General features: G+C 45.1%; 1 protein-coding gene across 1 annotated transcript; it reads left to right on the top strand.

The window, feature by feature from the left end:
• The first annotated feature begins 40,867 nt into the window (after positions 1-40,867).
• On the top strand, positions 40,868-87,143 carry METAP1 (methionyl aminopeptidase 1). The gene is made up of 12 exons (XM_075609568.1): positions 40,868-41,255; positions 54,577-54,628; positions 56,575-56,604; positions 58,128-58,240; positions 58,729-58,789; positions 59,041-59,132; positions 67,935-68,018; positions 69,843-69,981; positions 70,414-70,545; positions 80,473-80,616; positions 82,157-82,222; positions 83,621-87,143. Exons 1-12 carry the CDS (start codon positions 41,142-41,144, stop codon positions 83,785-83,787), a joined length of 1,194 nt encoding a protein of 397 aa, XP_075465683.1. The 5' UTR covers positions 40,868-41,141; the 3' UTR covers positions 83,788-87,143.
• The last annotated feature ends 13,894 nt before the right edge of the window (positions 87,144-101,037 follow it).

Here is a 101,037-nt window from a genome sequence, read left to right as displayed (position 1 = left end):
AAAAAATATAAAAACAAGATAATAACTAAAAGCACATCAATAAAAAATATTAAATTACAATACAGTACTCTATAAGTAAATAATAAAAATGAATAGCATGAGGCTGCGGCCAGGCAGGGAACGGGTGCGCTGGCGCTCGTGCACTGTGCCCTGCTTGGCCTGGCGATTTGTGGCCGGCTAGGCGTGCGCTCGCCTGGGGGTGCGGCAATGACGTCACGGAGCTGGGCGAACCGCTCACGTGACACGCTTGCAAGCGGCAAATTCAAATTTGCTTGCTCTGAGCGCCGAGTGGATGTAGTCGCTTGCTCACACTGGCCACACACAATGCCGCAATGTGTTTCATCGCGGCCAGCGTGAGCGCGCATGCTCATCGCCACCCTGGACAAGGCCTAAGGCCTGGCACATAGTAAAATCAGCGTCGCTGAGGCGGGCTGAGCCGCGCTTAACAGATGCACAAAGCCCCTGCATCTGTAATCAGCGCGGCTATAGTTTCTCCCTCCGCATGCGTGCTGATGTGTACGGAGGCTGAGAAACTTCCTCGAAACAGGCAAGTTTGAAATTTGCCGCTCGGGGAAGCGGAGGAGCGGTCACGTGACCGCTCCCATCCAATGGGGCTGCAGCCGGCCCGGCATTTTAACTTCAGAGCCACCAGACCAGACAGAGGCAGCACAGAGGTGTGTGTGTGTATGTGTATGTATGTATGTGTGTGTGTGTGTGTGATGTGTGATGTATGTGTGTGTGTGATGTATGTGTGTGTGTGATGTATGTGTATGTGTGTGTGTGATGTGTGTGATGTGTGTGTATGAATATATTTATCAAAGTTGCACAATGTTAATAAATAATTTATTCTCACGTCTTTTTTTTAATTTTTTTAAATATTATATAATACACACACACACACACACACACACACACACACACACACACACACACACACACACACACACACACACACACACACACACACACACACACACACCACTTCAAAGTGACACACACACACACTGACAGCTACCAAGTGACACACACACACACACACAGTGATACCCGCCTCCCAAGCGCGCTTGCTGTCTCCACTGCCAGGACAGCAAAAAGCTCCTGGTAGAGCGAGCGGCAGCAAGCAACAGCACCAAAGTCTTTACTATGTCCCAGGCCTAAGAAACAATTCCTCTGCTGAGCAAGATGATGGAAACAGACCTGCTGCACCTTTCCACCAGAGGGCGCAAGGGGCTGGGGTGGGGGGGAGTCTGAAACGCTGAAGGATTTGGTAAGCACACTAAGACACAACATGGATTTGAATTGTGATTGCAATACTGCAGTTATATCTTTGTGCCAATTAAATGTTACCTATACCATGGAGGCTATCCCGTGCTTCCGTTTATAGATTGCATTTTCTTTCAAATGTGTTGTTAAAAAGATTTATCCAACACATATATTTTATTGTTTTTCATTAAAATTATTATTACTAGGCCATATACAATTCCCCTCATCATGCGCGCTGTTCTTCAACATTCGCTTTCAGGGCAGCAGTTTACTTGAGACTTACATCATAAAGTCCCATACCATCATTCGTCTTATTTTCTCGCCTTTCCCCGCACTTTCCCCTCTCTTTGTTTCTTCTTCATTCTATGGCATTATGCTGTGAATCCATCTTGCCCTTATTGCAAAGATTTTAGCCCCATTCAGATGAATTGAAGATAGCTCCACAACATATTAAGGGACTTATTCAATGGGGCAATTTATACGGAAATTGCCCGAATGGCTGATATAGTATAAGCCTCTGAATAATAACAATAATAATAGCATGTTCTTGTATAGCGCTGCTAGTTTTACGTAGCACTTTACAGAGACATTTTGCAGACACAGTCCCTGCCCCGTGGAGCTTACAATCTATGTTTTTGGTGCCTGAGGCATAGGGTGACAGTGACTTGCCCAAGGTCACAAGAGCCGACACCGGGAATCGAACCAGGCTCCCCTGCTTCAAACTCAGTGCCAGTCAGTGTCTTTACTCACGAATTGCTATATTTCTGGGCAATTCTATACAATTCGTCCAGCAGACATTATCAGAGCTAGGTAAATAGCTTATTTTGCAATTATGATAAAAAATGTCCCTGAGCCATTCAAGGGTTAAAATTCTTATCAGAACATTATCCAGTGGAAAGTGAATGCAGTAATTTAGTTAATGATGGATCAGCAGATAAAACAATCGTTAGGGCCATTAGCAGAGTTTCATATATATGGGCCTATATTTTCTTTAGAGTATTAATAGACCAGGGCTAGAAAGGGCATAGTGGAAGGAGGGTTACATCTTGTGACCTTGGTACGAATGGGCTGTTTGCTCTATATAAGACGTTGGTCACACTGAGGATGTTTTAAACTTTAGTCTTTGTTACATAGTTACATAGTAGAGGAGGTTGAAAAAAGACATGTCCATCAAGTTCAACTTGCAAGGGTATGCCTTGAAGTGTTGACATCTACATGAAATTACCTACCTTATATTATTCCATGATATTGTACTAGACTTTCCCTTCTATCACATAACAACACAAAATATATATATATATATGTATATATGTATATGTATATATATGTAGCATCTTCCCCCCCCCCCCCCTCTGGGAGAACTGACCTAGATGCTACAAGTGTGTGTGGTGCGTACCTGTTAGCTCAGGAGGGCTGAGAACAATCTGCGGTATATTGAGACCAAGGCAGGCTTAGTTCTTCACCTCTGATGTTCTTTCACAGAGCTGCGCGCCTCCAGCTGTAGTGGGCTCCAGGATATTCTGTGGTCAGTCCCCACCACTGCATTCTGATTCTCCCCTGCTCAACGACTGACACTCAAGCAGAGTAAAAAGGAACATGGAGCTTTACTGTAGACACATCCACTGCAGATCTTTTACACAGCGGATGCAGGTCCAGAGGAACACAGGTCCCTCTAGGTAGTGCAGGCCCGGTAGTGTGGGGCCATGAGTCTTGGTGTTCCCCAGGCCTAAGCCTGAGGTGGGCATGCTTTCCCCCGATGGGGAAGACTGATAGCCCTTGTGCTCTCTCCTCCTCCCAGCACAAGACTAAACTAAATTTGGCCACTCCTCTGATTAGGATTCCAGAAGGGGCGGGCTCATGATCTGTACCTATCCTGATAGGCTTACACAGGTCATGAGTCACCACCTCACTTCTGTCCATCACAGAGGAGGTTGCAGGGGGTGTAATACCCACAGATTAACCTGTTACTGCCCTGAACTTATTAGGGACTTGCATAACAGGGGAAAGATAGGTAGATGGGACTTACCCTGTTAAACTCTCCCCTGGGTGAAAACCCAACGTCCCCGCTTAGGACCCAAATGTTGGCACCAGCTGTCTGTCCTGATATCCTGCAGAACAACATAAGTCATACAGATAGACAGGACAGTACCTTCAACAGTATTTTACAACTAACTCCTATCATCCACTGACTACAGTGGTGACAATGACTACTCACCCTTCTACCAAGAGTGTAGTGGAAAGAACTATTTATAATACTGGCAGACATTTTGATTGCCCGTCCCTTAATACCTAACTCCGCTATAAGTACAGACAGGTCCCAGCAGAACCCATGACTAAACTAAATTTGGCCACTCCTCTGATTAGGATTCCAGAAGGGGCCGGGCTCATGATCTGTACCTATCCTGATAGGCTTACACAGGTCATGAGTCACCACCTCACTTCTGTCAATCATAGAGGAGGCTGCAGGGGTGTAATACCCACAGATTAACCTGTTACTGCCCTGAATTTATTAGGGACTTACATAACAGGGGAAAAGATAGGTAGATGGGACTTACCCTGTTATATACCCACACACACACACACACATTGACCCCCACTCTCTATTTTTTGTTTCCATAAATAATATTTTTGCTGAGTCTGACTTACTTGGAGTTAGTCTCACTCATTTTGATCAGCGGTGTGTCGCAGACTTTAATGCATCTTAGTCTTAAAAATATTACTACCATTACATTTTAGTTATTGGCCTCAGAAATCCTTACTTATACATAATGTTTAGGGTCCTTGAAAGTTAAAATAAGTGATCAATGTTGACAGCACTACAACTTTAAGAAAGCTTGAGGTACCTCAATGTGCTGTACTTACACTGACATAATTTGCTAATTGTTGAACATACAGAGATATGGGATTTAGTGTAATCATCAGTTTGAAGCAACATTTCTTACTTGCTTTTAGGACATGTAATAATTCACAACAGGGCCTGCATTAAAGGATTATGATGCCTATAGTGAACAACCACATTGTTTAACACCCTGTCATTGCTAATTCCATATATATATATTTGTAACCCTCCCTGCCCAGCTTCTAGGGAGATTACTTCGGGGGTGTATTATATGGCTACTATACATGGGTTACCTTGACTCAGGGTGCTGGATTCAGGCGGCTGGGCGATGAGGTATCAAAGCAGTAGAATAATGGGCGCCAAAAACTTTTCAAGTATAACTGTCATTTATGCGTGTCCACATGGACAGGGACTGCTCATACACAAATTAATAACATTATACTGTATTTTATAACAGACACACGAATACAGTTCTTCCATCAGTGCCCACTCTTAACACTTCAATGAAGGACAGAGTAAATGTGGGACCTGGCCCCCTGGTAGCTTCGGAGCCATTAATGGTATTGATCCCATTACTCGGGGGTGCCTATGTGCATTTTGACGGGTCCTTTCTTACTTGACCCAATACCTTTGCCTGTTTGGGAACTGACTTCAATATAGACGGAGTTTTGGAAGCATCAGATAAACAAACAATAACATGTTATGAATTGAAAGACAAATGAAATTATACATGACTCATAGTAGTGACATTTTATTAGCTGATTTATAGCTGTAAAAGAGTAGACGTTTTTGCATTGACAAGTGTATTAGTGTATTAGTGAATTAAGGTGGTCTGTTTAATACTTGTTTTAACTATTCATGTCATTAGCTGTCTTAAGTGTTGTGTGTCTGTGTTTTAGTGTTTATCCTCATTTTATATATTACTAGCTGAGAGACCCGGCGTTGCCCGGGATGTAATGTTCCCGTTCCTCTCTCTCCTCCCCCCTCTCTCTGTTTGTCCCCCATTCACATCAATCCAGTCCCCCCCCTCCCTCCCTCCTTTACAGCTTCATGTAGCGTGTGTGCGTCAGTCACTGTGTGTTTGCTCGCGCGTCAGTGAGTCTGAGGCAGAAACACAAACACACACAGACTGACTGACGCACACACAGTCAGTGTGTGCCTCAGTCAGTGTGTGCGTGCGTCAGTCAGGCTTTGTGTGCGCGTCAGTCAGTGTGTGCGTGCGTGCGGCAGTCAGTCAGTGTGTGCGCGCGGGGCGTCAAAGGCAGGGGGGGCGTCAAAGGCAGGGGGGGGCGTCAAAGGGAGGGGGGGGGCGTCAAAGGGAGGGGGGCGTCAAAGGGAGGGGGGGGGCATCAAAGGGAGGGGGGGGGCGTCAAAGGGAGGGGGGGGCGTCAAAGGGAGGGGGGGGCGTCAAAGGGAGGGGGGGGGCGTCAAAGGGAGGGGGGGGGGCGTCAAAGGGAGGGGGGGGGGCGTCAAAGGGAGGGGGGGGCGCCTCAAAGGCATGGATTCCTCCCCCTGCATTTCCTGCAGTGGACAGGAGGGGGGGGGGCAGTGGACAGGAGGGGGGGGGCAGTGGACAGGAGGGGGGGGGCAGTGGACAGGAGGGGGGGGCAGTGGACAGGAGGGGGGGGCAGTGGACAGGAGGGGGGGGGGCAGTGGACAGGAGGGGGGGGGCAGTGGACAGGAGGGGGGGGCAGTGGACAGGAGGGGGGGGCAGTGGACAGGAGGGGGGACGCAGTGGACAGGAGGGGGGACGCAGTGGACAGGAGGGGGGGGGGCAGTGGACAGGAGGGGGGACAGGAGGGGGGACGCAGTGGACAGGAGGGGGGACGCAGTGGACAGGAGGGGGGACGCAGTGGACAGGAGGGGGGACGCAGTGGACAGGAGGGGGGACGCAGTGGACAGGAGGGGGGGGCAGTGGACACGAGGGGGGGGCAGTGGACAGGAGGGGGGGGCAGTGGACAGGAGGGGGGGGCAGTGGACGGGAGGGGGGGCAGTGGACAGTGACACACACACACACACACACACACACACACACACACACACACACACACACACACACACACACACCAGTTGATGCGCCCTTTCTCAGTTCCGTTTGGCGCCGGAGGTGGGGAGCGACACCTACCTGTACTTCCGGGCGCCGCCACCGTCTGACTCGGCGCCGCGAGGGAGGAAGGGGGTCCGCCATCTTACGCGCCGCGTGGCAGCTGCGGGAAGCGAGGTGATTTGGAGCGGGGAGGGGGGAGAGGTGATTTGGAGCGGGGAGAGGTGATTTGGAGCGGGGAGAGGTGATTTGGAGCGGGGAGAGGTGATTTGGAGCGGGGAGAGGTGACTTGGAGCGGTGAGGGGGGAGAGGTGATGCCGCTGGGGAGGGGGAAAGGTGATTTGGAGCGGGGAGGGGGAAGAGGTGATGCCGCTGGGGAGGGGGAAGAGGTGATGCCGCTGGGGAGGGGGAAGAGGTGATGCCGCTGGGGAGGGGGAAGAGGTGATGCCGCTGGGGAGGGGGAAGAGGTGATGCCGCTGGGGAGCGGGGAGAGGTGATTTGGAGCGGGGAGAGGTGATTTGGAGCGGGGAGAGGTGATTTGGAGCGGGGAGAGAGGTGATGCCGCTGGGGAGGGGGGAGAGGTGATTTGGAGAGGGGAGAGAGGTGATTTGGAGCGGGGAGAGAGGTGTGTGTGTGTGTGTGTGTGTTTTATTTATTTTTTTGGACCTTTGGCCCGTCACTCCGCCTCAGGCCAATGAGAGGTGTGGGGGGCGGGCCAAGGGGGTGGTGTGAGTGTGTGAGGCCAATGAGAGGTGTGCGGGGGCGGCCGGCCCAAGGGACCAATGAGAGGGACACCGGACATCCAGACAGGCAGGCAAACATACAGTGCTTTCACTAATATAGTATAAGATTTCATAAACCAATAAAGGTTAGGTTTTATTCCGTACACATCATATAATTATCCAATGAGTGCTAGTTATATAGGGGTCTTTTCACTTGTCTAGGCAAGTGTAATTTTGCCCATTAGTGAATTATAGAACACATTTTATTGGATATCATGGACTCATCCGGTGGGTGGTTTCATATTATACACTATTTTGCCACTTTCCCTGACACACACTTCATTTCCATAAATCAGTCATGTAAACAATGTAAAATATGTTTATTTCAGAGATTTGTATCCAGTTATTTTGGATGATGCAGAGATACAGTAGCCACATTTCTAGTCATCTGTGTCCATTTTTATACCACGCACATTATGTTTAGTGCTAATAGGGAACAGAGGTTTTCTTGATGAAAGAGTAAGACTGACTTATGTAGGAGACAAATAAGTTACAGATCTTACCCCATTTGCTTACAATAACAAGCTCCACATGACATGTCAAATTCATAGCAAAGTAGAGTGTAAAACACAATTCTAGCAATGATCGCTTTAAAAGTTGACGTGCGTCTATTTTCCAAAGCTTCCCAGCATGAAACACAGAGCTGACACTAAAGTATAAAATTATTAGGCAGCTCTGAGAAAATTCACAGTGATGGATATTTTAATAACTGCACTTCAGATGAAGTTCCATAGTGTAAAACACAATGAAGTCACACAGGGAGGAAAGCATTGCTAGTGGAAAACTACTGTATGAGTGCTCATGTAGATGTTCTGCAAGACTTAATATTATAAATGGAATACATTTAATGGGTATGCAGCCCTTGCCCAGCCCCATAGCAGTAATTAACTTGTGATGGGAATTCTGTCAGGTACACCACTTCTCAGGGATAATACAAAAGCACAGTTGCATGTCCTTGCAGGACTGTAAGTAAAGAGAATTGAAGAACAGGCACTGGGGACTTGTATAAAAACACATACAAGTTTATTAAACCATAAACGACAGTGAGTTCTTCTGCAAACACAAAACAATAAAGTCACCCTCTGGTAGGTCCCGGGCCTTTCCCAGAAGGGGTAGTTCATGGGTTGAGGAAGGAGAAAGGTGTCCCCTGGATTCAGATGTAGCACAATAAGCTCCATTCAGTACCTCTCTTGCGCCCTTTACACCTAGTTCCTCATAGTCTGGGATTCTTTAGAGTAGGGGTGCGTAAACTGGGGGGGCGGCTGTTGCAGAGGCCCCGCACTTTTCCCCCAAAGCATTTAAATTAATGCCTGGGGGATCACGTGAGGCCTCTTACCTTGTCTTTGGCGACGTGGCATTGTAGACGGACGTTCACAGAGGTACACAATTGGAGACTTTATAAGGTGAAATTATAATAGGCTTTATTGTGCCTTTTTCTTTTCATCAGGAAATCATCCAAACACAGGGGGGGGGGGGGGGGGAACAAAGCTTCTATTTACTTGGGAGTATCTCTAGTGAAAATACCATGCAATTAATTCACAACTCCCTAAGTCAAGCATGTCTTGCAGCCCCAAAACACATAGCATGAAATAAGCAGATATAAGCAGTCTCTTAATTATGAAAGTCTTATCTGTTTCTTGCTGTAGAGTAAGCTTCTCTGCTTTCCTGGAACCGCACCCGTGCGTGCACAGAAAATATCAGCATCCAGGTTTAGAAGTCTTATTTGGTGTCTTGCAATCAGCTATGCTGGGCAGAGCTCAAGACCGGTCAGCTCCAGAGACGTGTGTTCTCTTGGTCAGTCTCTCCTGGGAGTCTCAAGAACACTCCTCTGTCTCTCCAAAGGTCAGCTCTCATTCAGAGCTAAGGAGTCACTTCCTGTCTCAACAGACAGGCTTTTGTAAGCAAACTAGATCAGGCAGGTGGTGTTTATTAATTGACTACCAGCAGTTAACCACCACACTGCTAGATTAAAGGCACATTACTTGAACAGGGATTTCTCCCCTGTTACAGGCATCAAATGACGCTGCAGGGTCAAGTGATGTCATTTTGCCATGGCACTGTGGCGTGATGGAGGTCGCAGCGGGGAAAGTTTGCGCTCCCCTGCTTTAGAGTATAGTGCCTTTTCTGTGTCAATCCCTGTTTAAGTTAACCTACTTTTCTAAACGCCGGTGGAGATTTGGTCATGACAAAGCGGCCACTACCAAATGTTATAGAACGGCTACAGGTACATGACATATATGAATTTGGAAGCACAATCCAATATAAATGTTCAAAGGGATCCTTCTGCGTATGTACATAAGTTGTCATATGCAGCTACTCAAGTTTTGTTCATATATTTTTTTTTAACATTGTTAGAACTGTGGGTGCCAAATGCGATATTCCCTGCCCCAGGAACTAGTCCCTAGTTGATGAGTGTAAGGAGTCCACACTTCAGTTTACTGCTTACCTTGCCTCACAGACCTGTGCAGTCCTGGAACACTCCCTCTGGTATCTACTGCAGCTGTGCAAGCTATCACTGCAACCTAGCCTTGTACTCACTCATTGGAGCAGTGCCTTCACACCCTCCTCCGGGGATTGGCCCGCTGGCCTTTAAGTACTGCATCCCCACAATCCTTCTCTGCCGAGCATAACCCTTCCTGGTTTTCACAAGTGTTCTGCCACAAGCCCTATGGCTTGGCTCTGTTGTGTTCTAATCTCTCTAGTTCTATTCCCTAGTTCACACAGAGTTCTGTTCCTGTCTCCTGTGCTGAAGCGGAGTACTCTCCTTGTTGACTTCAGCTCCCTGTTTCCTGAGACCGGCTGCTAGTGTCACGCAGCGGTCTGTTCTTGTCTCCTGTGCTGAAGCGGAGGTTTCCCCAGTGTTGTCTTCAGCTCCCTGGTTCCTGGGGCCTGCTGCTCATTCTCTATTGCAGAGGCCGTGTCCTGGTTCCTGCGCTTAAGCGGAGGATTCTCCAGCCCGCTCAGGACTCTTGCGCTGAAGCACTGATTTACCACTGCTGCCAGGCGGTGTGCCCAACCCGGTCTACCTATCACTTCCTGAGACCAGTACCATGGGCCATGGTTGCCGCACGCGCAGAGTCCACTCCCACGCTCATGCTCCTAAGCTGAAGCGGGGAACGCCTGACTTCCTGTTGCCGAACTCCTGCTTGAACAACGTTTACCCTGATGTCTCCAGTCCTGACCCTGGCTTGCCCACTGACGATGCTGCCTTCTCCAGTCCTGACCCTGCTACGTACGACTACGAACTGCGCAATCCGGATCAGCCTGCGCGGTCTAAGGTCGGTGCTTTTACAACCCCACCTCAGCCACGCGATCTGACCCAGGTTTGTGGCGAGCACAACCGTGACAAGGAGAAATTACTCAGCCGAAAAATGATTATCGTACAATAAGACCAGGGGGGTTAGCCTTGATTTGGCAGCCAATAGGAATCCACAAGGTCATCGGGAGATGTCATTTGGCTTTTTGTTGGTGATCCTGTGGCTATCTTTGGTGTGTTTTCAAAGAAACAAAAATAAAAAGTGTAATTTCTCATCAACTGGGGTTGAGAAGCTGGGAACAGTGTGGATGAGTTCTGTGGGACCCTCCAGATCTAAGAAAGTAAACATTATATCTGGGGGATAAAGCTGTTTTTAAATACGTTTACTTCCAGTGCAAATGTAAGCTAAATGTCCTTAAAATATAACTGGAAAGAATATGCCTAACTTCAAAATTAAGATACAATCCAATTGAACTATTGGGAGAATTATGAAAGACGTTTTCCTCTATTGCAGGGCTGATGTGACATGCATGGTATTCTTCTTCTTCACTAAACAGGCTGACATTTATTTATTTACTACACAGCCTGCTGTTTAAGTCTACTGGATGAAATACTTGAATTTATATTGATCCAAAGGAAGGCAAGCGTAATAAAACAAAACTGAATTAATTTTTACCTCTACTAATAGGGTGTCAGTTACAGGAATTTCCCAGAATCAGCAACTTTCCTTATGTTTTATCACTTGCTGTACAAGATATCTACGACCATATTTTTTTTTTTTGAGGGGGAGGGAGTAATTATATTTTATACCCTCAAGCGGCCAGTCGACTTCAATAGGGAATTTCGTCCAAAAACAGCCACGTTGAACAATATAGAATAAGGCCCTTAACTAAGCAGTGCTATTCCATAAGACGCCTCTTGTGCTGAAAGGCACCTTATTGCTCATTTACTTGAAGGTGTCTTTCAGTGTCAAAAGATTCATTATGGGAGAAAACTGAATAGAAAATATGACCTAATCTCCTCTGAAATGTACCCACTGTATCTGCAACCACTGCTTCCAAAAAGAGTGTTTATTTCTTTGTAGATCAAATAATGACTGCATGTTCATTGAAAAGTAAATTTGTATGACCCCATCATTTATAGTGGAAGTGGAGGTTTGGTAATAAGGTAAACAAAACGACAGAGGCATTTTTTCCCCCCCATTAAAAACGTTATAACGGCAAGTGACTTCAATCCTGCTGGATTCTGCATTTCCTTAAGAATTAGTTGCAACATTGTGTTTTCGTTACTAATTCTTTCTTTAGCAATAGTGAGAATTCACAGACAGGAACCTGATGCCAGCACCACATTCAATCATCTTTTTCCTTAAAGCAGGTTCACCTTCTGACTCTTTATTTTCCTATGTACCTATGGAAGAAATTCCACGCCATTCATATTTGAAATGCAATTGGGAATAGAGAAAAGAAAAGATGGTATAATGTAATGTACAACATTTGGATTAATTGCTGTCTATACTTTAGAACCTGGAGTATTATATGGGTAATTTTACAGGCAGTGACATCCTTTAATGGATTAATATGAGAATTATTCATAGATGTAGTTAGCACATACTGTAAGCAGACGTCTAAAATATTTTCAGTTGGGCTGGTCAAACACTAATCTGTTGCAACACATAAAAATGCCCATTAGGTGACATTTAATAACATGATATAAAGATCACTGGGGCTGTAAATTGGAATGCTGCAGAGCACAGACACAACATAGGCATCTGCAAGCCTAATAATTGTTGGTGTTTGTAACACAGCCCTGGAAATTGGGAGAAGGAATATCAGAACTGGCTTTGCAGTGGAATGTTCCAATACAATGTCAGTTGACAAATCCTTGTGACTTTGCGACAATTACTATTTCTCCATGTGTCTCATATAGCAAATATTGTATGCTCGTTGAAGATAGGACTCACTTCACTTACAAAAGTCTATAGAAAGAGCTGTATTCAGTTCATCGCTAAAGAAACCAAACACACAGGGCGCTGTTATAAAGAAATAATGATTATATCTAAGGTGATCAAAAAACAATAAAATAATGTGAAATATATTGAACGTGAAATCAAAAGGTAAAAGATACTGAATTTTCTGCTCAAAACCCAAATGAACCATCCTCGTAGTTCCTAGATGTAGTTTTTGCATGTAGTGGGGAGCGCAGAATCACACCAAAAGTAAAAAGACAAAGAAAACATGGGCTTGTATTGTAATCTAATGATGCCAAAACTCACATGACGCCAAAGAATATCAAGCAGTGTTAAACACTTAATGGGTTAACTCCAGGGATTCCTCCGAATGGCCCCTTACTATCCACCCCTTCCAACTCCGGTACAGTGGCGACACCCTTTATTCTAACTCGGCTAGTTCCGCGAATTTCAGATTATCCCAGTTATGTGCGGTTTTGTGTCGTTTTCGCCCGGAGTGTATTGCGTTATTTTCGCGCCCGTGATTTAAGCATTTTATTCTCGCTGTCTGCAATACTGCAATGCCGTGTATAAACTCATGGGGGCATTTGCGAGCTGTTGTCTTTGAAGTCTAATACCTTCGCGGTTCAACCTACTGTACGTCAGTACACAGTCTGTGCGTGCGCGCGCAGTAATAGTAAAATTGCATGTATAAAGTACATGCATTTGCAGTGCTGTGCTGCTGTACGGTACTGTACTGTATGTCTCATTTGAAAATTGTTGAAATGCATAGGCGTGTACAGTACTGTAGCAGTGTAAAGGGAACCCTCGCTACTGACATTGTTTGAGTAGCCCTTTTGGCAATATTGTATCTCCTTTCACATGTCAGTGATACACACTATATCAAACATTTAGAAACATTTAGAAACCATACACTGTATCATTGCATATACAGTACTTACCTGCCCTGTTAGAGGGTATAAAGCTACAGTAGCCTAGAATTTATTTGGGATACATACTCCTTTTTGGTCTACCCTTCCTCCACCTTATTTTTAATTCGCCGCTAACATAGGATTTGGGTTCCAGGTTTCTGCTCATGCTGACTTAGCCGCGCTGGTTTGAAACGGCTTTCTCCGCCATTACGGTCAATGATAGGACATTTCTCGCCGGCGTGACCCTTTCTCATCGCCATTACTGGTTGGACCCTGTTGGGGTCAAGTGAGAGGGTTCCTAACATCTAGGGGCAAAATGAATTTTATTTCTAGGTGCCCTAGAACAGAAGTTCCCACGCTAATTGGCCGTGAACTTGACCGAGGCCCTAGTTCCCATGCCAATTGCGCGATTACCCTGACTCCGTTCTGTTGCCACGAGAGGGTCGCTATTTGCCATGCAATCCTGTGTGAACTAGGACTGCATGGTGACCGAATCTGAGCCCTCTAGGTTGAACAGAACCGGAGTTATGGGTTCCAGGTTTCTGCTCATTCTGACTTAGCCGTTTCAAAGCAGCACGGCTTTCTCCGCCATTACGCTCAATGATAGGTCCCTCATCGCCGGCGTGACCCATTCTCGCCGCCATTACTGGTCGCACCCTGTTGGGGTCAAGTGAGGGGGTTCCTAACATCTGGGGGCAAAATGAATTTTATTTCTAGGTGCCCTAGAACAGAAGATCCCACGTCAATTGCCCTAGTTCCCACGCCAATTGCGCGATCATTGCTCTTTTTTTACAATGTTGCCGATCTTGCGACATTTGTTACACTGTCAAAGGAGCAAATGGAAACAATGTAAGACAAATCAACATGTTCTTTTATTGGTGGAGTCAGTACAAAAACATTTATTTACAAATACCGTACAATGTAGAAACATTTTAAGTGCACAGCAATTCAAAACATCAACAGGTGTATGGTTTACTGCTACAGTACATGTGTGAAAACATTTGTCAGTTAGTATGGTTTACAGCAGGCCTGCACAACTCGTAAAGTGCGAAGGGCCGAACTGCTCCAAGGAAAAATAAATTGGGCCGCACGGGTAAAATCATCATCATCATCATCATCATCATCTCTCCTCCAGCACCCATCATCATCCTCATATCTCCCCCAGAACCCAACACTATCAACCATTGCGATACTCCCCATCTATCTCTCATACCCCCATCTCTCCCCCTCACCCACACACAATACACCCCTCCACATCAAACACACAATACCCCCCTCCACATCAAACACACAATACCCCCCTACACTCCACACACATCCCACCACCCCCTGCAGCTCACATCCCTCCCCCCTGCAGCTCACATCCCTCCCCCCTGCAGCTCACATCCCTCTGCCCCCTTGCACCTCACATCCCTCTGCCCCCTTGCACCTCACATCCCTCCCCCCTGCAGCTCACATCCCTCTGCCCCCTTGCACCTCACATCCCTCTCCCCCCTTGCACCTCACATCCCTCTCCCCCCTTGCACCTCACATCCCTCTCCCCACTTGCACCTCACATCCCTCTCCCCCCCTGAACCTCACATCCCTCTCCCCCCTTGCACCTCACATCCCTCTCCCCCCTTGCACCTCACATCCCTCTCCCCCCTTGCACCTCACATCCCTCTCCCCCTTGCACCTCACATCCCTCTCCCCCCTTGAACCTCACATCCCTCTCCCCTCTGAACCTCACATCCCTCTCCCCCTTGCACCTCACATCCCTCTCCCCCCCTTGCACCTCACATCACTCTCCCCCCCTTGCACCTCACATCCCTCTCCCCCCTTGCACCTCACATCCCTCTCCCCCCCTTGCACCTCACATCACTCTCCCCCCCTTGCACCTCACATCACTCTCCCCCTTGGGTGGGTGACAGTGACTGGGTGACAGTGACTGGGTGGGACACAGTGACTGGGTGGGTGACAGTGACTGGGTGGGTGGGTGACAGTGACTGGGTGGGTGACAGTGACTGGGTGGGTGACAGTGACTGGGTGGATAGGTGGGTGACAGTGACTGGGTGGGTGACAGTGACTGGGTAGGTGACAGTGACTGGGTGGGTGACAGTGACTGGGTGGGTGACAGTGACTGGGTGGGTGACAGTGACTGGGTGGGTGACAGTGACTATGACAGTGACTGGGTGGGTGGGTGACAGTGACTGGGTGGGTGACAGTGACTGGGTGGGTGACAGTGACGGGGTGGGACACAGTGACTGGGTGGGAAGAGTGACTGGGTGGGACACAGTGACTGGGTGGGTGACAGTGACTGGGTGGGTGACAGTGACTGGGTGGGTGACAGTGACTATGACAGTGACTGGGTGGGTGGGTGACAGTGACTGGGTGGGTGACAGTGACTGGGTGGGTGACAGTGACGGGGTGGGAAGAGTGACTGGGTGGGACACAGTGACTGGGTGGGTGACAGTGACTGGGTGGGTGACAGTGACTGGGTGGGTGACAGTGACTATGACAGTGACTGGGTGGGTGGGTGACAGTGACTGGGTGGGTGACAGTGACTGGGTGGGACACAGTGACTGGGTGGGAAGAGTGACTGGGTGGGACACAGTGACTGGGTGGGTGACAGTGACTGGGTGGGTGACAGTGACTGGGTGGGTGACAGTGACTATGACAGTGACTGGGTGGGTGGGTGACAGTGACTGGGTGGGTGACAGTGACTGGGTGGGTGACAGTGACGGGGTGGGATACAGTGACTGGGTGGGAAGAGTGACTGGGTGGGACACAGTGACTGGGTGGGACACAGTGACTGGGTGGGTGACTGGGTGGGTGGGTGACAGTGACACTGACTGGGTGGGTGGGTGACAGTGACTGGGTGGGTGACAGTGACTGGGTGACAGGGTGACAGTGACTGGGTGGGTGACAGTGACTGGGTGGGTGGGTGACAGTGACCTTGACAGTGACTGGGTGGGTGGGTGACAGTGACTTGACAGTGACTGGGTGACAGTGACTGGGTGGGTGGGTGACAGTGGGTGGGTGGGTGACAGTGACTGGGTGGGTGACAGTGACTTGACAGTGACTGGGTGGGTGGGTGATAGTGACTGGGTGGGTGACAGTGACTGGGTGGGACACAGTGACTGGGTGGGAAGAGTGACTGGGTGGGACACAGTGACTGGGTGGGTGACAGTGACTGGGTGGGTGACAGTGACTGGGTGGGTGACAGTGACTGGGTGGGTGACAGTGACTATGACAGTGACTGGGTGGGTGGGTGACAGTGACTGGGTGGGTGACAGTGACTGGGTGGGTGACAGTGACGGGGTGGGACACAGTGACTGGGTGGGAAGAGTGACTGGGTGGGACACAGTGACTGGGTGGGACACAGTGACTGGGTGGGTGACTGGGTGGGTGACAGTGACACTGACTGGGTGGGTGACAGTGACTGGGTGGGTGACAGTGACTGGGTGACAGGGTGACAGTGACTGGGTGACAGGGTGACAGTGACTGGGTGGGTGGGTGACAGTGACCTTGACAGTGACTGGGTGGGTGGGTGACAGTGACTTGACAGTGACTGGGTGACAGTGACTGGGTGGGTGGGTGACAGTGGGTGGGTGGGTGACAGTGACTGGGTGGGTGACAGTGACTTGACAGTGACTGGGTGGGTGATAGTGACTGGGTGGGTGACAGTGACTGGGTGGGTGACAGTGACTGGGTGGATAGGTGGGTGACAGTGACTGGGTGGGTGACAGTGACTGGGTGGGTGACAGTGACTGGGTGGGTGACAGTGACTGGGTGGGTGACAGTGACTGGGTGGGTGACAGTGACTATGACAGTGACTGGGTGGGTGACAGTGACTGGGTGGGTGACAGTGACTGGGTGGGTGACAGTGCCTGGGTGGGTGACAGTGACGGGGTGGGACACAGTGAATGGGTGGGAAGAGTGACAGGGTGGGAAGAGTGACAGGGTGGGACACAGTGACAGGGTGGGACAGTGACTGGGTGGGACAGTGACTGGGTGGGTGACTGGGTGGGTGACTGGGTGGGTGGGTGACAGTGACACTGACAGTGGGTGGGTGGGTGACAGTGACTGGGTGGGTGGGTGACAGTGACTGGGTGACAGGGTGACAGTGACTGGGTGGGTGACAGTGACTGGGTGGGTGACAGTGACTGGGTGGGTGGGTGACAGTGACTGGGTGGGTGACAGTGACTTGACAGTGACTGGGTGACAGTGACTGGGTGGGTGGGTGACAGTGACTTGACAGTGACTGGGTGACAGTGACTGGGTGGGTGGGTGGGTGACAGTGGGTGGGTAGGTGACAGTGACTGGGTGGGTGACAGTGACTTGACAGTGACTGGGTGGGTGGGTGACAGTGACTTGGGTGACAGTGACTTGGGTGACAGTGACTAACAGTGACAGTGACTTACCTTGACCCGGGTGGGTGCAGGTTGCCGCCGGACGCTTGCTCCTCCTGCCCCCGATATCCCTGCGGCAGCTGCCTGGGACGGGAGGTGGGCTTGGGGGCGCGGGTTGGGGGAAGGGGGGGGAGGAGGGCACGGGAGGTGAGCTCGTGGGGGACGCGAGAAGCTGGCCGCGGAGGGAAGCGGTGAGAAGCAGGCCGCTGGAGGAGCTGAATTATTTAATTATTACTTCCCCCTCCGGCCCACGTTGGGAGCAGGGAAGGGGGGGGGAGCGGGCACGCAGAGGAGCTGCATGTTGCTTCCCCCTCCGGCCCACGTTGGGAGCAGGGAAGGGGGAGGGGAGCGGGCCCGCAGAGGAGCTGCGTGTTGCTTCCCCCTCCGGCCCACGTTGGGAGCAGGGGGGGGGAGCGGGCCCGCAGAGGAGCTGCATGTTGCTTCCCCTTCCGCCCCGCGTTGGGAGCAGGGAAGGGGGGGGGGGACGGAGCGGGCCTAGCGCATGCGCGCCGGGACCGCAGGGAATTGGCGCCATTTTTTTTTCAAAGTTTTTTTTTTTTCCAAATTTTTTTTTTTTTCAAAGTTTTTTTTTTTTTTTTTTAAATCTCATCGAGGGCCACACAGAGAGGCCAGGCGGGCCGCATGCGGCCCACGGGCCGCGTGTTGTGCAGCCCTGGTTTACAGTCACATGTTTTAAATACAATACAGTACATTCTTTAATATCTTTAAAATATAAATATATAAATATAATTTAAAATAATCCGTTCTGTGGGTCTGAGCGGGTTGAAATTGCATCAGTACAGTCCTAGAGGGCAGCAAACAGGGCAGGTTTTCAGGGCAACCTTGAAAACCGTGCCTGTTTGCGGCCCTCAGGGACTGGAGTCGTGCATGTCCTGTGTAAAAAAACACACAACAACGCTTTGCTCATTTTCTGCAGTTACTGTAGTCATTGTGTTTTTAATCCGTCCCTAGCCAAGCGTCAATTGGCTGACTGCGCCTGCGTGTACTCGAGAGAGAGAGAGAGAGAGTGTGGGGGAGAGAGAGAGAGTGTGAGAGAGAGAGATAGTGTGGGGGAGAAAGAGAGAGTGTGGGGGAGAGAGAGAGTGTGGGGAGAGAGAGAGTGTGGGGGAGAGAGAGAGTGTGGGGAGAGAGAGAGAGAGTGTGGGAGAGAGAGAGAGAGTGTGGGGGAGAGAGAGAGAGAGTGTGGGGGAGAGAGAGAGAGAGTGTGGGGAGAGAGAGAGAGTGTGGGGGAGAGAGAGAGAGTGTGGGGGAGAGAGAGAGAGAGTGTGGGGGAGAGAGAGAGTGTGGGGGAGAGAGAGAGAGAGTGTGGGGGAGAGGGAGAGAGAGTGTGGGGGGAGAGAGAGAGAGTGTGGGGAGAGAGAGAGTGTGGGGGGAGAGGGAGAGAGAGTGTGGGGGAGAGGGAGAGAGAGTGTGGGGGAGAGAGAGAGTGTGGGGGAGAGAGGAGAGAGAGTGTGGGGAGAGGGAGAGAGGAGTGTGGGGGGGAGAGAGAGAGAGTGTGGGGGAGAGAGAGAGTGTGGGGGGGAGAGAGAGAGAGTGTGGGGGAGAGAGAGAGAGTGTGGGGGAGAGAGAGAGAGTGTGGGGGAGAGAGAGAGAGTGTGGGGGGAGAGAGAGAGAGTGTGGGGGAGAGAGAGAGAGTGTGGGGGAGAGAGAGTGTGGGGGAGAGAGAGAGTGTGGGGGAGAGAGAGAGTGTGGGGGGAGAGAGAGAGTGTGTGGGGAGAGAGAGAGAGAGTGTGTGGGGAGAGAGAGTGTGGGGGAGAGAGAGTGTGGGGGGGGAGAGAGAGAGTGTGGGGGAGAGAGAGAGAGTGTGGGGAGAGAGAGAGAGAGTGTGTGGGGGAGAGTGAGTGTGGGGGAGAGAGAGTGTGGGGGGAGAGAGAGAGTGTGGGGGAGAAGGGAGAGTGTGGGGGAGAGAGAGTGTGGGGGGAGACAGAGGAGAGAAACGGTGGGTGACACACACAGAGGGTGGGAGATACACAGAGAGAGAGAGCCTGGGTGAGTGGCTGGCTGGGTGAGTGGCTTGCTGGGTGAGTGGCTGGGTGGGGCAGGGGTGACTGGGTGGGTGGGTGAGTGACTGACACTGACTGGGGCAGAGGTGACTGACACTGACTGGGGCAGGGGTGACTGACACTGACTGGGGGTGGTGTGACTGACACTGACTGGGGGTGGGGGTGACTGACACTGACTGGGGGTGGGGGGGTGACTGACACTGACTGGGGGTGGGGGGGTGACTGACACTGACTGGGGGTGAGGGGGTGACTGACACTGACTGGGGGTGGGGGGGGGGGTGACTGACACTGACTGGGGGTGACTGACACTGACTGGGGGTGAGGGGGTGACTGACACTGACTGGGGTGGGGGGGGGGGGTGACTGACACTGACTGGGGGTGGGGGGGGTGACTGACACTGACTGGGGGTGGGGGGGTGACTGACACTGACTGGGGGTGGGGGGTGACTGACACTGGACTGGGGGTGGGGGGTGACTGACACTGACTGGGGGTGGGGGGGTGACTGACACTGACCTGGGGGTGGGGGGTGACTGACACTGACTGGGGGTGGGGGGGTGACTGACACTGACTGGGGGTGGGGGGGTGACTGACCACAGACTGGGGGTGGGGGGTGACTGACACTGATTGGAGGGGGTGACTGACGGGGGGGGGGGGTGACTGACTGGGGGGGGGCATTACTGACGGGGGGGGTTACTGACTGGGGTGGGGTTACTGACTAGGGGGGGAGGTTACTGAATGGGGGGGAGGTTACTGATTGGGGGGGGTACCTCTGTGTCACACACATAACACATACTCCCATACACACATACACATACTCCCATACACACATACATTCATTCACACACACATACACATTCTCACACACACACAGGGGAGGAAAGGCCACGACCAGCACCACGCTCCTCCCCACCCACCCGCGCCCATCTCCCGCTCGTGTGGGGGGGGGGTCAGGCTGACATCCCCCCCAATCAGCAGGGTGGGTGGGAGGCACGTGGCGAGGTATCCCCCACCGAGCGCCCCAGGGGACAGTCAGCCCCGCCGTGGCCGCCACTGCCCTGCTCCCCTCACCGGCATGTCACAGTGCACAGCCAAGCAGCTTTGCAGGCTGCTTCTTCCCCCCAGCCCGCGGCGGCATGAAGCTCGTGGGGGGGGGGGGGGGAGCCAGGCCGACATCCCCCCACCTCATGCTGCGGCTGCGCCATCATGAAGGTAGCTGGCGCATGGGAGGCAAGTGGTGAGGGCCGAGGCCCCTGCCCCCGCAAGCCAACCGGCTGCAGCAGCGGGGACCTCCCGCCCCAGACATCGATCGGTGGATCGAGGGGAAGGGGACAGGAGGAGGGGAAGGGGGACAGGAGCAGGAGGAGGGGAAGGGGACAGGAGCAGGGGACAGGAGGAGGGGGAGACAGGAGCAGGGGACAGGAGAGCTGCCGCGGTGGGAGTAGGGAGCCATGTGGGGACCAGGGGGATCGCAGGGAAGGAGCAGAGGGGCCGCAGCATGGAGAGTACTTACCCTCCAACAAATCTCCGGGCAGAAGAATGGCCGTTCGTTGTGGGCGGGATCATATAGAGCCTGGCCACGCGCCACAAAGCCTGGGAGCGCGCGCCAATCAGCTGTCAGGTAGGGGGAGTTTTTTTTTTTGTTTTTTTTTAGCGCGAGCAGGGAAATTTCAGCGCGAACGGGGGAATTAAAAAAAAAAACACGTGTGCTGCTTGGGCCAATATTTACTCGCCTGGGGGTTAAATCCACCCGCCCCGGGCATGTAAATGTATAGGATTGTCGAACACTGTATATATATATAGAAAATCTACTGTTTGTTTTTGGTGCCTGAGCACAGGGAGTTAAAGTGACTTGCTTTTTATGTACTGTATTTGGGGGTTGTATTTGGGGGTTTATTCATCAAATTATTATGATGAACTGCCTTTTGAAATTACAGTACTGTTTACTATTTCAGCCACACACCTCCAGAATCATTCATTTTCTGCAGTTACTTTAGTCATTGTGTTTTTAATCCGTCCCTAGCCAAGCGTCAATCGGCTGACTGCGCCTGCATGTACTCTAATCCTTTTAGAGATGGGAGCTTGCTGCTTACAGCGCATGAGTCACCCTACCCTACCAACCCCCTCTCTCCACAGAGTCGTTAATCTTGTGAATATTGCCATTGTGTTCTTAAACCATCCATAGCCGAGCTACACAGCCTCAGTGCTCCTGCGTGTTATCACACCATCCCCTCCCCCCCAACCCTTAGAGGCTTTGTTTACGGTAACGCTTTGGAAAATCCCCTCTCGAATTTGAACTGTAAATCTGATGTGCACAGCATTGTGAGAATTGAGAGTAAAAAAACCATTAACTGATTCATGTTGTTTTTTCATTCATTCTTACACTATACTGTCGGGGGGTGGGGCGGGTGTGGTTGTTGTCAATTATTACCATAACCAGGAATGTGAATAAATATTTATTATATTTCATCAGGGAAAAAAAAAATACAAAGATAAAAATAATCATGAATAATACATACTGCAGCCTTTATTAAATTCTTCTGGCAGATTGAAATCGGAGAAACATTTACAAAACATTTGTAAAACATGGAGATACATGAAAAATGGACATTTATACTGTATGAATATTAATTAATAATATATATATATATATAGAAAATGTACTGTTTGTTTTTGGTGCCTGAGGCACAGGGCGTTAAAGTGACTTGCTTTTTATGTACTGTATTTGGGGGTTTATTCATCAAATTATTATGATGAACTGCCTTTTGAAATTACAGTACTGTTAACAATTTCAGCCACACACCTCCAGAGTCATTCATTTTTTTCTGCAGTTACTTTAGTCATTGTGTTTTTAATCCGTCCCTAGCCAAGCGTCAATCGGCTGACTGCGCCTGCATGTACTCTAATCCTTTTAGAGATGGGAGCTTGTTGCTTACAGCGCATGAGTCACCCTACCCTACCAACCCCCTCTCTTCACAGAGTCGTTAATCTTGTGAATATTGACATTGTGTTCTTAATCCGTCCATAGCCGAGCTACACCGCCTCAGTGCGCCTGTGTGTTATCACACCATCCCCCCCCCCCCCAACCCTTAGAGGCTTTGTTTACGATAACGTTTTGGAAAATCCCCTCTCGAATTTGAAATGTAAATCTGATGTGCACAGCACTGTGAGAATTGAGAGCAAAAAAACCATTAACTGATTCATGTTGTTTTTTCATTCATTCTTATTCATTGGTGCACTGCAGGGGTCGTTGTCAATGATTATGATTCGCAGGAAAGTGAATAAATATTTATTTTATTTTATCAGGAACCAAAAAATACAAATATAAAAATAATCATGAATAATACGTAATGCAGTCTTTATTAAGTTCTTTAGGCAGCTTGAAATTAGATAACCATTTGGAAAACATTTGTAAAACATGGGGAAACATGAATAATGCACATTCATAAGAATATTATTTAATAATATATACTGTAATGTATTGTATAATATATATACTGTATATACTGTATAGTAATATTATTTTTTCCGTCCTTATCTTTTCCTCATTCTGTCTACAGTACAGTAGTTCATTGAGAGAGGAGAGGTTTTGTGTACATCATTACTGCTGTTTATATACTGTACATTTTACTGTACAAACAGATTAGACTGGACACAAAAACCCACCTCCCCCAGGCCACCCTTTTTTCCTGAAACGACAAGAAAACAAAAAATTAGTGCAGTTACTGTACTGTACTGTATGTGCGTACTGTATTATGGCATTGTGTGATGTGTAGAATTACTGTAGGTGGCTGGTGCTGCTTTCTCTGGAAAGAAAAAAAATGGAGCAGTTAGTAGGCAGTTACTGTAGTACTGTCAAACTAGTCTACTGTATACTGGAACTACTGTACTGTATACTCTGACTACTGTTAAATTCTATGTACTGTAACCTGATGGCTGGTGCTGCTCTCTCTGTAAAGAAAAAACTAACTACTGTATACACTGACTATCTGGAAAGAAAAAATCTTTGCCATACTTACCTGTATCATACTGTACTTACAATACTACAGCACAGTACTACTTTCCTGATGCTTGCCCATTACGCGCGATGACAATGGGCAACACAGTGGCAATATGGTCTATATATTTATTGCAGCGTTCCACGGTGAGTACATCGTTCCAAAAACTCATTATGCCTTTCAACAACTCATCCTTTTTTGGAGGGTTTCGCCACTTTCCGGATATGGTCCTTCAGCTGATGCCAGACCATTTCGATCGGATTGAAGTCTGGCGATCTGTCATTGGAAAAAAAGGACAATTGGTTTAAGAGCTAAAAACATTGGGGAACAAAAATGGGACACGGTCTACTGCACTTACTCCGCTGGCATCTTCACCCAGTTGATGCCGCGCTCAAGGATATGTGCCATTGACGCGGTGTGCTTGGGATCGTTGACCTGGTAGAAGCAGTGACCCTTGGGGAACTCGCGTGTGATGTATTGCACTATCTCGGGCACAATGTTGTCTTGGAAGAAAGCTTTATTCATGATTCCTATAGCAAGAAAAGAAAAGTGCTCAAAAAACTGCACAATAGTACAGTACAGTGCATACGGTAAGGCAACACTAGTAAAGTACAGTGCATTAGGCGACATTATATTTGATACATTTTACCTTCAAAGTTGACAATGCATCCCGGTCCACGCCTAGAGGTGGCACCCCACACATGCAGCTTCACAGGGTGTTTTGGCCGCGGCTTCAAAGATATGCGGCCTTTTTTGTGGAACGCAAATCTTGCAAATCTCTCCAGCGACACAGTAGACTCATCAGTGAAGATGCAATCCTGGAAAGTCTCCCCACTGTCGATCCATGCCTGGGCCTGGAGCACTCTTTTGATTTTGTTTGCGTCCTGTATCATGGGGTACGCTCTGTAATGACAAGGAATAAATTTTTTTAGCGGCACAGTGCAGTACAGTTTGCTAAACAACACTTTTACCTCCTGTACTGTCCAGTACTAACCTCACACGTCCATATTTCCATCCAATGCTGCGTCTCATCTTCTTTATGCTGCTCTCGGATATAGTCAGATTGTGCTTTTCCTGCAGAGTGTTTTTAACCCTTAATGCACTCCTCTCATCATTCTCCTCACTTATTTTGTCCACCAGAAGAGTTGTCTCCCTACAATGTAAAGAAAATATATTGTTTTATTAATATGCAGCAATATAAAATGTATATAAATATAATGTTGTAATATACAGTAAATATAAATATACCAAAAATATATACTGTTGTACGATAAATATAAATATACAAAAAATGTATACTGTTGTACTATAAATATAAATATACAAAAAATATATACTGTTGTACTATAAATATGAATATACAAAATATATATACTGTTGTAATATAAATATAAATATACATCCTATATATACCATTGTACGATAAATAGAAATATACAAAAAATGTATACTGTTGTACTATAAATATACAAAATATATATACGGTTGTACTATAAATATAAATATACAAAATATATATACTGTTGTAATATAAATATAAATATACATCCTATATATACCGTTGTAAGATAAATAGAAATATACAAAAAATGTATACTGTTGTACTATAAATATAAATATACAAAATATATATACTGTTGTACTATAAATATAAATATACAAAATATATATACCGTTGTACTATAAATATAAATATACAAAATATATATACTGTTGTAATATAAATATAAATATACATCCTATATATACCGTTGTCAGATAAATAGAAATATACAAAAAATGTATACTGTTGTACTATAAATATAAATATACAAACTATGTTGTAATATAAATTAACAGAAATAACAACAGTATTACAGTAGATACAGAACTGTATTGTAGATGTACTGTACTGTATAAACGGTACAGTACGCACAGTTTTCTATATTTTTTTTTGTTAAGTTTTATAAATATACTTACGCGTTAGTTACCTTTGGTGCCCTTTTGCGGTCTCTGTTTTTTCCGTATGCATGATAGCACACGGTGGTTGCTGGCACAACGAGGTCAGAAGTAGCTAACCAGCGCTGGATAGCAGCAATTCGGTGTCCGCTCGTGTACATGTCCTTAATTCGCATGCTGAGATCCTTTGAAATCTTTTTAACAGGCATTGCTGCGAGTAGAAAGAAATACAAACACATTAATGTATATTCGATGTTTAGTCGATGTGTATTCTATGTGCAGTCAATACACAAAATGGATGGTGTATTTATACGGTAATGACTCACATTAGAGTACGCCCACTTTCAACACCTATACCTGGTCGCCATGTATAAAAGGTTACACACTTTGCATAGCCCACCACTCGATGATCTTTATCTGAACTTGCCCTTGTCCAGATACTGCATTGTGCCACCTGCTTCCATGGAGCAACCCCGATTCTATGGACGCAGTAACCCACTCGCCTCTGCCGTGCCTGTTAAGCTCAAAAAGCGAAAGGCGGTTGCCGTTTCCACGCCAAGGGCAAAGCGACAGGCTAAGGCCAATAAAGGAAACCTTCTGCTGACCCCAAAGATTAAGGGTTTTCTTAGACGTAAGCCTCATTATGTGAAGAAGATATACGGTGATGTACTCTCGACACAAAACGATTGGCAGCCAACCCATCGAATCCACAGACCACTTCCTCCCATATGCTTCGACGACACTGCTGTAGCTGTCCTGGAAATCTTCAGCCCGTCTTCTCCGACCCCATCTTCTCCGGTTCCATCTGACGACGCTGCCGCCTCTGAAATCCACGGGTCACTGTCTCCTTTGCTCTTGGACGACTCTACTTCTCGCCCGGAAATCCAAAGGTCACTTTCTCCATCCCTCTTCGACGACGCTGCCGCTTCTCCTCTACCGGGTATCCACAGGCCACCTCCTCCACTCTTCCTCGATGCCGCTTCTGTCCATGGAACCCCCATCTCATCCTCCATTGCACCCATCCCCCCAGATGTCCAGACGCCATGCACAAGAAGCAGCTCGTTAGACCGGATGCTGAATGGGATAAGTGTGGATCTCCCCGGGAATTCTATTGTGCTGGCAAAGATAGATCTGCTTCTGGAGACCATGCTAAATGTGGAGCAACGGATGCTACAAATGGATCAACGGATGGAGAAGATAGAGGCTGACATAGCGGGCATACATTATTTGCTCGGTGCTAATGCCCCTGTTTCCCCGACGCCGGAGCAGGGGGGTGACGTGGATGTGATGAATGAGACCTTCGACCCCCTTCCATCACCAAGCGCACCCCCTCCACCAGAAGATGTAGTGTACATGTATGCCGTTGAGGAGGACATGACAACTCCGTCAAGACCACGCCAGGAGACAACACGGCGACCACGACTGGAGGAAAGCTTTCTCACAGACAACCTACCATCGCCCGTCGCCTCAAGTACACCCGCTCCCAAAAGACCTACACCCGCTCGCATCAAAACGGTGCCCGACATCACCCTGTGCGATCTGCCACCAGCGCTCAGGGAGAAGTATAGGGTGAAGAGTGCTGGTGTACCCCACAAGTATGCCTTGTTAATTTTTAAGCACCATGTTCCCTACTCGTTGTACTGGGCCTTCAAAGTGAACTACGATGGGAATCGCGTAAAAAAGGCGCTTCCTGTCAATTTAAGGAAAAACATTCTGGATGAAATGCGGCGCTTTTATCCAGTTACAGATCCTGTAATGAAAGGCGTTCGAGACTGCATTAATGGCGTTTTGCGCCATGCAAGTAATCGGCCATGGACGGACAATGTGGAGGACTTTCTGTGAGACCATACTGTTGTGCTGAACTGTATTGTACTGTACATGTTTTGCCGTACAGTACCTGCTGTACTTAAAAAAAGGAGATGTTCTTGTGTGTTTTTTTACACAGGACATGCACAACTCCAGTCCCTGGGGGCCGCAAACAGGCACGGTTTTCAAGGTTGCCCTGAAAACCTGCCCTGTTTGCTGCCCTCTAGGACTGTAGTGGTGCAGGTCTGACTGACAGTGTTGCGCACCATCCCACTGTACTGTACTATATACAGTACTGTGTTTCTTTAATAAAGGAGATGTTACTTAAAATGTTTCAACCTTGTACTTTTGCCCCTAGATGTTAGGAACCCCATCACTTGACCCCAACATGGTCCGACAAGTAATGGCGACGAGAAAGGGTCACGCCGGCGAGGAGGGTCCTATCATTAAGCGTAATGGCGGAGAAAGCCACGCTGCTTTGAAACGGCTAAGTCAGAATGAGCAGAAACCTGGAACCCATAACTCCGGTTCTGTTCAACCTAGAGGGCTCAGATTTGGTCACCATGTAGTCCTAGTTGCGGCAGAATTGCGTGGCAAATAGCGACCCTCTCGTGGCAACAGAACGGAGTCAGGGTAATGGTAAAGTTTAGGTTTCTGCCATTGACTTGCATGGCAGAAAAAAAGCCACTTTTGTAATGTGCTTTTAAACTGTATTTTTGTATCTCCGGTTCCGGGGGACGTGGAAGGCTGATATTTGGCAACTATGGCAAGCGGCCTTCCGCATGAGGACCAGGCAAATTTCAACCCACTCAGACCCACAGAACGGATTATTTTAAATTATATTTATATATTTAGATATTTATATTTTAAAGATATTAAAGAATGTACTGTATTGTATTTAAAACATGTGACTGTAAACCATACTGACTGACAAATGTTTTCACACATGTACTGTACTGTACTGTAGCAGTAAACTATACACCTGTTGATGTTTTGAATTGCTGTGCACTTAAAATGTTTCAACATTGTACTGTAATTGTAAATAAATGTTTTTGTACTTACTCCACCAATAAAAGAACATGTTGATTTGTCTTACATTGTTTCCATTTGGTCCTTTGACAGTGTAGCAAATGTCGAGGCTTGCTGCACTGTTTTTTTACTGCCAGACCGCAAAGCTGCAAGATCGGCAACATTGTAAAAAAAGAGCAATGATCGCGCAATTGGCGTGGGAACTAGGGCAATTGCGTGGGAACTTCTGTTCTAGGGCACCTAGAAATAAAATTCATTTTGCCCCTAGATGTTAGGAACCCCTCACTTGACCCCAGGGTCCGACCAGTAATGGCGACGAGAAAGGGTTACGCCGGCGAGGAGGGTCCTATCATTGACCGTAATGGCGGAGAAAGCCGTGCTGCTTTGAAACGGCTCAGTCAGAATGAGCAGAAACCTGGAACCAACCCATAACTCCGGTTCTGTTCAACCTAGAGGGCTCAGATTCGGTAACCATGTAGTCCTAGTTCAGGCAGGATTGCATGGCAAATAGCGACCCTCTCGTGGCAACAGAACGGAGTCAGGGTAATCGCGCAATTGGCATGGGAACTAGGGCCTCGGTCAAGTTCACGGCCAATTGGCGTGGGAACTTCTGTTCTAGGGCACCTAGAAATAAAATTCATTTTGCCCATAGATGTTAGGAACCTGGCACTGTATACCACTGTATACTGTAGAAGACACATAATGTAAATGATACTGTACATGTAGAATAAATGCATAGTTTTCTTTTTTCGGGTTTATTACACAGTATACTGTACGGCCGGAAAACATCAACATACAGTACAATATTATCCATCGAAATCCCCCCATTAGCCGTTTTCTTTTCTGAGGAAAAACAAAAAGAAAAGTTTTAATGTACAGTAATGGTCAGACCCTAAAGAAGTACCCAGCCAGCCCCACCAATAATTATCTCCTGTTCATATGCGCATGCGCCTAGAGTTCCACCAATAGTTCAGTATCTGCAGTACAGTACTGTAGAAGCCGCTCAGCCAATGATATTGCTTACAGGAGAATCGCTTGATTTTTGAATCGCACCGATAGTTATACAGTATTGTCAAAATAAAAAAAACACAGAAAATAATACGGCAACAATACAGTACTCACCATAGAATTTCCCATTCAGCTGGCGCCGGCGCCGGTCTACTGCCAGTCCAGCTTTCTTGATCATCCACGTCGATAGTTTGCAGCGGGACTAGTCCACCTGTAGTCAGCTGATGAGGCTGGAAATTGCTTAGGTACATGCAAGCTTCATCAAAACTGCACGCGAAATCCGGCTCAGCCTCAGGCTCAGGGTTGTCACTGACGGTGGGACCGTTATTGGAAGCCGGTGCTGGTGCTGGTGCATTGCTTGGCAGCGACTGTCGCTTCTTAGTTGGTTTTAACACGACCCTTCGCCTTTTGCCGCCTTCATGATCATAGATACCGGAAAAATCCGGTGATACACACCAATACCCTCCAACAAATTGTGGCTCAATACGATGAAAACAGGGATCGCTACATAACCTTTTCCTTACTGCACGCTTCCACGTATGAGGAGTTGGCGAAAATTTGTAAAAGTCATAGTTTTCGATAAAATACTGATAAATTTGAGCAACTGTTGCCATCTTATCCTCTGTTGCATTAATCGTGGCCTATATCAAATACGCGTAACTTCTGTCGGGTTTTTGGAAAGCGGGCTGCACTTGAACACTCATGGCGGGCGGGTCTCTGGAGAATACTGTAACTGAAACTGGTCTTTGTCTTTCTTTAATATGAAAAGCCTAAATTGATACATTTTGGCAACCTCTTCCTTCAGTCTCAAGGCCAAGTTACAATGGCACACTGTGGTACAGGATCTTTTTTAAACGAAACACCTGCAAGCCGACACATTACTGAAGCGCATGCGCATTACAATTCATGAATATCTGCCATCTGGCAGACACGCGAAGCATTGCAGCCTATTAAAATCCGAACCATTATCAATAAACGCATCAACCGCGTATCAGCCGGGCATAACCCGTGGCTGGGAACGCAAGATGAACGCGGCATGCGCCAGGTGAACAGCGTCGCATTCCAGGTACAAGCCAGGGAAAAACCGGTGATTTGTTAGAATAAAAGCTGCCGCAGCAGTATGTGTGAAATGGAACATTAACCCTCCCGTCTAAAGAAGATGACACACAATAGTGCATTTGTAGAGAGACCACGCTGCACTTGGATCCCCCTAACCCTGTAAGCCAGAATGTAATCTTACCTGCCACTGACATAGTTTGTTATAGTTGTTAAGGGGCTTAGCCCTCCAACATATAGTTAGGGAAAACCATTGTAAAAGTCAGCGCTCCAGATTGGAACTTGGCATGTTTGTTTTTTGTCGCTCCATTATGCTGAACGTATGCTCTTTTTATGCTACCCTGAAAATGACAAAGGGACAAATTATTTTGGGAGGCGATTGCAACCTGACGTTAAACCCCGAACTAGATAAAATAGGCACTCAAACGAGTCGCAGAAAGGAGGATACAAGAGCTTTTTATTGGGGGACACAGGAACCTTCAATTATGTGATGTGTGGAGAGAGCTGAATCCCTTGGCAAAGGAATTCACATTCTTTTCACCCCCACACGGCACATACTCTCGCATAGATTATATTTTTGCCTCCTCTAGACTGCTCCCCAAATGTACTCAAGTCAAGATTCATTCGGGCAACTTGGTCGAACCATGCCCCTCTAGAAGTTCGATGTTCTAACTTAAATATGCGACCACAGAGCTTTCAATGGAGACTAAATGATTCACTACTAAAGGTACCGGAGATAAGTGAGTTGCTGGAGGATGACTTATCCTTTTACTTCACTACAATCTAACAAAGACAGTGTGTCCTCTCCATTTACAGTATGGGAAAAGTACAAGGCCACCATGTGGGGCAGACTTATTAGTCTGGCCTCAATCAGGAAAAAGGAAAGAGAGGCCAAAATCAATTCGGCCAAAACTAAAATTGTGTAACTAACTAGAGTCCATCAGAGAGATGGCAAGGCTTCAACTCTAAAATTATTAAACGAGACCATAATAGAGCTAAATTAGGTTCTCACCTCTCATGCTGAACACTCCCTCAACTGGACTAAAAGCTGGTCTTATGAGAGAGCCAACAAACTGGGAGCAATTCTAGCAGACAATCTGCATAAAAAACAGGCGAGCCGGTTTATCCATGCCATAAAGCAGACATCTGGAGAGGTTACTTCTAATCCAGTAGCAATAAGTAAAGAATTTTAAAACTTCTACTCTAAGCTCTATGACGGTAATAAAACCATACAGAACGCTGAGTCCACAAAACTGGTTGAGGAATTCTTTAGCGAAGCAAATTTACCCACAATTTTGGGGTTGGAGAATGCCAAATTAGGTCAAAAGATAGAAATGGACGAACTACTATTAGTTATTAAAAATCTCAAACCTTCCAAGGCCCCGGGTCTGGATGGTTTCTCCAAGTTAAATTATAAAAAAATTGCCCAAATTTTGGCCCCTCAAATGCTACCCCTTTTTAACTCAATCTTTTCAAATTCTCAGTTTCCCATTTCCATGTTGCAGGCATCCATTGCCCTAATCCACAAAGAGGGGAAAGACCTGTCTAATTGGACTAGCTGCAGACCCATCTCCCTGATCAATTCAGACTTAAAAATCTATTCCAAGATTTTAGCAAACAGATTGAATAAACTTCTTCCATCTCTGATCCATCTGGATCAGGTGGGTTTCATTCCAGGCAGACAAGCATCGGACAATACTAGGAGAATTATTGACTTGATTGCATTCTCTGCAAAAAACAAGATACCCTCCATGGTACTAGGATTGGACGCTGAAAAAGTGTTTGACCGCATAGACTGGGTTTACATGATGAAGACCTTGCGAGCCTTCGGGTTTGAGGGCGCCTTTTTGCAGGTCATAATGGCTTTATATACTTCCCCAATGGCAAAAGTGAATTGTCAGTGTTTCTATTCAGAACTATTCCCCATTAAAAATGCCACAAGACAAGGCTGCCCCCTATCAACACTCCTGTTTGCTTTGTGCATGGAGCCGTTGGCAGTTAATACGTAACAACAACAATAACAATATATCCGGGATTCAGGTTAAGGATCAAACATACAAGATGTCACGATGCACCCAGCTTATTAACACTTTTAATTGCCGGGATCATTGATTGAGCAAGCAGAGAGATAAAAATAAATTGCGTTTATTCACCTAATGAACGCACACAACTATGTTACACAAAAATACAGTAAAAAGACACACTTACTTTAGAAACTGGTAAAACAAAACTAATCTTTCCTAATTGCAAACACACAGCAAAATATTCCAGGCCACTTTTCATTCCTGTGACCTCTTGCTGCTGAATTCCGGTCACCTATCCTCTGAGAAATTTAGACGATTTACACAAGAGCTGGAACTTCTCAAATGGGACTGAATCTCAGGTGAATCACACAAGGTGGAACTGATGAAACTCTGGATCTCTTAGAACTGTTGAATCTTGAGCGGGGTTCAAATCTGTGATGGTGATAAAACTCCTCTTCACCCCCACCCCCTCCTTCTTGATGTTACAGCAGAGAACAACTTCCCCATGGCCTGCACAAGCTTATAAGACCTTCAAAACCCTATCTGGGTAATCTGGAACCAATCTTGCCTTGGGGGCCAAATTCTGCCCTATTGCAGGATTGCCAGTAGTCCTGGTAGCCGGGCAACAAGCTTTGCCCACGTCCCCCCCCGCTTAGCATGCCTGGCCAAACCCCCTGTGCTCAGTGACAGCATATCTGGTTCTGGTCAAGAATCCCCTTTGAAGCTCTAACTTTTGTATACATCCTGGAGGGCATCTCCCCAGGGTCCCTTAAAAGCCAGGCCTTCGGAATGGTGGGCCATAAACTAGCAGGGTGAATCTTTTAATGTATTCTGTCCCCTGCCTGTCATGTAAATCCCCCCACCTCACATAACTGTAACCTACACAAGAGCCATGCCCATTTATGCATTTACACCCATGGTACTATTAATAAAATCATAACAGTCTACATGTCTCTCTCCTAATCGTTTGCATACAACAAATTAGAGCATTAGAACATTCCTTCAACATATCAAGCTTGGGGGATGGTTAAAACCCACATTCTCTTTTCCCTTATTCAAAACATTGTTACCATACATTATATGATTTTCCCCCTGAACCCTAATTTAATCAAACCAACCTCCGTCTTATACCTGGCTGGAGTGTAGGGATATACATTAACCCCTTGTATCCCATTTTTACCTTTTCCTGCTCTGTGCTGAAGCAGGGCATCCCAGCACCTCTGGAAACGGTAAAACACAAACGGCAATTGTGTCATATTTTGCACAGTCACAGTAATGCATACACAATGCCCAGGCCCAAGAGCTGACACTCTAGGACCCCAAAACACGGGTCAGGGGTAACCAAGTGGGCTTGAACTTTATTATAACCCTGGTTCTCCATTCCCCCGCTACACAAGATTGCGCTGTTCGTTGACAATGTATTTCTCTTGGCTTCCAAGCCTTTAACATCACTTCCTAACCTCTTCTCCACCATTTCAGTATTCAATAAAATCTCAGGATTTAGAATAAATAATAGTAACTCAGAGGCTCTAAATATTAACTTGCTTTGTGAAACGATGACTTTATTAGAATTAAACATCGAATTTTAATGGCAACCAGTGGCCATCAAGTATCTAGGGATATTTATATTACAAACAATTACAACACCATGTACCAGGAAAACTACCCAAGACTGTTTGGAGCTGTCATGAGTGAGCTAGGGGCATAGTCCGACCACAACATTTCTTGGATAGGGAGAATTCAAAGTATAAAAATGAACCCCCTGCTGCGTCTCCTCTATTTGTTTCAGACATTGCTGATCCCAGTGATAGTGAGATTATGGGCCTCCAGGCTCTTATAACCAGATTCATGTGGAGGAAGAAGAGGCCCAGAATTAAGAGGCAAATCCTCACAATACCAAATAAGGCAGAGGGCTGGCCCTCCCATGTCTGATTTCATACTGTAAGACCGCTCAATTAAGTCAGTTGGTCCTATTGCACACAAACCCATCCAACAAGCGTTGGATAGAACTCAAATCATCTTTATCCTACCCGATCAAACTGCATAATGTCCTATGGCTCCCAAATAGTAAAAACCTCGATACGACCCAGAGCAGCCTACGATAAAACATGCTCTTAAATTATGGAGGTCCCTGAGAACAAGACTCTCTTTATCAAGTCCCAACTCTCTGACGTCCCCCTTGTTCGACAATCCGAGATTCGTCCCGGGTTTGTTGGGGAGGAGCTTCTCGGCCTGGTCGGGGGCGGGAGTTCTAAGGCTCAGAGACCTGGGCCCCGATTTGAAACCTAAATCTTTTGAAACATTTCAAAAAGACAAAAAATATTCCTAACAAGGAACTCTTCCATTATTTACAACTTAAAGCTTTTTGCATAAAAACAGGTCCAAATAAGCTGCTCACTAGGTTTGAATCACTGTGCCTGAATGACATGGGAACGCCGAGCCTAATTTCACTACTGTACAGCCTAGGGATAGGCTCCCCACCGATGGCCCATAAAAAAACTAAATTATATGACCCAATGGGAACAAGATTTGGGAGAATAGCTGGATGAGGAGGATTGGGACGACATCCTCCTGGCGGTGGCCAAGTCCTCAATTTACACCACCATTAGGGAGAACGTGTACAAGGTGCTGATGCGCTGGTATCTCTCTCCCCTTGGGATTTCACGATTTGTCCTAGGGTACCTCTCAGTTTGCCCCAAGGGATGCGGAGGCCAGGCCTCATTCATACACATGTGGTGGTCGTGTCCTCTTGTGGCCTCCCTGTGGAGGAAGGTAAGACTTTGGATTCAAAGAATCCTCCAGATCAACATCACTATGGATCCATGGCTCTTTTTGTTAAACAGACCCCTAAGTATCGTATCCAGGCAAGAGAATAGATTAATCACCCACATTGCCACGGATACTCACTGCGAGCTGGCCTTGGTCTGGAAAAGGGACCGGTATTCCCTCCATTCCCAAAATCAAGAACAAAGTGGGCTTTATATGCCACATAGAAAAACTAACGGGATTGGCAAATGACCCCATGTAGGGAATTTCTTAAGGTCTGGCAGCCCTGGATTCTCTCAATGGGAGTCCGGGGCCTGAACGAAAGATCCATTATGCTCTAGGACAGGGTCATGCAAACCTTTTTTGCGGCACCCCCCTGCCTTGCCTTCTCCATTGGCCGGGGGGGTGGGGGGTGTTAGCCCGGTAATAAAGGGGTTACTCCCCAGCTGGCAACCCCTACAACCGTCCAGGAGGCGATGGGTTAATGTAATTAGGTGTAATACTTTGTATGCATTTCCTTGCTTCAGCACAAAATGTATTCCCCCCTTCAGTTTTAATATATGTCCTGATTACATGTGTTTTTATCCTGACAGTGTATGCAACAAGCACATACACTGGGATCAGGCCGGGGGGAAGGGGTTAACTGTGTTTGAATGTTTATGGCCCTTTGTTCCCCTTCCCGCCTTTTTGGCCACCATTTGCAGTGACATACAGAATGCCATGTATTCCTATGCAAAGTTTACAGGGCTGTTGCAATTACTGCTGTTTTTGAAACAAGGTTTTGTACCTAAAAACATTATCTCCGGGTCGGTAATACCTGGAGTGCTGAAATTTGGCTATGAGGCAGAAACCCCTGAGTCAGGATTGCATGGCAGGTTTCAGCCCTCTCAGATTAACCGAACAGAGTATTTTTGATATATATAAATTGTGATATATTTCTGTATAGTCAGGGCTACTCAATTAGCCCATGAAAGTTCCTAGCCATTTGGAATTGTAATGAGCCATCAGGCGCCGGTGTGTCTGAGTGCCTTGTCCTGATCAAGGCTTCACCTCCCAGATTAAGTGTGCAGGGGGGAGAGATAGCAGGATCTGGCTGTTTATGTTTAAGTGCCACAAATCACACCTCCAGTCAGCGTTTCCTCTGTGAAGAAATACAGATGGTAGACTCAGAGCCACCAGGCTTAAGAGTGGAGTGCAGTAAATGGGACTCTGACTGACAGTGTGTGCGTATGTCCCACCTACCAGGGGGCGTGTACCAGCTTGCTTGCCACGTGAGCTGGCAAGAGTTAATTGGGTCCAGGTAATTGTTATCCGATACCTGGGTCCCAATGTTAAGGAGTAGAGGCTAAAATCTATTTAAGCGACTGTAAGCCCTCTACCCAGTTATCTTCGTTTGTATCCTGTATTGCTGAATGAATTGCTGGCCTGAATCCTGGTTATTTCATTGCCCCTTCCCAAGTAAATGTATATATTCCGTTTGTTATTTGTCCAATATTGTGTGCCTACCTTATTTTAAGGAATAAAATCTCTTTATCATATCACAGTCGTATTCAATTCAACCCAGTTATTTGGTGTATATTATAACCCTGTAAGCTATTGTGACAGCCGCTCCCTCCTTACCACGCGATGCCGCGGGGTCATGTAACGTCACATCACCCGCTGCGTCACATTCTCGGTCTGACCAATCAGCCACTCCCTTTTCATTCCATCATCACCATACTGGACAATCTGCATAGCATGGAGAGCAAAGTCGCCACTACAGTCAACACCAAAACTGACATAATTAGTTTAGAGGGCTTTTTATTATTTGCTTTCCATTGTATTCTTGGCTACCTATGCAGTTAATTACAACACAAGCCTGTTATAATGCGATCCGTTACAACGCGAAACCACTTATAACGCGATGCAAGCGTGGCTCCCAATTTTCATATTTATAAATACTTTACAACACGATTATCTTAAATACTTTATTGTACAATGCATACAATTGTACATTCTTTCTAACGAGAAACGCATATATCGCGATGTGATTCTTTGGACCCCAACCACAGCGTTATAAGGGGATTGAGCTGTATAAAGTTTTTGGGGGAAAAAGAGCACTGTTTATATTTTTGGGGTCAAACTTAATCATGCCTGTATTCCACTTCTTAATCAGTGTGTACGTTTTGAGGCGGGCCACATGCTTTTGATTCTGTGAAGGAACCCAAAAATGGCACGTTCTACAGTAGTTCTTTATTGTTGCATTAACGCATACAGATGTAGCGGCCGTTATTTTAAGGCATCACAACGGTGCCGTTTTCGTGTGCGCTGCTGTACTCCACGCAGCATGAACGCGGCCAATCGCCCCAGGCACGCGCATTTGTGTCTTAAGGCGGTACGGTTGGAAGAAATCCCGCGCCATCACATGGGTATTCCAAGGTATAAACCACGTGATTTCGTAAAATTATGGCCGCTACATCTGTAACACAACACTTATATATTTTATAGTGTTAACACAAGTAACAAGTAATACTTTTATACATATGAAGAATGCCTACACAAACATAGTTCAAAGAACTAAGATGTATTTGTAATGTAATGAGGCTGGTTCATGAGTCTAATGTCTTTCTCAGAAGTTGCCCCTAATGCATTGTTAACTAGAACTATTTCAGATTGAACATACCATTACAGGCCTATGAATAACTGAGTCCATTTTAAACACATCCTGTCTACTTTCATACAGGTAATGCTTACCTTGGAGAAGAATGAATCAGGAAGCTGAAGGATTTATATCTGATTTGCAAGTTTTAATATTGTGGTCCTTCTAACTGGATCACAGGTACGACTACTTTTACGGGGAACTGTTTTTTGTGTGGGTTTTGTCGCTTTATTGTGGATTCACCTACAGTATACCCACATATTATCATTAACCTGCTCCTATTCAGTGGCTATTTATTTACAGTCACACCCTTAATAGTCAATTACTGTGTATTTCACTGATTAAACATATACAACAGCTGGTTTATTCCAGTGCATCTCAGTATATGTGTAATCACACCTTGCTACTACTTTTAGATACTTTATAATACAATTAGAAATTGGTTGGCAATTTATGTGAGAAGGAATATTAGTCTACAAGAGTAAATATGTCAGTTATTCATGTGAGTGCAGGACTGGTGTGTAAGCCAGCCCATTCACTCATTAACTCCCATTGATAATATCATGAGATAATAAGTGTTTTAAACAATCTGGGCTTTAGGTGTTAATGTAGCTATGGTTTGATTAAAAAAAATATATATATTTGGTTTATGATAGGTTAGGACTCTTCCTGGGTATGTGCAGACCTACAAAGAGGACTTCATTTGGAATGTGGGGGGGGGGGGGGGGGGCGCTATCACGGATGGTCCACTAAAAATAACATGTGATTTTTAGAATGCCATAAATGATATCCAGGTACTATTCTGTCAGCCTTAATGGGAACTAAATGGTTCTTGAATGATTACAGTTGAATTCAAGAGAGAGGTGACCCTCAGGTCATGACTTACTTGGGGACTTTATTAAAAATTAGAATATCATGTGACATCATCTACTGTACATACTAATTGTTACATATCTGTAATCGTGGCAAAGTCACGAATAAATAGAACAATAGGTCTGCTACTTCTGGTATGTCCTCACAGATGGACACCAGGTCCAGTAGTCCACGAGTCCAGGAAACCCTTACTTAATTAGTGGGACCCCATGTTTGAGGGCTATGCTCCTAGTATAAATAGAACGAGGCTGCTATGAGTGAATGGTGCTATTGTGGATCACTGGTGGAAGGAAGGTCAACTATCCCAGGAATAGATAGCCAAAGCCCTCCGTAAGAGGATGGGTGAAATAAATTTGGGAGTAAGAACCCCCAAGGGTCCCTCTATATTTTACCAGGAGCTTGAGTTAAGTGAATCTCAGTTCTGGGTATTACCTGATCAGGGACATGGCCATAAAATCTAAAGATTAAGTAGAGCTGACCAAGCTATTTGTAATAGGTAACGCCAATCTCACGGGTATACCTTCCCGTATGTACCTGAGCCAATAATGGATGAAATAGATCAACACCGACATGAGTGGTTGTGGTTGGCAGTCATTGAGAATATTAAAGCCAAAACCAGTGATGACAGATTTACTAAAGATGATAAGATTCGCTCGGTAATGGAAGAATGGCTTGTGGGCACATGTATTTTCAAAGATAGAGTAGAGGTTAGACAGTGCCCTGGTCCTTCTAAGGTATATTATATCTGGACCAAGTTATTTGATAGGAGGGTGGTCAAGAAACCGGACCCAAAACATTATAAGTGAGGATTTTCCTTGTAATCTTCCCGTTGGGAGAATAAGTTATCAGTGGATGATAAAGGGTTGGTAATCTGTGTACAGTATGAGGTTATTTGTACAACTGCTATAACCTGTATTTGTTTGCAGAGACCAGGTGGATGGATGGTACCCATATTTATATCCAAGCGGGGCCATTGGATGTTTCACCTAGGGGAGAGTATAGCGATAGCTTGTCCAGCTATCTCTCTACCTACCCTGTCATGTAAGTTCTAGTAAGACACAGACAGTCCTATGGGGTTTTCCCCCTCACCATGCTGACTTCCTTAGTGACAGGAGTGGTGGTGCATGTGCAGGGCCCTCCCTCTTTGAGCTACAGGAAGGAAGTGCCTAAATTATAGTATGAAGTTCAGCCCCTTAGGGGTGGGTCCTTCAGTCTGTGATTGGGGTTCAAACTATCCCTTTATGGGGTAGGAGCTCTGACCACTACATCTCCCAATAGCCATGACTAAATCTCCCGGGGTGGGGGGAGAGAACATGTGCTACATATATATTGCGTGTGGGTATTGCATTTTGGGGCCTTTACTGTTATTGTGTATTAAGTTTACTGTATGTGTGTCAGTAAAGATTAGTTTGTTATACCAGCATGTCTATACTTATTCCCAGACTGTATTGGGTCCTGTGAGGGGGTATCTAGCTGAGCTAGGATCCTTCCCAGGTGGAGGCGCGGTCAACAGAGAGAACGCGATGTGGCGGAGGATCAGGCCTCCTGTACGCCAGACAGGTACTCAGCACACGTAGTTCCCAGTCACGGGGAAAGGGGGCTACATTAGTGTATTGTTAAATAAACATCACTGGTTATACAAATGTCCCTTTAACAAAAGAAAAACCTGTACAGTATACAGCTATACCCACATGGACAGTAAATTACATATTTTCAATAAGGGAAAGTCAATTCATAGCATCCCAAAATTCTGCATGGAGCCATGTCTAGCCTAACTAGCAACATACAGTATACTAACTTTTTGGGGCACTTTGTTAAGAAAATAGATCTCTCGTTTGACACACAGAAAAATCTAATTGTGTAAAATGGTAGCCCTGTATAAAACTGTTTTAAATATTAGTATTCCCTTCTCCTCTGTGATCAACGCACAGCTGGTGTTATCTGCAACACCTACTGGGATCTTCCATCCCATTGCAAGCACTGAGGGGGCTGATATGGGGCCGCCCTTTCCCCCCTCCAGACTTCTCCTTCAGATATAAGGCTCCCCCAATCCTTATTCTAATACTTATTCTGCAAAGGACACCCTATTACCCTCCCTCCTGCCCATTCAACCGAAGAGACGTCCTACAACACCCTTCTTCTGCAGTCATAAGGCTGCCCTATAACCCCTCCTCCTCCTCTAGGCGTGAGGCTGCCCTACAAACACCTCCCCAGCAATCATAGGACCGCCTCACTGTTCTTCCACCTCTTGCAGAAAAAAAACCCCAAACAGGCCGTCCTTATTACCCTCCCTGCTCCTGCATCTCCATCCTATCATATCCTCCCTCCTAGCAGTCACAGGGCGTCCTTCTATTTACCCTCCCCGGATTTAGAGGCGGCCTATTTGCCTTTCCCTCTCGGTCCGGGCCGAGGGCCGCCCTATTACTTGTTAAAGCTATAGAGCCGCCCTATAACCATCACCGTCCCCTCCCCGTTCGACATAGCGCCGCCTCACCCCCTCCCCGCCGTCCTGTGGGTGCAGCCGGGGGAAGCATGGCGGCGGTGGAGAGCAGAGTGTGCGAGACCGAAGGCTGCACTAGCGAGGCCAAGCTGCAGTGCCCGACCTGCATCAAGCTGGGCATCCAGGGCTCCTACTTCTGCTCACAGGTACACACCATGCACGCAGGAAGCACACAGGATCACCCAGCCCTCTGCCCACCAACCTCTGCATGCTGCCTGTGTGCCTCATGCACTGAGTGCTAGCTCATGCATGTGCAGATACAGACACACACCACACACAGCAGCAGTGGTTGAAGTGGGCTGCTAAAGTGCTGTGCCTGATTTACAAAAATAATTGCAAATGTGTTTAGAATTGTGTGACGGCTATCCTGCTTGTCTTTCCAAACAAAAACATCATTTATGCAATATTAATGCGGAGAGAAACCAGTCCTATTTCCAAATACTGCCCCCTCTTCCCAATTCATGTGTGGATTAATTTAGACGTATCCTGCCATCCCCTGCCAAATCACTGATATAACCTATACCATCCCTACTGGTATCACCTGTGTGGCTGGACCAAACTCCATGCATTCACCCCCACCCCCTCCCTCACCCCCACCCCCTCCCTCACCCCCTCCTGAATAGATCCATCAGTGTGGCTGAACCATACGCTAAAGTTCCTGTGCTGTGCCCCCCTGCCTGCTCTCTCCCTGTGTCGTGCGCCCCCCCCGCCCCCCTTAGGCTGCGTCCATACAGTCTTCGACCGCGCGGAGGAGTGCGCGACCGTGATGTGGGTGCGTTTTCTGGGCATGGTAGATGCGCGGGGGCGCGTGTCGTCACGGAGCTGGTTCGCCTGATTGTCGCGTGAGAAATCAGTTTAAACGGGTTCCTCGCGCACCTCCTCCTGCTGTCGCGCGTGATGAATGCTTTAATGTGATCGCGCGGTCTTCGGCAGCATGGACGCCGCCTTACTTTTTTTTAATGCGGGGTCATATGATGTCACGTGACCGCGCGGCGTGAAGCTGCTTCAATTCAGGTAAGTGTGTTAGCGGACTCGTGCTGAAGAGCGTGGGGCCTCTGTAACCACCACGCCCCCCCCCCCCAAAAAAAAAAAAACTTGTGCACCCCTGCTCTATCCTGATGTTTACTGCACCCCACAATGAGAAGCCACTTTACATTTTGCTTCAACATTACCCCTTATTCCCTCTAGACTGTAAGCTCTCAGAAGCAGGGGCCTCTCTAACTTCTGTATCTGCGTGTCTGGCCTTATTTGTATGTCATTCTGTTTATGTAATATACATAGCTCTGTACCGCGCTGCGGAATATGTTGGCGCTTTACAAATAAAGGATAATGGAACCTTTTTATACATTGACATGTCTGCTACCAGCACCCCCTCCAATCTATCATCGGGCAGATTCATCAAGCGCGGGTATAGGTTAGTGCAGCCGATCCAGCGTGAACTGCCATTGACATGAATGGGAGTTAATGCCGGGTAGGCTATCCTGTACCGGCGCTTGATGAATCTGCCCCTTAGGGGGAGATTCACTGGGTATCGCTCCCTAATCTATTATTCAAGTTGGTGGCAGTTTACGTTTGATCGGGTGAGATAACCGGCATTCAGTAAGTCCTGCCTTCAGACACTTGTCTCCATAGACTTTTTTTTTTTATAGGGGATCATCCTCTTGCACACATTGATTGAAGTCGGTATCCTCCTTGAGATGCCCCTTTTTGCTTGCTTCACTTCTGCAGGTCTAGGGCATCTAGAAAGACAGGCTCCCTCTCCTCTTGTGCTGGCATGTCACTCCATTAGGGCCCTTTGATCTCATGTGCAGGAGTGGGGCTGCAGCCTGGGCCTGTGAACTCATTAAGGTTTTTGGTACTGTATTTTTATTACGTCTGAGTGCTGACACTTATGGGAAGCAAACCGAGGGAGGTTTTCTTTGAAGACTGCTGTTGGCTACTGTGCTAACAAGCTCTCTTGTGCTTTTTACATTTTAACAAATGATCAGCTTTTGAAGGGTGACTTACAGCTGTAAATATGAAGAACCCCCACCCGAGGTTTAAGACTTGATGACATGCCCTCTTCATACGCTGCTCCATGCTTATTCTCACGTGTCATGGTAATTGCGTGCTTCTGTAGGGTAGCTCAGCGTGCCTAATGCAGTTCTGGAATCATTTTAGCTAGTCACCTGTCTGTAATGTCCTGAAGCCAGATTCTGGCATCTCGTTGCCAGATCACCAGAGACAGTTCATGGTAAATTAACTGGTTTCGGGAGGGACTTCAGGTTTTAATCTAAATGTATAGGAAGTATAGCAAAGTGCTGTAATTTTTTTTTTTTTTTTTTTTTTTTTTTTTTACCATTTCTTGGTTGGCTTAAATTTATACAAAAACTTTTAATTTCACTTTTTTTCCTCTTTGGTTTCTGAATAACAAATTGTACCAGTATATGAAATATTCAGACACAATTGCTTTCTTGTCGTGGATCTTTAGCTTTTCTGCATACCCAGTTTACCAACCCCACACTGATGAGACCCATTAAGGTCGAAATGCCTGTCTGTGGGTGGTTTTCTGGGTATGCTCCTTAACCCTGGCTGTGCTCGAAGCTGTGACCATGCAGCAAGCTTAAGCCTATAGGGAACCATGTTAAAAATGGTTTTTGAAGCAAAAAGTGGCACTGTGTGCAAATGTGCATGTCATTTCCCAGAACCCCTTGCTGCAGTGGAAGTGCTGTGTGCTGGGTGATAATGGTGAAAGGCGGGGTTGCAGACCTGCCTAAGACATGCAGATGAGCATACAGTTGTATATGCATATGTATGTATGTATGTATGTATGTATATGTATGTATATGTAAATACAACTGTATGCTCATCTGCATGTCTTAGGCAGGTCTGCAACCCCGCCTTTCCCCATTATCACCCAGCACACAGCACTTCCACTGCAGCAAGGGATTCTGGGAAATGACATGCAAATGAGCACACAGTGCCACTTTTTGCTTCAAAAACCATTTTTAAAGCTTAAGCTTGCTGCATGGTTACAGCTTTGAACACAGCCAGGGTTTATATATAATTTTTTTTTTTTTTTTTTATAATGTATTTTTAATTTTAAATCCAACGAGAGAACATTAATAAAAATTATTTTTTTATTTTTGACATATTCCATATAAGAATGTCCTATTTTCTCTCTCATTCCTGGTGATCTATAGCTTTTTCACTTTTCTCTCTGCAACCACTTGCGTACCACCTGCTATAGTGCAGTATTAGCCCATGGTCCTAATAACATCATTTGGGTACCATAGTGACCAAGGATCATTTCAAACAAGTGTGTTTGTAGGAAATCCAGTCATTGTTTCTATTTATTTATTTGGACACAGGAGAGGGAAACAAACATACTCATCCTCTGACATGGCCTTGAAGATCGCATATGACAATGAACTATAGTTTTCATGTTGGTTCTGTAAGTTATTACCTCTGGCAGAGAATACACTTTTAACCAAGACCAACAACGCCGCTAGAATCGTACCCCTCAGCTGAGTTAATGCAGTGGTGTATAAACTGGGGGGGGGGGGGAGGGAGGGACGCGCAAGGTCTCTAACAATCTCACCTTCCAGCGACGCGTCACCCTGTGGGCTTCCGTCACGTTGCCATGGCGACATGACGTCACATGCCCCCACGGCGTCATTTGACGCTGGGGAGGAGAGCAGGCAGGGGTGCGCAGGAGGAGAAGTTTGCGCATCCCTGAGTTAAGGGGTAGCTCCTTCACTCTGGTTTCAGCACTGCTTGTCTTTAAGTCACTTTTTACCTCTCTCTCTCTCATCCTTTTTGTCATCTCACTTTTCTGCTTTGTTCAGCGTACAGGTTAATCTCTGAGTCAGACGAAGCGGGAGGGGGTCCTCTTGTCTCAGCTTGGCCGTTTTTTCTTTCTTCTTTATGACCTGCTTCAAGGAAGTCATGTTGAGTAACAACCGAGTTATACCATCACAAATTGCAGCTTGCTTTTCTTGTCACAGAAGTCGTACCAGTGCTAATTTTCAAGGCATCTTCACTTCTTTGAAGTGATAATGTTCCTTCAGCCCTGCTGAATAAGATTACAATCGAGCAGTAAAGTTGTAGCACTTCATGTAGGGAAGTAATCTCTAATATGGCTCATTGCATTGTCTGCCTTTTTAAAAAAAAATGTTAAATGTAAGAAAGTGTCCGATTGCAGTATACATGTTGGAGCTCTGTAACTTTATTGCTTCTCATGTTTTTAATACTGTGTTCAGGTTTCTGAGTTGTACAAGCCCCCGATTTTTCCCTCTGGGTCACATTTGGGTCCATGTGTAGTAACCTGGGCTGCAGGACTCTTCAGTGTATCATGACATGTTGATAATCCAACCACTTTGGTTATTGATGGCAATGGGCACACATTTGGTGTATGCGTACACTAAACCTTACATGGCAACTACTGTATGACGTTCACAAATACGTTTCCTCTAGAATTGTTCCCAAGTTTGCTGAGTTTGCTTCCCCCACCCAGTGGAACATTTTGTAACGAGCAATTCTGCGACCTGGCCTATGCCCTAAACATTCTGAATGACATTTTGTGCATACATTTGATTTGTGACAATTTTGTGTGTGCCTATTTTCTCAATAAGCATCATAAATGGCATACAGAAATGGGACGAACAGAAAAAGCTTCCCCAAAGATAACCTGCATATTTAGCCAACACCACAGTAAAATAAATACATAATAATAATAATAATAATAAAAAAAAAAAGGATCTCTTCTAAAAGTAATTGAACAAAAATCTTCCTTTACTGCCTCTTCTCAAAAGATTTTCATTAATTTTAGGAACAAGGAAAAAACACGTTTCTGGTCCAACGTGATGAAATATGTGTTGGGCATGACACATTGTGTTTCTCACTTGTTCCTAACATAATTGAAAATCTTTTTCAAAAGACCAGTAAATTGAGCTTTTTGTTAAATTACTATTAGAACAGATCCTGTTTTGTACACACATACACGGGATACACTTGACGCACAAAGACACTGCCTCTGAATACAATTACTTTGAAGCTGGGGAGCTTGGTTCAATCCCAGTGTCCAGCTAGCTCCCTATTATCTTCAAGTCCTTTTATCTCCCTGTCTCCGGCACCAAACATAGATTGTAAGATTTATAGAGCAGGGACTCCTTGTACCTGCAAAATTCTAGGTTCAGTGCTATATAAGGAAAAAATATCTGCGTCCCAAAAAATTGTTGAACCTGGTGGAAACTCTAAAAGAATGTGAAAAAAACTAAGCCTGCGTTTATAGCGACGTTGTGGCAAAACAAATGTATTGCCGCCGTCCCGTGCGCTTATAGTAAGCGCGATACTGGCGGCGCAAATTTTTGAAGTCGGTCAAATGTTTTTATTTTTTATATAGAGGCAGTCGCTACATGTGACAGCCTCTGAACCCATCAAAGACCTGGTTGCCGGAAAGCGAATTACAACGTTCGCTAGCGGCGACAGTGATGTCATCCGTTGCGCGGCCTAAGTGGGGAGCACTGGAAACGCTATTGTCATGATCTACTTAATGTCTAGTAGCTCGAGATTTTGCAGCTATGATTGGCAGTTCTTTTGGATAACATTGTATCTGCTCCCTCTTTAACTGTATACTTACCAGTTCAGTGCCAATTATTATAGAGGTATTATCTGCATTCACTTCTATTTGCCCCATCGGTTTTTGATTCATTGTCCCCACTTATTTTAGATTGACCTAATAAAGACTTCAATTTTATTACCTACTGACAATCCTTGTCGGGATTATTATTTAATACAGCTACTTTACCATGCACCATCAATGCCAAAAATTTACCTGTTTGCAAATATCCTTCGCTTGTTTAGTTTGTTCCACTAGTTTATCCTGGCAATTCCTACCCATTGATAGATTTGTGAGTGCATCCTGTTGGGGCTCTTATTGCCGACTCTCCCTCTCGTGGGAGATTTCCTTTTTGCCTTTATATTTCCCTTTAGTGCAGCAATCTGTAGGTTGAGCAGGTATCCCTCTCCCTGGGTGTTGAGCTTGCTATGATTGTGTATGTCTAATTCTATATTGGATCTAAAACACCTTTTTGTTTGTCCAATTAGATTATATATTGTGCCCTCTCTCATGGTTATTAAAACAATGGTGACTGTGAAGCATAGAAACAAAGAATTTGACAGCATATAGGACCCCTTGGCCCCCTACTCTGCTTATTTTCCTATTGGCTGTAAAATCGCAGACCCTATTTGTGCCATGGCTTTCTTCTGGGTTTAAGGTTGTCAATCCCCAAGCATATTTTACATCCCTTGCTGTATTGCCAACACAATGCGTTTCACGCTGGTAAGGATGCCTGTGAGGGCACATAATTTTAAGTGCATTTTTTAAAATACAGTATGTATTACAAATCCAAGATTTTTCTCCCGGTGTCTATATAAAAGAATCAGCTGATCTTCTATATTTCAGAATGTTTGTGTGTCTTAAGACAGCGTTGCGCAAAGTGGGGGGCGCAGGATTTTTTTTGGGGGGGGCGCGGGCGTTTGCAGAGGCCCCGCACTCTTCCTTGAGGCATTTAAATGAAATGCCGTGGGATCGCGTGAGGCCTCTGCAACTCACTTACTGGGATTCAGACGAGTTGTCGTGACGCGTCGCCATGACAACGCAGCATCAAATGACGCCGCCAAATCGGGTAAGGGGTGCGCGAAAGCGAGGGGGAGCAGGCAGGGGGGCGTAGCTCAAAGTTTGCGCTCCCCTGTCTTAAGATATCATAACCAAGTTTTGTATGCTTGTTGCTGAGATCAAGGAGCAGGTTTTTGTCTGTTTTGGATACATTCTATTTTTAATTCTGAGTTATTACAGTACTTGGAGATTGTAAGCCAGCCACTGGGTGTTTGTATCTGGCGCGTGACATCATACTGGTAACATAATAAGTCGGAATGCTGGAGAAGGAGAGAGGGGGAAAGAATTGGTGACATCATAAAATATTAAAGGATGGTGATGGGAAGGAGAGAAATGAAGAGGGAGGGGATATGAGGTTTGTTTCTTAGAAGTCCCTCGAGCAATGCCGGGTACTTTCAGTAAAAAAATTTAAATTAATGTTTCCGTCTTGTATTGGTTTTAATAAACCGTTTCTTTTATGTATATTATCTTTGTAATCGGCCCATATTATTTCCCTATTCAAGGATTATATAGTAAAATAGTAAAAATAGAATATATCCAAACAGGCAAAACCCTGCTCCTTGATATCAGGAACCATCTTAAGACACACAAGCCTATTATTTTACCTTCTATATTTCAGAAGGCTTATCATAGACACAGGTTACAATGTCTTAAGGTGTCCAAAAGCTTAGCGAACAGACCAACCGCTTTACAAAAAAAGTATTAGATGTGGTCCCACATGGAACCTAACGTTCCTAGCAGCACCAACTTTGGAGTGTTCGAGAAGATCCAAACCATGATAGTTTGCCTTATTTTGATACATAAAGTAATCCTTCCTGGTTAAGTTGTTCTAGGTCTTATAGTTTGGGCGTGCATAATGAGACACACAAACATTCTGTCTGTCTGTTCTTCAGTATTTAGATGATAACTTTTTTTTTATTTGGACTAACAATTTATGTAATAGGACAAGCTTTCGAGAGTTCTATCTTCCTCAGGTTGGCAATACTGATTAACAAAGGAATCTATGGCTAAAACAGTGTTTAGGAGAGCAGGGGGAAAAATGTACTGTAGGGGGATGTACTGTAGATCGGGTAGGGTGAGAAAGTGTTTTGAAGACCATGGAAGGGTGTTTTAAGAGAGGCAGGCAGGATGATTACAAACAATTGTGATTATGCGGTTTCTCACACACCAAGTCCTTATGTTTTGTTGTCAGTCTTATCATTCTGTGTTCAAATGTTTTCCGTTCTTGGGTGCGTTTAAACATTCCATTGAAAGGTTCTGGCGTCTCCCCATCAAACGTGCAATAGCTCTTTTTTAAAGCAGCAGTCCAAGCTGCGTTTTAACTGTTCCCTTTAATATGTGCATCAATACAATGATAAAATAATTAGCTAGGTTGCTGATCGATCAGCGAAGATTCGGCTTGGGGTTCATTAAATGGCTGTCAGTGCAGCCGAAGAGGCCCCAAAGGGCAAAGTTCTGTGGGGAAGATCATGGGACCAGGCAGTCACTAGATACAGTTGGTGCACTGCTAGAGAGGGGACAGGGCTCAAAAAGGGGTGTGTCAGAGCCTGTTTCAGAAAAAGGGGATGTGACTTTGTAAATGGTTGCTATAGAAACAAAAAATGCTTTTTACATTATAATACTTTAAAAATGTCATTCAGAGTTGTAGCATTTAAAAAATAAATAAATAAACTCTTAGTACAGAATGGATTTATTAAACACCGATATAGGAAATTGCTTGGTCTGCAGCTTTAAAGACTTCCTCCTGTATTTCTCTTCAGAGAGAGGATTTGTTCAGGTGGAGATAAGTCTTTCAAAATAAACCTTGTTTGTGTATATGTATATGTGTATGTGTATACGTATATTAAATATGTTTTACCCTGGAGCAATCTATAGCTCTTATCTTCAGTTCTTGTTGATCCACTGCTGGATGAAGGCCTCCCCAATGATCTTCCAAGTACTGGAGTTACTAGACGCTGATGCATGTTGCTTCAGCAAATCTTCTTATTTCATCCTCCCATCTTACTTTTGGTCGTCACTTGGTCTTTCAATTTCTCTTGCAATCCAGTTGAGTACTAATCTTTGTCCAACGATTGTCGTTTCTTTTTCTGAGATGTCCGGCTCACTGGAATTTTTTTTTGTCAAACTTGTTTTGGTTTCAAAATTATTATTTTTCCTGTCTCTTTGGGTAATACACAGCCTACATCTCTCCATACCAATTTGAGTTGTCTGAAGCTTCTGCATTCTTTGTGTTTTAAAGTCCAACATACATAAGTGAGCACGGGCACAAAACACTGGTCACAGTGGAAGGTTCTTTTGAATGATTCTTGCTTCTTCCAAATGTGCTCCATGCCATCTCCATTCAAAAGGTTCCCAGCCATTGAAACTTGCCGGCCAAGGTAGACATAGGGGTCTATTCTGTAAGCAATGTTGGTGCTGAACCTATGCGATCTGCGATTCAAGTCAATGGGGCTTTCTGTGCAGATCGCATGGTTCAGCGCTAACGGAAGTTACAGTATAAGCCCCATAGTCTTTGACCTTCTAGTTTTATCCCCCACCTCTCTTTTTTTATTTTTTTTTATATTAGATCTAGACCCTCGCCAAATGTACTCGCCTGGGGCGAGTACATTTTAGCCGCAGTCGACCCATCACTCACCTGTATTCTCCTTACGCTATCTGTGTAGCGTAGGAAGAATAGAGCATAGAACAGGGTAAGGGGAGCGTTGTGTGGCTGAGGTATCATCCAAGCAGAAGCCATTAGGGGAGTGTTGCGGGGGGTGTTGCTGCGCACTTTGGCGGCGGGTGACAGAAGGAGCGCTGATGGCATTGCGGAACTGGCGGAGGCAGCGACCTGGAGCACGTTGGTATGCAGGCTTATGACGCTTCGGCCAAAGGGTTTAACTAAATAACCAAGAGAATTTTATTATTGAAGTATTTGTACTTTATACTTATTACCATATATGTTTTGTCAATTGGATGTAGCATTGGGCACCCCTGTCTTGTTATATAAAGATTACAACTAGTCAGACAAAGGGACAGTGTCATATTGTCTGGAACAAGTGTTTGAACTTCCCTATGCTAAACACATAAATTAGCATCTTCTGTTTACTCACAGAATATTCAATTACACTCCCATTGGCAGATTTAGCATTGGCATCTTAAGAGTGCTGCATCTTAAAGTGATTATATCTATATCTCTATCTCTCGCATCACTCTCGCACCGGGACCATTTAGCACCTCAAGTCATTGCATACTGCACAGGGGGGAGGGATAGGTTTCCGTCACAGATAACATTCCAAGATGCACTGTTTGTAAGTTAAACCTTTCTTGCTTTATCGATTGTAACAACACCGGAAGAAGAGATCAGTGTATCTCGAAAGCTCGCACAAATAAAAGCATTTTGTTGCCTCAGAATGGTATTCTCTATTCATTTTTGATTATTAAGCTCAGCTAACACGGTACAGATCTATCTCTGATTTACTAACATACGCACGTGGCAATACAGTACAATATCCCCCAACACCCACACAATATTCACTACCCCGGTGGAGTTTCCCCAAAGTACTGAGGGCACCTAAACACCCGGTGTCCATAAGGCCATCGCACCCAAAGTGTATGTGGAGCAGTGCTAGCCCTGTGTGAAGTCGTTGCTGCACTTGATACCTCTCCTGGTCTCAGGCTAGACCAGGATATACTGGATCAGCAGGACCGCAACGTGATCCCACGACGCGGTGTCTGTTCAATCCTTTCTCTCCTAACGATTATGTCTTTGTCTTGTGGGAGCTCCAGCAGGCGTTTCTCCCTTAATGTCTCTAAGTAGCCTGTGGTCTGGTCCCAGACCGCAGATCACCACGTGGTGTCCTGTCACCGGTGCACTAATGCTATCTGTGGTGAGCTAAGGGGAAGCGTCCCTATCTGGGTCATTCCCTGCAGCAACACAAGCTGGAAGGGGCTCAGGGGCCTAGCTGAGGCTCAGGGGGAGATCTGGCCTAGTTCGGGAGCCACTGGCACCCGGACACTGCCTACTCCCTAAGCTGCCTCCGTCGGGCCGAGAGCACGTGCTACTTTCGCGCCAAATACTCTCTCCTACTCCCTGGATGTGCCCCTAAGGCTGCTGGGACATGTAGTCCCTTACGGAGCGGTCTCCTAAGATGACCGCCACAACAACTAACTGCGCATGGCTTCCTACTGCGCATGCGGGAACCTCCAAGATGGCCGCCGCCTGCACCAGAGCGCTCCCCGATCGCGCGGAGCTCCGGCAGCTCAGAACCACCATGCAGCCACCCCCCTCCCCGCACGGGGTAAGAGGGGATCCGGGTATGTATGTATGTATGTATGTATTCTGATCGAGTAAGTTCTCTGATTTTGATGCTCGAGGTCTTCTGGACTTGTGGCAAAAATGTGATCTGCAAATCGTAGGTGACTCCAGTAGTTACCGTTGATTATTATTATTTTTTTTTTTTTCCCAGTCCAATGTCATGAAAATTTTGTCAAGAGTTGCTGTGATGTGCTTTGATGTGGTTTGATGCCATGGTGTCTCCCTGGCAGCATGTAGAAAGTTTTGCAAGGATTTTTTTCTACTTCCACAGCTTCTCTCAATAAGAAACATTTTTTTTTTTTTGTATGTATTATTAATGTGTATTCATTCATCTCTTTATACATGTTTGTTCAAATGTTTTGTATCGTGCCAGGGAACTCATACCTCACAGCTTTTCTGCATACTGTTTTTTTTTAAAGATAATGCCTCCTTTTTTAAGATGTAGCTCAACATGTTCGACAATTTTAAGTTTGATCTAAAATAGGAGCATTACAAAGGCCTATCTGTTATCCCACTTGTTGCAGATGACGCCCACTAGCCCTTTCCCAAGTTAAGTGGGGTGCAGTTGAAAGACTTTTTGAAAGTGTGCTACATGTAGCCGAAAGCCTCAGGCTACGCTTATAGTGACGGCAACGTTCGGCTGCGGTCGCTGGAAAAATACCCCCCCTCCACCCCCGGTCTTAAGGTGAATTTTTTTTCACCCCTCCCCCCCCTGCCGCGTCTCAACTCCTGCAGCTTGAGCAGAGATCGCTGGGCAGCAGGAGTGCGTGGCGGAGGCGTGCATGGAAGCGCATAGCCGTAGCAGGCAGTGTGAGCTCGGCCTTAGTGAGTTGCTATTGATCTATTCATTGGTAGTATTGCTTACTTGTTTAACGTATGTGGCACTTCTACGGAGTATGAAGATATTTCTGCATTCCTGCTTTCACTGATTTTGAAGTGATATGTGAATAAGTAGTGCACTTGATTTGACTTTCTGCCTCCATTTGCCTATTTTAACCAAGAGCTTTACCATGGGTTCTTTGAGCATTTGTTACAGTTACTATGAGATGACCTATACTAACATACTATTCCAGTACACCTGTTGGGATGACATTTGCAATAGTAGGTGAAACAGCTGTTTGTGTGGTGGTCTGCTCTTTCAGCAGCTGTCTGAACCCTGCTCATTTTCCCAACAGAAGAGATGAGGAGCCCCCATGTCTTGTACTGGAAAGATGTGTACTGTGTATGGTGCAGTGTTATATCTGGGGACCCCCCATATCTCAACCACGGGACTTGAAGCTTTAGGGAGAATCCTTGGGTCAATCTTGCTCCAGTGACCAAAAGGAAGATGTGACTTCATTGAGGCATTTCGTTATATTTACGAAAAATGCGTTGTATTTCTGCAGAATCAGGTGATCCTCTGGAGCTCAGATATTCGATGTTCAGTTCCAGATTGAAAGCCATAATGTTGTCCTCCAAAAGATGTTGCACCTTTTTCTATTCTGTTGCAGTGTGGCTGATTTCCCAGCCTTTAGGCTGCGGTCCCAGTGCGTTCTACGGTGTGCGCTGTACAAACAAGTACCGTCTCTCAATGGGGCTGGGCTCACTAGGTACCTTGGCGCGTATTTGGCAGCCGCACTCTGACAGGTTTTTCCAAATACAACAAAATTATATTTGCAACTTGCGACGGAGGTGTTGCCGCGCCCCCCCGGCGGTTCAACCAATGAGGGTGAACCAGCCGCGTAAGGTCATGGCCACGCCCCTCTCCGCAGATCGCGGTGAAGCGCTGTGCACGACGTGTCGCCACCCTGCTGAAGTGCAGACTGGGACCGCGGCCTTATTGTTTACCCTGGGCAGAAATAAAGTACAGGAAGGGAACCCCACATTACTTGGGAATAGAGGGTAACATAACATTAACAATAGTACTTCATGGCACCACCCCGTTCAGATGATTAAAAAATGTTTTTACATTCAGCTATGACTCCAATTACATGTGGCATATTTTCTAACGTCTGCCAGAACTGCAGGACTGAGGGCTATATTTTCCCGATTCTAGTAATATTAGCAGTTTAAACTTTTTTCAGTTTACAGTATTTTATTTTTAAAGAGTCTCTCAGGTGCCCTTTCGCAGTTTGCTTTATGTCCTACTCGGCAGAGCAGGGTTTATTAAAGCGCCAGTCCACACTGCCATTTTGTTGCATTAAATAAAAAAGAAAATCGAGCTCTTCTCTTACCTGTTTCCAGGGCTGTTTATTTGATTGCTAATCTGGTGCTCTGTTCAAGAGTTACAGATGTGTGAAATGGTAAGCGACTGGGAGGTTAACCTAGAGCGCTATGCAGGGCCCACCTCAGGAGCTAGATAGACACTGAGAAAATCATGATATTGAGCTACATTTTGCTATGGGGACAAGATGCTGTACTAACATTGTATCTATTAAACTCAACTAGACTTCTGCTGGGATTGCTGCTTTAAGGCTCCTGTCTTATAACCCACTTTTGATGAGATATTACAACTTTATTTTGTGATTTGCAGGAATGTTTCAAGGGAAGCTGGGCTACCCACAAGCTGCTTCACAAGAAAGCAAGTAAGTAATATGAACCCTTTAAAAAATAATATAATAATAAAACAAAAATTGTACATTGCTAGAGGAACTGTTGCTTTGCAATGCAGAGCTGGACCCTCTAGAAGTAAGAGAGCAACTGTAATAAGAGAAAATGGGAACATGAAGAAAATAAATAAATTATGTATGTATGTTTTGGTGCTTATCCCATAAAGCAATAACAGACCATACGATACCGGTTGCAACACGACATCAAGGGACAGCACACAGGTAAGTAAATCATACATTTTCTTTATTTGATGGACACAAAAACCGAAGTTTCGGTCCCCCAGTGGGACCTTTCTCAAGGTGCTGCACCACCTTGAGAAAGGTCCCATTGGGGGACCGAAAGGTCGTTTTTTGTGTCTTCTATCAAATATAGAAAATGTATGATTTACTTACCTGTGTGCTGTCCCTTGATGTCGTGTTGCAACCGGTATCGTATGGTGTGTGTGTGTGTGTGTGTGTGTGTGTGTGTGTGTGTGTGTGTGTGTGTATGTATATATATATGTATATGGATTTAACCCCCGGGCGAGTAAATATTGGCCCAAGCTATATATATATATATATATATATATATATATATATATATATATATATATATATATATATATATATATATATATATATATATATATATATATATATATATATATATATATATATATATATATATATATATATATATATATATATATATATATATATATATATATATATATATATATATATATATATATATATATATATATATATATATATATATATATATATATATAATATTGTGATGCCGTCACTGCCCTCTAAGGGTTAGAATGGGGCAGTTGTGGGACTTTACAGCTCTCATAGAGTTAATCATTCTGGAAAGGTCTGTTCAGCTGTGAGTTAATGAGCTAATTAGCCTAGCCTGTATAGTCAGGAAGTGATAGAGATTCTCCCCCCCCCCATGCTGCCAGACACGCACTGTTGAGAGTTATACAGAGAGGGTGAGAGACGCTGCTGCTATACTGATCTGAAGGCACACACAGACAGCCCTGTGAGAGACTGAAAGGAGACCTGCTGCAGGTACACTGGGTAAAGTGGGGAAAGAGTTTAGTTCTCCCACGATTAGTTAGGGACTAAGCAGTATTAGTACTCCTGGAAGGAGTTAGGTCTTTTGTTTCTGTTTTGTGTTATGAGTTAACCCTGTACCTGCTTGGTACCCTGTAAATAATCTGATGATCTGGACAAAAGATCCGACGCTGGGACTGAGACGTCACCATACATACATATACATACATACATACATACATACATACATACATACATACACACATACATACATACATACACACATACACACATACACACATACATACATACATACACACACACACATACACACACATACATACATGCATACATGCATACATACATACACATACATGCATATATACATATATTTTTCATGTTCCCATTTTCTTTTATTACAGTTACTCTCTTACTTCTAGAGGGTCCAGCTCTGCATTGCAAAGCAACAGTTCCTCTAGCAATGTACAGTAGTTCAATATTTTTTTTACATCCTCAGTACAGGCTTGTGCAGAAACTTGCTCTTCAGCTACTGGGTCACGCCCTCTGACTGCCAAAGCAAAGTGAAAAGGGGGAATGTGTGTGTGTGTGTGTGTGTGTGTGTGAAGGGCAGTCTACTGTAAGTAAGGGTCTCCTGTGACATGGAATGTCTGCTGTGTCAGCTGTAATAAGATGTGTGGTGAGGGGAGGTCCGGAAGGATTTTACATGTGCAGCAGATAATACCCAGCACATGAGACCTTGGCTAACTGTGGGACTTTGTGCCACACTAAGAGCAAAGGAATGTCTTGCCTCACTGTAAAATTGAACTTGCAATGACACACTGTACGAATATTTAATATATATATTTTTCTCTTTGGCACAGAAATATTGGGGAACGCATTTGAAAAAAAAGGTCAGGTTCTGTTTTGTTGTACTAATTGTTTTATTGATGACAATTGCACTGCAAGGCTTCAAGTTGGTATCACCAATACCCTAATACTGGTTGTTTTATTGAGCTATCAAAACAAACACTACATTGGGAAGTTCCCCTGCCTGGAACACAGCTCCTGTGTGATGTCACGGATCGTGAAGGGTTTTGTGAGCAAATAGTACTAAAATGCCTTTTGTATTGCTTGCCCTGATAGAGATGGGGTAAACCCACATGCATCAGATGTCTAAACATAGTTATCAAACGGCCTCAATGTTTCCCAAGTTGGAAATATCTAAAGAGGTCACTGCTTGGTATTGGCTGGGCTAGGGGTTTAGATCTGCTTTTGTTGAGCTGGCTTCCTTGCTGCTGGAGCATCCTGCACCATGATGCTCTCTCCAGCGCGTTGCCAGACTTTTCAGCCTAATAATTCTCACAACTGTTGCAGCATTTGAGAATTGTATATGTGGTGCGTCACGTAGATGCAGCTTACTCCGCATGTGACAAACCTTGCTAGTAGCAGACAACAGTTCCCTAAATAGGAAAAATTTATTTCACAAATCATTTTGGAAAACCAAGTTCACCACTTTCGTAAAACTTATGTGCCATAACATGAACGTGAACATAACCTGAACTTCTATTACATTTTTGTGTTTACAAAATCGGAACCACGAGATCCCAGACGCTGAACTGTGCTCTTTACCTTTTTTCTTTAATAAAATATATCTACCTATCTCAGTCTCTGATTCCTTTTGGGAAATTCATATGGCTGCCATCAAAGCCTTAATCCCACGGGTCGATAGAAAGCTGCAATGCCATCAGAGCATGACTTTGTGGTTTCCTATTGGACAACCCAGGCAGATATCATTTGAATTTTACTTTCATTTTAACGGCACATTGAAATATCTCTGGAAACGCAGGATCCCCGCAGCTTAGAGTTGTGTGTTTCAGCTCAGAGTTGACCTCTGGGTCTCATTTGGCAAAAAGTGGGGGGTTTTAATTGTAATATTTTTGTTAGTATTTGGTTAGATATGAGTCTTTGATCATGACAAAACAAAGGGTTGAATTCCGATGACAACTTTAGGCCTTGTGACTGCATAGATGTCTGCAGTTTAGGCTGCGCTTATAGTGGCGGCGATGCGACGTCGCGTCAAAACAAATGCATTGTCGCCGTCGGCGATTATAGTGCACGCGATTTCGCGACCAAGCGACAGCGCTACCAAAAAATCTGGTAGTCGTAATTTGATTTTTTTTCCCCCGCCGATGGTCTCTCCTTGTGGCCGATCAGAGAGCTTCTCCATCCGTCTGCCTTCCCCTTTTATGATGTCACTGGCCTTGCAGCCAGCGACGTCGCCTAAACTTGAATTACAACTATCGCGACGGGTGACGTCATCGGTCGCCGGCACTATAAGCGCAGCCTTAGCCCACATGGAATATTGTGTGCACTCTTGCAGGATACAGTAAATGTCTTGTAACTTTTTTTTATTTTTTAACTCCTCTCAATACAGAAGAGGACAAAGTCAAACGTACAGTTTCACCATGGACACTGGAGGGTGATATTAACACAGATCCCTGGTCAGGTTATCGATATACTGGCAAGTTAAGGCCACATTATCCATTGGTAGGTACTTTTGCATGTAGTGACTGTGTTTTAAATGAGTACACAAACATAATTGCACATTGATGGGGATATGGTGGTACTGATTCGGCTTGAGTTGCATTGGTGGTGAAATCTTCACATGGAAATCCAAGGGACTCTTGAAGAAAACTATTGCATATGTCCACATTTTTATTTCTCATCAATTATTTTTAAAACTATTATACTCAACACAATTCTTACCAATTTGAGAAAAAGTAATTCTTTTGTGTAGAGAACATAAACTTGTAATTTTGGTTCAACTTCTGGTCGTTTCCCTCAACAACTGCACAATTCATTTCTTCCAAATGGAGAAAAGCTGAAATCAAGCCCTGACTTTGATCAAAACGACAACATTTTAGCTTGATCTGAGTCTTGAGTTTAACATTTGGAAGCATCTGAAATTGGGATTTTTATAATAAACTACTCAAACATGAGTATGTGTTACAGTGTCTTCCCTTTCTTCCATACAGATGCCATTGAGACCGGTACCAAGCTACGTTCAGAGGCCAGATTATGCAGATCACCCACTAGGTAATTTAACAATTCTGGTAAATAATTTTGCCGGGTACAAATAAAATATTTTTGAAACATCTAAAAGGGTTGGGACTTGATGAAACGTCTTTAGAACATTACATTCTAAGACTGGCTGTCTGTTTCATGATGGTTGCTAATTTGTAATTTGCTTTGAGTAATGGCTTCTTTATTTTTCATTTTTTATTTCTTTAAATCCCATTTTCCATCATATATTAAGATGTTTTTTTTTTGTTTCTCTCCCCCCACAGGGATGTCGGAGTCTGAACAGTCCCTGAAAGGCACCTCCCAAATAAAAATCCTTTCTCCGGAGGACATAGAAGGCATGCGGCTTGTGTGTAAAGTGAGTGTTGTGGGCATTAATTGTTAACTTTTCAGATGGGTTAGTTATTTGCGTATTGCTCATTACATCATGGCTTGTCCAGTGCATTTCAGAGTCCCAAGTCAACAGGCCCTCATGTACTTTACTGCTGCTTTTGATTAGCAACAGTAGTTGGCACTGATAAATGGGTGGCCCTGCAAAGCAAAATGGCTGTATTAGTTCGGGGATACTGTGAGCAACGGATTTGCTGATGCACACAACAAGTAACACAGATGAGGAGTGCCGGAACATCAATGCATAGTGATCCTCAAATGTCCCTTTTTGATGACACTGTTCTATGCATTATACCAGAGCACCGTAAACAGAACAATCTGTGCCTTGTACAAAATGGCTACTGAAAAAGGCTTCTAAAACGTAATCTTCCACGCACAGTGCCTTGGACACTTGACAGCCCAGATGCGAGTATGCATTCAGCCCAATGTTTTGATGAACTTTGAACGAGAAATAATCATGTTGCGTGATTTCGTATGGGTAGCTCCGTCCATCAGCAGGACAGAAAAAAAAAACTTCTACAGGTGTGCTAGAAAACGCTTCTCTGCTCTTCTGCGGTCAGTCTTTTTCTGTCCTCAGTGTAGAGTAGGTTGTTTTTTGGGTTACTTACCCCAGGACTGCCAGTGTTGTTCAGCCTGGGGAGGAGTTTTCTCTGCTGTTCTCTCCCGCTAACGCTCCGGGGTTGCATCATGAGACTATCTGGAGGCCCAGAGTGACCAAGATATACCGCAGAGGTGTTCAGAGCGCAGCAGGAGATGGATCCCATGAGAGAACACATGCCGTCACACCAATAATGTAAGTGCGCTGAACCAGAAGAAACAGCTAAAAGTTTAATGGAGGCTTGTGGGGACTATAAAGCACCAAGCTAAAGCAGTTGAGTGCTGTTGCAGAGCTCTGACGGCAATACAGCCATGGGGTCGCAGAAAAACGTTCTGGGTGAGGAGTAGCTCGAAACACATTCAAAGAGCAGAAGATTCATAGAAGTTACCAATATGTGTGTGGTTTTTGTTTTTGTTTAGTTTTTTTGTTATGCCGTGTCTGTAGGACTTCCCGAAGAGGGACCATCAAACTTAACAGTGGAAGTATTGCAACACAAGAAGAGAAATATCTAGAAGCAAAAGATCGGTGCAGCATGTGATAAGCCAGCATTAGATGGGAAGAAATTGTGTGAGGACTGCTTAAAAGCTGCTGCAGTTCAGGTTGCGGATCAAATTAATACTTTTTCTTAAGTGGTTGAAGGACACAGTGGCGCAGACAATGGAGGCGGTATCACCACAGGCAAATAAGGAACCTTTAATGAGGTCACAGACCAGTCTGGACAGAAGAGGTTCCTCATCAGAGGAATCAGAGGTTCATAAATTGATCAGGAGGAAATTGCACTGTTTGATACGGATTTGGTAGCACCATTAACTAAGGCAGCACTAGAGATTTGAAGATCTGGAAGAAGATTCCCCAAAGGGATAGATTCTTTAGAGAGATGCAGAAGAAAAATAGAAGTGTTTCTTCTCCTAAAGTACCCAAGGACATGATCGAATCAGAATGGATCCAGCCAGACAAATGTTTTTTTGTTTTTTAAAATGTATTTATTCAGGAAATTTTATAAGCTCTACCTCCTTTTCAGATGAAGATGCAAAGACTTGAGACACCACCAAAGGTTGATGCAGCGATTTACGAGAATAGCGAGGAGAGTCATATTCCTGGTAGATTACACACCATCTCGTTCAAAGATGTAGTGGATGGAGTACTAGAAAACATCCTGAGGAAGGCATTCGTAACCACGGCGGCAGCATGTAAGCCTGCAGTTGTCATGGACTCCGTATCTAGAGTTATGCGAGTCTGGGTCACAAATATTGAGGACGTGCTCGAGAAATAGAGTTCTCTGGCATTGGCTGAGATAAAATTATACATAGATTATATAACAGAAGCATCTTTCAACACAGTTCAACTAACCTCAAGATCCATGGCTTTATCAGTAGACGCTAGGAGTGCCCTATGGCTGAGGTTATAGATGGTAGACGTAGCCTCTAAGAATAACGTCTGTATGTCACCTTTTGAACAGGAATTCCTTTTTGGTAAGGAATTGGACAATATAATCTCAAGTGCGTCAGAAGGAAAAAGTTATTTCCTTCCACAGAAGAGATTAAGACACCCCTATTATTCAGGATATACCTGACCGGATGAATTATGGATGGTGCAGATCTTATCCGTTGGGAAATTCTTTTTAAAAGACAGACTAGTTGAAGACTGGGTCAGAATAGCTCTTTTTTGGGGCTCCAAGCGGTAGTGTCATTTAGAGGAAGACCCTTCTGAAATGACTGGTTAGCTTTCAAAGATCTCAAAGATGCATATCTACATATCCCTGTGGCAAGACTGCATCAAAGATTTTTTAGACTCCCTGTAGAAAACTATAATTTCCAGTACACGCCCTATCATGAACATGACCGCCAATTTTGGAGCCAACAATTGCATCCAGAAGAGTGGGCTTTGAAAGGACTGTGTTTCAGCTGATACAGGAGTGTTGCTATCAGCCACAAGTAGATCTAATGGCCTCCATCTCCAACAGGAAAGTACTGCTGTTCTCCAGGATAGCCAAGCATCGAGCTTTCCAAACGGCTACCCTGAGTTTTTCCTGTTGACTGTGGAACTTCCGCTTGGCATATGTCTTCCCACCCTTTCTCCTTTTTTTTTTTTTGCACCAGAAAGTGGTAGGCAGCATCAAAGGCTGCTATTGCTCATTGGATCACCACCTGTATCTGGGACGCATAAGGGAGATAAGATCCTGAGGGTTGAGAGCTCGATCAATGGTTATGTCGTGAGCTCTCGGAGCACAAGCATCTCCCTCGGAGTTGTGTAAAGCAGCAGTGTGCTCATGTCTCCACACATTCATAAAGCTTTATAGACTTGACATCCAGTCCTCAGCTGACGCAAGCTTTGGACAGAGGGTGTTGTAAGCTGTGATATATAATAAAATTGACGCAACATGATTTATGGCAGTTGTGTTTTTCCTTGTCTCTCGAGCATACCATTATTTTTTTCAAGCTGTCATGACTGCTTTGGCATGTCTTATACGCCGTGAATGGGAAAAGAGAAAATGTATTCTTTACCGTAATTTTCTTTTTCTGGAATCGGTTCATGACGGTGAGTATTTTTCCCTTCCCTTTTAAGAGAATAAGCAAGAAGTTTTTTTTTTTTAAATTTCTTGTGGAAATCCTAAAGCTGCGCTGATGGCCACGGCGACGTCGTGTCAAAACAAATGCATTGCCGCCGTCGCATGCGCTTATAGTAAGTGGAACGGCTTGGTCCCGATCGCTTGAAGTCATCTCCATTTGATTTTTTCCTGCGACCGTAGCCCGACGTCGCCTTCGCTGGCACTATAAGCGTAGCCTTAGGGCTCGAGGACACATGGGGCTTCGCGACCCTGCATGTGCGCGTCCACGCCTCTGTCTGCTGGGTGATGTGTGATCATCCCCAGCAGACGGAATTATCCTCGTTGGGAGCGGGGGAGTGGGCTCCCCCCCACTCCCCTTTTTCCCCCCCCACTCCCCTTTTCCCCCCCCCACTCCCCTTTTTCCCCCCCCACTCCCCTTTCCCCCCCCCACTCCCCTTTCCCCCCCACTCCCCTTTCCCCCCCACTCCCCTTTCCCCCCCACTCCCCTTTCCCCCCCACTCCCCTTTCCCCCCCCCGCTCCCCTTTCCCCCCCCCGCTCCCCTTTCCCCCCCCCGCTCCCCTTTCCCCCCCCGCTCCCCTTTCCCCCCCGCTCCCCTTTCCCCCCCGCTTCCCTTTCCCCCCCGCTTCCCTTTCCCCCCCGCTCCCCTTTCCCCCCCGCTCCCCCTTCCCCCCCTCCGCTCCCCCTTCCCCCCCCCCGCTCCCCCTTCCCCCCCACTCCCCCTTCCCCCCACTCCCCTTTTTCCCCCCCCACTCCCCTTTTTCCCCCCCCACTCCCCTTTTCCCCCCACTCCCCTTTTTCCCCCCCCACTCCCCTTTTTCCCCCCACTCCCCTTTTTCCCCCCCACTCCCCTTTCCCCCCCACTCCCCTTTCCCCCCCCGCTCCCCTTTCCCCCCCCGCTCCCCTTTCCCCCCCCCGCTCCCCTTTCCCCCCCCCGCTCCCCTTTCCCCCCCCGCTCCCCTTTCCCCCCCCGCTCCCCTTTCCCCCCCCCGCTCCCCTTTCCCCCCCCCCGCTCCCCTTTTCCCCCCCCCGCTCCCCTTTTCCCCCCCCCGCTCCCCTTTTCCCCCCCCCGCTCCCCTTTTCCCCCCCCGCTCCCCTTTCCCCCCCCGCTCCCCTTTCTCCCCCCCGCTCCCCTTTCTCCCCCCCGCTCCCCTTTCTCCCCCCCGCTCCCCTTTCTCCCCCCCGCTCCCCTTTCTCCCCCCCGCTCCCCTTTCTCCCCCCCGCTCCCCTTTCTCCCCCCCGCTCCCCTTTCTCCCCCCCGCTCCCCTTTCTCCCCCCCGCTCCCCTTTCTCCCCCCCGCTCCCCTTTCTCCCCCCCGCTCCCCTTTCTCCCCCCCGCTCCCCTTTCTCCCCCCCGCTCCCCTTTCTCCCCCCCGCTCCCCTTTCTCCCCCCCGCTCCCCTTTCTCCCCCCCGCTCCCCTTTCTCCCCCCCCGCTCCCCTTCTCCCCCCCGCTCCCCTTTCTCCCCCCCGCTCCCCTTTTCCCCCCCCCGCTCCCCTTTTCCCCCCCCGCTCCCCTTTTCCCCCCCCGCTCCCCTTTCTCCCCCCCCGCTCCCCTTTCTCCCCCCCGCTCCCCTTTCTCCCCCCCGCTCCCCTTTCTCCCCCCCGCTCCCCTTTCTCCCCCCCGCTCCCCTTTCTCCCCCCCGCTCCCCTTTCTCCCCCCCGCTCCCCTTTCTCCCCCCCGCTCCCCTTTCTCCCCCCCGCTCCCCTTTCTCCCCCCCGCTCCCCTTTCTCCCCCCCGCTCCCCTTTCTCCCCCCCGCTCCCCTTTCTCCCCCCCGCTCCCCCCCGCTCCCCCGCTCCCCCCCCGCTCCCCTTTCTCCCCCCCGCTCCCCCCCGCTCCCCTTTCTCCCCCCCGCTCCCCTTTCTCCCCCCCGCTCCCCCCCGCTCCCCTTTCTCCCCCCCGCTCCCCTTTCCCCCCCGCTCCCCCTTCCCCCCCTCCGCTCCCCCTTCCCCCCCTCCGCTCCCCCTTCCCCCCCCCCCGCTCCCCCTTCCCCCCCACTCCCCCTTCCCCCCCACTCCCCCTTCCCCCCCCACTCCCCCTTCCCCCCCCTCCGCTCCCCCTTCCCCCCCACTCCCCCTTCCCCCCCACTCCCCCTTCCCCCCCCACTCCCCCTTCCCCCCCCTCTGCTCCCCCTTCCCCCCGCTCCCCCCTCCGCTCCCCCTTCCCCCGCTCCCCCTTCCCCCCGCTCCCCCTTCCCCCCGCTCCCCCTTCCCCTTCCCCCCGCTCCCCCCTCCGCTCCCCCTTCCCCCCCCCCTCTGCTCCCCCTTCCCCCCCCCTCCGCTCCCCCTTCCCCCCCCTCCGCTCCCCCTTCCCCCCCCTCCGCTCCCCCTTCCCCCCCCTCCGCTCCCCCTTCCCCCCCCTCCGCTCCCCCTTCCCCCCCCTCCGCTCCCCCTTCCCCCCCTCCGCTCCCCCTTCCCCCCCTCCGCTCCCCCTTCCCCCCCCTCCGCTCCCCCTTCCCCCCCCTCCGCTCCCCCTTCCCCCCCTCTGCTCCCCCTTCCCCCCCCCTCCGCTCCCCCTTCCCCCCCCCCCTCCGCTCCCCCCTCCCCCCCCTCCGCTCCCCCTTCCCCCCCTCCGCTCCCCCTTCCCCCCCGTCCCCCCCCCTCCGCTCCCCCTTCCCTCCCCCCTCTGCTGCCCTTTCCCCCCCGTCCCCCCCCTCCGCTTCCCTCCCCTTCCCCCCCCCCCCTCCGCTATTACGCATTTACATCCCGGGCAACGCCGGGTCTCTCAGCTAGTAAATTAATATAAATAAGATGTAGCAAGGATAGTATATGTATATGTACATATACACACACACTTACATTACGTTATGGTGGGTAAAAAAAGTGACAAAAACCCTCCACAGTAAAGCATATAGCAAATGGAAATATTACTGTATGCTCATTTGCATGTCTTAGACAGGTCTGCAACCCCGCCTTTCACCATTATCACCCAGCATACAGTGCTTCCACTGCAGCAAGGGATTCTGGGAAGTGACATGCAAATGAGCACACAGTGCCACCGTTTGCTTCAAAAACCATATAACAAAGCCAGTATAAACAACCTCACACTGAGACCCATTAAGGTTGAAAGAGCTGTCTGTGGGTGGGTTTACTGGCTATGCACCTGGCTGTGCTCAAAAGCTGTGAAATGCAGGAAACCTGATCTTTAGGAGACCATGTTATATGGTTTTTTAAGCAAAAGGTGGCACTGTGTGCTCATTTGCATGTCACTTCCCAGAATCCATTGCTGCAGTGGAAGCACTGTATGCTGGGTGATAATGGTGAAAGGTGGGGTTGCAAACCTGTCTAAGACATGCAAATGAGCACACAGTAATATTTTGTGTGTAAATTATATATATTTTTACATCCTTGCTATATCTTACATTTATTTTAAACAGGTAGTCCCACATAGCTGACATATTTGTATCTTATAGTTTGGGTTATCTTGAACATTAGCACTATAGATGCTTAAAGAAGCAATCCATGCAATCTCCTACATGGGGTTTTGTTTTATTTTTTTAGTCCGTTCTCTAGTATTGGATAATACTACTTTTTTTTTTTTTTTTTAACTCTTAATGCCATTTTTAATGCGTTTTTTATATGAGCTTTCTTTGATTTTCTATAGCGGGTTTTTTAGCACACTTCCCCAGCAGTGCAAGATCTTTGCAACATATTCCTGTTTTGATCCTTTGTTGCCAATATTCCCAGCTATTTGAGCTGCAAACTATAACAATAGATCATGTTTTCTTGGTAATCTAAGAATACATTGTAGCTGCTGTGGTACACAGACTAAAAGATTGGTTGAAACGGAAAGGCAGCTAGTTAGTGAACCCTAGGAATCAGGATCCTTGCTGACCGATCATGGAAAACGAATCATAAGCAACTTAGGTAATTAGTTTGCCTTTATTGCAATCAAAAGCTGCATATATTAAAACATATATTATAAATTGCTGCATGGATTGTCTCTAAAATGTGACAGAGCAATGAATGTTTTATTTTTACATCAATGCGACACTCTTTAAACACGTCCAAAACAGTGGCTTAAAACTTCTGAAAGTCTACATTTTGGAAGATAAAAAAAAAAAATTGAGCACCAGCTGCTCAGTTTGACTCTAAGGGGCCTATGCAGAGAGCAGCGGTGGAATTAATTGGAGATGTTAATAAATAGTACCTTTTTTGGCGTGATTTTATCTCCATATGCAGAAAGGTCCTAAAACTGCATTTAAAATCATGTCTGCATATGGAGAGTTTCAACCGGCGAGATGCGCGCTGGTGAAACAACATGTTTTAAAAAAAGCGCGTTTTTTTTTTCTTCTCCCTCTGGCCGCCGAGCTCCAGCTTCCTGCCAACTTTTGTTGGCGGAGCTAATTGTTGAATTTTTCTCCATTTTAATGGCGCAATCAGCCGCTAGATGGCGATCGCGCCTTTCTGAATACGGCACTTTTGAAACCAGGCGAGATTTAGGTTCTCGCCACCCGCGCGGTGAGATTTAAAAAAAAAAATGGCGCTTTTTTTTTTACTCGCCATTACCTGCCTTTCTAAAGGCATATTTCGCCAACAAATGCCGCTAATTCAGTTACCGCAGCTCTCTGCATAGGCCCCTTAGTTGCTACTTATATATTTACATTTAAAGATGCACTGATTTGTGACCTAACACTAGTTGAATGGTGTAGAAACACTTGATTTTTCTCCTGGTCTTTATTTGTGGGGAGATGACATTCAGTTTGATTTTTAAAGATTCTGTACATCTCTTACAGGTGGATGGGTTGGGACTATTTAAATAGCCCCTGTTAAAGAGTTTAGTGTATTTCTCAAAGTAACATTTATTTGGATTTATTGGGACGGTTATTAACAATTAGTCAAGTGGTTACTTTGGTTCCGTGTCGGTGTAACTATTTGATACTGCATTTTATGGATGTGTAGACTTAGTAGATTTAACCAGTCCACCCAGGCCAATTGGACTCTATCCTAACCAATCCCATCCCTACTTGTCATACACACTGAAGGTACTCTGTCCTACAGATTTTCTGAAGTTGGTCTAATTGTAAGATGCTTGTCTTAATTTACGATCAGATCTCACATACAGTACAGCTGGGTGATACATTCGTGCAAGTTCACAAAATAGTTTTAGTCAATGTCGCCTGGCAGAGAACTTGCAAATGTGTAACTTTTTCTCAAAGCGCACAAATAAATTACTTTAAAAAGCACTGAAAAAGTTTGTGAAAAAGTTGCCTTATTGGAAAATGTTGCCAAGGATCACATGCAAATATTTACCCTACAAATTTACAAATCGTGTCCACTTGGCTGGTTTGTAGATTCTCTAGTTTCTTTTTGGGAGCTTTTACGAATCTCAAACTGGGTTTTAAATCTACTACAGAGAACCAGCATGGTAATGTCGGACTAAGTAAAGCGTGAATGCCAGTTTCTCTTTGGATTTCGAGAGAGAACTGTGCATATGTTAAATATGAGATTAAATAATGTATCTTACACAATTAATTTGTCTTTAAAATCAAACTGGTTTATACATAACTGACTTTCTGATTATACTTCTCTGCTGGGCTTGTTTGTGCCTTCTGGTAGAGGGCCAGTTAAAAAAAACCATACAGTATATCCCTTCTTTCTTTGCAGCTTGCCAGGGAGGTATTGGGAGTGGCTGCCATGATGGTCAGAGCAGGTGTAACTACTGAAGAGATTGATCATTCTGTTCACTTGGTAAGGGTCATTTGTTGTATATTATACCATTACATTTACATGCATCACTGGAAAATGTTCAAAGCCATGGTGTTCAGGTTTCAGCAGCACTTTTCTTTTATACATTTTGTTTTTACGTTTATTTTGCACATAAGATTTGGGTCAGTGAAATTGTGTACATTGTTTTCTGGTACAGCTGCTGACTGATTCTGACATTTTATACTGTAGAGCATTTAGAGATAGGAACTGTATATCATTTGGTAGGTATATGTACTACTCCCCCTGTCGATCTCTCTGTGGGTATACCCCAGGGGTCTGTCCAGGGACCCCTTCTCTTTTTTTTTTTTTTCTTTACACCTTCCAGGTGACCTTATATCACATGTGCTCAAATATCACCTCTATGCTGATGAGATAAATTTACCTTTCATCCCCTGACCTTACACTGGCTGTACAGAGACTAAAGTCTCAATGTCTCTCAGCTAGATCATCCTGGATGGCCCTCTGCTGACTTAGACTTAACATGTCAAAGACGGTACTCCTACTGCCTCCCAAGCCTGGCCCTACTGTCCCCTTCTACAGTATTGGCAGCCCTATCATACATTTCTCACTATACACCTGCCCGACTCTTGCGATCTGTTTAAGGATGTCTTCAATCTACCCCTTTTTGTATCTGAAGACCTCTCTCGCCTAAAACCTCTCACCTCTGGAATGTCCTTCGCCCTCAATATCCAACTGGCACCCTCTCTTTCCACCTTTTAAGACCTATCTTAGAACACACCCTTAATGACGCATATGAGTAGCTCTGCTGGCTGATGCTATAAATCTCAGATGCACGAACTAAGGTGCCACTTGCAGACGCACTTACCAGAACACCGATCTTCTGTCTAGGAAAGTTATCCACACTTGCCACTTAGATTGTAAGCCCCATTGTCGCAGGGACTCCTTTTCCTATTGTTACCTTTGCCTGAAGCGCTGATCTGTTACATTATTCAGTCACATTTATTACTGCTGTAATGCTCTACATATATAGATGACGATATATAAATAAAGATATACATATGTCACATGCAGTTTTTGTTGGTATAATGCTTTGGTATAGCTGGATGGTGTAGAAACACTTATTCCCCTCCCCCCCCCCCCCGGTCTTTATTATTTGTGGTTAAATTTAGCTTGATCTTTAAAGATGCTGTACCTCTCTTACGACTAGATGATGATGATGGTTTGTTCTTGTATAGCGCTGCTAGTATTACGTAGCGCTTTACAGAGACATTTTGCAGGCACAGTCCCTGACTTGCCCAAGGTCACAATGAGCCGACACCGGGAATTGAACCAATAATACTTCAATAATAATAATATTTACTTGGTTATTTAGTTAAACCCTTTGGCCAAAGCGTCATAAGCCTGCATACCACGTCAAGGTTGAAGTATTTAAACTTTATACTTATTACTTTATATGTTTTGTCAATTGGATGTAGCATTGGGCACCCCTGTCTTCTGTGTAATATAAGCAATATTTAATTTCTTTCCCTCCTCCCCATGCTTCTACTTTAAGCCTTTTGGGTGGACTCTAATTGCAGCTACTACCTCACTGGGTCTGGCAGTCCAGGGGCCTTGTGACTTAGTAGCTACATCATAATTTTCCAGCTAGTTTTTTTTCTATTTGAGATCACTTCCTGCGTAGGACCCAATCTATGTGGACGTGCAGGGGAAGGATTCCTCCCCTTTCTGTTATGTCATCTGTGACTGAACGATCACGTAGCCGGTTTGGAGATTCTTCCTGCACTCAAAAAAAAAAAGTACAATTAAAATAGGACCGTGCATAATGCTTTTAAACATCTTTCATAGGCTTGTATTTCAAGAAACTGCTACCCGTCCCCATTGAATTATTATAACTTCCCCAAGTCCTGCTGCACGTCGGTGAATGAGGTTATCTGCCATGGAATTCCCGACCGAAGACCTTTGCAGGACGGAGATCTCGTCAATGGCACGTATATATATTTGCTTAAAGTGCTGTGATTCACTTTTGTAACCTTGTCACTACATTGTAATGTCCTTTTTTTTAGAAATATTTGAAGCTTGACTTCTAATCGATAATTGTTGTTAAATTAGGCAATTTGAATACATGTATACGTATATGTGTGTGTGTGTATGTATGTATGTGCAGTATGCCCCTGGGCACTTGCAGAAAAGCCAGAAAGCATCAGTTATATTTCATCATAGTGTAAAATGTTTTGCTTAACTACATTGTCATTGGCAAGTGGCAGGGATTGATGCATTTTGTGGTTGTGAGTACAGGCAACAAAAGTATGGAGAACAGTGGGGACGCACAGACCATTAAATGAGAAATGCGGGGGGGGGGGGGAAACGCATCCCTATTTGAATTAATTAATTTTGAATCTGTTTGTAAAATTTGCAGTGGACATTACCGTTTATCGCAATGGCTACCACGGAGATCTCAATGAGACTTTTTATGTTGGTGAAATCGACGAGGGAGCCAAAAAGCTTGTCCAGACAACATTCGAGTGCCTAATGCAAGCTATTGATGAAGGTGAGTTGTTCAAGTGACTGAGATGCCTGACAGCATGACCAGATTTGACCATTCCAAAATGTAAAAAATACAGCATCCTTAAAGGTCATTTCACTAAATGTGAAAGGCCTTCACTCAAATAGAAAACTAAAATTAGCTCTCCAGGAGTTCAACAAGGCAAAGGGTGACATTCTATATCTCCAGGAAACCCGTTTAGACTCCCAAGACCCCCCCAAATACATTTTAGAAAATTATTTCCGACCACAGACTACTCCTCTTTCAGCAGCAAAAAGAGAGGAGTGGTTATTCTAATTAAACGGGGAGTCCCGTTCAAAGTAGAGAAAGTGATCACAAACCCGGAAGGCAGATTCCTGATCATATATGGTTCTTTGTCTGGCTCTACAGTAACACTAATGTATACGCTTCAAACGACTAGCAGAATTTCTGAGAAAGGTACTGGAGTCTGTCGAACCCGATTTTTGTCCTCTCTAGTTTTGGGTGGAGACATGAATATGGTCCTATCCCCAGAATTAGATAAGTCAACAACGCCAGGTCAGGCCCATTCCACCCTAGTGCAGAGAACATCAAAAAAGTTCAAAGAACTAATAAGGGAATTTGCTCTGGTTGATGTCTGGAGGGCTAGACACCAAGGCCAAAGGGACTACTCCTTTTATTCAACCCCTCACCTGACCTACTGCCGGATCCATTACTTTTTAATAACTAAAAATATTCTTAAAGCCACATTGCAATCGAGCATGAAACTATACACATGGTCAGACCATCCACCGGTTGATCTACAGTAAATCTAACAGCCTTCACTAGAAACAATCTATTCCATTAGAGGCTAAATTAGTCCCTCTTAAATGACCCAGAACTTGTAAAAAAACAAACAAAAATAAACCACTCTCCTTAAGAGAATATTTTAATCTGTATAAAGGCACAGTAGACTCCCCCTCAATGTTGTGGGAAGCCACAAGGCTACTATACGGGGAGTTATAATATCTATAGCCACCCATAAGGAAAAAGCCAGATAGAAATTGTATAAAGAACTGACGGGAAAGATCCGCGCCCTAGAGCAAGAACACAAAGCAAGACCATCAGGGACACTATACAGGGTGCTTACTAATTTAAGAACAGGATTAAAAAAAAATACAATTCGAGGAGGTGGAAAAGGCTATCAGCTGGCCTAGACAACTAGATTACGATAAAGGAAATAAAGCGGACAGGCTATTGGCTAGAAAGCTGAGAGGCGTGAAAACAAAAACACAAATTCCCTCTTAGACGAAGCGACGGGGCAATAACAGTTGATGAACAGGAGATCTTTACAATCTAAACTGTTCGGAATTGTGCCCGCACCATCAAACTCAGAGGCCTTGGCATAATATCTAGAATGCTGCGATCTCCCAAAACTAACGGCAGCTGAAAAAGTGAGTCTAAACGGGAAAATCACGCAGATGGAATTAGCTAAAGTAGTCTCAAATCTTAAAAATGCCAAATCACGTGGCCCAGATGGGCTATCGCATACTCTATCTATTATAAACAATTTCTACCAACTGTCTCTTTGTTTCTACTAGAGACGTTTAACTAATTTTTAGAAGGGAAGCCAATCCCAATGACAATGACCGCTGTTAACCTAGCTATTATTCATAAACCGGGACGTGACCCAATCCGTTGCGGCAGCTACAGACCTATTGCACTCTTAGATTCAGAGATAAAAATTGACAGCAAAATTCTAGCCGATAGGCTAAACCCTATTTTACCTAGGTTGGTACACATAGACCAAGTATGCTTTGTCTCCGGAAGGCAGGCCGCTGATTAACACCAGAAAAGTAATAGATATAATAGAACATATCCATTTGACAAAAACTAAGGCCATTCTGCTAAGCCTTGATACAGAAAAGGCTTTCGATAGAATTGATTAGAGGTTTCTGGACGGAGTTTTGCAGTCTTTTGGTTCTATGGGTCCTTACCTAGAGGGAATTAGAGCCCTTTATCAGTCACCTCGAGCACTAATTAAACTACCAGGGACCAAATTAGAAACTATAGATATTAAAAACAGAACGAGACAAGGGTGTCCTCTATCTCCCTTACTTTTCTCTCTTTCGATCGAACCTCTGACATCTAGGATCAGATTAAATCCAGATATACAGGGGATAGATATCGGACAAAAACGACAAAATCTCATTGTTTGCGAACGATATTATCCTAACTGTCCAACCCTCTGCTCACCCTCCAAAATGAACAGAAGATATTATTGAAATTCGGCAAACTGTCAGGCTATAAGGTCAAAGTCAGATCTTGAATATCTCCCTACCAAATGAAGAGGTTAGATTTCTGCAAATTATTATAATTTTTTTTTTTTTTTAATGTAGATAGAAAGCTTCCCATATCAAATACCCAGGGATCAACAACACTAAAAATTATGAAAATCTATACCAAAGCAACTAGCCCCCCACCCTAATCGATAAAATTAAAAAAAAATCTGCTTGAGTGGAACAAACATCAAATATCTTGGATAGGGAGAATAATCTCAAAGATTAATGTTCTACCCATGCTACTCTTATCTTTTCCAAACACTTCCGGCCCATGCCCCAAAAACAGAACTAAAAGACAGAACAGGATATTCAAATTGATATGGCAAAATAAGAGCTAGATTAGCTCGGTCGGTTCTACTGGCCTCGAAAGACGGGAGGTTTGGGTGTCCCGGACCTAACATGCTATTTACAGGCCGCCCAGCGTAAACTGGTAGTAGTATGGAATGTTGGCCCGACTCAAGTCTGCTGGGTAGATATAGACTGCCTCCTCCCACTCTCACTTTGGTCCGAGGAGAAAAAGGGGCCTACCAAAACACAGCTAGGACCAATGAAACCAACTCTAGATTTGTGGAGCAAAACCAAAAGAAAATTTTAATTTACAACGGGTGTATCAACTCACCCCGATATTTGATAACCTGGACTTCCCTCCGGGTTGCGATATGAATTGCTTCAACATTATTTAAAAATAACAACCTAACAAAGATAGGAGAATTACTCCACAAGGGTAAATTGTTGACTTATCAGGAACTCTCTGCTAAAATTACTACCCCGGCTATGTCCCTATTCAAGTACCTCCAAATCAGACATTTCTTTTACAAACTTTCAAGCAAACTTGACTTTCCTGATTTGTCTGATTTCGAACATTTTGTGCAATAAAGGTACCTACCAGAAGGGCCTAATAACAAAAATATATGCAGGGATCGAAGCAGCCGGAAACAGCCCAGACCATAAATATATCTAAATGGGCCAGCGACCTAGGAGATTGAAGGGGAGGATTGGAGCGATATCTGGGAGAATGCGTCCAAAACATCTATGACATATAAATTTGTAAATGTTCTTTGGTTATATATCAGTGGTGCCTTACACCAAAAAGGCTCAAACAGATATACTGTATATCCCGAATCCTCCGATCAATGCTGAAGAGGATGTGGATCAGTTGGGTATATGGTCCACATTTGGGTGAACTGCCCAATTATACCAACATTCTGGACAATTATCAGAGAAATTATAAATACTATAACCGGGGTCGAAATCTCTTGTAAATCCCCTAAGCTACCTATTGGCAAAACCCCAATAGAGGACCTCACCCACCCAACCACTAATCTCCCATATTATGACTGCCGCCAGTTGTTCAGTGGCTGCTGCCTGGAAGAGCCCTCTCCCCCCCCCACCCTCCCCCGGCTCCAGACTAATGTTAGAAAGGAGGATCGATGAGATAATGTTGATGGGGAGGCTGACCACTTTTCTCAAACAATCCACTGAGAGATTCTATATAATCTGGGAACCCGGGATTAAGGACTGAACAATAATAGGAGATTGACTGATGATTAGCATGTATCAACTAAAGGATAGAAATCTGCTTCTGAGGCAGAACGGTGCCTTCTCCCCCTCCCTCTTTCGTCTCTGTCTTAATTTCCTTCTATGTCTTTTCTCGTATAGTTATGCATACTTTTCTTTTGTAGTGCTGGACACTACACAGCAAAAAGTGTTCAGGTGTTTCTCTGAACAAAACTACTATATATTATTTGACTGGATTGTCTGTCTGTCTGTTTTACTATTGGTATTATCACTGCTACTATCGGTTCTATTAATAGCACGATTTCCACTGCTCTTATTAGTTGTGGTGTATATATCATTGTGGTGATTTATCATTTTTCTGATTTGATTTTGTTATTGTACTGCAATTCTGAAAAATCAATAAAAATATTTGAAACAAAAAAATACAGCACCCTATTTTTAATGTCTCATAACTTCTGATTCTTGATTCAAAAGTTAAAAATTTTTTTTACCCCCAGTGGAGGGCATGGCAGTCATTGTTCTCCAAAACCTAAATTACAAGTAGATTAATTTATACGCTCCATGACCGCTATTACACCTGAGAACTTCTCCAGTCAGCTGGTGTAGGACAAGACTTCTGACATCGGGGCATAACAGGGAGGTGTCTCTCCCCGAGGTCTGTTTTTCTTGTCCTACATAAACTGGAGGTAGTTATACATGGGTGTTAGCATCTATTCAGGCAATGGTATTAATGAAACAAGTTTACAACAGGTATAATGGTATTAATGAAACAAGTTTACAACCAGTACAGGCCACCATCGCGCTGCACCTGTTAAAAGTTCTGAGGTTCCCTGGAGCAGGCCACGGTGTGCTTTAGGCGTATAATATTGTCCTCGCTGTTGCGCATGTACGTGGCATGCGCGTTTAGTTGTTAGGGTGCAAGCGGTGACGTGCGCGTTTAGGGGGCGTGACTGACGTCACCGCGTTAGGCCTCGGTGTGATTGCTTCGTGGCATGGCAGCAGCGTTTTTGTATTTTCGCTGATCTGCCGCGTCACCGCTCGTGTGTGTGTGTGTCTCTGAAGTATAGCAACTGCAGGCTCATACCCTGCAATTATAATTGACGCGCACGGTAGTGCATGTGCGAGGACTATATTACACGCCTTAGCCAGGAGGAAAGCACATGAGCAGGCTCACTCCTGGTGCTGTGCCGACAAGACTGCTCTCAAACTGACCTTTGAGACCTCTGGCACCCTCACTCCGTAGAGATGGAGCATTCCAAGCAGTAGCAGGAAAGTCCCCCTAGCCACACACCCCCTCCCTTCTCTGTTTGCCAACTCTCGGACTCCATATAGCCCAAGAGTATTCAGACCACTTCCTGTCTGAACAGGGAGTGCAGCTGGCGTGTCCCACACTGGTGCACAGACGTCTCTGCGAGGCACTCCCAGTCATGCAAAGCGATTTATGTTCCATAACTGTTTAATAAACTATTTTTACTGTATATCACTAAATGGTATATGGGTTTTTTACCCAGGGATTGAATCTTTCCCAACCATTTAATAGTATAGGTGAGTGCAAATAGGAATTATTTTGGGTTTTTCCTTTTAACCCTTCCCTGCCTTGACATATGTTGATAATTCCCGTATGCACCTCCTATCTATATGTATATATTTTGCGTACATTTGGTGAGAGGCAATATCCTCTGTTTCAGTATCGCTGGATTATTTACAGACCTTTCCGCACGCTTCAGGAATTCTCTTCTGAGCAAGCTTTAACCCTTTTCTCGGATGATGGGCAGGTTATTGATGAAATTCCTTCTTTTTAATATTCTCAAGATTGAAGAGCTCCTTTTAAAAATATGCACTGCACCCTTGATATCGAGAATGGGGAATCCTAGACCAAGCCTTCTTGGGTTTAAAGAAGCATGGGAGCCACATTCCTGTTAATCAATCCATTAAGGATGTTATTTTCTCTGAATGGGAATTCGCCGGATCTGGGAGTCACTAACTCTTAGGCCTTGTCCAGGGTGGAAGCTGGCGCTCCAGCGCTGCGCCCTGCTCGGCCGAGCGATTCCTGGCCGGCTAGGTGCGCGCGCATCTGAGGGCACGGCCACGACGTCACGGAGCTGGTTCGCCCTCATTGGGCGAACGGCTCACGTGATGCGCTTGCGAGCAGCAAAACCACGTGCATTGTCGCAACGTGTCCAGCGTGCGCTCCCGCTCAGCACCACTCTGGATGAGGCCTTAAGAATGTACGCTTTTTGTCCTGAGGATATTGCGGCTTGGGAAAATGCCCCTAAAATGTATGCAGCTATTCCTCGTAATGCCAGACTACTATCCCCTATCAGGACTGTTTGGCGTTAATATCCCATTGATAGACAAAAATTATCTGGTCTTCAACCTTGCAGGAGGACTTCGAATCCGGCTTCTCCAGATGACTTTTACTGCAAGACTTCACTAATCTTAAGGATGCTCTATGTTTTTGTCTGTTTCTGCAGACAACTCATCTTCTTAAAGATACTCTTGGTGCCTCCAAGAGCATGTGATCAATGTAGAAGATTTAAATCATATAAGCAAAATGTCCATTTATAAATTGAAAAATTATTTCTAGTCTTCAAACCATATGTAGAAGTGGATAATTCCAAGGACATTGAGGTGCACTCCTCCTCGGGTAAATACACATGGAGATAAAAAGGCATTCAGCTTTAACATGCAGCCATAAGCACTATAAAGCAGCAGAACAGGTGTTTTTAAAATTACTCTTTGACAAAGCACCAGTGTGGGTGTGAAATGCCTTAGAGGATTTTTTGTTCCTGGTTTTTCTCATGGCTTTTGCCTAAATAAATACTTTTTCAAAATTGACCTGCTTTCTATTTCGGATAGATTTTGTTTGTTGTGCATTGTTTTTGTGTTTTCTATTTTAGTTCTCTTTATCATTCATCTTCTAGCCTGGACATCTGCTTAATTTGACTACACCAGAAGATCTTTTTGGCTGCAGCTGCCAAGAGTTGACTGGTGTCCCTTCCATAACTGGGTTCATTTTTGTTTTTAGTAAAGCTCTGGATTTTATTCTAAGATATTGGATGATGACCGTCAATTTGTGCCTCCATCTTTTCAGGATACAAGAGCCTATAGACCAGGGCAGCAATATTGTAAGTCTTGGGCGAGCCAGCTTCAACATCAAGCCTTCCGGGCCAAACACAGAGGTTCTACCAGAAGAATTTCATCCAGAAAACACGATTTCTAACATTTATGGTGTTTCATCTTCCTGGGAGAATTCCAGTAGGGAGCAGACTGGGATGCTTTCAGGAACAACACTTAGACCGAATGCCTGAGGTCTGTAATAAGTGCAGTAGGGCCCCCAGGGTGTTCACAAGTCATGTTTTGTTTTTCTATACCTCGATGATTTGCTCCTTTTTAGCCTCTTCTAAGGAGGAAGCTATAATCCATATGAGTGGTTTTGATGGTGTTTCCCTCCCTCCCCCCCCCCCCCTAAGTACCACAGGTGGATCATACATTTACAGAAAAGCAATTTGACACCCTCAATGCAACCACATTTTATTGATATGGATTTCAATACCCTTAAAAGGCAGGGTCTTTTTTTGCCAATTGACAAAGGAAAATATCAGGAGACAAGTATTTAATCTACAGAAAAATAGCAAAACCATGAGTCCAGCAATATACTGTTGAGTCTGATCTCTTTTATAATCAGGGGTGTCCCTTGGGCAGGATGCAGATATATTCCCTCCAGAACAATCTACTTGCCTTTTGGAAACTAGATCTGAAAGATCCACATCAAAGCATTATACTATTTAAAACAAACCAGGACCAGCCTCAAATGGTGGTGGAATAAGGAGAATCTAGACCAGGAATGTTCTCTGGAATTACCCGAATGGGTCATCTTAACTGTGAATACAAGCCTTCACGGATTGAGCGCATTTGCAGGGGTTAGCAAGTCAAGGACTATGCAATACAAAGGAACCAATCGATGTCCATCAACATACACTCAGAACAATGTGGAGAGACATTCAAACTTTTAACAATCCCTATTACAGGTCTCCCCTTAAGAATAAGGGCAGACCATATGGCTGCCGTAGCATATATCAATTGGCAGGGACGGATAGGATGTTTACGAATAATAAAGGAAATTGCCAGAATTCTCTCCTAGAGAGAAATGTGTTGGCGATATTCACCACCTTTATTTCAAGGAAGGAAGGTTTGGTGGCGCAGTCACATTCACCAGGTGAATCAATGTTCTCTGATTTTTCATCATTGCACAGAGGTGGGAAAATCCAAAGATAGACCTAATGGCAGCGAGATATAACCACAAGGTCCATATTTATTGCACGATACTCGGGCGTTTTGTTCAGATGCCATGAACATACCCTGGGCCCTTCCCCTTATTTATGTATTCCCTCTGATTCCTATGATCTGCCATTTATCCTTTTCTTAAAACTATTTTGAACAGCTAGAGGCCATAATAGGACCATTTTGGCCCAAAAGATAATGTTTTTTTTTAATCGAACAGTGTTTAGGATCCATGAACGCTTCCTCTCAAACAAGACCTTTTCTCACGGGAAATGTTTTTTGATCCCAATCCAGCTAATCTCCAATTAACAGCCTGGAGATTGAGACACGGGAAAGAACCGATCCTGATCCAGTAATCATGATCTTATTACTAGCAAGGAAAGAAAGCTTTCAGGCGTTCAAAAACTCTAAAGACTCTTCCTTTTAAGGAAGCCTATCAGGCACATTCCTAACATCCACCTACCAACCCTATTGGTACCAGCTGTGTAGCTGGACCAAACTCAATACTTTCCAACACCCCCCCCCCCCCCACCCCACCCCAAAGCCTTTATAGAAACAGCTGTGCAGCTGGACAATACTCTGTCCCCATAACGAGCAGCCACTTTATCTTTTTAGTTTCAACATTGCTCCTTATCCCCTCTAGATTGTAAATTCTCAGAGAAGGTAACGAGGGCCCTGCTCCTATCTGTGTGCACTTGTCTGGCCTTGTATGTCATTCAGTTTATGTACAGTAATTGATGTCATACATGGAGAAATGCCTACTTTTATATGTTTTTATGGATGGAGGAGGCAGTCTCGGTTGTAAGCGTTCAGGAAGGGACTAGAAGAAACCATAATATCAGTAGATACATTTGGTATTTGGTCACTATTCTTAAACAGACTGAGATTACACCTTTAAAAATATACCTCAACATAAAGATCTTAAATCTTTGTGGGTGAGAGATCTAATAGAGCAGTATTTTTCAACCTGTGTTCTGTGGAACCCTGAGGTTTAGTTACAGGTAAGGAGTTCCGTAAGGCCAAATTTGGCAATTGCTGACATTTTATGCTTCAAGAACCCATATATATTTTTATATATTTTTTATTTTCAGATTTTAAGATGGTTATTAAATGTCTTGCTATAATATTATACATTTATAATAGTTGGCCAAGGATGGGAAAATCCTGGGTGCCTAAAATGTCCCTCCTAGCACCTGTGCTGATTGCTGTGATGACTGACCTGTCAATCACCACTGGGACCGGCAATAGCGACATCAAAGCCGGATCTGGCACTCTGGGACTGGCAGCGGCAATGATTAACAGGTCAAGTCACGACTTTGGTGCTCGGGGAGGATCGGAGGGCATGAGGCGGCACGAGGGCTGTGGGCAGAGCTAATCAGAGCTGGGGTTGGAGCACTCTTGTATTCTGCCCGCCCCTGCTCTCAATACAGTGTGGCAGGGGAGGGTGGCGTTTTGCTGAGAGTGACATGCACACACCCTCCGATGGGTGGGGTGTAGCTGGAACGTGTCTCCCCTCCCTGCCCCCCCTCATTCCCCTGGCACCTAGTTTACTCTGCGGTAGTTTTATTTTGAAAATAAGACCCAACAGTGTTTACTTTAATAGGATGAACAAGTTGTGGTTCCACAGAGCTGCAAAACAATTATAAAGGGTTCTAAAAGATTTAACACTTCAATGGTAGTGTTAAGTTTTCACTTTTAAAAAAAAAAAAAGAAGTTCATTACATTTTCTCTTTTTGACTTTGTATATTAAAGCATACCTTTTTGACCACTGCATGTTTTATGGACTTGCATCTATTAAGAGTTTCTTAAATCTGTTCTTTCTGATTTGCAGTGAAACCTGGTGTCCGGTACAGAGAGCTGGGAAACGTTATTCAGAAACATGCGCAAGCAAATGGTTTCTCAGTTGTTAGAAGCTACTGTGGACATGGCATTCATAAACTCTTCCACACTGCTCCCAATGTGCCACACTATGCCAGTAAGTATGTTTAGGACTCTTGCCATGTGTGGGGCTGGTTGTCACTGCATTAGGGGAAAAAACACAGTTTAAACTGTGTAAAAGACCTGATGTTTTCATGCAGTATTATTTTGTAACAATTCTGACCATGCCACTTACTCATCAGCATTTTACAAAGTGCATAACAAGCGTGGCTTTTTGGTTATAGATGAAGAGAAAAGCATCAGAAGACTTAGTCGGTATAAGAGCGTGTTTTTTATTGGAGAAAAAAAGTCAAAACAATATTTAAGTATTTATGCACACAGCACTATGTCTTGATTTTTAAATACTTTTTCTCTGTGCAATATTTTTAAACTGTTTTTTTTGTCCAATTTAAGAACATGCTTTTATACTGTCTGAGTCTCCTGGTGCTTTTCTTTTTATCTATAACCAAAAAGTGCCCCGATGCTTCTCAATCTATATCTGGCTGTTCTAACTGGGTGTAATTCCAAAGTGCGGGGAAACAGTTTCAGGCGAGGAGAATCCTGCTTGTGCAGCCAACACAACGTAGACAAACAATTTCTTCAAGGTACAGGTCTCCTCTAGGACAGAGATACAATGTAGAGCTCTACTCATAAGTTCATAATGAAGTTCTCCGTTTAAAGTGACAGCCAAGAACAGTGGAAAGACGACGTTTCACGTCCCGATGAAAGGTACATACTTTGTATCTCTGAGGAGACCTGTATTTTGAAGAAATTGTTTGCCTAACTGGGTGCAACGTACCAGTGGATGAATTGAGATATGGTATAACAGGGAATGATGCATACAAATGGTTTCACTGGTATGTTTTCTTTTGAATGTTCTCTATTGAAGTAGGAATTGTGGCGTCAGAAAGAGGTGGCTTTTTGGTTTATAATAGACTATTGCATTCATTTTGGAGCACATGATTCAACACTGAATAGTGCATATGGCTTTTTTCGGTTACATTTTTGGATCACCTGAAAGTGATTTTGTAATGCATTAAAGGTCATTTTAACATTTTCGAGGTTTTTATTTAAATTTCACATTAAAACCTTCAAGTGAAACTTTTATAGTGAGTTTACCAGCCAAGTTATCTTATGAAATCTTACACCAGAGCACTTGTGCAGAGTACATGGATTTGAACCCTTTCCCTGCTAAAAGATTCTGCAAAACGTTGTAGAAAAATGGTTGATAGGTAGGTCTAGTTTATAAATGTGGTGAACAAGACTATAAAAATATGACCAAGCATGGGTAAATTATTAGATTTGTTTAAATTGGGAAATATTTGCTCATTTCCCCTGCCCCTTAAAGCAGCAGTCTGCACTGAGTGCCATAACGCTTTTGCATTGAAATTGTTTTACTTTGAGACATTTTTTTTTAATTATATTTTTAAGGCTATCTGTGTTTCAAATATTAAATGTCTGGGAGATGAACATTGAGCTCTCCCAGAGCCCAGCGCAATATAAAGGATGATCATGTTCACCTCAGAAGCTAGAGATTCCGAAAATAATGCTGTTCTCTCCTCCGTCTTCAGAGCTTAAGTGCATATTTTGTCTTTCAGAAAATAAAGCGGTCGGCGTGATCAAGCCAGGCCATGTGTTTACAATCGAACCAATGATCTGTGAAGGTAAACAGGACATCTTGTCAAGATTGTTTGTGGATCTTTTCTGCAAATGTAAATTTTTGATAAATATTTTGTATGCTTGGAACACCTTACAAAAATAACGCACTGAAGGGCAACGCAGGACCTCTTTTTATTGTTAGGAGTGTGAACAAAAAGCTATGATTTACTAAAATGGTAATCTACCGTATTGTATGTTGTGTATCAAATGTTTTATTTCTTGGACTAAGTGGGGCAATAAACCTTAAAAAAAAATGTTTGTTTCTGCCTACTTAAAGCCCTCCCCCCCAGAAAATGACACACATATATGAGAATTCTGGAGCACGAGTCCCCTGAAAGTCCCAGTTCAGTCTGAGCAGGAGCCATACCAATTGCTCCAGGCAGTCGGTGACACGAGCATTGCTTGTCCTAGCCACAGTCTCATTGTTTGCCTTGATGGCCGTGACATTACTGGCAGCCATATTATCTTTCTGTCATGGTAGGAATATGAAGGGAAATAGTGACGGGATCAGTGGTTTCCAGGAGTTGAAGCAGCAGTCCAAGCTGTTTTCTCCCCACTCTTTAATATGTGGATACAATCCACAGAATAAGCAATTAGCCAAGTTGCTGATCGATCAGTTCGCCTGTGATCGATCTGCGAAGATTCGGCTCGGGGGTTCACGAAATGGCTGTCAGTGCAGCAGCAGAGGACCAAAGATGCAAAGTTCTGTGGTGAAGATTATGTGACCAGGCAGTCACTAGATACAATTGGTGCACTGCTAAAGAGGGGGCAGGGCTCAAAAAGGTGTGTGTCAGAGCCTGTTTCAGAAGAGAAAGGGGATGTGACATTGTAAATGGTTACTATAGAAACAAAAAATGCTTGTTGGATTATAATACTTACAAATGCCAAGTAGTGTTTTTTTTGTTTCTTTTAAATCAACATTCTAAATGTATTTTCTCAAAATGATTTCATTTAAAAAAATAAATACATAAAAAAAAATGTAGGCTTTTGCTTGGACTGCAGCTTCAAAACAGAGGGCATTGTGCCATGGGAAACCCCAAGCACAGATATCTTGTGGTTTTTTTTGTTTGTTTTATGGTCCCTTTGTCTTTCCCAAGAATTGTTAGCCCTCTAACTTCAGGGAGGCTGTTTCAATGCTGCCACTCCAAGTACCATGCACCATTTTATTTGTCGTTTTGGTCTTCATGCACTTTGTTTACTTCCCTCTAGTGAAGCAGCCCTGAAGAATAATGATTTTACCAGTAATCTGTAAAATGTGTTTTGGTGGTGGTGGTGGGGGGGGGGAGGGGGTGGTACTGTATCTCTATAGCCCCCCCCTTTGCAAATTTTGGGTGTTTGTATTGTAGTTCTGATGTAATTTCATTTGTCATTCAGTAATTGTATTTCTTTTTGGCTTTTGGTAGGAGGATGGCAAGATGAGACCTGGCCGGATGGCTGGACCGCAGTGACGAGAGATGGGAAACGTTCGGCACAATTTGAGCACACCCTTTTAGTCACCGAAACAGGATGCGAGATTCTTACACGGAGACTGGAGGACAACGGACGCCCCCATTTTATGTCTCAGTTTTAGCTTCTCCTGTGGGCTTAGCTAGCAGATCTGGATGGTGTCCTTACTGCTTTGCACCATGCATTTTTACAGGAAAGATAACTAAAGGAGCAGTGGGATTTTATCACATATCATACATAGATCTGTATGATGACCGAGTAACACATCATTCAGGTTGATTAGTTGTATGTTAAAGAACTTCATGAAGTTTTGAAACAAGAAGGAAACAGGTCTTTAAAATAATTTTTTTTTTTTTTTTTTTTTTAATTGTGGTTTTCTGCTCACCCACACTTGTCACATCTCATTTTTAGTTTTTACCAATTTTATTTTCTTACATTGGCATCAGGCTTGATATTTGTTACTTGCCTTCTCTTATCACTGGGCAGAAAACACAAGTTGCCTCCACAGGAGACTTTTAATACCAGACTTGTTTTTTTTTTGTTTGTTTTTTTGGGTGCTGATTTATTTTTTCTTCTGAAGTATGCACTAGCTATGCATTTGTGTGGTTGTTTTTGTTTTTTTTAATTTCTAACCCATGGTCTTCTCTCTAGTTACGACCACCTTGCTGCTGCTGAAAAGGTGTGATGGCAGATGGTTGCTTCATATTTGTTCACATTGAGCTCCTTGGTCGATGTGAAGAAAACACTCAAACACGTAGCTTGCATGATTTTATCTGTTAAACTAAATTGTGCCATGGTGGCATTCGGTGCCAGAGGGGTCTGCAGTGCTTTAAGTGGGTGGGTTACGTTCTTTTGGCAGCCAAGTTCTTAATAGCAAAGACCGTTGTGTGTGTTTTGTTGTTTCTCCTGCATCTTTTGTATCTCAATTCATGGTGATTTGGCCATCTCTTTTGTTGGTGCCTTCAATTGTAAAATCATAAAAAAAAAAGTTCATAACTAGAATCATCTGGTATTAAAAATGTACAACCGTTATCTCAAATATCTGTGCTGCCTCTGGCAGAGTAGAGTTTTCATCTGTTTTTTTTTTTTGTTCTTTATATTTACCGCTAATAAGTAACAAACTCTGCCAACGTTGCATTAACAGCTTAGATACTAAAATGGCTTGTACTGTAATTCCTTGCTTGGCAATGTTTTTTGCCATTCCATCAACTAAAAGGTAATCTGTGATGTGAACGTTCTTGCACTTTTTTTTTTTAAGTTGTCAGACTACACAGCTCCTCCCCCTATCAGGCCTAACCCATTCTGTGCTAGATGGATTTGCAACCATTGTGCAATTGGTTACAAGGCACTAGCTAGCACTTAAGTTGAGTTTGTCAGATCCATGGGGGGGGGGGGGGGAGATAGTGACTGAACAGACTGTTCAACTAATTGGATTTTGTATCCAGATTATATTCACTGTTTTTCTGCCTAAGAAAATACTCGGTTGGACAAATAACCCTTGAAAGGATCACACAGTAATAATTTCACCCTTTACTTTTCCTCTTCCTGTGTCCAACATGGTTATGCCGGTGCCCCTAAACACTGCACTTGCAAGGACCCATCTTTTTCCTGGAGTGCCTCGATGTATATTGCTGTAAAGTCCAGTTGTGGTGACCCATTCTATGCTATAAATAATTATTTTGATTCATTCAAGTGATCTGAAAGAGGGATGCAGAGGCTGTTTGTGATAGGTAGATTTTAACAAGGGGTTGTGTTGTGTGATTGGTCCATGTTTGGTATGCATTTCTACCAAATAATATATATAATGGAATTAAAGGTGGTTGACTGATTTTGGTCATTTGAGATCATTTATTTATACTCACATTTGCATCAGTAACCTTGTGTCCTCAACTGTTTCAGTCCGAATGGAACCAACTAGGACAGAGTAGCATTTGTTTCTTAATAGCTTAAGTTTTTCACTTCCTAGAAGAAACTGGTTTTAGGGGTTACATCTGGGTGCTTAATTTTATTTATTTTTTAATCTGCGACCTACAGTACTGCATAAGTAGACCGTGTGTGTCAACACACAAAATATTGAAATAAATATTGCATGCACAAAGGAGAAAGTGCCTTACAATTGTTTTCAATGGCACGGTGTTAAATCATGAGGTAAATTAACACCAAACGTGATAACGGGTGCAATAATGTTGGCTACAGCTGTAGGTAAAGCCATCCTGTCTCAAACTCACCTCTCTGCCACAGACCGAGAGAGATGAGGGTAAAAATCACTTGACTGACAAATCTACTGTGCGGAAGCCTGGAAGAAAAATATCTTGTGCTCTATTACTAATGAGACCAATTTTTAATCTTAAATTAATTACATTTGTTTAAAGAGCAGCAGGTTCGTGAAACTGTTGACATATTGTTTATAAATCAACTGAGGAACTGCACTTTTTTTTTTTAATAGACAATTAAACAGATTTATTTTTGCCCAGAGATTGTAGTTAACTAAAAGCTTGTCATTAATACATATTTGTGTGTTTCCTTGTATAGTTATTGTACTTTTGGTAGTTAAACTTGTGTGCCTATATTGGCAAAGTTGATATTGAACACACCTGTAAAGGGCCGCCCTACATAATATTAAAGAATACTCACGTGAAAAGTAATCTGCTGTTACTAGTTGGGGAAATAAAAGCATTAGTGTTTGTAAGGTTTTAAATTCATACATGCCCAAGATATGTGATTGGTTTGATTTTGTTTTTTGTTTTTTTGAACCTGGGACTCTGAATATGGTGTGTGTAAGTTACCCCCCACACAGTGAGCCCCACCTGTTAGCACCCAAATATGGAAGGATAATAGGAAATTAAAATGGGTGTTCTGGTGTAGTGATTTTTTTTTTTTTTTTTTTTTACTTGTAATGAAAGAACAGAATTTAATGTGGTAAATAGCATTTCAGTATTCAGCCATTTTTGGTATAAGGTCTGAAGCTGGTAAATCTATCAAGTCTCATTGCAACATGGCTTTATCAACATCACCGTTGGTCACACCTGCAAATGTTGTTATAGTTCCAAAAATGTGCAGCCTCTTGAACACATCTGAAAAAGAGGCTGCTTGAATGTTTTATCCAGATCAGCAATACCGCTCAGATGTTGGCGTAATCTACACATTAGCCAACAGTTTTGGTTACAGCATACATTACACCCATCATTTGGCAGGTGAACTAAGAGAACATTTCCCTGGCTCGTAAAACTAACATTTTTTTTTTTTTAAATCCCATACTAGAAATAAATAAATGAATGAATAATTCACAGGATCACTTAAATTATGTCTTTATGGGTATACAAGGGCTTTTTAAAGATGATCTGCTTGTCATTAAAGGGGAGTCTCCAACTACCCCTCTCAAATCCGTACCTAATAGAAGTACATGCCAGTGTTTTGTTAAGTACAACACTTTGTTCTTGTCATTGCACTTTTCTTTGAATTAAAGTGGTGCATCTCTCAGCAAGCTTGGTCGGCTAATGTCCTTAAATTCATGCTTTTGGTCGTCGGCCTCATGAAATGGCATCTTTAGACAAACCGTTTTGCCAAAACCTGTCCCACTGGCATACACCAGAAATTGTTTTTATATTTTTCCCAAACAGATGTAGGCTTGTCGCATGTCAAACTATTCTATTTTCGTGAAAGAGTCTCTATGCTGATTTCCTCTCAACATCTTACACTAAATGTTAAAATTCATATACACAGGTAAGCATCAAATCCAGTTCATTCTTCTTTATAACCTCCACAAATGGTAATGATTGATCTACAGATACCGCCAAAAAATGGCAAAATGTCATCAATGAGACACAGCCAACATGCTACATGTGCTGTGTATACAGTATATCTATATATCCATCAGTTGCAAGCATACAAATTCGCACCCCGGGTAGGGGCTCTTGTATGTTGAGACTCGTGGCCGTTCCTTTTGTTTGAAGATTAAAGGTCAATTTTTAAGTTGCGCAGTCAACCAGTTCTTTAAAGTGTTTGTTTCTATAAAATGTCTCACTGCTTGAGTGTCCCATTCATGTTTTATGAAAGTATAATGATACTAACAACATTAAGGGTTTCATTTTGTATATTGTGAAGCCTTTGTAACATCCCCATTTATCTCCAAATATGATTGTAACCCGACCACATAGCGTCAGAAGATGACATCAATGTATTGGCCCAATTTTCAGACACTCTACCCAAGTCCTCTTATAGTCCCCAAGTCTGAAATGATTGGCTTCCTTGGCAGTTGCTTTGGTGAATACAATTTTGTTAAACTTTTGGATACTAAATTTACTCCAGCTAAGAGAGCCTCTAGCTACACCCAGTCCTGAATGCAACGACGGGAAATGTTCCTCTTTAAATTTCTTTGTTGTATCATGTGGCAGGGGCTTCTAACACCTTGTTACCCAACGCTTTTACATTTTCATGTTCATAGCCTAATTTAGATAAGATAACATTACCTCCTTTATTTGAGGGTTTGATTAAAATGTCAGACCTACTACATGGATTTATCTATTAGACCAGCGGTGCGCAAAGTGGGGGGCGCGACCCCCAGGGGGGGCGGGAGATTGTGCTGGGGGGGCGCGGGCAGTTGCAGAGGCCCCGCGCTCTTCCCCCAGGCATTTAAATTAAATGCCGGGGGATCGCGTGAGGCCCCTGCAACTGTTTACTTACCGGGATTCAGCCGTCTGTGTTGCGTCGCCATGGCAACGCGGCGTCAATAGACGCCGCGGCACCATGTGACTTGACGTCACACGCCCACGCAGCGTCATCTGACGCGAATGAAGGTAGGCAGGGGGGCGCGAGAGCCGGGGGCAGAGTGACAGGGGGGCGCAGCACAAAAAGTTTGCGCTCCCCTGTATTAGACCACTCTCCCTCCATTAGAGGTTAGAACTTTTTGCAGGTGCAGCAGTAGTCACGACCTATACATGGGTGTGGCGATGGAGGGGTTAATCAGGCCATTAATAAAGGGATTATACCCAGCTGATAACCCTTTCAGTCCCAATGCAATTTAGGGTTAAACTGTATGTGCACCATACTGATGGTTTCCCTACACCATCTTTCTTGTCCCCATTTTGCAGCTTATTCCCTAGCTGCAGTAATAGGAATGTATATAAATAAACTGTGCCAATTGGTTTAGCGACACAAGAGGGAGCTGTGAGCGCTAAACCAAGTGCTGATTGAGGACGCGTGGCTATGTATGGGTGGCCGCGTTGAAAGTATAGGGATCACTTCCTAAGCTCTCGACCTAGCAACCGCAAGGTTAATTGAGTAAGTGGTTTGCCGTCTAGCTGAAGTGATTTCTGTCAAAATGTATCTACTACCTTGTTAGATTCATAACTTGAAAGAGGGAAAGTCAATTAACGTGGGAATTGGGTTAAACCGCAAAACACATCATAGCCTGTTCAATTAAAGAAGCTAACTAGTAATCGGAATAAGATAGCATTTTTGGAGTGCAGTGAGGATTAAAGAAACCATACACACCCATATAAAGTTTATAGTAGTGACACAAGCAGAACATACTTTATTAATAAACTGTATTCTTCTGATGGTTTTAAATGTGAAGATAGGAAAACTTTTTCTGTGAGCCTGGGAAAAATCCTTTAGCATGTAAATATGCTACGGGTGAATGAACTGAGGGATTTCTCAACTCCGTGCTTCAAAGACACCCTGCGGAGAGTGCCTCAATGTCTATGAGAAGGCCGGAGTTGAAAAGCCTCAGTAATCCTAGGTGTTATGATGGCTGGGATATTGTGAGTGCCAGATACCGGTGTAAAGTATGCATACTTCACACTTGGTGGCCAAACCCCAGACTCAGTGTCACCAGGTAAGGGGCTGACCCTGATATGCTAAGGAGCTCAGGTGTTAAGATAACAATTGTTCCATGCAAACCGGGAGGCAGACCCTGCCCTTTGCAGACTACCGGTAAGTCGGGGATAGGTGGGGAAAATATTTCCACGGGTGGGATTGGGTGCAGATGTTTATAGGACCCTGAACCCTATATGCCCGCTGGCCAGTCCCAGTCAGATTCGCCTGATTTTAACAATGATTCAACCAAGTTCCAGCATCGGCGGTTCTGGAGTGTGAGGGGTTAATATCGTAACCAAGGATCATCCCCCTCTTCTGGAATTCATTAGAGCTAAGGGTTCCCGAACTAACCCTGTAAGGACCGAACAAACTTTCCTGTTGGCTGAGATATAGGGCTGGCAAGTTGTGCCCTACCCAAGAACTGCTACACGGATCCTTTTGCGCACCCACTTGCAGTGGTGCCCAGAGACTTTGTTTCGTTTTCGTTCCCCCATCCCAGTAAGTGTTTTATTGAGTGTATATTGTGAAGATGTGTGTGTCTGAAAAGAAATAAATTACAATTTATTTTACTTGTGTGCTCAGTGCAGAATCCCGGTATTAATGTGTAAGTAAGACCTTGTCTACTGTGACAATGGGCCATACTGTGAAGTTGTTGTAGGCTTTAAATACTTTGGCCAAATAAGGGAACTAAATGACCCTTGCTTATAAGAAGATACTTACATAAGTATGGAACTATTTAATATGTCAAGTTAGATGTACTGTAGCACTCAGCCTTTTTGTCCTTTTTTTTCTATACATGTGGTCACAATCCTAGTAGCACTCTTTGATGCAATATATACAGTATGATGGTGTATATGGGTTCTGAGATTACAGGAGCTGTTGTCTATATGGTGGCTACACAGAACTGGGTCAGTTTGCATTTTCTGGATTTGTGATCTCTTTTATCATATATATACAGTACTTCTAAACCAATAACCACCTTGTAAGGTCACATCACTGTGCTGTAACCGCCACTAGCCAAATTAAGATCCCCCACAAGAAGTTGAATAAACACATGCCTGTAAATATAATGAAATATGTAACATGGGAAGAGAGAGGGAAAGTGAGAATAGTATGAAAATGAGAGCGGTCTGTTGTTTTCCTTCAAGGAAATGGATTCTCCATTATTATTAAGAAAAGGTAAAGATAGAGAGGGCATCTAAAGTTTAGCACCAAAAAACCTTAAACTCCCCCTTCTCCTAAACACTCCACTACTTCTTATCCCCCCACCCCCTCCTACTCTGTATAGCGATAAAACATACGACACAGTTCTGGCAACAAAATCAATATTTATTTAGAAAATATATATATATAACATTTATAAATAAAAGGATAACACATCTATATATCTATATATATAATCAAAAAATAAATAGATGATACTGTTCTGTGTCTAACGAAATGCTTTTATTTGTGCGAGCTTTCGAGATACACTGATCTCTTCTTCCGGCGATGTTACAATGAATGAAGCAAGGATAACTTGAAAACAGTGTCTCTTGGAATGTTATCTGTGCTTGTCCTTAGAGGTGTCAAAGGGTAACTGAAAGCAAGTGAAGAAAGAGTGTGTATGTGTATCAGTGTGAATAAAAATGAATGGAGAGCCCACAGTATAAACAGTGCTCTACACAAGGTGTGTGTGGAGAGAGGGATATAAATGGTGTGGGTGGGTGTGGAAATGTGAGAGTTTGTAGCACAACTAAAAGTGTGTGTGGATACTATGTGGTCCCTATTGGTGTATATGGATGGAGAAATAAGGAGTATTAGTATGTGTGAGAGACAGCTGTGTGTGCATACATATAGCACAGTATGTACAGACATGGCCTTTAGCGCTCATGGGAAGAGAGTTCGCTAGTATCAGTAATGACTCATAAAATTTCGATCTCTGTTTAGGCCACTGCTAAGTGTCCCGAACAGTGCCGGGGAATGGAGGGGGTGTGTCTTCACCGGTTGTCCTCACACGGCGCTTCTCCTCACCCCGTAGGGTCCTCCTCACTGCTCTGAGCAAGAGTCATACAAAATACAAATATGGAATAGACACATCTTTAATAGTGGACTAATAAATCGAAACAAAATATAAAGCCCCAAAGATCGAAAAAGGAAAAAATAAAAACTGCAGAAAAAACCAGCATCAATGTTTTATTTTAAAAAAAAAGCTGTGTGTGCTGTGCACGCGCATAGTAAGTGAAACTTCTTTGACTTTTGTCACAGAAATTGTATTTGTGTTGGTGATGTTTTAATTCAAAATCAAAATACAATTTCAGTGACAAAACGCAAATAAATTTGACTTAGAATGCGCGTGCTCGGCACACATCCCCTGTATTAGCTATTTGCACTAAGTGTGAATTCCTTGTGTGTATGTGTGTCAGTGTGTGTGTATGTGTGTCAGTCAGTGTGTGTGTATGTATGTGTGTCAGTCAGTGTGTGTGTATGTGTATGTCAGTCAGTGTGTGTGTGTGTGTGTAAGTCAGTGTGTGTGTGTGTGTGTATGTGTGTGTGTCAGTCAGTGTGTGTGTGTATTTGTGTCAGTCAGTGTGTATATGTAAGTCAGTGTGTGTGTCAGTCAGTGTGTGTGGGTGGGTCAGTCAGTGTCTGTGGGTGGGTCAGTCAGTGTGCGGGGAGGTGAGGGTGTGTGGGGAGGTGTGGGTGTGTGGGGAGGTGTGGGTGTGTGGGGAGGTGTGGAGGTGTGGGTGGGTGGGTCAGTCAGTGTGGGGAGGTGTGGGTGGGTAGGTCGGTCAGTGTGGGGAGGTGTGGGTGGGTCAGTCAGTGTGGGGAGGTGTGGGTGGGTCAGTCAGTGTGGGGAGGTGTAGGTGGGTCAGTCAGTGTGGGGAGGTGTGGGTGGGTCAGTCAGTGTGGGGAGGTGTGGGTGGGTCAGTCAGTGTGGGGAGGTCTGGGTGGGTCAGTCAGTGTGTGGGGAGGTGTGCGTGGGTGGGTCAGTGTGTGTGTGGGTGGGTGGGTCAGTGTGTGTGTATGTGTGTCAGTCAGTGTGTATGTGTAAGTCAGTGTGTGTGTCAGTCAGTGTGTGGGGGAGGTGTGGGTGGGTGGGTCAGTGTGTGGGGAGGTGTGGGTGTGTGGGGAGGTGTGGGTGGGTGGGTCAGTCAGTGTGGGGAGGTGTGGGTGGGTCAGTCAGTGTGTGGGGAGGTGTGGGTGGGTCAGTCAGTGTGTGGGGAGGTGTGGGTGGGTCAGTCAGTGTGTGGGTGGGTCAGTCAGTGTGTGTGTGAGTCCTGCTGCAGCCAGGGGCGGGGTGTAAAATTGCGCACCACTTCTCCCCCTCCCCTTCTGCGCCCCCCCCTTCACAAATCCTGCGCACCCCCCCCTTCACAAATCCTGCGCACCCCCCCCCCCCGCCACAAATTCTGCGCACACCCTTACCCCCCCCTGCGGGGTACATGCGCGCCGCCCGGTTCACCCTTTCTTCCAGGAGCCGGCGCCGAGCCCCTGTGCCGCGCATGTGTTGCGCCATATGTCACCGCTTCCTGCGAGCGCAGGGGGCCTGCGAACGCGTGTGGGGGGAACGACGCCGCTGCCAGCCGCTTCTGCGCATGTGTGGCATCCGTCAGCGGCGCCATCACAACTGCGCATGCACGGCATGGCAGCAGCCGTTAGGAGCGACGGCTATCGCCGCCGCATATGTCACAGTGTGTGGGGGGGGTGTGGGGCTCGGGGGCGGGTGTGGGGCTCGGGGAGGGGCTGGGGGGGTGCGGCGGCGATTAGGAGCGGCGGCGGCGATACATGTGACAGGGGCGGTGTGAGCAGAGTGGCGTCCATTACGTGACGTCACTTCCGTTTCACATTTCGCCCCATATCATCCAGTTTTATCCCATCAGAGGTGCCACTAAAGAAGTTTCACTTCAAAAAGGCCAAACAAGCAAAAACATATCAGACTGGGAATGCGATACTGGGAACCCCTTAGAAGAAGAGGATTGGGAAGAAATATACGAAAGGATAGCCAGGACTTCGCGGTGCTCAACAATCAGGGAAACAAATCTGAAAGTCCTACACAGATGGTACTATACCCCAGCGCGCCGTCACTCTTTCCCCACTAACCTCCCCTATGTGTTGGCGTAACTGCGGCCAAATAGGCACATTTAAGCACATATGATGGTCTTGCCCTAAGATAATCCTTTTTTGGGGGAGAATCAGGCGGCTAATAGAAGGGGTAACAGGCCTGGGACATAGAAACAGTGCTCCTACTAAAACCCAACGAGGGCCTAGAGAGAAAAATAGACTACTTGATAACACAGATCCTATCAGCAGCCAAAACACTAATAGCAAAACACTGGAAACAGAACGACCCCCCCCCCTCTATCACCGAGGTATTACACAAAATAAACTATATAATGACAATAGAGAGACTCACAAGCCTGATCCATGACCGGCACCACACCTTCCTGACAACATGGGATCCGTGGGAGACATACATTTGGAAAAATCCAATTGGATCGACGAAATAAGAAAATCATTATTGGGTAAACTGACTTAGCTCTGATTTAAGGATGTTTCAAGTGTATTTGAATGTACGCTTCCTGCGACGAGCGCATGATAGATGACACCCTACTACCCCTTCCCCCACACCATCTTATTTTCTGTACCCGCCCCCACTCCTCCCTCCTCTCTTTTGTTTTCAGTTTGGAAAAAACAATAAAAAATACAAGTTTAAATTTTTTTTAAAAAAATATGGATTTAAGTTTTTTTTTTTAAAAAGTGTTAAAATTAAAATGTATCTTTAAGACCTTTTAGGTGCTAATGTGAGTAATTTAAAAATCCAGAAAGACGTCAGTTGTTAGAGGTGTTGTAATCTATTGCATCCCCTCCAACAAGTTTGAACTACATCTATGCCAAGATAGATCAACCGATTAGGATTGGAGTTATAGAAAATGTTGAAATGTAATGATACGCGATGTGCTTCAAAACCCATAATAATAATATTACGGATGCGTTCTAGTATTCTAACAAGTAGGGGAGAATAGTGCGCCCAACGTATTGCAATCCGTATGGGCATGTAAGCAGATATATACCACATAATCACTTTTACAATGAATACATTGAGAAATCTTAATGGTCTCTTTAGTGTCAAATGACACAAAATAATCCGTTTGTGTATCCCCCAAATGACAGGCTTTACATTTATAAAAGCCTGTGGGTTTGGTGCTGAGCCAATTGATTGTGCTTTGATGCTCACATTTTCTTAAAACACTGGGTGTCAACTTGTTTTTGAGATTGTGTGCCTTTGGAAACACCATTTGTGGTTTCTCTGGGAGTCCTGTTTCAGAATATGCCACGGTTTACGAACAATATTACTGATTTTCATGGTGTCTTTACTATATTTTGGTATAAAAGGAATAAATGTGTCCATATATCTGTTCTTAGTGCTTGATTTCAAAATGTCAGATCTATCAAGAGCACTGGCTTTTTCTTCCCAGGAATGTTTTCTACACAATGGAAGATGGTTCTAAAAAATGTGTACAGTTTTGAGCACATAATTATTGCTATCGATTTGAAAGGTCAGCTTGTGTATGGTCTATGGCTGTATTGCGTGACATGTCACGCGTCGACCAAAAATAATCATCTTTCCAAGTTAGTCCATCCATAATTTTAACCTGAGTACTGTATTTTTGGTACGAATGAAGTACACTAACTTATTATTGGAGAAAGGGATCTATGTACACAGAAAGTTAGATATAATAGATATTCCTGCTATAACAGGCCTATCTGGTTTAAATGTTTTATGAATTTTTGGTAAAATAAAAAATGGGCAATTTGGGAAAGGGGTTAAATAAAAATGTGAATTTATTATCATTTAATATCCCTAAATCTTTAACTTGTATAAGAAATGGTAGACTTTTGCAAGGAATGCTTTTAGTGGGATCTCCTTTGTGAGTCTGGTAAGTAATGGTGTCACTTATTACCTTGGAGGAAGCCCATAGATTATTAACTTTTACTCATGAGTACAGTGCCACCACCCTTATCTGCCGGCATAATTACCAGATTATGGTTCTCCGACAACTTCTTAACAGCTCCAGTCTCTTTTTCTAGACAGGTTTCCTTTTATTTGTATGTCCATTTTTGGTCAAAATCATTATTTATCAAATTCATAAACTATAAAATTACCTGTGCCCGCATTTGGCTAGAACGTTGCCCGAGTCTGCTTGTTTCATGAGCCACTTTTATTTGCACTGGTTATTTCATGCACTGTGCATATGATGGAAAACAGTCCCTCCTAAAAAATTTGTTCAGTAACATTGGTTTGTTTCATACCTAGTTGTGAAATTACACATTTTTAATTCACATAGTAGTATCATTAACGAATACTCCACAGAGTTCATAGAATCTTTTTATCGCTTGCCCGTGTCATATAATGTATACATTTTATTTATAGTTCTTTTCATTAAAGGGCTTTTCGTAGTTTTATTTGTCATACAAGTGTATCTTAGCCTAGACCCACAAAGCTACTACTCCTGAGGAAGCGAGTAAGATCCGTGAAACGCATCCAGTGCAGGCTTCAACAGCGTTAATAGTCCGGAAATCCGTAGTGTGTGACGTCACCAGAGGCTGTGGCTGCAGAAAGGTAAAGGGTCGCGCTCACCATGAGGGTCGTCCCATTGAATCCCATGGCGGCGCCGGCCCATGCATTTCCTATGGCGGCGCCGGCCATTGATTCCAATGGGAGGAAGCCGCGTGGCTTTAAAACGGCTAAGTCAGAAAAGGTAAAAAGAGTAAGCCCATATCTCCGATTCTGTGAGGACCAGAGGGCTGGGATTTGGGTCGCATGTTGTCACTGTTCCGGCATGACTGCATGGCCATTTCCAGCCCTCTCTGATCAACCAGACGGAGTATGGGCAAATGTAAAGAATTGTGGTTTTCCTATAGGCTTCAATGGCGGAGTTGCTCCATTGAAAGCCTATAGCGGCGGAGCCCATAGACTTCAATGGCGGAGTTGCTCCATTGAAAGACTATAGCGGCGGAGCCCATTGACTTCAATGGCGGAGTTGCTTCATTGAAAGCCTATAGCGGCAGAGCCCGTTGATTTCAATTTGAGAGTAAAAAGCAGAGATTTATTTTAGCTATGGCGGAGAATCCTGCATTAAAGTTAATAGGGGATTTTAACTTGTTTTTTGTATCTCCGGTTCTGGGGGACGTGGGAGGCTGAAACTTGGCCACCATTGCAAAGGTCCTCCGGCATGAGGACCTGGCAAATTTCAGCCCGCTCAGACCCACAGAAAGGATTATTTTAATATGTGAAGATATTAAATAGTGAATTGTATTTTGGGTCTGGTATAAAAACTCAGAGCCCATATGTTATGTTAATGCTCAGGGAGGGCGACAAAGGGCCTACAATAAAACCCTGATCAAAGACTCCCCCACCCTGTTTTTGTATGCGAGCCCAACAGAAAGCAGGACGTGGGTACTTGAGGATAAGTGTTATAAGTCACACCCTAAGACAAAGGGTTTCCTGGCCCAGGTAGACATTCAGGGGCCGGGCTTGTGGGTGGGGGGCTAGGGAAATAATCCCCTGATTAGAATAATACCCACCCAGTGGGCAGGTATTACGGTGCCCCTCAGGTGAGGTGGCAAGGAGAGATTGGGTGTAGGTAATTGTTCTCCAATGACATGCACTCAATGATAAGGTATAGGACTGGAATTACATATAAACCAGTGTCAGTCCTATGCTTGTCTTGTTCGTTCGTGTTTTCGTGACTTCAAGTTTACCAACTATTTGATGCCTGATGAATTGCTAATCCTGTTTCCTGAGTACTTCATCATCCCCATTCCTGAGCAAGTGTCTATATTTTACCTGTTATTTGTATATCTTGTGTTCACCTTCTTTAAGGAATAAACTATATTTATTATATCTAAGTCGTGTTCAATTCAACCCAGATATTTTGGTGTGTATTTGTCACGATGACACCAACTTTTATCAACACATTTATATTTCTGGGTACTTGATTGAACAGAACAAGTTGCAAAATAAATTGTGATTTATTTCCTTAATAGACAAACACAGTACATCTGCAGAATACACTTGAAAACAACACTTACTGGAATAAGGGAATGAAAGAAATTGTCCTTTGAAACAAAAGAAATTGTCCTCTGCTTGCCAGTTGTAACGATGCGCGGAACACGCCCCCTGCGGCGTGTCCCTTCCTTACCTGTTTACTTCTGATCGCCGCCCTCTAGCTGCGAGTCAAGATCCTGTGTCTTTAAGGATTCTGAAGCAAGCAACGCCATCTTGCTTTCTGGCAAACCCTGTCCTCTTCCTCCTGACAGGAAGTAAGCCTCTCTTTGACTTTCTCTCTGCTATTAGTCTTTTGCTACCAGCCTTGGTGCCTGCTAGTACTCATCGCATACCTGCCTGGACCTCCTTGGGACCTTTACTTATCTCCTGTGGATTCCGGAAGACTGGGACAGTCACTCTTATACTACTAAGGTTAGTTTACCGTCGGGTAGTGTAGGAACCTGCTAAGTAGGGTTCACCTTGACGTGGTAGCAGGTTTATAATTCCTTGGGCAATGGATTAGACTAAGAACCCTTATGTTTATTTAGTTTCGCTGCACCTTGCTGTTTTTGTTACTATGCCTTTAAGAAGTCTGGACGTTCTCCAAGAAGCAATCCTTCTCTGGATGTTACCTTGTGCTCTGGACTCTATGCCCATGTTCCTGTACCTTGTTCCTGGTTTCGGTTTCCAGACTCCCGTGCTGAAGCGTTGGCTTCCCACAACCCCCGCATTGGTGCCTGAGAACGCGCGCACTCCCGCTCTGCTGTCAGAGCATGCGCGCACATGCAGCTGGATCACTCGTGTCTCTGAGTAGGCACCGCACCTCCGGACGTGTCGTGCATTCTCATGCGCGCGGCGCGGTCACGTGACTACGTGCGCAGATCCCAAGCTGCGCGGCAACTTACTCCCTTCGTATCCCCTGCGGCCTCCCCACCTCGCTACTGGGTCCTTCCCTTTCTCTCTGCGCTTGTGAGGAGAGCACAAGCGTGACATTATGCTCGGCCAAACAAACGGACCCCCAGAGGTGGCCCCGTCTGTCTCCATGTTCCATGCCATGTTCGTGTCCATGTTCCTGAGGCCTGCAGCTAGCTCCATGCAAAGGCCCGTTCCTGTACCCCTGTAACGTTGGGAGATCCTATAGTCCCCCCTAGTCTAGTAAGGATCGTTCGGAGTCTGAAGGGGGGGATACTGTAAGGAATCGGGGAACACGCCCCCTGGGGCATGCTCCCTCCTTACCTGCCGCATCTCAGTTCCCGCTCTCCTTATAGAGCATGCACGCACCCGCGGTTCCCTACTCGTAGCACGGAGCCCGGCCACCCCCGGTCGCGTCACACATTCTCTCACGCGTGGCGCGTACACGTGACGGCGTGCACCGCCCTCCAGCTGCGAGTCAACTTCACGCCCCCTTGTGGCGTATTCTCTACCCATGCCTAGTTTCCCTGATGTCTCCCTGTATGGCGTGCGCCGTCCTCTAGCTGCGAGTCAAGATTCCCTGTTGATTCCCTGTGTGGCGGGCGCTGCCCTCTTGCCTAGTTTCCCTGATGTCTCCCTGTATGGCGTGCGCCGCCCTCTAGCTGCGAGCATTCCTTCCTATGCATCGCTGCCCCTAAGTCTCTTGGATCGCTCGGAGTTCGATCCTTAAGAGGGGGGTACTGTAACGATGCGCGGAACACGCCCCCTGCGGCGTGTCCCTTCCTTACCTGTTTACTTCTGATCGCCGCCCTCTAGCTGCGAGTCAAGATCCTGTGTCTTTAAGGATTCTGAAGCAAGCAACGCCATCTTGCTTTCTGGCAAACCCTGTCCTCTTCCTCCTGACAGGAAGTAAGCCTCTCTTTGACTTTCTCTCTGCTATTAGTCTTTTGCTACCAGCCCTGGTGCCTGCTAGTACTCATCGCATACCTGCCTGGACCTCCTTGGGACCTTTACTTATCTCCTGTGGATTCCGGAAGACTGGGACAGTCACTCTTATACTACTAAGGTTAGTTTACCGTCGGGTAGTGTAGGAACCTGCTAAGTAGGGTTCACCTTGACGTGGTAGCAGGCTTATAATTCCTTGGCCAATGGATTAGACTAAGAACCCTTATGTTTATTTAGTTTCGCTGCACCTTGCTGTTTTTGTTACTATGCCTTTAAGAAGTCTGGACGTTCTCCAAGAAGCAATCCTTCTCTGGATGTTACCTTGTGCTCTGGACTCTATGCCCATGTTCCTGTACCTTGTTCCTGGTTTCTGTTTCCAGACTCCCGTGCTGAAGCGTTGGCTTCCCACAACCCCCGCGTTGGTGCCTGAGAACGCGCGCACTCCCGCTCTGCTGTCAGAGCATGCGCGCACATGCAGCTGGATCACTCGTGTCTCTGAGTAGGAACCGCACCTCCGGACGTGTCGTGCATTCTCATGCGCGCGGCGCGGTCACGTGACTACGTGCGCCGATCCCAAGCTGCGCGGCAACTTACTCCCTTCGTATCCCCTGCGGCCTCCCCACCTCGCTACTGGGTCCTTCCCTTTCTCTCTGCGCTTGTGAGGAGAGCACAAGCGTGACACAAGTGCAAGAAATGCAGCCTTGGTTTTAAAAGTCATGTGGTTATGTGGTTATTAACCCCTTCACTCCTGGACTGGTTGCTGCTGTGCTGGAACAAAGTCTTGCATCTTTAGATCATGGATTAAAATTCAGGAATCACACTGGGGATACCTGGGGAGCCACAGTTATAGACTGCCCAAAGCTATCGACGAAAAATCACCCTTACCGAAGGGTGAGGGTGGAACAGCAGGCACCACTATGCAGGAAAGAGATGCAAACGGCTGGACTGGGCTAAAAATACTTTATTAGAACATGGATTAAAAAACCAAGAGGAGGGGAACAAACCCCTGCACCTCTAACATGTTTCACCCAAGTATGGGCTTTCTCAAAGAGTAATTTTACTCGTGCGTGATCCCCTAAAATACCGGAAGTAAACCGGACGTGACATCACTCAGCCAATGAGATGCAAGTACTCCGGAGGTGGTGTGACTGGAGACTGCACTCGTGGCTAGCGTGTGTGCGTGCGGCATACTTCGGCATTAAGGACATGCGCAATAGACACAGTTTTAAATGCAGAATAAAAACAAATGGCACTAAGCTGACATTAATTTGAAATATACCTAAATCATAACCGCAAGTCTTGGTTTGAGTGGCAAAAATGCAATAGTATATACAAGTATGTGTACAGAGTCACTCAATTCCATGGCTGCGGCCAATAAAGATATCATATGGCAAAAAATGCTACATAATACAATATAAAGTTAAAAACAAGTAAATTCAGGGATTTTTTGGGATTTTGAAATTAAGTATAGACATAAATTCATTATTTTCACATGTGAATAAGCATAGTTCAAGAGTGTAAGGTAATCACAATAGTAAACTAGAATGATAGTAATATATAAAATGATTACCAATATGATGAAGCATATAAAGTGATACACATTATTTTGTTTGAGATATACAATGGCTGCAATGACTTTCAATTTCGTGACCATATGTAACATACAGG

The sequence above is a fragment of the Ascaphus truei genome, chromosome 1 (genome assembly GCF_040206685.1).
Source record: "Ascaphus truei isolate aAscTru1 chromosome 1, aAscTru1.hap1, whole genome shotgun sequence".
Classification (NCBI taxonomy): Eukaryota; Metazoa; Chordata; class Amphibia; order Anura; family Ascaphidae; genus Ascaphus; species Ascaphus truei.
The sequence above is the reverse complement of the archived record's forward strand: the minus strand, read 5'-3'. Positions and strand labels throughout refer to the sequence as shown.

Excerpts from the sequence above, each read along its gene's own strand:
- METAP1 (XM_075609568.1), top strand. The coding sequence starts at position 41,142 with ATGGCGGCGGTGGAGAGCAGAGTGTGCGAGACCGAAGGCTGCACTAGC. Across the intron at positions 54,629-56,574 it reads GCTGCTTCACAAGAAAGCAA|AAATATTGGGGAACGCATTT; the intron begins GTAAGTAATATG and ends TCTTTGGCACAG. Across the intron at positions 70,546-80,472 it reads AATGCAAGCTATTGATGAAG|TGAAACCTGGTGTCCGGTAC; the intron begins GTGAGTTGTTCA and ends TCTGATTTGCAG.